Source organism: Amblyomma americanum, chromosome 4, assembly GCF_052857255.1.
Source record: "Amblyomma americanum isolate KBUSLIRL-KWMA chromosome 4, ASM5285725v1, whole genome shotgun sequence".
Classification (NCBI taxonomy): Eukaryota; Metazoa; Arthropoda; class Arachnida; order Ixodida; family Ixodidae; genus Amblyomma; species Amblyomma americanum.
Genome location: NC_135500.1, coordinates 22,835,661 through 22,979,839, shown reverse-complemented (window position 1 = coordinate 22,979,839; position 144,179 = coordinate 22,835,661). Strand labels below are relative to the sequence as shown.

The 144,179-nt window shown below is 47.2% G+C and overlaps 1 protein-coding gene across 8 annotated transcripts; it reads right to left on the bottom strand.

The window, feature by feature from the left end:
* Nucleotides 1-25,683: 25,683 nt before the first annotated feature.
* On the bottom strand, nt 25,684-137,131 carry PRAS40 (Proline-rich Akt substrate 40 kDa). Of its 8 annotated transcripts, none has more exons than XM_077660796.1 (11): nt 136,975-137,131; nt 131,548-131,712; nt 116,682-116,810; nt 109,900-110,011; nt 98,283-98,385; nt 91,840-91,964; nt 75,059-75,139; nt 56,443-56,535; nt 49,694-49,815; nt 45,748-45,813; nt 25,684-25,919 (listed from the first exon to the last, which is right to left on the bottom strand). In XM_077660796.1, exons 2-11 carry the CDS (start codon nt 131,704-131,706, stop codon nt 25,791-25,793), a joined length of 1,119 nt encoding a protein of 372 aa, XP_077516922.1. In that variant the 5' UTR covers nt 131,707-131,712; nt 136,975-137,131; the 3' UTR covers nt 25,684-25,790. The 8 variants fall into 8 exon arrangements, with proteins under 8 accessions (XP_077516922.1, XP_077516924.1, XP_077516923.1 ...); XM_077660798.1 differs by having other exon boundaries at nt 56,443-56,514; XM_077660797.1 differs by having other exon boundaries at nt 131,548-131,708; nt 136,975-137,129.
* Between the last annotated feature and the right edge of the window lie 7,048 nt (nt 137,132-144,179).

Sequence of the window (144,179 nt, the reverse complement as noted above, 5' to 3'; positions counted from 1 at the left end):
ATGCGGAAACTACACTGCGGCCAGATGCAGCCTGGCGCAAGTTGAACTCTTTGGTGCGTCCCGGTACTCCTACGCTTACACTTGGCACCTTTAGCCATGGGGAAAAAAAGCTCTCCGGTGTTCCATTGGCAGATGCTTTCAATCACTTTTTTATTCAGCAAACGAAAGATAATGAACTCGATGGGAGTACCATTAGAAACTACGCTCAGTACGTGCGAGGAAACGATAGGATAAGTTCGCTGTTCTTGGCCCCGACTGAAACAGCTGAGGTTTTCTCTTCCATCAATAACTTGAAGAATAGTAAAACGCTGGACGTCAATGGCTTCCAGATATTGCCCGTAAAATATGTACTTGACATACTGTGCCCGATTATTACCTATATTTATAATTTGATTCTCTCTACTGGGGTTTTCCCTACAGGAATGCAAATTGCTCGAGTGATACCCATTTTTAAAAAAGGTGATAAGAACCTATTCACAAACTACCGACCGATTTCTATACTGCCTGTGTTTTACAAAGGCATCGAGAAAATAATACATCACAGAGTAACTTCTTATTTTGACGAAAATCACTTATTTCTAGATTTTCAACATGGATTCAGGAAGAAAAGATCTACACAGACAGCACTTCTAACTCAAAAAGAAATTATAATTAAGGCATTCAGAGAAAACAAGCTCACCATGGGTATTTACATCGATTTTACTAAGGCCTTTGACCTCATAAATTATGATATTCTTCTTTTTAAATTGAAAAGGTATGGTGTGCGGGGCCTAGCGCTAACCCTATTACAATCTTACTTATCTCACAGAACCCAATATGTAGATATAAACACAGCATCCTCTCCTACCCTCCATATAACATGCGGAGTGCCCCAAGGAAGCAATCTTGGGCCTTTGCTATTTTTAGTTTATATAAATGACATCGTCTACAGCGCTAGTAATGTTCAGGTTGTGTCATTTTCAGATGACACAACTTTTTTTGTCACGGGTATTTCCGAGGCCGAGGTTGAAAGCAAAACAAGCGAAGCCCTTAATAAACTGCACTCATGGGCAGATGCAAACTCCTTGCGCATAAATCCGTCAAAAACACAAATTCTGTTATACCTCCCTAAGGGAAAGAAAATATCTAGGCCTCTCAAAATAGCTTTAAACAGCCAACCAATAGAGCTTGTGACTTCTGTAAAAACACTGGGCGTTATCTTTTCTCACAACCTAACTTGGAATGCGCACATAGAACACATTTGTTCGAAAGTTTCCTCAGCTCTAGGTATACTTGGTCGCTTTAGACATATTTTTCCAGTAAGGGTAAAGATGTTGCTCTACAACGCGTTAGTACTAAGTCATATCCAATACTGCAGCTTGGTTTGGGGAACAACAGGGGTAACAAATCTTCATAGATTGCATTTGCTGCAAAAAAAGCCGTCCGGTCCATAGCAAATGTGCCATTCCTTTTCCCCACAAGAAATATCTTTATAAAGTATCATATCCTTCCAATCTTCGCGTTATACTTTTACAGGCTTCTATTATGTTATAAATACTCTTCACAACAACGTGACAATCCCTTTATTGTACTTGGACAACTGAGAGAAAATAACAGCTGCCGTAACACTAGATACAAAGAAACTTGGATCACTCCAAAACCAAGAACTTACTCTATGAACCAGTCCTTAAGTTACAACCTTCCCCTCTTGCTAAACAAACTAATCCATGACAATTTTGATATTACCAGAAATTCAAAACACAATATCCGTGACTACTGCCGAGGCAATTTCAATCTGTGAAAGAAGCAGACATGATTTTTTCTTTTTTATATATTTTAGTGATGTAAAACATTTGCTTTGAGTACATGTGTGTATTGCGACTTTCGTTTTGCATGTATGTTCGCGCTTCGCGTAAATGTGGATTTGCATCGGATACCCATGACATTACTAATTGATGTAAATGATGTGACCCTCGCCTTCCTTCTGTACTGCCACTGTCTCAAGGAGTCGGGACCTCTAGTCAAGCTGTTACCACAGCTTTTAGTCCCGGCTCCTCCTTTGTAAGAAAGGAAAATAAACTTGAACTTGTATCACTTGAACAAGAACACACCCTCCTCAAGATAGCGGCCATGGAATTCACCGCCTGGAAGATCTTCATTACAACCGGCAAGAATACTGGTTTGATTGCGCATATTATCCATCGACGGGGACATCACATGACATTCTTCAAGACGTTCAGCATAAAAGGCCCCATCTCTACCGTCTTTACTTCAGTGCGAAAGGCAGCGGCAACAGCACGAACATGCTTCTAACCAGGCAATTTTTCACTGTGCAGTTGCTGCTCTCCGCCATTCGTGACAACATCAACGGCACGTTTCAGGTGACAAGGACACACCCTCCTCAAGATAGCGGCCATGGAATTCACCGCCTGGCAGATCTTCATTACAACCGGCAACAATACTGGTTTGATTGCGCATATAATCCATCGACGGGGACATCACATGACATTCTTCAAGACGTTCAGCATAAAAGGCCCCATCCGTACCGTCTTTACTTCAGTGGGAAACGCAGCGGCAACGGCACGAACATGCTTCTAACCAGGCAATTTTTCACTCTGCAGTTGCTGCTCTCCGCCGTTGGTGACAACAACAACGGCACGTTTCCGGTGATAAGGACACACCCTCCTCAAGATAGCGGCCATGGAATTCACCGCCTGGCAGATCTTCATTACAACCGGCAAGAATACTGGTTTGATTGCGCATATTATCCATCGACGGGGACATCACATGACATTCTTCAAGACGTTCAGCATAAAAGGCCCCATCCGTACCGTTTTTACTTCGGTGGGAAAGGCAGCGGCAACGGCACGAACATGCTTCTAACCAGGCAATTTTTGACTCTGCAGGTAAGACTTGCGTTCCCTTGCTATAGAAGTGATGACCGTTTTTTGCTGCTGCTGCCTTTCCCACAAAGGATGTGCGATGCAGTTATGTCAGTGAAGGCGTTCTTCGCCAAACTGTTGTTGCTGTCGGGCGGCATTGAACAAAACCCCAGTCCTGAAATGGCTATTATCCTTCAAAGTTTGGAAGAGGGTCAGACAACAATTTTTAATAGGCTTGGTGACATAATGGCAAGACAAAGCAATCTTGAAAGCATAATGGGTGATTTCAGGGCAAGGTTAGATTCACTAGAATCAGGGATAGCCTTCCTCGAAAGCAAGGAACGCGAGACTGTTAGTAGAAAATAGGGGTACGCAAATATGTGCTCAAAAAGTTGATATGAAAGCCAAAAAAATAGATCACTTAGAAAATAGCAGCAGAAGGACGAACCTAATTTTCTATGGCTTCGAAGGCAAGGAACCACGCGAAAGCTTGCAAACTTCTGAAGACTTTGTTAGGAATCTTTGCCAGGACATGTTAAAAGTAAACATAGGGGAGATTCAGCGGGCCCATAGGATAGGCAAACACACTCTTGAGCGTAAACGACCAATAATAGCAAACTGCATCATACAAGGACATCGAACTGATCTTAAGCAACGGCCATAAATTAAAAGGCTCTGATTATGTTATCTCACGGGACTACTCTTGACGTGTCAGAGAAATTCGTCAGAAGCTCTGGGCTGTTGGTAAGCCAAGAAAACTTAGCGGAAAGGACAAGGTGTTCCTAGTATATGAAAAACTAATTATAAATGGAGTGGCTTTTGGGTGGGATGAGGATATATCCAGTCTGTAAATAAACTAAATAAGGAATGACCAGTTTTATGTAATAGGAAGTCCCAAAATTCTCTTAATAAACTGCCAAAGCATTAAAAACAAAATCGAGTTTTATGGTTTGGTACAGATGCTCAACCCCGACATAGTTTTTGCTACGGAATCATGGCCAGACAACTCAGTAAGAGACAGTGAAGTGTTTCCTTCGGGTTATCAGATCTTTAGAAAAGTCAGGAACTCTAGAGGCGGCGGAGTATTTATCTTAGTTAAGGAAATCTTGCAGTGTACTGCAATTGATGTTGAAAACAGCGATCACGAATCAGTTTGGTGCAGTCTTCCCACTCCTGAAAAAGGAACGATAGCGTTGGGTTTAGTTTACTGTCCACCCAGCGCGCGACCACAAGTTATCTCATCACTAGATGACACACTGGCTTCACTTCCTGATAATCGCATTGTGTTAGCAGGTGACTAACTTTCCAAACTTAAACTGGGCTGAGAGCATGCGCTCAGACCGATCCTGTTCAGCATTTTTTGACATGGTTTGCAAATATGGGTTTGCTGAATACGTTGTGAAAGGCACACGCGGAAATAACATACTCGACCTGTTATTTTTCAATGACCCGAGTGTTGTTCATGATGTTTGTGTGTCACCTGGTATTAGTGATCATAAGATTGTAACTGCAATGCTTACTCTGCCACAAATAATTCCTGGTAGCCATGAAACTCGCAAAATGGTTCACTACCCCAGAGCAAATTTTAACGAAATCACCTTAGGCATGGAAGCGAAGTTCCAGGCTTTTTTGCAACATTCGTCTGAGAGTGCAGACTTTCTATGGAATTTCTTTAAAAACGAGTTGTCAACACTGATTGAAAAACATGTACCTTTCAAATACATCTCAGATAAAGCAAAGTAGACAAACCCTGGATGACTTATGAGGTTAAAAGGAAGATAAAACAAAGGATTCGTGCTTACCAAAAATATAAAAAGGATCCTTCAAACATGAGCGCCGTCTTCAAGAGCTACATACAGAATATATCGAAGCTATCAGTACAGCAAAAGATATGTACTTTTCCGGACTAGCTGAATCTATTAAGACATACAAAAGCATTTTGGAGCTATCTAAGAAAGACGCGCAAGGACAGAACGGGTATTCCGAGTATTCTTCACAATGGAATCCAGATATCCGAAAGCAGCGCCAAAGCGGACTGTTTTAATAATTACTTCCAATCAGTATTTCTAAAAAAGAAAAAAAGGAATACTTTTCCAAGTACTACTTCCAGTGTGCCAAACATAATGTCTCCAATTACGATTACACTGGAAGGTACAAGGAAGTGTCTCAATTCTATGAATGAAGCCAAAGCCACTGGTCCAGACGGAATCTCTCCGAAGATACTCAGAACCTGTTCTTTCATTATATCTCAATACTTACAAATCATATTCTGCAAAACCCTCGAAAGTGGCATACTCCCTAAAGATTGGAAAAAAGCCTATGTAGTACCAGTGTTTAAAAGCGGTTCTAAATCCTCCGTAACTATAGGCCAATTTCACTTTGTTCCATATGTTGTAAAATTTTTGAGCACATTCTTTATAGCAATATAATTAGGCACTTAGAAGGAAGCAATTTTTTCTTTCCAAATCAGCATGGTTTCCGCAAAGGAGTGAGCTGCACCACTCAGTTAATTGAACTATTTCATGAGCTTGCAGATACTGCCGCAAAAAGAATGCGTACCGATGCAGTCTTTCTTGATTATCGCAAAGCATTTGATTCCGTGTCACATGATCTCTTAATACATAAAATGAGAATTCTTAACTTAGATACAAAAGTCATCAAGGTTATTGAAGACTACCTGAACGACAGAACGCAAAGCGTAGTTATTGGTGGCAAGAATTCTAGTTTTGCTCAAATCACCTCGGGAGTGTCGCAGGGCTCTGTGCTAGGACCGCTACTCTTTTTAATTTACATCAATGATATCGCTTCAAACATTTCCTCACAAATGAGACTATTTGCAGACTGCGTTGTGTACAGAGCCATTTGCAATCAACCTGATATAAATGCACTCCAGCATGACCTAAACAGTATAGCCTCCTGGTGCCAAAACTGGGAACTTAGCCTGAATACAGACAAATGTTACCAGGTAACATTTACTAAATCTAAAATCACTAGTGAACCCACCTACAAACTGGGTGATGCGATGCTAAGAAATGTGAATGAAGTTAAGTATTTAGGTGGTCTTTTGACGGCAGATCCGTCGTTTTCTAATCATATTACCACGACTGTTCAAAAATCCGGGAAAATGCTTAGCCTACTTACACAAACCCTTAGGACTGCCCCTCAGATTCTAAAAATTACAGCATATAAGTCGCTGGTAAGGCCGCAATTAGAATATGCGTCCGCATTATGGGATCCCCACCAGCGGTACCTGATTGATAAAATAGAAGCCATACAAAACCGCGCTGCCAGATTCATATCAAGACAGTACTCTGGACACTTAAGCGTTACAGAAATAAAGAAACAAGTCGGACTAGAACCGCTACACATAAGACGCCAAAAGCACCGCCTGAAACTACTACATGCAATATACACCGACTCGACAGGCATTGAAAGCTTACATACCTCAAACCCCCCCCCCCCCCCCCATTATGTTTCAAACAGAAGAGACCACAGTTTCAAAATACGCGAAATTACCTGCAAAACAAACTACATGAAGTATTCCTTTTTTCCCTGTAGTATTTCTGAATGGAATAATTTGCCGGTTGACGTCGTGGGTGCTCCCCGAGATGTATTTTTAAATCTAATCAGTGATTTGTAATTGCACTGTTCTTTTAAGCCATTGACTGAACGCTTTGTCCTTAAGGGCATGCATGCATGTTTTTTGTCTTTTTTTCTGTTCTACTGATCTTGATGCATTGCTCCTTGTCATCCCTCCCTTTTGGGATTATTATATTCACGTACTCGTCACTTTATGCTGTACCCACTCCCCTGCTAAAATGCTTCGGCGCTGCAGGGTGTACTCTAAATAATAAATATAAATAAATAAAAAATGCAGATGAAAAGAAGTACTAAAATAAATGCTTTCTTTTATGGCATCTCTTCAATGTTCACTAGCTTCAGAAATTACATCAATATGGCTTCATATCAAAGGCAGAGGAGAGCCTGTAGCCACTTTGCTGTCGTGTACTTAGTGCTCGGAGCCTAGTCGAAAAAGAACCACCAGCCAATGTACGGACAGATGTCCCCAATGGCGGGCACCTCAGCTGTTTATGCATATGTACAGAAATGTGGAAATGTAAAACTTATGCATTGTACGCAAAGTGTTCAAGGTAAGGTATGCAAGGAATAACACAAGCAGATAGGTAGAATATTGGCTTGCCTTGTGTTTTTCTCAATGAAAACCTCAAGCCAAAGCAAAGCATCAAAGCCTGCTGCACAGCTTCGCTACAAGCACCACAACATAAACGGAGTCAGGCACAAAGACAAAACAGAAAGCAGACCGCTGCCAAAAGCAGAACTAACTCTTCACATAGGCAGACCTCCTGTTGAACTGAAAAATGAGAAAGTTCATCAGCTGTTATTTGGATACTCTGCTAGTCATGTGGTTAATAACATATGATATAACCTTTGTCTTCAAAACCTCTTGCACGCACATTGTATACAGCACAGCATGTAATAAATGATTTTAATGCAGGAGATCTCAGTGACAAATAGTAAATTATAATAAATAGCCCGGTAGAGCGTAAAATAATCATGCTTCGTCTTTTCCAGCACACAGAGAAGCTTGATCAGAGTTGTTTTCAGCATTTTATACAAGTTTCTTTGAGCAAGTCTTGTGCAATGTTGAACGAAAGGCATTCCCACCCAGTTTTAGTTTTGGCGTGAACACAGCGGCATGGTATGTTAACTGACTTTGGTAAACCGTCCCCAAGACACTAGCGATACCAAAAAATCTGGAATGTCTGTGAACGCAATGTGTTCCTTGGCCTTCTAAAACTAGCAATTTTATACCATGTTTATTACTCTTTATGCTTACGGATAATTGGCACAATGATCACCAGACCGGCCTCTGCCGTCCTTGAAGCATTCTGCAGTTCTCGAAATCACCAACGTCATTCTCAATTAAGGCAACCATTCAGTGCAATATTCCTATATGAAAGCATGCAATGCATCAAACGTAGGCTAGACACGCAGACATTTATCTACTTCGCATGCATGTTCACCACCTAGAGAGTTTTCAAAATATGTTTTGCTGCGCAGCGACAGTTCAGTATTATAACATTTGTCTCAGATGTCAATTCTCCTACATGCTGTACAATGAAAGGTGATAAACAGCTAGAATATATGTTGGCTGCTATATATTTTTTAAAGTTCGGTTATCCTGAAGTGAAGCTTCTCATAACTTACTGCCTTCGAGTATGAAAAGAATGGTGGCGAATAATTCTTATTACTTTGTAATGCGATCACCTTGTCTGTCACCCTCCCTCTCCGTACACAGGAACGAACATAACTGCAACATGAGGGACTACGCATACGGGGAACTTTAATGTAACAGCTCGCTTATAATTTTTCCATACCTGCTGCGTGCACATGTCGACTAGTCTGCTGGTGAAAAAATGTGTTTAACTTTGGGCATGAAGTTAGCAAATATATTCTCAGATAATAATTTATAAACACTAAAAGTGCTCGTAAACTTATACTTCGACCAGCAAATGTCAGGTAACGGGACCCCGCCGTGGCCGGTGTCGCCGTTTCGGCAGCTGACGGTTGTGATCGCATAGGCCTGAAGTGTTAGCTCTGACTTCCGGAAACTCGCATGCAGCACAAATTTCTGAGGAATAAATCGTTCTGTCCTTTGACATCTTGTCGAGTTGTAGAGATGGAGGCCGAATAGCACATATCTGCACACCTACGACCGCACGGTTCTGCCACCGTCATGAGAGAACGGCTCTGGCCGAAGTAAAGAACGGCTCTGGCCGAGAATCTGGTGCTCCTCAAGGAGACAAAACAGCCTACTTAACCAAATTCCCAAGCTTCCACAACACCCTGAAACGTTTACCACCAACAAAATGCTCGAAGCAAAGCCAAGAGTTGTCCGTGGAGCTCGCAGCAGGCAGTCTGCCAGCGGATCGCAACGGAGTACTGTTTTCGCCGTTCACTACCTGATGGCACTCGGAACATGTTGCATTCCGTTGTAGTGAAGTTGCTGCAGTTTGAGGCAGCGCACAATACCCTTTTTTAAGCTATGTGAGCGTTGGTAATAAGAAAAGAAAGGTCAAAGCCGTACGTCTGCAAGCAGTGCCTATTCAAATGAAACCGCAGGAACGACCCGGAAGTCCAAATTCATGTGACGGAGCTTCGCCGTGACGCAATGTCCGCCGTAGTTTAGGCACCACCTATACGGTGCACACAGTGCTACAGATTGTTGTTGTTGTTGTTGACCTCACACAATGGGTGGAGGCTCGAGATGGAGAGTTGTCGAATTGACTTCTTTCTTGTTGTTTATATTGTAATGATGTTCCTCAATTAACAAATTTTTTCACCTAAATCTCTTCCGAGTTTTTCTTCTAACACTTGTGGGATGCCTTTACTGAAAGAGTATATAAGCATGAGCTCATAGTAAGTTTAAATTAACGTTAGTGTATGTAAGTTTTTCATATAACCCAACAAACACAAAACCTCCTCAGAATCTCCCAGAAATATCCCATCAGGACATTTGGAATCTCCCCAGGTGGTCCTCATTTTTCCCGAAGAAATCCAAAAAACGTCCCCACAACTAGCCACGTCCAAAAAGTTGTGCGTCCCAGGGGCAGCCCCAAAAGGTTAATGCTAGATTTCTCGGATCTGGCTCAGTAAAATTATTTCTTTTTTATGGAGACTTCAGGCATCTAAGCGCACATATGTGCCAAATTTCAGGCACATGCTCAGGTTAAAGATGGTGTAATACATCTGTCCATTCGCATGAATGCTTGATGGGTAGGACATTCAGACTTACCTGTTTACATGTGCTTTAACGAGGTGAGAATTTGGGCTGGTTGGTGCATGATCTTGTGACGGGAGCAGCGCAGCACGAGACAAAGAGAGGCGGGACACGACGCTGAATAACAACCACATTTTTAATGCACGTTCGTCGAATACATACATCTCGCTCGTATAAAAAGGAAGAGAAAGAAGCATGTAAAACGCACACGTGGTGAAATATTAAAGGGGCTGCGAAACACCGCTTGAGCGGATGCTGGTTACGCTTTATATGGATTCTTTGTCACACAGATGCTGACTCAAAACGAATTATGGGAATCGATGCATAGGAACTGGAGTTTTCAATGAAGAAATTTCAAAATACAAGCAAACAAAATGCTGCCCTCTACTCGATTTTCGCGCAGCTTCCCATTTCACTCTCCCAATGACGGCACCGAGAGCGACCAATCAAAACAGCCTATTTAGCACGTGGCAGAAGTTTGCACTTCATGGTTGCCTGTTCTCTGTAACTCGTTCATGCCAAGGCTGGCAGCCCCGTTTTGCATGGTAACAACAACTATGTGAACGCCCAGCTGACCCAGCGATGCTTCATCGTCACCACGACGGCGCAGAAGGAAACCCTACTAAATGTGAAACGAACGCATCCTTCCATGGGACCGAAACGAACGCTTATACAGTGCAATGGCTCGATCGGATCGATTCCGCAAAGCCGCTCTCAGATACATAGAGAGTAGCCATAAGTGTTTAGTGCTAGGTCGTAGGATGTTTACAGAGCGGCGCAAAGTCCTTCGATGCAAAAAGTAGCCAGTGTTTCTGGTGGCGTGTTTTTGTTTTACTTTATTTACAGTGCTTTTATCTAGGGCAAACAAGCTGGTTTTGTTAATGTAGTATAAAACACAAAAACTTGACAAAACGTATCTCTAGTTATTAACCCAATTCGCAGTATATTTACTCTTTGTCCAATCATCAAGCTAGCGCACGGTGATGTCATATCCGCTGCTAAAAACCGCCACTGTATGGTGACACCGTCAGCGCCACAAATTTGTTTTTGCGAGCTAATTAAAATATTAAAAACCACAGTGTACGCGGTACGACCGACGCTAATAGCACCACTATAACTCATTCTATGCAACCAACATTTAAAATAATGCACTGAAAATGTGTTCAGGGCCCCTTTAAGACATCGCACGCAGATAATCAATTTCACTGTCACGAAGCGCTATCGAAGGTGTGCAGACGCATACGTCGCTCTTTGGTGGGATGTTGAAGGCTTCTTCAATCTCCCTGGTCCGTTGATCGAAATATGACGGGATGACCATTGTGTTGATATGCTGCAGAGCGCATTCATGCTCTCTGCAATGTTTTGCCAATTCACTGCTGATGGCGCCCTTTAGGGATCTTTTGTGCTCTGGCAGCCGTTTATTCAAAAAGCGCCGTTTGACCAATGTAGGTGCGTCCGCATGACAGAGGTATTTCTTGAACCCTGCTTTTCACGCATTTCACATGTTTTTTTTTTCATTGATTTTTTTTATTTGCTCGCTGTTGACTTTGGCGCACAGGCTTCATTTGTTTGGTGCTGACATGAGCACTTTTACACCAGCTCTTACTCCTACCTTTCTGAGGCCGTGGGAAATGCCAATAATGTAAGGAATGACCGCGTACGGCTTCCTTTATTTTGATGTGCATCGCTGTGACATATTTTCTGCCTCTAAGTGCTTGCAGAATCCCTTCTGCGACACTGGATAACAGTCTCGTCGGGCAACCTGCTGCTTTCAGCCGAAGATTCTGGGTGTCAAAACTGCATTGAACTTCATGATGACAGGATCTCGTCAATGCGGCTCTCATTGCTGTTTTTTTCTACCCCCCCCCCTCTCCCTGAAGATCTTGGAGTGCGCAGATGTGTAGGGGAGCAGTCCCTTCCAGCTTCGTGGTCCGTACCGCCAGAATATGTGAGCGCCTAGAAAGGCTAGCGTCAAGTCAGGAAATCGCATAACGTTGTTTTCTGGGAGTTCACTTGTTATTTCTAGTCCTAGTTCTTCTAGTCCTTAGCAAAGTGGCAATGAGAGCCGCATTGACGAGATCCTGTCGTCATGAAGTTCAAGGCAGTTTTGACGACCAGAACAGTCCGCTGAAAGCAGCAGGCTACCCGACCAGACTGCTATCCAGTGTCGCAGAAGGGATTCTGCAAGCACTTAGAGGCAGAAAATATGTTAAAACCACATCAGAAGAAAGGAAGCCGTACGCGCTTATTCCTTAGATTAATGACATTTCCCTCAGTCTCAAAGAGGTAGGCACAAGAGCTGGTGTAAAAGTGCTCATGTCAGCACCCAACAAATTAAGAAGCCTGTGCGCCGAAGTCAACTGCGAGCAAAGAATAATCAAAACAAGAAAAAGCACCGGAAAAAAAACATGTGAAATGTGTGAAAAGGGGGTTTATAAAATACCTCTGTCATGCGGGCGCACCTACATTGGTCAAACAGGGCGCTGTTTGAATGAACGGCTTCGAGAGCACAACAGATCCCTAAAGGGCGCCATCAGCAGTGAATTTGCAAAACATTGCAGAGAGCATGAATGTGACCTGCAGCTTAGAAACACAAGGTCATCACGTCATATTTTCATCAACGGACCAGGGAGATTGAAGAGGCCTTCAACATCCGACAAAAGAGCGACGTATGCGTTAGCATATTTTCGATAGCGTTTCGTGACCGCGAAATTGATTATCTGTGTGCGTTTCCCTAATATTTTACCACGAGTACATCTGATGCGTTTGTCATGCTTATCCTTTCCTTATTTCACGAGCGAGATATATTCGACGAACGTGCATTAAAAATCTGGTTGTTAGTCAGCGTCGATTCCCGCCTCACTCTCCTTCGTTTCGTACTGCGCTGCTCCCGCCACAAGAACATGAATTGTGCTAGAATTTTACACACAAAAGAAATATTCAAAAAGTCACCCGATCCCGCCCATATAAAATGAAATAGCAACGCAATACAGATGTAATTTCAGTTTCTTAGATGTGCTCTTTGCATTTAAATGAATACAAACAGAAGACGCATATGTATGCACCATTTAACACGCAATGCATGGAGCACTACGGCACCAGCATATAATATTGGCCAAATTTTTCTCTAGCTGTGAGAAATCTGGAAGAATGAAGCAATAAAAACATAATGCAGGCTGAAAGTTGATGCACCTTAAGCAAATATTAATTCTAAAGGGTACAAAAGCATATATGCACACGCAAAAGCAAACGCATGTAAAGAGCAACCTGGTGCCAAAAGAAAAGACGATATGGGCATACGATACAGAGACGCGGTTTCAGGTCACGGATATTCTGCAGGGTGAAACTTCCCTCTCGCTTTGCCTCTCGCACGAGCCTCGGAGTAAGCTTGAGCGTGTAATCAAAACAGGGAAAAAAATTAATTCTATGAAGCGACAATAAAAAAACGAGCATAAACCAACATACCTTTACGACGTTGCCAACGGAAACCCGGGGATGAAATAAAATGCTGCAACCATATATATAAATTCACCGCAGCCTTATGTCCTGCGCCTTCTCACGGCACAGCGAACGCTCAAACATACGCCTTACATCCTCGTTACACTCCCGTTTTATTTTCTTGTGACTAAGTGTGGAGATAAGACTGCTTGGAGCCGGATGGAAAGGGAGAGATCTTGAGGTAGGAGCCCTGGCGCGCCGCACCCAAGGCACAGCAGACCGCCCGTCAAGATTATCAGGGTTATCAAGGCGAGGTCAAGGCTATCGAGGCACAAGTAATCCGGTGGGGGTGGGTTTGGAGTCAGCGACGCGAACACAACACAAACTATACCGCTGCGACAGGACGGCAATGTAGGTCATCATCATCATCAGCCCTACTACACCCACTGCAGGGCAAAGGCCTCTCCCATGTCTCTCCAATTAACCCTATCCTTTGCCAGCTGCATCCACCCTTTGCCTGCAAACTTCTTTATCTCATCCGCCCATCTAACCTTCTGCCGCCCCCTGCTACGCTTACTTTCTCTTGGGACCCACTCCGTTACCCTTAAAGACCAGCGGTTATCTTGCCTTCGCATTACATGCCCTGCCCAAGCCCATTTCTTTCTCTTGATTTCGACTAGGATGTCATAAACCCGTGTTTGTTCCCTCACCCACTCTGCCCGCTTCCGATCTCTTAACGTTACACCTATCATTTTTCTTTCCATGGCTCGCTGCGTTGTCCTTAACTTAAGCTGAACTCTTTTCGTTAGCCTCCACGTTTCTGCCCCGTAGGTGAGTACCGGTAAGATTATGCTGTTGTACACTTTCCTCTTGAGGGAAATTGGTAAACTGCCACTCATGATCTGCGAGAATTTGCCATATGCGCTCCACCCCATTCTTATCCTTCTAGTTATCTCCCTCTCATGATCCGGATCAGCTGCCACTACCTGCCCTAAGTAGACGTATTCCGGCACCATTTCTAGGCTCTCGCTGCCAATTGTGAACTGTTGTTCCCTTGCTAGGCTGTTGAACATTACTTTGGTTTTCTGCATGTTAATTTTTAGACCCATCGATCTGCTCTGCCTGTCTAACTCGTTGATCATGATTTGCAGTTCACCTCCTGAGTGACTCAGCAAGGCAATGTCATCAGCAAATCTCAGATTATTTAGGTATTCTCCATTTATTCTTATTCCCAACTCTTCCCAATTCAGGCCTCGAAATACCTCCTGCAAACATGCGGTGAACAGCATTGGCGAGATCGTGTCTCCTTGCCTGACGCCCTTCCTTATTGGAATTTTATTGCTGACTTTATGGAGGACTATAGTAGCTGTGCAGTTGCTATATATATATCTTCCAGTATTTTGACATAAGGCTCTTCTACCCCCTGATTACGCAATGCCTGTATGACTGCTGAGGTTTCCACTGAGTCGAATGCTTTCTCGTAATCAATGAAAGCTATATATAGAGGTTGGTTATATTCTGCGCATTTCTCTATCACCTGATTGATAATGTGAATATGATCTATTGTAGAATATCCTTTACGAAAGCCTGCTTGATCATTTGGTTGATTAAAGTCTAACGTTGCCCTGACTCTATTAGCGATCACCTTAGTAAATACTTTGTAGGCAACGGATAGTAAGCTGATCGGCCTGTAATTTTTCAAGCCCTTGGCGTCTCCCTTCTTATGAATTAAGATAATGTTTGCATTCTTCCAAGCTTCTGGTACAGTCGAGGTCATAAGGCATTGCGTATACAGGGTGGCTAGTTTCTCTAGCACGATGTCCCCTCCATCCTTCAACAGATCTGCTGTTACCTGATCCTCCCCAGCTGCTTTTCCCCTTTTCATTGCTTCTAAGGCTTTCTTTACTTCATCTTTCGTAACTGGCGGGATGACGTATTGCTGTGCACTGCTGTCTTTCTCATTAGCGCTCTGATTACATTGGCTACTGTACAGGTCTGTGTAGAACTCTTCGGCTACGTTAACTATCTTATCCATATTGCTGATGACATTGCCCTGCTTGTCTCTTAATGCATACATCTGGTTTTTACCTATGCCTAGTTTCCTCTTCACTGTTTTTAGGCTACCTCCGTTCTTTATAGCATGCTCGATTCTCTTCATATTAAACTTCCTTATGTCGGCTACCTTGAGCTTATTTATTAACTTTGATAGCTCCGTTAGTTCTATTCTATCGGTAGTGTTAGATGCCTTCATATTTTGGCGCTTCTTAATCAGATCTTTCGTCACCTGAGATAGCTTCCCGGTATCTTTTCGAACTGTCCTACCGCCTACTTCTACTGCGCACTCCGTAATTATTGATGTCAGGTTATCGTGCATCGAATGAACATCAAGATCATCTTCCTCAGTTAAAGCCGAGTATCTGTTTTGCAGCGCTATCCTAAACTCCTGTGCTTTCCCTCTTACGGCTAACTCGTTAATGGTCTTCTTCTTCGCTAGCTTCTTCCGTTCCCTCTTCAAGACTAAGCTAATTCTAGACCTTACCATTCTATGGTCGCTGCAACGCACCCTTCCGAGGACGGCCACACCCTTAATGATGCCAGGTTTAGTGCATAGTATGAAGTCGATTTCATTTTTAATCTCACCATTGGGGCTCTTCCAGGTCCACTTCCTGTTTTCTCGTTTGCGGAAGAAGGTATTCATGATCCGTAAATTATTTCTATCCGCGAATTCGACTAATAACTCTCCCCTGCTATTTCTAGAGCCTATCCCATAGTCACCTACCGCGTGGTCGTCAGCCTGCTTCTTGCCCACCTTCGCGTTGAAGTCACCCATCAGTACAGTGTACTGCGATTTTACTTTATTCATTGCTGATTCTACGTCCTCATAGAAGCTTTCAACGGCCTGGTCATCATGGCTGGATGTGGGTGCGTAGGCCTGCACCACTTTCAGCTTGTACCTCCTATTCAGCCTAATTACTATAGCTGCTACCCTCTCGTTAATACTGTAGAACTCCTCTACGTTGCCAGCTATATCCTTATTAATGAGGAAACCCACACCTAGTTCTCGTCTATCCTCTAACCCGCGATAGCACAGTATGTGTCCGTCCTTTAGTACTGTATACGCCTCACCTGTCCTCCTAACTTCGCTAAGCCCTATCACATCCCATTTAATTCCCGCTAGTTCCTCGAACAGCACTGCTAGGCTAGCCTCACTAGCTAAAGTTCTAGCGTTAAACGTTGCCAGGTTCAGATTCCAATGGCGGCCTGTCCGGAGCCAGAGATTCTTAGCACCCTCCGCTGCGTCACAGGTCTGACCGCCGCCGTGGTCAGTTGCTCTGCAGCCGCTGGGGACTGAGGGCCGAGGGTTAATTGGTTTGATCATAGAAGGTTGTGGCCAAGTACTACACCAGGGTGGCCAAATCCTGTTCTGGTGAGAGAGTGCGTTGTCGGTTCTGGTCACCGAGATAAGGCAATGTAGGTAGAGCAGGTTAATCCATGGGCACTCGAAGCAAGAGTCTGATGGGCCTCCGAAGATCTCTCCCGCCTATGACCGCAGTGGACGGCCAGGCTGCCACCAACAACACGCCACAGTCGTCGGAGGCGCTGAGAGATGCCGAGTGCGCGCTAGGTGTCGCCCATTGCCTTGAAATCCGCTGCCGCAAACGACGCCTGTAAGAGCGTCATTATGGTGTAGGGGCGTGAAGCTGCGCAAAAGGCTTGCGATGCGCCGCGCGCCGCTGCACCAGTTCCAAAAGTAATTATGTGGGCACGCCGAGGTGCGCGGGAAAGCTGCCATGAATCCGTAGCTACGAAGTTCACGACAGCCCAGTGATGACAGCAAGAGCTGCCGCGCGCTGGGGCTTGCGCGCGAGCGGCTAGGGGCTGCGCGAATACGTGTGCGCAAGATGGCTTCCGTCCAGCGAGGAAGCCGGGCAAGCGACGGGAGTAAATTACTGCGCCTCGGCTAGACAGCGGCGCAACGAGGACTGCTGGTAGTTGGAAATGCCTGCAGGGACCGCCGCACCGTGCTGAAGTTGGAAACACTATAGAAGACGGGCACGTTGGTGACCGCCGCTCCCGGCGGTGCGATGAAAAGGCAGACCGCCGTCGCCTGCCTGCCGCATGGAGCCGACGGCCTACGAGAGAGATGCGGGGTGAACTGCGTTTTCTTCGGCTGTTCGAACAAAACTGCTTGATCTCTCAAAACGGCCAGTGCAAGAGCAAAACCTTCTCTCCCCGTAGATTTTGGCACGAGGAAGAGAGAAAAGGGAGCGAAGAGTCAATTTGTATTTTTTTGTTGAAAAGCATTGGTCCCAAAAACGTTCTCCCAGTTACCTTTCTGGGACCAAAATGCTATGATTTGTTTCAGCTTAACACGCTCGAAAAAACGTTTCTAGGACATTAGTTGGAGCACTGCCCTTTTGCTTGTACGTGTTTCTGTGTCCTGCCTCTACGGCCTGGAAATGTTCGATAAATGTACTGGGACTGGGGCATTTCATCCTTTGGTGCACCTGGGGAGGTACGTTGTTTGCTGGGAAGTAGTGTATTGCAGTGCTTTGTTGTTGCAGTGCTTTGTTGTTGCAGTGCTTTGTTGTTGGTCTTGTTGGCACTTGCTACGATTAAAGCTGTGTTTTCTCAATATATGTGTTTAATCCTGCAGGGCGGCACATTTTAGTGCGGGAATTGCTTGTTTTTCTGAAGCAACTATTTAAAACACTTTGTAACTTGCAGAAAGGTTAGAAATCTAAGTACATACTACACAGATGGTTGATCCAAATAAATGGTCTTGCTATCAGCAGCTACTGCAGTTCCAGCGGCTACTGGTCCCGGCAGCTACAGGGAATGGGCCAATAAACCATTGAACTGGGCACATAAATACTCCCATTTGGATATTTTCACCTGGGGCGCGTCTCGGGTCGGTGGGATCGGAAGGTCTGTCAATGCGTCTGCATGCAGTTCGTGTCAGGTGGTCGGGGAATCAACGGCGAGGTCGGCTCGGGTCTGCCAGGCTGGGGCGCACGTACCCAAGACCACACGGCCGACGACCACGTCTGACATAGGATGCCGAAGCTCCAGGATGGCGATGATACCCCGTACGTACCTCACACCAAATGTTACATGGCGGCCAGCCAAAGAAGGAGCAGTGATGACCAATGGCAAAGAGATGATTTAATTTGGCTGCTGGCCTAGCGCGAGCGCTGTCCCACGTCACTGCCAGATTTGTCTTCTTTGTGACAATATTACATCACGTAACCCAGTTTTCTTCATTAAAATTTGTTTAAACCGAACTGTTGTCGTCGAGGAAGACAACCGACTCACAGTTTACGCTGCATACCTGCTTTGACAAAAGCGTAATACTCCTAAATGCTTGTCGACCGTAGTGTCCATTTATTCAGACTGAGCGACTGTGCAGCAGTCTACTCAGTTTTCTTCCGAACGTGGGTCCACTCCATTTTCAAATTTTGGGGGTGGGCCAGACCCATTCTCGGGAGTCCCATATGTTGTCCGAACGTGGGTAAGCTCAATTTTCAAATTTTCAGTAGTGGGCCAACCAAATTTGTGGGTGTCCCAGGTGGGTCCCAAACAAGGGTCAACTCAATTTTCAAATTTTTGGGGGTGGGTTAAGCCCATTTTGTGGTTGTCCCAGGCCAGTTCCTAACACGTACGGCTCAACTCAATTTTCAAATTGTCGGGGGTGGGCCAAACCAATTCTGGGGGCGTTCGAAGTCGGATCCAGTGAAATAAATTTTCCAAGTTTTCGCGGGTGGACCACCCAAATTTTGGGGGTGGGCCAAGCCGCTTTTGGGGTCTCAGGTCGGTTCCGAACGTGGGTCAACTCAATCATCAAATTTTCGGGGTAAGGCCATGTACATTTGGGGGCTTTATGTTGATCCTGAACATGGGTCGATAAACTCAATTTTCAGTTGTGGGCCAACCTCACGCTTGGAGATAATAATAATAATAATTGGTTTTTGGGGGAAATGAAATGGCGCAGTATCTGTCTCATATATCGTTGGACACCTGAACCGCGCCGTAAGGGAAGGGATAAAGGAGGGAGTGAAAGAAGAAAGGAAGAATAGTTGCCGTAGTGGAGGGCTCCGGAATAATTTCGACCACCTGGGGATCTTTACCGTGCACTGACATCGCACAGCACACGGGCGCCTTAGCGTTTTTCCTCCATAAAAACGCAGCCGCCGCGGTCGGGTTCGAACCCGGGAACTCCGGATCAGTAGTCGAGCGCCCTAACCACTGAGCCACCGCGGCGGGGCTTGGAGATGGGCCTATTTCATTTTTAGACTAGGTCAAGCCTTTCTTTCACCCGAGCATGCCAAGTTCGCCGGCAATCATTCGGCCAAGGTCATCATCTCGAACTTCAATGGTCAAAGGTCTAGGCTTCGGAGACCCATCGGCTTTTTCAGGGTTGCTAGTGAAGTAGTGATTTCGCACTAAAAGCGAGCAGCAGGTATCATATCAGGAGCCACAGGACGCTGAGCAGTCCCCAGCACGGCTGCGCGGGTGTAGCGAAGTGAAGATATCTGCAGGTATTGTGATAGGGAATCGGCCCACTGAGGCCGACTGTCGCGTACGGGCCACCGACAGACGTCCGCCGAGCAACGGCGTGGTGTGGCAAAGCTAAATGCAACGCAGCGCATTGCGTGGTATGCCGAGATTGGCTAAAGTGCGAGCCGCCTGTTTTCAGAACTCGATGTCGTCCCTCACTCGCTTGGCTTTTTTCAATACATCGCAGTGCCGACCAAATTTGCCGGCATTTCGAAAGGCGCTGGTATGCACAGCATGTGTAAGAGAGTAGACGACGCAGTAGCCGTGCCTCACATGGAAGGAAACCGTTCTTTCCTTTCTCTATGGTGTGTTACGTTTGGTGCCCACATGACCAGGGTTGCTGCTCTTCCGGGTTATGACATAATAGCAAACCCCTGGCGCTCAGAAACCGAAATCACTTAGTATGAATAATGCAATAATAAAGTATTTACCGTGCATATATGGATCGCGGAGCGTGTATCACGCGTCCTGAGGCAATATGCAGTTTGAAACAGAGAACACGCCAAACAATAATTTGGTGTCACCACCCCTTTGAAGACTTGCATTATTCCACCCCTCATGACAAACTGTTAAAGTGCATTTGTGAAGTGATTGATGCTTATGGAGCAGTAACTTCTCAGAATGCATTTTAAATTTCTGTAGGAAACTTTTTAAGAATGATACAAACTAATCTTGAGTCTACTTACACAGAATGAGATGGTAGTTTTTTTATTGAAAAAAAAATGTGCATAGGAGCCTGTATTGCTCAGCAATTTCTTTTTAGCAATCCATGACAGGCCACTTGAAGATAGCCTCCGAGGATCAAATGTTGGAAAACTGTTCTGGTTCATAAACTACTATCTTGTTTTACTCGAATCTGACTTGGTAAGTTTTGCCGCAGAACCATTTGAACTTTGTTCTGTTTTCTCCGAAGTTCTTGCACCGCTAGAATTAACACAGGAAGTGCCTCTCAACTCTTAATGACTGCATTAGGTTTCTTGACATGACCTTGTACTTCACTGGTGTACATGTGTGTCGGTCCTGTGCCTATAGCTTCTGTACAGCTATTTCCACTCTAAAACCTGCAAAAACGGCACACAGTTGAGTCCCGTTTCAACAATGCCATGAAGAATCATGTACCCGTAGGACTGTCTATAGTTCTGCATGTCGGTTAGAGAGGCCTGCTACTGCAGGATAGCCTCTCAACATTCTAGCATCAGTAGCGAATGAAATGTTTGAAAAGTTGAAAGTTGGCACAACAGTCAACCGAAGTGAACAAGAAAAGAATGTGTCTGTAATACCTAACATCCATGCTCCATCCCATAGTTTGAAAATAGGAAAAAGAGCTGGAGTAGATGTTTTTTCAATTCCTGCGAGATTGAGGAATATATGTGCATGTGCAAATGCTCCTGAAAAAAAAAATTGGCAGTGGCTTAGCTACACTATGCCAGGATAAACGTAGCGGGAGGTACGTTTCACTGGCTGAGCTTGTTGTTGGCACTGTATGTCCGCTTGAAATGTCCGGGTTGCAGATGAACTTTCGGGAACTCGAATGGTGTGGTATCAGTCACACGACGGGCTTTCACATCCTCTTCGGATGGTTGCTGCTAACCGACGCCTTCCATAGGCTCCATCTCGGCGGCTATGCGGCGTCTATTGCGCTCGGCACTCTGCCGTCTCTGTTTGGCAAGACGTTCCTCTCTCTGTTCGGGCGCCTCCGCTGCTCTCTTCGCCTTCTGACGCTCATTCTCTCTTTGTTGAGTAGCCAACTGCCAGGTGACGACCTCAGGATCAGAAGAGTTAATGTTCTCTTGTCTATACCGCCGTTTAGCAGCGGCTGGACTCTCCTTCTGTGTGTAACGACCAAGTCACGCAAGAACAGAATGAACCTTTATTGATAGCAGCTGCTCGGTTTTATAGGGCAGGTCGATGTAGGCACGTGTTCGCGTCAACGGCCGCGGTCAGTTCAGGATGGGCTGGCACGCACAGCGAATGCGTATCATGTACGATACATCTTCCTTTGTTTATTGAATCTTGGGAATGCGTCACGAATTCACTTGGTTAAAGTTGCGATCGTAGTAAAGCCTGTTTGGCGGCCTCCTGTTTCTGGTGGACCGCCTCACCGCTGGTGTAGTGTGTTCGTCCGTAGATGGCGCAGCAGCTACTCTTCTTGGACTGGGCCCCTGCTCGTCGACGAGCTCGCACTCACTCTCGGACTCGTCACTTCCGAGTGCGTTGCTCTCGAAGGGTTCCAACGTCGCACTTAGATGCTTGCGGTTGCGGCGAAGCAGCTTGTTATCTTCGGTAAGCACCTGGTATGACCGCGGCGCTACCGGCCCCAGTACTTGCGCTTTGCGAGTCCACTGTTTGTGACGGATCCTAACCACTTCTCCTTTCCGGAGGGCCGGTAGGGATTTTGCGCCGGTGTCGAGCGGCTGGCGTTTGAAGACTGTTGTTTTTGGCTGTTGGCTGAAGTCGGGAAGTCGCGTACGCAGTCTTCTGCCTTGCAGGAGCTCACCCGGCGAACGACCATCCTCCAACGGAGTCGAATGGTAGGAAAGCAGTCAAGCCAGAAGTCTTCCCATGTCTCTTGCGTTTTTTTCAGGATTTTCTTTACGATTTGAACACCCTTCTCGGCAAGTCCATTAGACTGTGGAAATGCAGGGCTCGACGTAATGTGCTTGAACTCGTACCTGGATGCAAAAACAGCAAATTCGTGAGAGGAAAACTGGGGACCGTTGTCGCTGCAAACTTCCACAGGGATCCCGTAACGGGCGAAGATCCCACTCAATTTGTCAATGGCAGTGCGGGCTGTTGTGTCGCTGAGTCGTTCAACCTCTGGGAAGTTCGATAGGGCATCATACACGCACAAGTAGGAACTACCACCGTGCTGGAAGATGTCGACGCCGACTCTGTACCACGCGTAATGTGGTGTTGGGCGCATCAGAAATGGCTCGCGTTGAAGTTGGTACGCATATTTCCGGCAGACTGTGCAACCTTTTAACATCGTTTCGATATCGGAGTTGAGTCCGGGCCAGAACACTAGCTGTCGAGCTCTTGCTTTACACTTATTCAGGCCCAAATGTCCCTCATGTATTCGTTGAAGCATTTCCGCCCTCATACACTTTGGGACGACTACTTTAGTGCCTTTAAACACAATGCCTTCAATCAGGGACAATTCCGCCGCAAATGATTTCATGCTGCCAACCAGGTTACCGCCGGCTGTTATGTACCGTATAACCGACTGTAGATCCGGATCGTTTGCCGTGGCCTCCACAAGTCGATTAAGTGTTTTTCTGCTCACCATGTCCGTGACCACTCCAACCGCATGAACTTCTACTTCGTCTTCGGAGGCTGTGATGTCCAGTGGTTTCTTGGGTGACGCCCTTGACAGCATATCGGCCAGCAGCAGCTCTTTCCCTGGTACGAATTGAAGGGAATAATCGTACTTGCACAAGCGCAAAAAAAAACGCTGAAGCCGTGGTGGCATATCGCCGATTCCTTTCGACGCAATTGCTAGGAGGGGGCGGTGGTCCGTCTCGATAACAATTCTTCGGCCGTAAACGAAATAGTGAAATTTTTCACACCCAAAAGTTATTCCTTTAAAGCTTGGGAAAGGAGCCCGCGCCTTGAAATCCAAACACTGTGTGAGGCCGAGTTCAAGGCCCTCCTGCGTAAAAAAACATTGTCGTTCTCCGGTCGCCGTAGCTCAGTTGGTAAGAGCACCGGACGCGATATTCGGAGGTCGTGGGTTCGGATCCCACTTCTGACACCATGTAACGACCAAGTCACGCAAGAACAGAATGAACCTTTATTGATGGCAGCTGCTCGGTTTTATAGGGCAGGTCGATGTAGGCACGTGTTCGCGTCAACGGCAGCGGTCGGTTCGGGATGGGCTGGTACGCACAGCGCATGCGTATCATGTACGATACACTGTGCATCCATATCAAGCGTTGCGATACAGCCGCCGATTACATCTCTGCTTTTTATACGCAATGCTGCGCATGCGACAACGCACGGTTCGGGTGATGAACGCGGTGTGATGTCATACCAAACGGCGGTGAGCCACACGGTGTGACGTCATGCCGGATGGCACCGCGAGCATGCAAAGCACAGTAACCGTCTCACATATCTCGGTGGAGACCCGAACCGCGCCGTAAAGGAAAGGATAACGGACGGAGGGAAACGACAAAGCGCGCGGTGCACCCACTCCTCCCCGGTTGCCATGGTAACGGCGCATGCGCACAACTTGCCTCCCGCATACACCATCATCATCAGCCTTACTATACCCCCTGCAGGGCAAAGGCCTCTCCCATGTCTTTCCAATTAACCCTGTCCTTTGCCAGCTGCATCCACCCTTTGCCTGCAAACTTGCTAATCTCATCCGCCCACCTAACCATCTGCCGCCCCCTGCTATGCTTCCTTTCCCTTGGAGTCCACTCCGTTACCCTTAAGGACCAGCGGTTATCTTGCCTTCGCACTACATATGCCCTGCCCAAGCCCATTTCTTCCTCTTGATTTTGACTAGGATGTCATTAACCCGCGTCTGTTCCCTCACCCACTCTGCCCGCTTCCGCTCTCTTAACGTTACACCTATCATTTTTCTTTCCATGGCTCGCTGCGTTGTCCTTACGTGGCACACCCACTCCTCGTCCCCGGTTGCCATGGTAACGGCGCATGCGCACAGCTGGCGTCTCGCCTGTACCGCGAAATGCTCGACTGGTAGCCTGGTGTAGCTCCTGCTACAAAAGAACGTTCGAGCTCTACATGTCTGCAAGCATGAGAAAAAGTATGTGAATTGCAAAGATAACGTTGTATATTCGATCCCTTTGTTTTGCGACAGCTCTCATGTCGGCCAACCTGGTCGTTGTCCTAATGACAGGCTGAGGGAGCAAAGCAACAATGTCAAGAATGCCGGCAAAAGCATCGGTATTCACTGCTGTGGCTGTAATTGTCAATGAGTGTATGAAAAAAGCCAAGTTGTGGCCAAAAACAAAGATCAGCTTACCTGAGAAATCATCAACGCGTCCGAGATTAGGAGGCTTGGTGCGACATTTGTAAGCACCCCATCTGTTGCTATTTCGAGTAAACAGCAAGAGTTCTTGCTTGCTTTCTTAGATCCGCTAGAATGTACAAATCCTGCTTGCTTAGAGCAATAAACCTTGCTGTACCAAGTTTTTTTTGTTGTTGTTGAGGGCGTCTATAAAAGCAATGACATCCTGAACAAACTATCTGCTATTAGTTCAGCGCTCTGTCTCATCCCGTCCTCTCCTTTTTGGCCTCGTGCCGTTGTGCTGGCTCACTAAGAAATATAAAAGACTTTGCTAGTGCCAAAGATCTGAGCCTGAAAAACTGCCTTAACGTGAGCCACCATAGTTTGCTTTGCAACACCTGCTGGTCATTTTTCTTTAGGGGAATCCCTCAGGGTTGAGGAGATCTGTAACGAGAGAGTATTTTTTATTTAACTATTAAGTTTCTTTGGAAGCTCTATATAGCTTTCCTTTGTTATGGCTGCCCTCCCTTGTATGGCTGCACTTGGGTAGATGCCAATGAGTAATACTCCCTTATCATAAATCTACTCCTCCTTGAAGGAACCCTCCAAAACATTTGACCAACACTGCTCCCACTTTGAGTTATTGATCAATTTGCTCCTGCCCTACCATATACCATTGTCCCGGTGAGCTCAGTTGGTAGAGCGACTGCTCCAATGAGGTGGTGTTCCCGGTTTTGAAAACTGGACCAGGACGAATTTTTCGTCAACTGTGAAGCTTCTGTGGAAGCTGTACAGCCTTCTTCTGTAGCCATATGGCTGTTCCTGGGTGCCAATGAGTAATTACTCTTATACTGCAATGCCCATTTCATGTTATGAGATTTTCTAGGCTATAAATTAAAGCTCTGTTTCCAGTGAAAGTGCCCCCTGACCTTCAAGCATGGTGATCCATCAATACAGGCTGAGTTTAGTTTGTCCTCAGTGTATCTTTCGGCTATTGTTGTGGTTCTTCACGTAATGGGGCTCGCATCTTCTGAGACAAAAAAGAAAATGGATGAGAAAGTGGAGATAGTTTCTTATTTGCGCACAATAACACTTAATAAGGCTGCACCCGGAGCAACAGCAATTCTCGCTCGGGAGGGTAGCATGGCACTCTTCTAAGTCAGAACAGGGGCCTCTGCATCGAGTTCAGCCGGGGCCGAGGCAGGTCTCCAAACATCTCGGTGCCGTCGCACACACTGCGTGCAAGGGCTTCAATGTCAGCACCGATTCGGTCGTGATCCACAGCAAACTGCAGAAAAAAATGGGGGGAGCAGCGCACGTAAGGCTTTAACATCAGTGTGGACATTTCCGGGCAAGAAAGATAAAAATATCACCATGACTACCAGTGTAACTACCTTTTCTTACACGATTGTAAGTCGACCTATTTTTTTAAATTTGAAAATCTGAAGTGGGGGGACAACTTACAATCGAAACCTAAGTGTGGCACCATAATAAAAAAAAAGCAAGACAAAAGAGATATCAGGCATGCTACAGTGTGGCTGCATTTTTGCTACACAGCCCTGTCGCATCCCTCTTGGTGCAGGCCTTGAGCTGCTGCTATATCAATGCACAGAACCAGGAAATCCCCCTCACGCTCTGCAGCTGGTGGCAGCTGTTGATAAGCAGCACACCGCACCCCCTCCCCTCCTCACACATGGCTACAGATTGCAGCTGCAGATAAGCAGCGGCGGCCCGATAATACAATCGCATTCTCGCGAAGGAAGGAAGATCGGCTCAAGTGCGAGCCACTTGTTTTCAGAACTTGGTGTCGTCCCTTGCTCGCTTGGCTTTTTTCAGCACAACGTAGTGCCGACCAAATTTGCCTGCATTTCGACAGGCACTGGTATGCACATACAGCATGTGTACGAGAGCAGACAACGCAGTAGTCGTGCGTCACATGGAAGGCAACCATTCTTTCCTTTCTCTATGGTGTGTCACAACTTTTCGGGCCCACATGACCAGGGTTGCTGCTCCTCCTTGACGTCCTTGACCTGGCGCTAAGAAACCGAAATCACCCAGTATGAATACTGCAATAACAAGGTATTTACCGTGCATATATGGATCGCGGAGGAAGGGCCATGGCCCTTCCTTCAACTATCGAAATGCGAAGTGCGGGATTTCGCTGCGACGAAGACGTTAGAATGACATGCTGTGAGACCGCAGCAGCGGTCACGATGGCAGCACTAGTCAGGATGATGGCACAAGTGCAGACAAGTAGGCCGGTGGCTAATACATTTTCGCTTTATAATGTGCCCTCGGGCACGCCCGCGCAGCAGCCAATAGTGACTGCTGACAGATAATGCTATCGCGATGCATTATTAAAGGCCACTCTTAAGCGACCTCCAAGTTTTTTCCTGAAATGTGTTGGGCGGGTCAACTTACATTCGAGTGCTGTGTTTTGTTTAATGGCGCATAAGCACCTAATACCCCTGCCATTTAATGTCATTCTCATCGAATGACATTAGCACCTAATGCCATTAATAGGCTGCTACACGGGAAAATTTAACATCATTAGGTTGGGATGACATTCGCCATCGAATGACTTTGGGGAACTCATTCGCACTCGATCTCAAACAGAATGTGTACTCTGGACACCAGACAAGCAGCAGAAACAAGCGACACGAAAAAATAGCATGCGCACTGCCAAAGTTAGAAATTGTATTTATTTAGTTCTGCTAAAAATGTTAACTTTGGTGCAAATCTCTTGACACTAGAAGCTGTCGTGGATAGCTGTTACTCTCAGTCCCAGTAGTAGCCAATGGCAGCGGCCGCCCGCGGAGCAGGGCCTTTCCTGCGACCGTCGAACATTTTGGGTTGCGTGTTTCTTGCTAGTTGGCGTTCCATGTTCGTTCAGCTCGCAAGTACTTAAATATGTAACTGAGCACTTCACCTCTTGGAAGTCATTCCCACGCTGCGCCACCGTGTCAGCCATTTTGTTTGTTTACGTTTATTAGATACAATTGTGGTTGACTTCTTACTTCGCTTGGCTTTTTATGGCTAAAGTGCTGGAGAATTGCCGGAAAAAATATTTTAAGCTTATAATACTGCACAGAAATGTTTTCAACCGCTTTTGAAACATTACATAACCATTTCGAACATCTTTTACATGCGCTGATGTCTTTCAATCATACTATTTTTTTTTTTTCACTGATCGTCACTGCCATCATTTTCGAATTACATTATTTTTTACCGTGTAGCACCGAAAGAGACCGAATGACATTCGATGCATCGAATCACATTCGGTTGGAAAGACATTAAATTTTCAGTGTGGCAGGGGTGTAAGGCTATCATGTGCCAAGCTCAAGGTGTAGGACAATTGTTTTCTGCTGAATTTTACAAACGTGAAAACCTATCAGTGGTGTAGAGGGCCTAAAAATTTAGTTTGTGCTTGTTAGTAATGCGAAAGAAAATAAATTTTAAAAATGGCTATTAGTGAAAGCTTTCAAGAGAGTTGGGTAATGTCAGCAACCATGCTTGCAAGGATCCCAAGGCTCCCAACCCATCAACATAAAAAAACCTTAGCCCTCTTCCCAGGAATGAGAAAGTGGTTGGGTGTACCACCGTATGTAGGAAGGCGCAGGGTTGGAACTTAGAGCTTTTCAAGGAGACTTGCCTTCCTTAGAAAGCTAAAAACATTTCAGATATCAATAAATGCATCTTGACCTAAAATCAATGCTGGGTAAGAGGAATGTGTTCTTTGTAGAATAGAGTAAAATGTTTTTTACTCGGTGGCTCAAGTTCTGTGCATGAGAATAAGATCTGGTGTACTGTAATTTCCTCTCCGCATTTTTCAAAAATACGTTCTTCTTTTGTAAGAACTTGTGGGTAAGGTGTGTATGTCCAATACGGAGACGGCATAAAATTACTTCCACGAAACTTTCCTGCTGACTACAGGTTTTCCATTCGCCCAATACGGGCTTTACCAAATGCAGTTTGTTATTTACTTCTCTGTCCCAGGTTTCTTGCCATTTAGCCTTGAGATTACTGTGTATTAATACCACGCAGTCTCTACGGGGCACGCCGACTTTCTCGATTGCACGACTGCGAGCCTGTGTAGCGTATTTGTCGGCTCTTTCATTGCCATTTATTCCAACATGGCTCGGTATTTGTCGGCTCTTTCATTACCATTTATTCCAACATGGCTTGGTACCCAGCAGACATTTATTATATGTCCCTGTATTCTGACTTTTTCTATGTTGAGTAATATGTTTCCTATAGATGGTTCGACTGCATTTATGCAGTGTAATGCAGTGAGCACGTTAAGTGAATCTGTGTAGATTATGCTGTTTTGAATGTTATTCTTTATTATTCTGCCTACAGCTACAGAGACTGCATAACATTCCGCTGTAAAAATGGGTGCACAGTTTGGCAGCCAAACTGTTTTTTGACAGTTTCCTTGTACGACTAAGCTTCTAACATATTCTGCTGTTTTTGAGCCATCTGTGTAAAAATCCGTGTAGTTCGTGTATTTTTCTTGCAGTGCCCGGTATTCTTGCAATATGTGCTCGTGTGGTGTTTTTTTTTTTTGGAGGTGTGTTAACGTGAAGTCACATACAGCGGGAAGGCAGTACCATGGGGGCAGTGAGTCGTGCCTTGAGACGACATCAGGAAGGGCATCTAGTATTTCCAAGTTTTGGCAAAGGTCTGACTGGGGTTTGTTATTGAACAGTGTCTTGGAGGGGCACTTAGAAACTATGGGATAACAGAGATGTTTTGAGAGTGAATGGATTTTTATGACATATGTGCATGCGAGCATAGTTCTTCTGTCAGCAAGGGAGGGTTCACTGATTTCGACATAGAGACTATTTATGGGGGATGTTCTGTATGCGCCAGTTGCAAGACATAAACCAAGGTTATGCACTGGGTCAAGTCACTTCAGATATGATGGCCTCGCGGACCCATATACAATGCATCCATAGTCTAGGGTAGAATGTACTACATACCTATAGATTTGTAGAAGACATGTTATATCAGATCCCCACCATTTTCTTGACAGTACTTTTAATATATTCAGGGATTGGGAGGCTTTCTTTTTGGTGATGTTTATGTGTGGCACAAATGTGAGTTTCTTGTCAAATGTTATGCCCAAAAATTTATGTTCTTGTTTTACTGGAAGTATAATTTCTTTAAGTGCAGGGTGGGATCGATCTGTCAACCTCTTTTAAGCAAGAACAGAAGAGCAACTGTTTTTTGTGGGGAGAACTTAAAGGTGCACTAAAGAGGAATCTGAACTCGTCTTTTTACCATGGCAACTCGATCTACCCGTTCCGGGCATTCTTATAAACTTCGAATTATTGTCCTGTGCGGCCGATTACCTCAATTAAATCGGATTAAACGCCCCGGCTCCCGCCCCTTTTTTGAACTCAACGCAGTAGGTAGGAGGAGTCAACCAACGCGTCAGCCGGACCCGTGGCGGCTTGCTGCTCTGCCGTCGACGGAGTGATACATAATTCAGAGTACACGTGTATTTTTATTTCCATGGGCTTAATTTGCGGCTGTATTGTCTATGACTGAAATCGTTTATTCACAGAAACCTAAAAAACAAAATAAAAGCGAAAGCAAAGCAGCCACTGGACTGGCTGAAAGGCACTCCACGCGTTGGTTGACTCCGCCTACCTACCGTATTGAGTCCAAAAAAGGCAGGAGCCGGTACGTTTAATCCGATTTAAATTAGTGCAATCAGCTGCACAGGACAATAATTCGAAGTTTCTAGGAATTCCCGGAATGTGTAGATAGAGTTCCCCCGACGAGTAAAAAGGCGAGTTCAGACTCCTTTTTAGTGCACCTTTAAATCCATTTCTGTCTGCCCAAACCGCAAGTCTGTTTAATGTTAGTTGTCTCTGTCGCTCACAGGTTGATAGGCTGGAGGATGTGCATGGTATTTGAAGCTCATCAACATATAGAGAATACATAATGGACTTTGGAATTATCTTACCTATGGAATTCATTTTCACGGCAAACAGGGTAGTATTTAAAATGCACCGCTGCGGTACCCCATTCTCCTGAAGGAATTTTTTGGAAAGGGTGGAACATAGGTGTACGTGGAATGAGCGCTCAGACAGAAAATATTTTACACAGTTCAGCATCCTTCCACGGATCCCTATGTCTGCAAGGTCGCAAAGAATCCCAAACCTCCTGGCGGTATCATAAGCCTTCTCCATATCAAATAATACTGCTAGACAGTGTTGTTTATGTATGAATGCTTCTCAAATTGTATTTGTGAGGCGAACGAGATGGTCAGTTGTCGAACAAGATTTTTTAAACACACAGTGGTGGATGTCGAGAAGTTCAAGAGATTGAAGAACAAATATCAGCCTGATGTTCACAACACTTTCAAACGATATAGCGAGACAGCTAGTAAGGGCTATTGGTCTATAACTACTGGGGGACGTTGGTGGCTTTCCAGGTTTCAGGCATGGTACTATAATGGCTTTTTTCCACTCCTCGGGTATTTTTCCTTGTAAGAATATTATGTTGAGAAAATTCAAAAGCGCCTCTACAGCAGACTTGGAAAGATGGGCAAGCGTTTCATAGTGTATTTGGTCGGGTCCTGGAGCAGTTTTCTTGCAAGCAGACAGTACAGTATTGATTTCTTGGAGTGTAATAAGGCTACTGTATTTTTCATTTCCATTTCCACATGTAGGGAGTCTGTTTTTCCGCTATGTATTTGTATTTTAAAAATGACTGGCTGTAGTGCAAGGAACTTGAAACCACAGCAAAGTGGTCCTCCAATATGTCTGCCTGTTTCCCAATACTTGTTTGTATACCAGGTGTTGTTAAAAGAGGAATTGTGAAAGGTGAGTAGGTGCCATTTAATTTTCGAACTTGTTCCCACATTTTTTTGGATGTTGTTGAGCTGTTTATAGGAGACACGTAAGCTTTCCAGGATAATTTTTCAGCATTCGGCCGAATATATCTGGCTTGCGCCCTCGCCTTTTTGAAAAGGATAAGGTTCTCGTGTCTTGGGTATCTGCGAAAGACTCCCCAGGCTTTATTTTGTCATTTTTTGCCTCCTTGCATTCACGTGTGTATAACACTTTGTGGTTCTGGCGGGCCACTCCTTAGGATTTTGGAATTGATAGAGGTGAGGCAGTAAGAATGCATGTTGTAAACGTTTCATTTATTTCGTTTATGCTGAGATTTTCTAACACAATGTTCTCTAAGCCGGCTTTTCCTCTAAATAATTCTCAGTCAGCTAAATGTAGCTTCCATCGCCGTGGTTTCGTAGGGATCACTGTTGGCGAGGATGACGTAGCTATTATAACAGGGAGATGATTGCTTCCATATGGGGCGTCTAAAATGTCCCATTTAAAATCGCTAAAAAAAGATGAACTAAAAGACAAATCTAAACAGCTCATTCTTCCTGAGGTAGGGGAGCAGTATGTGGGTTTACCAGGGTTCAGCAAACAAACATTACTACAAAAAATGAAATCATCTCTTATCTGACCACTGGTATCTGTTTTCTCACTTCCCCAAAAACAGGAATGTGCTTTGAAGTCTCCAACTACCAAATAAGGCTCTGGCAGTTGCTCAACAAGGTTCTCTAGATCAATCTGAGTTAGTTTTATGTGTGCTCAAGATATATGGAGCAGACTGTTATGGTTTTATATGTAAGTAGCGTGGCTGCTACGGCCTCTAATCTAGTTTTAAGTTGTACTTCACAAGCTGCTACTCTACTTTGTACTATGATGGCGACTCCGCCCGAAAGCCTGCTGGCCTGCTCTCGGTAGTGGTGGAAAACAGTGTATTTCTTTAGCACACTAGTGTGCTGGGGCCTAGATTGGTTTCTTGCGTGCAAATGGTGACAGGAGACAGTGAAGCAATGATTTATTTTATGTCGCTTAACTTGCCCAAAAGTCCCCTGCAGTTCCAATGTACTATGAAAGCTATTTTACCTTTTACCTTATGTGTGTAAAGTGGAAGAACTAGACTATATTTTTGTTGGCCCCGTGACCTGTCTTATTTTGACCGATCCAAGGAGCCCTGCCGTCCATCCAATGTGGACGGCACAGGGCTGCCTTGGCTCGTGTCCATCGCCTCCGCAGAGGCGCTGGAGCTGGACGACCGTGCATCAGGCACGTGGACTTTCGAGTAAGACCTCGACCTGTGGGAAGAGGTCTTTAGGCCCACCGACCCGGGGGTCTGTGGAACCTGCTTTGGAGTTGGCGGAATAGTGTTAGCTACTCCACCTGGGGGCACGGATGGCCCTGCCACAGGCTCACTGTCTGTGGCCTGGGCAGGTGCCAGAAGACGATGTGGTGTGCCACGCCCACGCACACCACATCAGCCAAGTTGGTTTTCCCAGTAAAAGAAAATGTTCCAATTGTGTGTGACAGTTGCACAGGCACTTCTTTGTACGACATGTTTTCTTTTATTTTGATAGTGATGATTTCGTTTTCAGTCTTCCATTTTGGGCAAGACCTGGAGTAGGCAGGGTGGTCCCCTTCACAGTTCGCGCAGCATAGTGCTGCTGTTTCAGTTTTCTGAAACTTGCTCATGCGAGGCGCATTTCGCACAGGTTTGTCGACCACGGCAACTCTGAGACCCATGGCCACATCGCTGACAGTTAAAAATATCTTCTGGGGTTTGGGACGTAGTGTCGGACCTTGATTTTCAAGTACTAAGAGAATTCTGGTGTGGGCTAGTTGGTTCATACTTTCTACGACACAGACTGACACAGCGCCCTTTCTGTGTTTCGTGTTTCTTCTTCTCGTCCTTGATCCACTGCGCTATGTCAATCTGTATCGTAGATTTTCAAGTAACCTACTTCGATGCATTCGGGGAGTGTGCTGGCATTGAAGGTGAGGACGAGGTGCTTGGTTTGTATTTCTTTGTTCTCTTTTCTAATTTTAATGCGCAGGATATCTGTGACATTTTGATCTTTAAGACCCTCCAGCATTTCTGCTTCAGTGAGCTCGAGAAAGTCGGACTCGGATATCACTCCTCGGATGGTATTTCGAGCTCTGTGTGCAGTTACTGAGACTGGAATATCTCCTATTGATACTATGTCGGACAGTTTAGAGTGCTGGACGGTGTGTTTGATTTCTAGTAGGAGACCACCACTGGGCATTTTTGTCAACTTGTAGATTGTGCCTAACGCATCAGTCAGACATTTGGGAATTAAGAATGGGGACATTTTTCTGGCAGATTTTTCAGTCTTTTCACTGTGGATGACGTGAAACCTTGGAAGAGTTTTTTTTTTGTTTTTTTGGAAGCATTGGGCTGTTATTTCTTCAGTCCGCACCCTTTTCAGAGCACGATCATTATTTGAGGCAACAGAGACCATAAGAAATGTGTGTTTCGGCCACGGTGCCAGCCACCCACCCACCATGGAGCCCAACAAGGGGACAGGACACGAACTTGAAAAAAAGCCCTGCCCACGATAGCTGTACACCTCAACTATAACCAATTATGACGAAACCCAGGGTAGTTCACCACACAAGGTTAACCCTAGCCACCAGGAAAAAAGGAAAAACCAAGAAGGAAGGAGGAGACAGGAGAGTTGTAAGAAAGAGATAGGAAAGTAAAAGATGAAGTGTAGGATAGGAAAAGGCAACTGCCAATCTTCCCCGGTCGGGTCAGGCAGGAGGTGCAGTCTATAGGAATCTGGGGCCAAAGTGGTGTGTTGCCTTCGCCAAGCGGCGTTAAAGGTCCCCAGATCCCTAGCTGGGGAATACAGTTCGAAGAATGATGTCCAATCACACGATGGCACTGATGGTACCACCCACGGCAGTCCTGATGTTCTCTCGCAGCTCGGTCGAGGGAAAGGGAGCAGGACCCGGTCACGTTGTCGTCCACGCGGCCTCCAGGTGGGCACGCACGTGTGTCCGGATCGCGCCCATGTGGACCCGGAGGGCGCCTGCGTGACACAGGACTGCAGGCTGCCTCCCAGCAGGGGTTGAAAGATCTTGTACTGATGACCGGAACGCGGAACCTCTGTTGAAGGCGCGGCACTCGGGCAATTGTTAAACCCCAGCGTGACTGAAGAGGGCAACACTGATCTTGTACTTTGTCATCTGAGGACCGTAACGAATACGTGGGGACACTATGGTCCTCGCTGCTTCCGGCATTCCTGTTCGAACACGTGGGGACGCTATTATCGTCGCTGCTTCCGGCATTCCTGCAGCCACGTCTCCCCCAAAGGGCTCACCCACCCTCGCGGTGTTCCTCAGGGAATCCTCCCCATGTCCAAATTCACCGAACTCAACAGCAGGAAGGAAGCGCGAGCACAACAGCACCCCCGCCACCAGATATTCCACCCGGAAGATGAACTGCTCGCATGTAGCTCAGTTGACTGGGCATGCCAGGAACCAGATGCTCTCTGGGAGTCTTCGGATGACCTTCAGTGCCGAGGCTCGCCATCGCTTCCCCTCGTCAGATGGCCGTTTTGGGAAATTCTCTGCAATGCTAGCCAAAAGGGATCACAGACGCCAAACCACACCTGACAAAAGCAAGTGCCCTCAGAGCCCACTCATCCCGCCAGACCAAAACCCAGGGCCAAAACTGCACTTAGCAAAAAAACTTCAACTAAAACTTGAAGAGATCAAATGTTTTGCCTGAATGAACACATGGTGTCTCCCGACGAGGAGTTTAGACATGGCATCTGTCCAAGGCGTGCGCTCCCGCTCGAGGTGTACTTGGAAGGGAAAAAAATTCGCTAAATAAAATCAGGTTGGTGCTTAGACGGCACGCGGTACGGGAATAGGTGATTGGTTTTGGCTGACGTGGTGTTCAATTTTGCCCTCCCCAATACCTCAGAGTCAAGGCATGTTACGCAACTCGCTCTTACTTATCCTTGGCCAAAATAAGGAAAACGTACTCCTAGGTATGTTACCTGATTATGAACAACATTACGGCAAAGAAAGTGGGAGATATACGCTCTGCATTAGGAAGAGAATATGAAATAAATCTCCAAAACTAAAATTTTCGGGGACAGCCCCTTTTGGTGAAATCTTTAACAGCTAAAAGGCTCGACTTAGCCCGTCGGCATTTGTGTGGAGCTTGCCTTTCTTGTAGCGAACCTCGAAGCTGTGGTGCTGGAGTGTCAGGCTCCACCTCAGTAGACGACCACTTTTGGGCGACATATTGTGAAGCCAAGTCAAAGGGCAATGGTCTGTTTCTACTGTGAAACGGGACCCAGAGACTTAGCATGCCAGTTTGTCAATAGCCCGAACGAGGCATGCGCATTCTTTTTCAGACGTGCTATACACCTCTTCCCACGTGCGGCTCAAGTAAAGGACAGGCCGTGTGTTCCTGCCATCGCTTTCCTGGCAAAGAATAGCGCCTAACCCGTGGTTGCTGGCATCACATTGTATGATAAAGGGTTTCAAGAAATCTGGCGCTCGCTTAGGGCCTTTTGCAGACTCTGAAATGCCTTCTCTTTCTTTTGGTCCCAAGAAAGATGGGTAGGCTCACTTTTTCTCAGTGCGTCGGTCAGGGGGCTGGCTAAATCAGAGTAGTCCTTTACATAATGTTGATAATAGCCTGCTAGGCCAAGGAAAGCCCTGAGTTCCGATTTTGTGGTTGGGCGACGGTACTCCACCACGGTACTCCACCACGGCAGGTCTGCGTTGGCCTCGTCCAATCACGTGCCCAAGATAGTTCACTTCGGCGCACCCCAGGTGGCATTTTCCTGCCCTTACCGTTAAACCAGCCTCAAGCAGTCGGCTCAACACAATACGCAGGCATTCAATGTGCTCCTCCCAGTTTTGTGAGAAAACGGCCACGTCGTCAAGGTAGGGAAGAGCGAAATCTGCCAGTCCCTGCAGCACTTGGTCCATTAACTTTGAAAAACAGTACGGGGCATTTTTCAAGCCAAAGCTCAACATTACAGGGCGAAATGTGCCCGCGGGGGACACGAATGCAGCGTACCTGCTGGCGCGCTCAGCGAGTGGCACCTGCCAGTAACCACGAACCAAATCCAGTGTGGATATATATTCTGATTTAGCGACTGTTTCAACCCTTTTCTTGATGTTCGGAATGGGGTAGGTCTGGTCCACTGTGATTGAATTCAGTCTCCGGTAGTCCACGCAAGGTCTCAGATCCTTGCCTGGAACCTCTAGAATTATGTTGGTGACGTATAGTCACCTTCGCAGGGCACTATGATGCCAAGTTCGCACATACGGCGGATTTCTGTCTCAATGATTTCCTTTTGTCTTGGAGAGACACGGTACGGTTTGCTCCTCATCGGCTGCTCGCTGGACAGCTGAATGTCGTGTTCGATGAGGGTTGTTTTTCCTGGCTTGTTTGAAAACACCGCCTCAAAGTCGCGGACAACGTTTTTCATGTCTCCTCGTTGACTTTCCGTCAAACGTGCCTCTCTGTCGATTGAATTTAGCAGCTCACTCACTGCTTGCTCGTCCTCATGTGGGACATAAGGTATGTCTGAGATCTCTTCCTCTGGCATGTTCAGCGCCATGGCCTGACGCTGTACATAAGGCTTCATCAAATCACTGTGGATTATCCGATTGTGTTTGTTCTTAAATTTTACCTCATAGTTGGTGTCCGAAAGCTTGGACACTACCTTAGCTGGCCCTTCCCATTGCACCTCAACCTCGTTCCTTTTAGACGGACGCAGCAACATCACCTGGTCACCAGATTGAAAGGTGCGCTTGCGTGCAGATTTGTCGTAGTACACTTTAGACAGTGACTGCGCTGCTCTGGCATTATTGCTTAGAGCTCTTAACGATGGGTCGCTTTCCTGCTCTGCAATGAGTGCTTTCCTATCAACCTTAGTTAACTCCTCCCAACAAGTCAAAGCAGGTGTTAATATCGAACACTTCGCATTGGTTCCTGTTGCCCCATTCTCTACGGAATCGGCAATTCCTTGGATTTCATGAGCTACCGCTGGTTCGGGAAGACCTTCATGGTCATGCTCATGCGGTTTAGACGGATCAGTTTTCCTGCAAGAATCCCCTGGCTGGTCGGGAGAATGGTTCGGTGCCTGCTCATTTATCGGAGCGCAGTCGGGTTTCTTTGTGAGCTCTCGCACTCAAGAATGTGTTAGCGCCATGCAAGCCAAGCCCAAGGTGAAAGAGAGACCTCTTTCAGCAGCTGCTCGGATCTCTTCGAAAACAGGTAGGGCAAGTGCGTCGGCAAGTTTGCGCTAACTGCCACTTCTGTGTCTAGCCTGCCAAAAGTCCCCTCTAGAGTCACCTTCGCTATAGGCAAGCATGCACTCTGTTCTTCGGCGACCTGCTTAATCCAGGCACATTCGCCGGTGTAGTCCGTGGAGGAAACACAGGACGGGTGAGCAACATCCATGGTAGCCGCTGAATCCCGCAGTGCTCTTAATTTCTTGCCATTTATCACCACGTCCCGCATGTATGGCTCCAGCAATTTAAGGTTTTCCTCCGACTCTCGCATGCACGCGAATGCCATCTTTTGCTGTTTGCAGTTCCATGAGATGTGACCCTTCTTGTTGCAATTATAGCACACAATGGGCTTTCGTGCTTCAAATGCGCGAGCTCCAGGTGCCTGCTGTTTCGGCGAATCTGCAGATTTGGGCGACTCAGTATTGCTTTCGCTACTTCCTCCTTTTGATCCCGCTTCCTCTGTTCGGTAATCCTGGCGTGCTGGTGGCACCCTTCGGTTGGGGATTCTCTTTAAATAGGTTTTTCCCTTTCCTAACCTGTTATCGTACCCTGCCTTGCTTTTGAGATTTTAACGAACGTAATACTCGTGTGCGAGCTGTGCCGCTTTGTCTAGGTCTATATCTGTTAGCCTATCTTGCATATCCTCAGATCTTCTGGAATCGCGCTATAGTACTGCTCTAGTGCGATGCACTCCAGTACCTTGTCATGACTTCCGTGCACCTCAGCAGTCTTAAGCCACTCGTTTAAGTTGATTTTAAGATGGTACGCGAAGTCAGTATGCGACTCTCCGCCTTTCTTTGCCTGCCTGAATCGCTGCCTAAAGGCTTCAGCAGAAAGCCAGTACTTTCTAAGCAGTGCGCCCTTTACCTTCTCGTAGTGGTCCCACTCTTCCTGTGAGAGACGAGCCACCACTTCGGCCGCCTCGCACGGAAGGAGAGGAAGTAACTTCTCCGACCAAGCGCTCTTGTCGATGTGCACCTTCCCGCATGCATGCTCGAAATTTACCAAAAAGAGTGCAATATCGCCTCTCACGTGGTATGGTGAGACAAGATACTGCAATCTCTGCCTCCCTTGCTCCTCTACCGAAGCTACAGGGCTAAGACGCGCCATATTCCCTCCGTTCAACGCGATTTCGAGCTCCTTCATTTTTGGAGCATGTTCTCTCGCTTTTTCCTCTGCCTCACGGACCTCCCGTCTCTCTTGAGCCAACCGAAGCTCTTCTTTTTCTTTCTGCTCGAACGACACCCGTCTTTCTTGAGCCAACCGAAGCTCTTCTTTTTCTTTCCGCTCGCACAACTGCAGTCTTTCTTGAGCCAACCGAAGCTCTTCCTTTTCTTTCTTGCGTCCAACAATGGTTTCCAAAGCCTCGTCCACCTCCTCAGTAGTCACATCTTCCTGCCGCATAACCTCGAGAATTTTTTTTTTATTTTCGCAGAACGTAGCGAAATCCCCAGCTCCTGCCAAATTTCAAGCAGCTCCTGCACTTTTAACTTCTCCATCGTGAGTTCCACCATGCGTTAGCAAGCCCGCTAAACAAAAGCCCTAGCTTGAAGTGGACAAAGCAGTTTCCCTAAATCAATTTCCCAGAAAACAGGAATCCGCACCTAGCATCTGCCTGTGCTAGTACGGTCTGGCGAAATGAACAGAAAACATTGGGCACTCACCCTGCCAAGGTATAGCTGACGCCCGTCCATCCCGTAGCTCCCGAGGTCCGTTGGAGCCGGTAACTTCACGTGCACGCCCAACAGCTGCCATCCAGTTGTTGGGATTCAGGTAGCAGCATCCCACCGCTGCCACCAGTTGTTAGGATTCAGGTAGCGTGACTGGGCCGGAGAAGAGACGAGGACGATCGGAGGAAGAAAACTTGGAAAGCATTATACAAAGACTATTTACATAATGTACAAGTAGGGCAATTGAGAGTGCTTATCAGTAAAGAGAGCTTCTTAGCAGTCGGGAGTCTCTGGTATCTCTCAAGAGGGGGGCTCTCTTCTGGTACCTAACCAGCAGCTCCTTAAATACTCTTCGTATTCCCCAGATCCCTAGCTGGGGAATACAGTTCGAAGAATGATGTCCAATCACACGATGGCAGGGCGGTCCTGATGTTCTCTCGCAGCTCGGTCGAGGGAAAGGGAACAGGACCCGGTCACGTTGTCGTCCACGCGGCCTCCAGGTGGGCACTCACGTGTGTCCGGACCGCGCCCATGTGGACCCGGAAGGCACCTGCGTGACACAGGAATGCAGGCTGTCTCCCATCAGGGGTTGAAAGATCTTGTACCGATGACCGGAACGCGGAACCTCTGTTGAAGGCGCGGCACTCGGGCAATTGTTAAACCCCAGCGTGACTGAAGAGGGCAACACTTATCTTGTACTTTGTCGTCTGAGGACCGGAACGAATACGTGGGGACGCTATGGTCGTCGCTGCTTCCGGCATTCCTGTTCGAACACGTGGGGACGCTATTATCTTCGCTGCTTCCGGCATTCCTGCAGCCACGTCTCCCCCAGAGGGCTTACCCACCCTCGTGGTTGTCCTCAGGGAATCCTCCCCATGTCCAAATTCGCTGAACTCAACAGCAGGAAGGAAGCGCGAGCACAACAACACATGGCTGCAGGCTGCAGCTGCTGATATGTGGCGGTGGCCCGATAACGTTATTCCGTTCTACTCTTAAAGGGGAAGCTCCAGTGTCCTCCAAGCCACTCGGAACGTCGTCAGTGCCGGGAGCGTTGGTAGCTGAAGAGCCAACGCCGCTTACGCACACTGTAGTTTCTCTTTGGCTCCAAGTCTTTAAGGCAGTGCTTCATCAATCGTCATTTGTGCTCCAGGTCCGGTAAACATCTGGCGCTCGTTCATGGCTACATTCAAGATGGCTCTCATTCTGTACGCCGAAGAAACAAACAACTGTGCGCCGGGCAGTAATTTCGAAGCTTGCAATGAGGGTGATACAGGTGTGGCATCTGCAGAGAGGGAAAGTTTTCAGCTGTTCCATGCGATGTCGTGGTGCAGCTGTTTGCGAAGTGCGGGATTTCACTGCACGACGACGTTAGCAATAGAACGACGCGCTGTGGGACCGCAGCAGCAATCACGACGGCAGCGCTAGTGAGGACGATGGCGCAAGTGTGGAAGAGTAGTACAGTGATTAATGCATTTCCGTTTTGGAACATGCCCACAGGCACGCCTGTGTGAGCCAGTATGTGCCCGCTTGTGCGCACGGCTGATGATACGCGACGGTGGCTGGCTAATGCTATCGCGTTTTACTGTTGAAGGCCAAGCTTAAGCAACCTCCAAGTTTTTCTTTTGTCTGACAAGCTATATGGGGGGTAGACTTACAATCGTGTAACTTGCGCTTCCAAAATTTTGTATGCTATACCAACTACAGTTAAAACTCGATTTAACGAAGTTGAGGGGAGCCGTGAATTATTTCGTTAAATCGAGAACTTCGTTAAATTGAATGAGGCATTTCTTGGGCACATAATTCAGTACATTCGATTACAGTAAAACCTCGATAAAACGTACCCGCTTTGTGGGGACCTGCCCTGCAGCCCCCTGAGTTTGCTTTCCCGCGAGGCACCGTGCAGCAGCAGTCGTACCCCGAGGATGAGCGCGTTCCCTTGCCAGTTACATTAACTGGCAAGAGAGGGCACCAGCGTCGCTGCGGGGGAGACTGCTGAAGCCTGCCCGCGGGAGATGGGCTCTCTTGGGCTGGGATAATCGCCGCGATCGGACGCGTCGCTCGGGGCTCCGCTCTTCGCCGACGGGGCGAAGAAGCGACGGGGAGACAGGCTCCCGTACTCGTCCCGTCCGGCCTGCGGAGTTTATATCCCTTGCCCTAGCGCGGGCGAACATTCGCTCGGAACCTTGCTGGTGAGTCGGACGACCTTGATTCATTAGCGTACCTTGTTGCTAGCTGGCATTATTGTTTCTGTAGCAATAAATGCCTGTTTGTGTCAGCCAATGTGTCGTTCCTTTGTTCCCCCAGAGCAAGGCCCGCCGTGGTCGGCGAGCGCTCGGTAGCGTACGCGATCACGGGGTGGGGTCCGGGCGGCTTTGAACCGTGTCAGCCGCGATTGAGTGGGGAGAAAGTACTTATCTCCCCAATCCAACCCCACAGCTTAAACAGTACTTTCGTTTTAAAAGTAGTAAAGTCAAGTCCCCGACTGAGCACCCATTGAACATAATGCATTTTGCATCCGCATAAACCGTACCAGCTTATCGCGGTCGTATCGGTTAGCACCTACCATTTTCACTTTTCGTCGCACTCGCGCGTGACGAATTCACGCCGGTAGCACCGACCCAAAGGACGGTTCGTCTAGCGGCGCAACAATCTTCCCTAAATACCGCCGACGGGACGGCAAGCCACACAGCTAATGACAAATTGGCGCCAAAGTTGGTAATCATACAACTAGCGCAATCTTTGGGGGTCCGTATGGTCATCGTCATGACCCCCCGCGCTACTTTCGAGTGGGTAGCGCCAACACCACGACCGGCGCCGCTAGCGCGTATGAAAAGAAACAACAAAAATTCTTACTCGACAAGAAAGGCCCGAGGGGACTACAAATTCATTTTCCGCCAAAGAAGTCGGTGATCTTTGCCTGCGTGCGCTTTGTGAGCAACGGCCGCACCGATTTCTCGTAGGTCTGAAGTGCGTCCAGCACGTCTTCCGTCCCCTCGTGTGCGCCGGCAAAATGTCGCAGCAGATCGAGAGCATCCATCACCTGACCTGGTGTCGGCACGGGAGCTTCGGCACCTGCAGGGTCGTCGGCAGCGTCTTCAGCCGTCACTCCCTCCACGCTTCCTACAAGCCGCAACATATCGGCATCAGTCAAAACTTCCGTTGTGACTGCGTTTGCGTCAGCGTTCACGTAGTCTGAGAAACTTATGCCTGTGGGCACTTCATCCACTGAGCGAAGGTGTTCCCAGGCATCTTCATCCTCGTGCACGGCGCTCACGCAGTCCGGACCAGCTTCGGCAGTTTCAGGGCCTAGTGTACCGAAACCGGCAGTCCTGAAGCAGTTGACAATTTCGTTTCTTGCAGGGCTCCATCTGCTAGTCAGGAGGGTTAGCGGCGCGCTTGCTCGCACACACCACGTCCGCGTTCACGATAGCAAGGCTAGACTGATGGAGGCCTAACAAGCTGAGCTTGACAAAGACGTGCGTTCAAAGGCACGGGGAAATCCGCACAAGAGCGAACACAGAGCACAACACACAAACACACACAAAAAAAACACGCGAACTGCAACAGCGCCATCTATGAAATGTGGCACGAAACTTTTTTACTGCTGGCGCCATCTCGTGAGCTCGACTCAAAATTAAAACTCGTTTTGCGCCGCGCAGTTTGAAAAAAGCGACGGGATGAAGATGCTCCGCGCTGTTACCGCTGACTCGCAATCAATAAATTTTGGGGTGCTGTCTACAAAATAGACTAAAAATTAACACTTTTTCACCTTTATTTCTCGAAAAAAGGTTCGTTAAATCGGGACAGATCACGGAATCGGTTTCGTTATTTCGGGTTAATCAAAGCATTGAACCCTATGGGCGTCTGAGGGGGAATTAGGATACCTTCGTTAAATCGAGATTTTCGTTAAATCGGGTTTCGTTAAATCGAGTTTTGACTGTAGACCAACAGATAACTTTGTTAGGCAGAAGGGGTCTGTTGTAAAGCAGCCATGGACTATGCCATGCGCTGCAAGGAAACTTCACCTGTGCTGCTAATGTGTCGATAGTGGCAACACATACCAGAGATGGATACGTCTCAAGAACGAAGCTGCTTTTCCCTAAAAAACAACCACCTTCCAGCCAATGGCATCGGCCGATTCTATTGAACCTGCTAGCGTAACAATGCAGGGAGCAGTATGACAATGCAGGAAGGGGACTACTCCAGACCATGGAGGGAGGAGACTATCTGCCACTCCCTGCATTGTCACTCTAGCAGGCTCATGAGAATCGGCTGACGCTATAGGCTGGGAGAGGGTCCTTTGACGGGGCAAAGCTGCTTCGTTCTTGAGTTGTATCCGACTATAATACGACACAGGGCGTGATGAGAATGCTTGCAAGTGCTGACATGTCCAGAGAGGAAGCACCCTTGTGACCTTGCAGAACACAATCTTCTCCCCTGGCACCACAGGTTGCAGCATACCCCTGCCACTTACCCACTACCCATGCTGCCCTGCTACCACTCCGTTTGCAGGCAGCAGAGTGTAAGTGCTCCAGCCGAGCCACCACCATAGCTATTGCTTATTGTTGTCATGTGACTCGGCTTCTACGCAGTCCAAGCGCTTTAGGCTAGGAGCACCAAAGTTTCGTATTCCATGTGCTGCAGCCATTATTGCCGCGTTGATAGCTGACTGGCGCCACTGCGTCGCTGCAGTACGGCCCCGTCTCATTGTGTTTTCGCATTTATTGGTGTTGTCATGGATCGCATGCTTCCCAAGTGGCACAACTCCCCAATCCCCAAAACACGTTGCGTCAGGGTGAAGCTCAGAGTGTTGACCATCTAGGAGAAGTTCGACATTAAACAAAAAAACTTGGGGGTCTTCTTAAGCATATTCTTATAAATGAAAACGCGGTAGCATAATGGTTGCCTGCTAAACTGTCTACAATGAGCGTCTAATGTTCCTGCAATTTTCCAGCCAGAACTCCAGTTGGAGCCGGTTTCATTGCCCTTATATGGTATGCATGAATTATTACCTTCTAGAATGTTCCAAGTACCTTCCATTTAATTATCAAATGGGATTATACTAATCTGGCCCGCCAATCACCGCAGAATCTCCACTAATTGACTGTAAGCTACCCACTAATCCCAACTAATCCATCTGGAGCCCTACAAGACACTGCTGCGTTTTTCAAGGGCATAAGGTTTGTCCCAGGTTACTTCCTCTCGTGTTCTTTTTCTCCATCACCATTCTGCCCTGTCATCCCTTCCACCAATGCAGGGCAGCAAACTGATTTCCTGCCCCAGTTAACCTCCACCTTATCCTTTTCCAACTCTCTTGAGGGTGCGGCGAAGGAATCTGTGGCGGCACATGAGAAGGACCTTCCGCTAGCAACAAACAACAGCCTGCCTGCCCAAAAACTCAATGCAACATATATCTCTTGCCTCCTGTTGCAAATTTTCTCCACTGTCCAGAACATTTTCACAACCCCGTTTTGAATAATGAAATTCTTATACCCTTGTTGTATCTCTCTCCTTGCATTGATCAAGCACGAAAAGTCAGTGTCACTTTTTATCAGAAAAAGAACTACCTTCCCTTCAGTCATTCGTTCTGCCTACTTCACAGGACTGGAACCGCCTTCCCAGATCGCTCATGTCCACCGTTGATCATTTGCGTTTTTGCACTGGCTTAGCTAACGATGTATAACTAGGAATATAACAAAGCTTAAGTAAAATGAGCTTTCGGGCAAGCTGGTTGCTTTCTTGGGGCATAACTACAGAGCGAAGACCACAAACATATACGGGAGAAACACCCATGGACAAAGTCTGCCAGTGTTCCTTCCTTATATTTTGCCACGTACGTATTTTGGAGCAATGTAACCAAAATTTGTTGGCCACAGTGCCGAGGGTAACTGCGTTTTCGAAATTCTAAAACCTGATATGTACGGTGGCCTACAACACCTCTCAATATCAGAGGCTAAAAGTAATAGTTACAACGTTAACTACTGAATATTAGTTAAACAGCCTACTAGTTACCATGCTTTAGCTGTATTCTGATGTGCTAAACTGCTGGCAATGCTATGCCAAAAAAAAAATGCTCTCCTAATTCAAAAAATTGCTGGTGGTTCTGCTCTGGTTAACCCTGCTTGAAAGCGAAAAGCTGCATCTCCCTGGCTACATTTGTGGTCGAGCGACTGGCGGTTTCCATAGCTAGCCATACTGACACACACATAGTAGCAGGCATTTTTAATTTGCTAAACTTCTTTCTTTCTTCAAAAGGATATAAATGTGCTCACACAAGACAGCATATACTTAATATAGCTTCGGTGATACTTACAACTGTATTATACCTTGTTGTATGCGGAGATGTGGAACGAAATCCCATTCCAAACGACCACAAACCCTGCAGATAATTTCAGAAAGCCAAATTGAAAAAGAAATTGGTTTAGGGGAGAAAGGAAATGGCCCAATGTGAGACAGGCCTCATTTCCTTTCCTTAAAACCAACTTTACTTCATTTTCCTTCCCTTAGGGGCGGGGGTTGAGGTGTCCAATGAGATAAATGGGACAGGCGTCATTTCCTTGTTTGACCTCTAGCTACGTTAAAGGTCAACCTTGAGGCCCCGCTGATGGCTCGAAAAGGTGGCGCAGTGAACCTTTTCGCTTCAAAAGCTTAATCTCCCTGGCTACGTTTGTGGCCGAGCAACTGGCGGTTTCCAAGCCATACTGACACACAGTAGTAGGCATTTTTTTTATTTGTTAGACATCTTGCTTTCTTCGAAATGACAAACTTCGCGACCATAACAGCTACCGTAAGGGTAGAAGCAGTAACTGCAACTAGACCTGCAATGGTCTTGGGCACGACCTTTAGAGCAAACGTTCCAAGTGCTTTGGGGACAGTGCTTAACGTGCTGTTAACCCCCTGTGAGACTGCACTCACAACCCCGCTGCTAGATGCAGCGGCTGCACCGGCCATGTTAGCGTTGCTTAGCGCGGTACTCGTCACGTTGGTAGCCACGTGCTCTCCACGGCAGGCATCGCATCGATCCCACCTAGTGTTCCGCTGAACGCGTCAAAGGGCATTGGCGTTTTATGGAGAACCCACTTTCATGACCTGCGCATGCGATGCTGACAGACGCTTTCCCACTTGACCGAAGGTCAATGTCAAAGGTCAACACTCAAGGTCAAAGTCGAGATAGTTTGTTTAACAGCTGTTAATGTCGCTGCTGTAGCTGATGTCATGTGTTGAACCTGAATATCACCAGTTATGCTCATGGTTTTACCTCTACCTACAATCAAGGTGAAACTTGCGGCCACAGTGACCTCTAGCTACATTCAAGGTCAAACTTACGGCCCTGCTGACGGCTCGAAAACTGGCGTAGTGGAGCTTTTCGCTTCAAAACTGTAGAATATCTTAGGTGAAACACCTGGCATTTTCAATGCATTTAAAAGCTGCTTAATTCATGCTGCAATTGGCATTCCAAGCGAATGAAGGCGCCCCATCGGCGCATAATTTCGTTTTCTGAGCTTTGCTACTAGCCCGTGATGACAGCGGCTATTGGCCATGCATCAGCGAGCCAAACTCAGCTGTGCTCCATTTCAGCCCCTGATCGGTGCACTGCTATCCATCGTTCTTTTTAGAAGGCACCTTGCCGTGTAGGCACCCGCAGAAATGTGCACTCATCACGAGCTGCTCATTTATTGTGTAGTGAAGCCGCCTTGCATGGACGCCACGGCTCGTGTAGGCTCCACCGACACCGTGTTGCACCTGTGAAGGAGGGCACGAAAAGCCTTAATATTTTGGAGCAGTTTTGCTTTGATATTCCCCAGAATTGGACTTGCAGTACAGTGTGACGGAATTACGAAAAGTCACCAGTGTCGCACAGTTTTCCCTGAAAAGCAGACGACCACTGAGGGAAGGTGGAACGTGATAAGTATTACCTACCGCTTTCCACTTTCCTGCGGGAAGTGTTCTCTCAGGCAGTCAGGCCACTGCCTTAACGACCAACTTCACAACCACTGAGTAGCGCTGATTCGATTGCAAGGAGGGAGGGGGGCGTGGCTTTCTAACATTGCAACTGTTGCGGGTACATGCCATCATCTGATGATATATGTGTGCCAGGCACGGGAGGCACGCAGTTGCCCAAAATTTGTCAGCACTCCTTCTATTGTTTTGGCACAAAAGGAACTAAAATTTCTTAGGTGCAAACTACCATGTGTGGAAAAGCAAGTTCTTGTTTTCTTTAATTCTTACTTTTTTCTTCCATTTAATACAGTGTCACATGCATGTGTTCCCCTGGACTGTATATACAGTAAAACCTCATTAATTCGAACTTCAAAGGGCCGAAAAAATGTTCGAATTATTTGAAAGTTTGAATAATCAAATGACCCTGGAAAGTGTCAAGAACTGCTTGCATCATGGTAAATTTATGTGGTGAAGGACTGGGCCATGGGTGCCTGCTTTTGAGATGAGTATGAAAGTGGGCAGAGCGGGTGAGGGAACAAACGCAGGTTAATGACATCCTTGTCGAAACCAAGAGGAAGAAATGGGCTTGGGCAGGGCATGCAATGCGAAGGTAAAATAACCGCTGGTCCTTAAGGGCAACAGAGTAGATCCCAGGAGAAGGCAAGCGTAGCAGGGAGTGGCAGAAGGTTAGGTGGGCGGACGTGATTAGGAAGTTTGCAGGCATAGAGTGGGTGCAGCTGGCAAAGGACAGGGTTAATTGGAGGGAAATGGGAGAGGCCTTTGCCCTGCAGTGGGCGTAGTCAGGCTGTTGTTGTTGTTGATGATGATGATGATGGTGCGGCAATGACTATTTTTCATGTTTCTACCAGTGCTTTATTGTGTGCATATTATCGGCAGTGCCGAAGCAGAACTTCCGAAATTGTAAGGGCCTCCCCGGCATCGTTTACGATGTGACATGGTGCCGGTTCACCGTTACCGCGTCACATTCTGCACAAGCAGCTCTGTCGCATGTTTGCTGCATGCATTACGAATGAGCACACAGTTTCAGCGCACAGGAAGAAAAAACGAACCACGCAGACGGAAGCAAAGGAAAGGGAAAAAAAAAGAGAAGGAAGGTACAGGGCGAACACCAGCGACCTGTCAGCAAGCATCCAAAAATTCAGCTGGCTGTCTGATGCGTGCCTGTCGAGCCACTGTTGCTATGGGCTGGCACGAAGCTCAAGAAACCGAAACTAAGTGGTTGGACTTCCGTTTGTCGTCACGTCTGTTGTTGCAGGCCATTGTCAGAGGTGCGTGGGCCACGAACGGCTCTACAGCCTGGAATTCAGGTTTTGAGTACGGTTATTTGGTGATCTCTTGCGGCACTGGTCATACCTGAATGTGACCTCCCTTCAGGAGACCATTTAAGTAAGCTGATGCGAGACCCGTAGCATCCGAAATCATGAGCATACAACGCCACAGACCTACAAGGCCGTTGGCCGGGACCAAGCTGGCAGTTCGAAGTTCTGAATTAATGGGGGTCAAATTAACATGCTTTTATTGCATATCCTTTTCACTTTCACTGAAGTAAAAAATATACAGTTTACTTCTTACTCACAGCCTGAAGCGCTAACCTTTTAAACTGCAATGAACAACTGCTTTTTTCTATGAAGCACGGCCTGCTCTGGGCACAAGTGCACGGTCTATGGTGACGAAGTTCGCGCAGCGCCGGCACACCTCTGATACATGACACGCTCTGCAGGCCACGTTGATTGCACAATAGCAGTTTAAATGTCTGCGAATTTTCCAAGATATTACCTTTAACGGCTAATGATAACCATAAAGCAGATGACCAGCATCAGGCAAAAGTGTTAAGGGGAAATTCTTTGAGTAAGATCTGAAATAAGGAAGTTCCTTACTAATCAGTATCCACGTGGACATAGCCATAAGGCTACAGAGCTGTACAGTTCTCCTCTGCAGCTGTGCGGCTGTGTTCAGGTGGCTGCCGAAGAGTACCTGCTCCCTTATTTCACGTTACAAGTGTGTGAGGACGACTCAGTCCTCAAGGCCCTGACATGCTGTGTGTGTGTGTGTGTGTGTGTATGTGTGTGTGTGTGTGTGTGTGTGTGTGTGTGTGTGTGTGTGTGTGTGTGCGCGCGCGCGTGCGTGCGTGCGTGCGTGCGCGCGCGCGCGCGCGCGCGCACGCTACGGGGGCGGCCCGGCCTCGTCAGGCTCGCGAGGGAAGGAAGGACGGCTGGAAAACGTACGGCGCCGCAGTGAGAGCTCTGCAAGATGTGGTACCATGCAAGCGAGCAAGACTGGCGTTATGGGGGGCTTGCCTCGTGGTCGTCGTCACGGGGCCGCCACCCAGGCATGTCCACTGGCAACGAGTAGGCACAGTGCCGCACAGCAGGCTCATCCAGGGCACTACTGCTACTGCTGCCACCTCCACCGACACCATCTGCATGCACACACACACACTGCTCTAACAGTTCTATCTATCCGTTTGATACTTGCACTTTTTATCCCTTTAATGCCCAGGCATTGAAAACCTCAGATAAAAGTTACAAATTTTTGGGATTTCATCACTATAAGGTCATATAAGTTCATCACTATAAGGTGAAAAAACGGGAGAATTGCCAAGGGAAGGGTGAATACAGCAAAATTATTTCTATATATTTTTCACAATTTCTGAATGCCGAAGGTGATCAAACTGCACGCAAATACCCAGGTGCATACAGTAAATCAGGAGAAAAATTCAAAACTTCTCTATTCCCTGCCAAAGAAGCATTACAACCACAAATTTTGGGCTGTTCTGCCATTAGGGTTAGCTTTTGCACGAATTTTTCTTTCAGCAAACCTCCTGTGTCTCTGATAGCTTACAAATTGCCCTTGCATGAATAAATATGTCGGAGAAGACCGTCACTTCAAATACGCTAGCAATTCATGTGCTGATGTGGGCACAAATGAATTCACATTTCCAAGCACTTTATCACCTATCATACATTGGGCCTTATGGGGTTAACACGGTCCTTTCTTTCCTGGGAGAGCTTGCAGCTGAGTCCAGCCACACTTTTGCACACTTCGCGACTGTGCTGGTAGAGCCATTCACTGCCCCAATGCTTTGGTAGTATTCCTGGCTAAAGCAGAACATGTGTTCTGGACTCACATCCCAGGCTGTGCATTTCTCCTCGCTGCTAATGCATTTAGTACTTTCTTCTTTCCGGCTTCTATTCTGGATTCTTTTTTACATCTGTACCGGCATATTTGCGTTAAATGAAAGAATGAGTGTATCACCTACAAGCCTGTGAAGGCCCGAGTTGCATTACCCAGCAGCTGGTAACTCATCCAGCACATTCCATCATGAAAACGAAAGCTATAAAACATTACAACATTGCAAGAATGTGAGAAAAAAGAATACAAAACTATGTGATACGCTCTTCGAGGCCCATAGGAAAACAATTGGTGGTGGCCAAGGTAGTGAACGGCAAAGGCGCTCACCATATCTAGTGCATACTCTAGGCAATATAAAGCAGTCACGAGAGCGAAGGTCTCAAACACGAGTGCATGGCATGCAAAAATCGTTTGTCCAGTCAGTAATGTAGCTGTGTGGGTGACGTGACTTGAAAAATGTTGCTCAGGAAGACATGGCTAAAAGTTAGAACCTGTCTGCCTTTCTCTGCAGCCCTTGTCTTGTGCTGCACTGTGTTTTTGAAGTCCACAAAGTTACACTTAAAGTGCAACCTTATCAGTAAACAAATCGATAAAATCATCGTCATCAGCCCGACTATATATGGCCGCTGGGGCCACTGTATCCTCACGAATTTCTTAATCTCACCTGCCCACCTAACTTTCTGCAGCCACTGCTGTGTTTGCCTTCTCTTGGAATCCAGTCTGTTAGCCTTAACGATCGCTTATCTTGACTTCGCAGTGCATGCACTGCCCAAGCCCATTTCTTCTTCTTGATTTCTACTAGGATGTGATTAATCTGCATTTCTGCTAAGCATAATGTTGCACTGCATCATCCAGATTTTCAGTACAATCTATGATGGGTTCGCCCGCAGTAACTTGATCAATGGGAAATGTCAATCATTGCACAAACAGGGGACACAACATCGGTGTTCCATTGTAGTTGAAGGACAAGAATGGATGGACAAATCCGGCTTCAGAGTGATGAATGCCTCACTTCATCAAATTAGAAAACAAAAAATTAAAAATGCAGCCCTTACACAAGCGTCTATGTAATGAGCACAAATTCAAGCTTTTGAGCATTTTTCTTTGGAAAAAAAAGAAAAAGAGCCATCATTATATGCGTGAACGTGGCAATTCCAGACCTCAGCTCCAGCAAGGCTACGGGTGTATTCCAAATCTTAAGTCTCCACAGGTGGGTTCTTTCATGTTCACATTTGAAATGTCGCCTTAACTACAATCCAACGCCTTGACGGTGAACACCAGATGACCTAAATAACAAAGGATGCCAAAGACATGGCCATATTTCTTTCCCATGCATTCTGAACGTAGCACAGTGAAAGCAGTCTTAACCACAAAGCGTAAAATGTGAATTTTCATATGCAGAACCACCACATTTAAACTGCACTCTTGGTTTGGTCTGGTTAATGGGGTTTAACATCCCAAAGAGACTCAGGCTATCAGGGACGCCATAGTGAAGGTCTCCGGAAATTTTGACCATATGGGGTTCTTTTCACGTGCACTGACATCGCACAGTACGGGCCTCTAGAACTTCGCCTCCACTGAAACTTGACCGTCGCACCCGGTATCGAACCCGCATGTTTCGGGTCAGTAGCCATAGCCACTGAGGCACCGCGGCAGCTGTAGTTACTGCATTCTAAGGTGCACCCTATTTTCAAGGTCAAAAAATAAAGTGCAATGCGTTTGATTGTAATGTGCACCAGATTTTCATGCTTTGATAAAGAAATGAATCTTCTCACTTGGAACATAGAATCTTAATTGCAATCGCTCTAACGTCACGACGAAGTAAACAGTGGCACCACCTCACTCGTCTTTCCTCGTATAGACGGCAAAACCGTCATCACTCGTTGTTGCTGATGGAAGCCTCCTTGTCGCTCTAAACGGCCCAAAGCATTTCACCCTCAATGCTAGCCATGGCATTTGAAATTATCCACTTCTTGAAGGCTTTGTCGGCCACAGCAGGCAGGATCATGCAGCACGCATCCTTCACCCATCCCACAAAGTCCTGCAGCGAGGCACACTTCGCCATGTTGCATGGCATTTCTGGAAACCAGCCCTTCTTCATCTCGCTGAAACCCTTCTGTGTAGACTCACAGGCAAATATTCTGTGTGTCCCTTTGCTTCCACCTCACAACATCACCATCCACCAAACACATATGAGGCGGCCCGATTGCCACTTGCCCCCACACACAAGATCATCTTTTTTTCGAGCTGGCGGCCTAGTGAGCTCCGCGCATCTTCGCAACTGACGCTTCCATGGTGGCTAAAGCCCAGATAGGAGCCTTTCAAAACAGACTCTTAGGATGTTTGCGATGCCTATCGATATATATGGCTATGGTAGGCGATATGGTGATATCGATGCACAGCAATTACCAAGCCGCCATTTTGTGATGCCGATTACAATAGGGTGCTGCCGACATAGTTTCATTTTCGAACTCTATTCTAACGTGCGTGTCATTTTTAGATAATTGTGTTTTTCTGGGAAGAATGTGCGTATTAGAAGTAACTACAGGACATGAATTGCTATCGTACCATATTTACCAGAGGAGTAAAGTGAAAGCATCAGCTGCCAGAGATTCCTGCTGAAAGGTGCAAAAGCATGCAAAAGTTCATCCTAACTACAAATCATCGCATTACTTCTGTGGTTGTAAAATCACACGGGCAGGTGATGGAGCAGTTTCAAGACCTGTTTTTGATGCATGACTGTATTTGCACCCACTGTGATCTCCTGTATGTAGCATAGACCGATTATAACACATACTGCAGGAGCCGGAAAAATCCGCATTATAAGCGGTACTGCACTGTAACCAAAACGCAGCTTTTTAATGGATTCGCATATTCAGTATGGCCGCCTACCTTTCAAAATGCACCTCAAAGTGCATCAGACACACGACATTGCAACAAAGAAGTTTATTTGACTTTTTTTGTTGAAGCATCATAGTGAATGAAAGATCGACGTTACTTCCTTCTGGCGCTGCGATTTAACGGTGCTGCTAATGACTTCATCTTCAACATGAGTAAGGCACTTGAGCGCTTGTTCGCTGAGGTTTCTCTGAGCGCAGTAGAGGCGCAGTTTTTTGCAACAATAGAGTGCGTCTTTGCATGAAACTTCTGCTGCACTTTGACTCACTTCATTGGTCTCATCCTCGGATAGTGGCTTATCGCGACCGCGCACCACTTCCACGATGTCTTCATCTGTGGCAGCTTTTCACACACAGCGCCGTTGTCATCTTCCTCGGCGATGAAGTCTGCGAATCTGTTGTTCTCATCCACACAAATATTTTTGATCAGAACAGACCACACGTTGTCCGCGTTGAGTTCTTTGCCGACATCATCACTGGCGGCGGCAGTGTCTGAGGCTCCGGAATCCCTCATGGAACCAGCTTTCTCGAAACACTTTTGGACCATCGTCGCCTTTATCTGTCACCACGATGCCGTGATCATATCGATGGCAGCCCTTAAATCCACCATCAATGGTTCCTTTCACTGCATGTTCAGCACTAAATATTCGCAAATGCGTTATTTTGTAGTGCGTTTTTTGTGGCGATCATGCCCTGGTCTAGTGGCTGGCTCTTGGCAGTCATGTTTGCCGGCAAGAATTTCAAGCCCAATGCAGTCAGCTTTCGCGTCAAGTTATGAGCGGAGCAGTTGTCTAAAATTAAAACAACTTGCCATTTTTCTGCAACCATGTCCTTGTCAAATTTCTGCAGCCAACTAGCAAAGAGCTCCTAGGTCATCCAAGCCTTTTTGTTGGCTGCATATAAAACAGGTAGACAATCCCTCTTCTTGAATCACAATGGTCGTGCCGATCTTCCAACGTGAACAGGTGCCGCTTGTCTCTGCCATCCATGCTGGCGCAAAATAAGACTGTCCCTTGCTCCTTCGACACCTTTCGACCAGAGCAGCGCTCATCCCACAAAGCGAGAGTGTGATTCGGAAGCAGGTTATAGGAAACACCAGACTCGTCAACATCGTAGATAGCGCGGTCAGCATACTTCGAAACCATGCTCTCAACATTAATGTTGAGCCAGGCCTCAATGGCAGAGCCGTCGACTTCTGTGCTTTTGCCGGAGAGAGCTTGACAGCTTATTCCGTGCTGGTCCTTGAAACGCTGAATCCAACCGTTCAATGGGTTGAAACCATCATGCCCCAAAAGGTTTGCAAAGCTCCTGACCTTGGCTTGTAATGTCGGGCCACCCAAAGGAACGCTCTGGGCTTGGACTTCGCGGATCCGTTTAAACAAAGTGGCCTCAGCATCTTCCTCATCATCGCCCTGTCCTGTCCACTTCTGTTCGTCCTTGTTTTTTTTTTTCGCGCTGCATTCTTTTACCATATTCAGTGACCAACCAGCCCAAACAGCCGCTTTAGTTCAGCATCTTCGTACTCTGACGCATGAATCCACTTCCTCATAAGCGAAGTGAAGTCTTCTTGTAGCTGTTGTCGAAACTTGTCTATTCTTCCAAATGGTGGACACAGTAGTGTCGGCGACACCATACTTTTTTGCCTCCGTGGCCTTTTTCAAACTGCTCTCGACGTCCCTCACAATGCCCTGCTTGGTTTCCAGTGACAAAGCTTGCTGTTTCCTGGGTTTCAGAGGAGAAGCCGCCACCGGTATTGATGACAGCTGAGGCTGACAGACTTGCTCACATTGTCAATTTGTCAACAAGATACTGCTGCATGTGTGCGCAGAGGCTGTGCTTGCAGGGACATATGCGTGCCCCGTCACCGCTCGAGCATGCTTGTCTGGCTGTGCCATCACTTTCAAGTTTTGTTCAATCAGAGTACCCAACGGAGGTACATCGAAGAGCGAGAGGAAAAACACCTGCTTTGCAACTTCTATTCTTTTTCTTCCCTCCAGCCTTGCCTTGTACCATGCTGACAACGCTCCCCCGCCCCGCCCGTTGCCCCCTTCTTGCGCAATCTCAGAAGCACACTCGTTGCACCTGCCGGTATGTGGGGCGCCAGGCTTTCCAGAAACCGCACTATATGCGGTCTCCAGTTACGCACAGCTGCATACTAAGCGGTACACCAATACATTGAACTCTACGAGAAGCAAGGCGACCGTCTCAAAAAGCCGCATACAGTGTGGTCCCACATTACAAGCGGTTACGTTATAAATGGTCTGAGCTGTATATTCGTTGATAATAAAATTTAGCTAAATTTATTTGTGCCGTAATCATCTTTGCCTTCATAAATCTCCCTATACTCCTTTTTATTATTGTGCAACAGAGAGGCTATTAGTGATGGTCCTGGAAAATGATAACCTTTATGTGACGCTTTCAATATCTGGGCATCACAGAGTTAAGCATAATAATAATTGGTTTTGGGGGAAAGGAAATGGCGCAGTATCTGTCTCATATAACATTGGACACCTGAACCGCATCGTAAGGGAAGGGATAAAGGAGGGAGTGAAAGAAGTAAGGAAGAAGAGGTGCCGTAGTGGAGGGCTCCGGAATAATTTCGACTACCTGGGGATCTTTAACTTGCACAGCACACGGGCGCCTTAGCGTTTTTCCTCCATAAAAACGCAGCCGCCGCGGTCGGGTTCGAACATGGGAACTCCGGATCAGTAGTCGAGCGCCCTAACCACTGAGCCACCGCGGCGGGGAGAGTTAAGCAAATTTTGCATTCTAGGTCACCAACTCATTGGTTTCCAAGGCACTGCAGTCCAAGTGGAAGGAAGCTAGCCCTGTCTTCCTTTTTCTGGGCTCTGAAGCTGATGCAGCAGTGACTGCTGCAGATTGCACTTTGGTTGGCTGACCAGTGCGGCTACTTCAGTGCGTCTGGAAACAGCACAGCACACAAGAACGTCCCCTTTCCTTTTAGTTTCTGGACTGTGCTCAACCAAATGGCCAAACTGGCTACTGCTGTTTCTCACCGTCTGAGTCCTCCTCTTCCGAAGATGGGAAAGCTGCCTCGTCCTCGTCAAACCCGTCCAACCGGAACACCTCTGCACACAGAAGGGAGACACCTGTGGCACGCCAACAGAGGAACCGAGAGGACAGCACTCCTCACAAAGAGGCAGAGAGAAGAAAAATGCATTCTCGTCGCAAGGAACTGGGCACGACTATAGGCAGGTGCTAGTTTTCGAGAACTTTTACAAGGGAGAAACAAAAAGCAGTGAGATGGCATAGAAGCCAAGTTCTTGACTCTTGTGCATGCATCTTTGCATCAGGCATGGCACACAGTCAGCACCTGTCCCTAATAAGGGAGCGATTAATCAATGTCATGTAGCAGGATATGCTTAATAACTGCTCACTCCCCTTTCTACAACCTACGGGTTTCCCTTGAGTATAATATAATCTTACTTAGGGTTCATGCTGGTTCCAAGCTCCAAAACTCGAGGGTTTTAAAGGACTCAAAGGCTCACCAATACTTTTTTCAAGGATGAACAAACATGTCACCGTACAAAACAATATTTTTTACATATCGCGAAACTAAATTTTATTGCACAAGGCACTTTTACCAATGAAACCGCACAAGCTAAGTTGCTCTTCAGTCGAAGCTTTCATGACAGCTCAGCTCCCTCTTTTTTTTTTTTTTTTTGCTGAACTTTCACACTGAGAAGGCCTTATGCCTTCTTAGCAGAAACTGCCTATGCCTTCTCTTCAGCAGTGTTCACCAAACCGTTGCTCTTTATCACCCCCATTAGGTCATTAGTAGCTTCTGTTTTGTTACAGGAACTGTTAAGCCAACCAACTCAGAAAAGCTGCTTACAACATTATTTTTCTGGGGTTATCAAATCAACTTCTTCACCTAGATAATGCTTCTTATACAGCTGCTTCTTTGCACTTGCAGCCTCCTGCTTCTTTTAAGCTTCAATAACAGCACAGTAATGACTCCTTGCAGAAGCCACAGACGGCCACGATGTGATCTACAGAAAGAATGCCATCTGCTCTGTCCACAGCATCACAGAGAATCCACTGTGGTATGTAAGAAATTCCTCTCAAATTTAGATATGGTTTGGTTAATGAGGTTTAACATCCCAAAGCACCTCAGGCTATGAGGGACACCATGGTGGAGGCCTCCGGATAATAATGACCGCATAGGGTTATCTTTAACATGCACTGACATTGCACAGTACATGGACCTCTACCATTTTGCTTCTACCTAAATGCGACTGCTGCGGCCGGGAGTCTTTTGGGTCAGCAGCCGAGCACCCTTACCACTGAGTCACCATGGCGGCTTCTCAAAGTTTCTACGGAAAATTGCTTATTCATGCTGAATCCCTTCAACACGCTCCCATGCTATTGGTTCAGAATGAACAACAGTTTAACTCTCCACAAGTCATAGTACGAAGAACTTATCTCAGCAGTTCAGAATCAATTGTTGAGGAGAAGAAGATTTTGCAAGAAACCCCCAAGGATACGATGCCACCACTTCCAGACTGGCCACGCCAAACTGCTGCTTTTACCACAGTTTGAAAAATCGCTCAACAATGCTGGGGGCTTGTTTGCATTACTGCTTATAGGGTGTTGCCAGATTGAGTATCTGCACTCACTCTGATTAATTTGGATAGTGGCTGAAATAGCTCAGAAGGCTGCAGTAGCAACAATGACGAAACTGAAGTACCTTAGGAGAAGTTTACTGAAGGAATGTTTCGGGAATCGTATCATAAATGGCCGAAAATCGCTAGCTACAACGACGATGGAGCACATAAATATTCGTGCGAAAGGGTATAAATACATAAGTGCATGTGCACTTATTGCCAGAGTTGAGCCACTCAATGGTGGGTTCAGTCACTACGGAACAGATTTGACTTTGCTTAGATCCAGCAGTACAATTATCCACAACACATGTATTTTTAAACAAAACAATAAAAAGAAGGCGGAAATGTTCCTTTGTGGCTGCTTTTTTTCATCATCACTAATCTGTAACAATCCTTGCGGCCTTTTGGATGACTACCACAATAAAAGCTATGCCAAATGCACGACAAAGGCCTATGCGGTGTTTGCAGTGTTCTCGGTGAACGTTGGCCACCTCGGTCCACGCCAAAGGGCTAAAAGCCCCCTTTATTCCAACTTGACAAGTATATATAGAGGCACTGAGTACATAACGCATGTGCCGAGAATCACAAAAGAGTACACGTGCACTTGCTAAGATGGACACTATTGCACGAGGATCGATAATGCCACAGCCTATTCCATATCCCTAACGTTACACCTATTATTAAGAAAAAAAATGATACTCTCGGCGCAGATGATTACGTGCTTACGTTTTGCACAGCTGCACCAAGTAGGCACCGTTGTCAAATTTACTACGAGATGAAAGTTACTGCAATACCCAAGCTCTATGCATAGTTTCACTGCAAACAATCCAGTGGCTGAGGTGGCAAAAATTTTATGCCTTCATGATAAAGATCTGCAATACTGTACGAGTGGCCTGGTTCTGGGGAACAGAGCTTGAAAGGAAACAACACTGTGACAGCCAGCCGCCATGGTGGCTTCCCCACAGTGCACTGTTGCAACAAGGCGAACCATCCGAAAACAAAGCGGAAAGATCCTGGCTACTTTTGTCATTGCTATCAATGGACTGGATGCATTGCAAAGTTTCTTCCCCGCTGAAGAGAATGAAATGTGGAATGTATTCTGTGGCCATAAGAAAAATAGATGTTCAGACCTTGCGCCGAGAAATGCTGACATTTTTTATGAAATCATCAATAAACGCCTTTGTACCTCATGCAAATGTTGCATTTTTCAAAAATAGGTGGTTCTCATTCTGCGAGTTCCAGGACATGTTTTTCACAAAATTAAAAAAGAAATGTGCCAACAAGGTTTTACTGTGCCCTGCCCTGTCATCTGCTATCTGTCCTGGTCAGTTTACTGCCCCAGACAGGCAGTGGTCCCAAGTTCGATCTGCAGACGACTTTCACTCCAGCTGCAAAAGCATGAATGCAGCCACATACAAATGGATAATAATGAGTAACTACTACTCCAGAACTTCGAACCCATTCCATTTTTGGAGGTTCCCTAAAAACATTAGACTGGCATTACCTTTTGTGCCCCATTCTGCGTACTTTCAGGTCACAAGCTTTAATGATCACTATAGCCAGCCTGACCCAGCGGCATGGTGTAAGAATATATTTAGGTGCTGAAACCGACCATTCACCACGTCGGAGAACATGCACACATAATGTTTGTGCTCCAGTACATGCACTGACTGCAGTGTGGTGCAAGGGTGCTGCTGGGTGTGGGCTAACCGGCTGCGAAACGGCGGACGCAGCTAAGCGGCGTGCCTGGCCTTCCGTGATGTTTAAAGCTGTGTTTGTTTATGTTTTGTGCTGCTAGAGTGCACCTCAATGCATTTATGTTATGCATTCAAGATTCTCTGCTTCTACATTGCTGCGGGTACCACACACAAACAACTTCTGCTAAAACTAAGCTTTTGTGTTAAAGTTATGCACCTGTTGCGGGGATCGTTACGCAAGCTCCTGTGATGGCGTGTTCCGAGCTCGTGGACAGTCGTCGCGGCCTATGCGCCTGGTGACTAAGCTGTGTTGGTTGTTGTTGCAGCACACGTGTGAACTGCAGCCGGGCCCTGAAGCCAACTCACCATGATTACAGGTACTTTGCATCCAACTGCAGCTTGGGATAGCAGACTTGCGTGGATCTAATGCCGCTTTTTAAAACTCCTTTGCTGCATGCTCGCCAGAAACTGTTGCAGAAAGTAATACCCAGAGCAGATCGAGTATCGCAACCGAGTGACCATGACTGCAATGTCGTTATCAGTTCGACATTGAGTGGATGTTTCTGAAAAGTCTACACATTCATCGTCCAAAGAGACAGATGCAGCGAATGTCAGAGCTGCTGCCACGGTCTGGCCTCCTGGCGACTCGAAAACTGCCCATCAAACAGACCAAATGCATTTTGTGCCTTCTGAATACATGAAATCACATCTCTCAGCAAGGCTGCTGTACTAAATTTGTTCGTTACACAGAATGGCTATTCATGCAGCAGTTGATTAATAAATGTGAATTACGCAGTTTAACATACCGAAGCAGCACATAGGGTATATGAGGGAAGTCACGATGGATGGCTCCGGACTAATTCAGACCACCTGGAATTTTTTAATCAGCGCTGACATTGCACAGCACAGGGCTGCCTCTTGAGTTCAGACTCCATCGAAACAAGGTTGCCGAAGCTAGGATTGAACTCGTGTCCTCTGGCGCAGCAGATGAGCGCTCTAACCACTGAGGTATGCCGCATTCAAAACCATGGAGGTCACAACATTAGAAAACAATACCAGTGGCACTACTAATGGCAGTCTAGGCCCTCTTTAGTCTGTGTGTCCCTCTTCACTTTCCAAAGAACCTCCCAAGTAGGCACAATACAGCGTGTTGTGCAATTAAACACGCACCATAGAATGCACCTCACAGCTAAACCGGTGAATTTTTCGACCTCAAGTTTCGCACAGAAATGGCATTTTGCTACTACTTCCGTGAAGTTCCGCGGCAGTGCTGCCAGCATGCAGCGTCAGTTCAGACAGTTCCATTGCAGCCTGGCAGTGGCTGCCTCCAGAACGAATAGTCGAGTGCAGGCCTGGTCGTCTGCTAGCCTTGGCGTTGCTACTAAATTACAGCCAACTGTGTGCCGCCGACATCAGCGGGCACCAAAATCCCGAACCACATAAAGAATTTTCAAGCAGCAAATCGCAATTAAATGTTGCCATAAATTAGCTCCAGGAAATCATTGTTTCACAGAAAAAGAAAAAAATGTCGCTGCATGTTCACAGACACACGATTTACAAATATGCGCTGAAATGCTGTCCATGGGGCTCGACTTGACCGCTTTGGTTTATAATTATGACGCCATGAAGAGTTCCTCACCTCCACCTGTCGAAAGAGAACTCATCGTTTCATTAAGAGGCTACTGTCGTACCGTCTCTGCTTTTCGACCTACACATGGGCGCCGCCATATCGCTGTATTACAGCTGCCATTCCACTCCGGAGAGTGCAAGCCAGAAAAGAACTCGTACTGCACTTGGTTGGAATTTTTGCAAAACGAAGATTGCAGCGGGTGCGTGTTGCACTGGCAAAACAAATGCGAAAGTGCTGCACTCCTTGAACTGGTGCAGAAAGTGCAACCAAATCGAAGAGACCTATATGCTTGCACTGTGCCCCGTGGCCACTTCAGCCCCTGTCAGCCAATGCTGCTCGAAGGCCTGCCTCCACTCTCTCACTTGTCTGCCCAGTGGTTCAGTTACCGGCCCAGTAGCAACCTATTTCGGTCATCACTTGCCAGGTAGCCTGGAGCTGATCCCAGACTTCCTTCGCTCTCGCCATTTCATCTTATTTTCAGTTCCTCGCATCTTATGTGCATGTTTTCTTTGCTTGCAGCTTCTGTGCAAACCATCAGAAGCCATGGTTTACCGAGACTCTTGTAATATTAAAAAAATAACAAGAAAACCCGTTCTGTAGTGCTAAACTGGGCGGGAATGACTGCTCGTGGTGAAAATATTTGCTAAAAAGGCTTACCTGGCAGCACTAAAAGATGCTAAACATTCATTTTATCAAACCGACTTGTCGGACGCACTTACAGATTACGTGACTAAATTCTGGCACATTTTCAACCCACAATCTATGTGCACTGCTGCCCTCACTGGCAATTTCTGGGTGTGCTATTTGGGTCCTTGAGTATGCCTTCATATCTGCATTCACTAAAGAACACACACCACTCCTGCTCATAATAGCAAATGACACATCTATAATGCCAGCTGTTGCTTTCTCAGAAACCGGCATCTCATGCCTCATGAACTAAAGCTGTCATCTACCAGCATTGATCAAATCAATACATAGGTTCTCAAAACACTCATGTTTCTGACAAATTTTTAAGGGAAGATGCGGGTCTTGAAATGATAAAAAATGCGAAAATTTCGATTTTCCAAAAATGACATATTCAAGAACTACCCTATATAATCGCCTAATGTAACGAACCCGCCCCACTTTTGTCGGTCAAAATTTACTTTGTTTTTTTCAGCCTTTATAGCTTTTTGGAGCTGGTTCCTCAGTTTTTGCGCCGTCAGCAGCACAGACCTTGGCAGCGAGCCAAGATGCTGCCACCGCTGATAACATCACTTGTTTGTTTATATTGCCACACTTGGCGAACTTGGCAGAGCGGCAAGACGTTGTGTGCTGTAAGCTAAAACTTAACCATTGGCATTACACACTGGTCACTGTCCTGTGTGTTTTTTAATCTTGCGTAAAAAATGCGTGCCTTGACCTTCAGGGCCGGTATTCAGCATGTTCTCGTTATCTCGCAGCAATTGGCAATTGGCCGGCTGGCCCCTGCTACCATAAAATTGCCGGATCAGGTCGAAGTGAACAATGCTAAACACCAGCCGCACGAACGCAAATGATCCTGCAGGTTTGGTGATGATGGAAGGACCGACGGAGATACGAGTATGATATGAAATCTCGACTCTTCCAAAAAATCTATTGAAACTTTTTTTTTTCCACATAATGAACCCTGCCCCCAAACTGATGTCAACTTTTCTGGAAAAAAAAAGTGGGTTCATTATGCAAGCAATTACGGCATACACTCTAAAGTACCTACCTAAAAAGTTTCAAGGCCTCCAATTACTAAAAAATCATATATTTCACGCCTACAAGAAGCGGAAATGGCGATTTCGGAGCGAAATGTGGCAGAACTTCGTGCCCGTCGCCTCCCACAACCACGTCCCCAATGGCCGTCATCTTGGTTTTGTTTGAAAACTGGGCCCCTTCCCCCACATCCTGGTATTACTGACTGCTGTGAAATATTTTTGCAACATCTGCATTCTGCTGTTTTTTCAGGCTTCTACAACAAATGGCTGGCACGCGCACTTTAATTAAATGAGATTTTTTCAGCTCCCTGCCTTTTGACAACGCGACTTGCCTTACGGAAGTTTTTATTATGTTTTATGGTGCAATTTGACATAATCATATACCGTTGAATTCAGAAAGAAATAAACTGTAGAGCCACGCTACTTATTTTTTGGCTGAGCTAAGCATTACAAATTTTGTGAATTGCAATGTCACCTAACTATATTTCATAATATTGGTGCTTGGACATAACTGAACATTTTTATATGATGATGCACCTCAAAAACAGTATAATTAGCATAGCTCCAGATAGCAGGTCTTAAGTCTACGGCTCTATTTCAATCGAAACCAAAAATGTTGAAATTGTCTCAATGACCCGTAAGTATTTAGCTAATTAGACTTGTTATTTTTGTATATTATGGGAACTAATTGATATAGTAAAAAATAATTATATTTTTGAAAACAGGAAGAAGGACATATGCACACCAAATTTCATTACGATATCTTCAATAATGAAAATTTCAATTTCAAGACCCGCATCTCCCCTTAAGCTTGTTGTTCTTGCAATCTCCTTCTAGAGGCATGCCACCCTATGACCAGAAAATGGTGCAGGTTGTTCTGGTCCATAAGTCGGTTAGCAAAGATTCCCCACCTAGTTACCACCCCATACCTAGTAAACCCATGGATCACGTCTACTCCTATCTAAAAATACTGTTTCTGGACTAAAATACAATTTGTTTCATTTATCGCAACTTGGATTTCGTAAGGGGTGCCTGGCAGATTTCAACTAGCCATTTTCGCTGATGACCTTCATGCCAGCCTTGATGCTAACCTTCAAACTGACTCAATTTTCGTCAACTCTGTGACAAGGTACTAGCATGTACCCACTTGCTTCTAAAACTTTCCTGCTTAAACTTGCATCCTGAAATACTATAGCATGGATAAAATGATTCCTGACTCACCACTCCCAATCAGTCATCATTAATAAACAAATGTTTAAATTCTTACTAGTTTCCTTAGGTGTGCCTCAAGATCCATCCTTGGGCCACTTTTGTTTTTAATTAAGAGTAACTCATATATTCCTAGCATCCTACAACTAGGACACTGCTTTTGTGTGCAGCAATTCTAAAAATTTATTGTGCAAAAGACTGCGCCCCCTAGCGCAGGTTCAAGAGGGCCTAAAGTATTCCTGTGCAAGGGTTGCGTTGTGTGCGCTCAGAAAGATCCACCAGTCTTTACTGGACACCATTTTTGAAATTTGACCCCATCCACTACATTGTAATTATGCAAGAAAAACTAATAATTTTTGCGCACTGTCACAAGGAATCCACCTTGCGTGATGAGAAATGTGATTTTGAAGTCGATATCAAATGTTTGAAGCTTTACTACACGTAACAGGTAGCAAATTTTCTTAGTATCCTACAATGCAGGATGGCTCAAAATTCAGTTTGAGAAAAATTTTTCCACAAAAAAAAAAGGATGATTTTGAATTATAAAATAAAATAAACATTTTATATAAAAAATATTTAAACTTTTTCAAATTTCTGAAGTTTCAGCATACCACATTTACTCGCGTAACGAACGCACTCTTTTTCCCGAAAAACCGAAGCAGAGTTGGGGGGCTCCGTTTATTACGCGGGATAAATTTTCCAAAGAAATTTTTCGGGATGAGAAGAAAATGTGCTAATGCAAGAAAAAGCGTTAGGTTACCTCTTGCAGTAAATACACGTGCACACTATTGGCAAACAGCTTTTTTATTGCACTTCACTCTTTGTCCGAATTCCTAGACCCATCGTCCAGGTCGCTGACCACTTCCACATCAAATTCCCACAACTGGTCGTCCCTCGCTGCTGTCCAGCGCATGTGTGATTCCGGTCTTCTTGAAACTCTTTGCAATCAAGTCAGCTGGCAGCGAGCGCCATGCGTCCAAGATCCAGGAGCATACCAGCTTGACGGAAGGCCCCTTAATCTTGCTGGCCGGCGTCAGGGTGTGCCCTCCCTGAGCCATCCAGTCTGTGTACAAGCGCCGCACGCTGTCCTTGAAAGGCTTGTTCACACACACATCAAAGGGTTGCAGCATCGAAGTGAGTCCAATTGGAGTAATAGCGATCTCGGTGTGCAGCTCCTTTAGTTCTCGGCGTATGTTCTCCCCCAGGTGGCCACGAAAACTGTCTAGCATGAGGGGAGATGGAGAAGCAGGGCATCAGGTCGCCATCCCCAAACAGTCCGGACCCAACCAGCCATTAGGTCGGCCGACATCCATCCTTTCTCCAGGGCTCGTACGTGTATGCCCTCTGGGAATGGAAGTGCATCCTGATCATTTCATGCAAAATGACACAGCCTTCCTTCCGCAGATCCTGGACATATTCAAGAACCTCTTCTTCCACACCAGGAAACTTTCCAGTCTTTGGTCCCCTAAAAGCATGACGCCGCTCCCGATTTGTAGCGCGCAGCTTGTCGTGCTGCTTCCGCTACTAACGCACGCAGACTTCCGTCTATTCCGAAATGGCTACCGGCAGCACGATTCCAGTGCTCAATTGCATACGCCCACAGCCTGCAACTTGAAACCAGCTGTGTAAATGACATTTCGGCCCATCACCATGGCAAAACACAATACAACTGACAACGCTGTCACAGTGTGGGAATGGCTGTCAGAAAAAAAAAGGGTAGGTCTAGAAACTACGCCACGGCGCCACTGGCTAGCGTCGTTTTGATTGGATGTCTCTGCGCGCTCCCGCCGACGTGCTGGTGCCACTGGTTCCTTAAAAGCTTTGTAGTTGCGGGAAGCAACCATTGGCTGGCGTGGACAGTTTCCCCATCTTTGCTCGCTGTGTGCTTGTGCGCAATGATGTCTCTACACACGTACCGCTCGCGAATCATGCTATGGCGCACGAATATTTCAAAAACAAGTACTGGAAGATTTTTCGGAGTCACAAAAGCAAAAGACAGCAGGAGAGCGTGCAGTTTGTGCGGCAAGGGGGGGAGGCACTGTGTGCGGCAGCTGCACCTGTTGCCGTGACATCAGATGGATCGAGTGAAGTGGAAAAGATATAGCACGGCCATTTGCGGGACTGCAGAGGATCAAAGCTGGGGGTGCACTTCTTACGCGGAAGAAAAAAAAAATCCAAGCTGTTACGACTAAATCTGGAGGTGTGTTCATTATGCGAGTAAATAGGATATATGGGGGGTTAATGGCATACCTCAGCAATTCTATTACCATATTCGGATGTTTGCAGCCAAACGTGTCATTTACAAAGCAGTTGCTAACACCTTTAAACAAAAACTCCTTTAAAACTGGTGCAACGACTGGCTAATGACACTTAATGTAAACAAATGAAAATGTCTTTTCACCATTGCCGTGATCCTCTCATGTTCCACTATACCACTCTAACATTCCTGCTGACCTGGGCTAAACATGTCAATATCTTGGTGCTCATTTTTGTAATGATCTTATGTAGAATATGCATATTTCGAACCCAATATCATTCGCCAATAAAACAAAATGCCGGCCTTTTATAGCGTCAACACTCGGCTCCTCAGCATGTGAAGCTATTCGCATACAAATCACTTAGTTAGGTCAAAATTAGGATACGCATCTCTCATTCCTTGTACTTTTTTGAAAGAAACAAAATTTCGAAGACATTAAGCTCCGCCTTTCAGGACATGATGCAATAGCGTTAACAGGTCCCGTCAGCGGCTCTTCTTGCACATGCAGACATGGACACTGTTTCCATATTATGCAAAAGACCACATGACACACATACAAACCCGCGCTTTAACCAAGCTGTAAAATGTGCCAGCAGAGGTCACATATCTGACTTTCAGCTCAAAGGTCAGGGGTTTAACGAAAAAGCAGCTTGGCAAAACTGGCTTTCTTCCCCTCGTCGCGACTGCCATGCGTGGCTTACTCCCGTACTTTTTTGTCTCCCGCCACTTTAAAGCGCTTTAACTGTTTTATAAATTGTACTTATGAACAAATCAATCCTTATTATAACTACCGTATTCACATGATTGTAAGTCTACTCGAATGTAAGTCGACCCCCCCAAATCGCATGTCCGAAAAAAAAAAAGTTGACGTGAATGTAAATCAGCCCCTTCAATCGCATGTCCAAAAAAAAAACACCGGTGGAGCGCTTCAAAAACGAAAATTTATTGCATAGATGAACTATTCATCCTCACTTGAGTCATCTTCAGTGGTACTGCTGTCGTCGTCGGCGCCGCTGCGATCCCACAGCACATCGTCCTCCATGGAAAGCCCACACTTCCTAAATGACCGCTCCACGACATCGCGTGGAACGGCCGCCCAAGCGGAAATCACCCACCCGCACACAGCCGCCAGGGAGGCTCTCTTCACGTGCCCCGTTGGCGCAAGTTCCCGCCCTTCTGCCGCCAGCCACTCGTACTGACGCCGGAGCAAGTCCTTGAATGGCTTGTTAACGCCAACGTCTAGTGGCTGCAGCTGCCCCGTCAGACCGCCGGGAATCACCAGCATATCTGTATCTTCTTTTCGGAGCTCTGCCTACACTTTCGCGGTAAGGTGACCGCGAAATGAGTCCAGCACGAGGAGGTTCGGATTGCGATTTTTGAGGGATGCCCCTGGCCTCAAAAGCCACACCCGACGGTACCAATCAATAACTAAGTCGTCCGTCATAAAGCCTTTTTCGTTCACTCGCACAATCACACCTTTTGGGAGCATTTCCTTTGGCATAGTTTTTCTTTTGAAGACGATGTACGGTCGAAGCTTTGTGCCATCTGCCAAGCATGATAGCATAACAGTGAACCGAAGTTTCTTGTTTCCTGTCGTGAGAAGTTTAACCTCGCGAGCTCCCCTCACGTTCACTGTTGTGTTGCTCGTCATGTCGAAGTAGACGGGAGTCTGGTCCGCATTGCCGATTTGGCCGAGCAGGTATCGCCGCGAGTCGCGGAGCTTGAGGTAGTGCCTATGGAAGGCGAGAACTTTATCCTCGTAAGCAGCAGGCAGCTTCTGGCATACACTAGTACGCCGATGAAGAGAGAAGCCAGCCCTCTTTATAAATTTCGAAGACCAAGCCCTGCTGGCTTTGAAGTCTGTTCGGAGTATTCCAGCTTCCGCAGCAAAGACCCGGGCTTGTTGCGTGATCATTTCACATGTCACTGGAAGGAACCGATCACGTATTTCGGTGACATACACTGCAAGCTTGACCTCCAGCTCCAGAAAGCGTCCAGACTTCGGCCCGCGGAAACCTCTTCGCTTGGAGTCGCAATCGAAAATTTTGTCTCGCTGCTTCCGCCACTCCCGCACCAACCATTCAGAAACGTCGAACTTGCGGCCCGCTGCGCAGTTGTTGGTTTCTTCGGCGTAAATGATGGCCTCCCTCTTGAACGCTGCAGTGAATGAGCGCCGAATGCTTTTCGAACCTGGAGAGCTCATGGCGAAGCACGCGGCCGACAGTCGAGTCAAAAGCACGAACTCCAAGCACCACCAAACAGAGTGATCGGTGTCGGGGCGTCGGCTCTTCCAGCAAACATAGGCATTCCCCAGAAGCGCCGCTGTTATGTATTGCGCAACCAACTGAAATAGCGGCTCTTCCATCAGCTAGTGACACTCCCGGGCGCTGGCGCAGACTCCGCGATTGGAACAGCAAGGAAATGAAATTGGTTTTGGGGGAAAGGAAGTGGCGCAGTATTTGTCTCAAATATTGGCAGAAACCCAGTTGTAAGGGAAGAGATAAAGGAGGGAGTGAAAGAAGAAAGGAAGAACGAGGTGCCCTAGTGAAGGGCTCCCGAATAATTTTGACCACCTGGGGATCTTTAACCTGCTGTACTGACATCGCACAGCACACGGGCGCCTTTGCGTTTCGATGGCGTTTCGATGGAAGCGAAATGCTGCCACCGCGGTCGGGTTCTAACCCGGGTACCTGTTCAGTAGCACTGAACCATCGCAGTGGGTAACAGTGTGCGCAGTAAAAATAAAAAATGAAAAATCCTGGCCAAAAAGCTCGCGGAATACCTGAATGCTACGCTTGGAGCCGTACAGCAAACAAAAACTTCTAACATCGCAGTAGCGAACCTGATAGATTGTTTTTCTAGCCTTTATTGGCAGTTCAAGGTTTCGTTTCGATTGTAAATCGACCCCCCCTTTTCGGAATTTTAAATTTCAAAAAAAAAGGGTCGACTTACAATCGTGTAAATATGGTATATAATCCCTTTACTAGACAATACACATCAGGAATATGCAGAAAATACACGAAGCATTAAATTCCGACCCCAGAAAGCTTCAGCACTGCAGCCGTAATTTTCTCTTCCAAAACAAGCAAATTCACCACAGTGAAGGAATTTTTTTCTGCACAGGGAACGCAGGCAAAACTTAATAGCACAGCTTGAGCACGCTTTCATTTTGAGCCCCGAAGAACTGGAAACCATGAGAATAATGGTGGGACTTGAGAACTGAGCCAAATTTGCCTCTGAGCCTGAGATAAAATGGTTTTCTCATTTTTCCATGAGATGCGAGCATTTTCTCTTGAAAACATTGAATAAACTCACACAAATCACACAAATTCTTGCAGCGGAGAGAAAGCTACCCAAATGTGACGCAACATGCGAGGTATAAACACGAATCAGCTACACACCCCTCAAAGCCGAGGGCTTGTGCCAGCTTGCAGAAATTTTGGTGCACAGCAAGAACTTGTGAGCTGGATTATACCTGTATTTTATTTCCATCGGTCTTTGATGGTACACAGCTGCGAAAACATACAGCAGTGTACCGTCATGTACATTGTAATCATTTTTTGACCAAGGGAACGGAGCAGTGCAAAAACAAGCAATCACACAAGAAGGACAAGACACGACACGAGCGCTGACTGACAACTGAATTTTATTGAGCGGAGGCTTGCCTTAAATAAGGCGAGCTAGAGAGGTGAAAAAGGAGGAGAGCGGACAATCAATAAGGATACCAGCAAGCACTCAAACGTTAGCTGCTTCCAAAAAGTCTATTTCAGCTACAAAAAGCGATAACGAGGGAGTGCTGATGCAAGTGTCTGCATATTTCTTGATATAGTAGGCTTCCAGGCTAACACGCGCAGTCTTGTCGGCACTCTTGCCTAGAATGCCAGTCTCAGCCAAACGAGCCACGCATCCTCTGCACTTAATTACGTGCGCAACCAAATGTGCGTACTTATCTTTTAATTGACTTAAATTTCGGGCATGTTCCCCCAATCGTTCATTCAAGCAACGGCCAGTTTCGCCTACATGGATCTTTCCACACGTCATGGGAATGGCATAGATCCCGCCTGTTGAGCACTTGACAAACGGTGTGTCATGTCGTATCTGGCATCCTCTTTTCTTGGAACCACAAATGCGTGGGCACAACTTTCCCAGCTTGTTGGGTGCCAAAAATACAACGGACACCCCATGCCCGTTGGCAACTTTCTTGATAATGTGCGAAGTCTTGTGCAGGTATGGCAAAGCCACAGGCTTATCAAAGCCTTCCGACGGTCATCATTCAGTCTTCTTGTACCAGTCTTCAATTTCTGAAGCAGGGTTTCAGCAACAGCAATCAAGACCAAAGGGGGGAAACCCGCCACCAAATGTCAGCTAATCTGATTATGAAAACTTGATTGTATCTGATGCGGGCACGATTTTTTGATACGGGATTCCAAACAGTGCGAAGCAATGGCTCTTTTAACAGTCTTCGAGTGTCCGAATCATAAGGCAGCAAATCCTTTTTTGCACGAGGGTAATAGGCCCAGCCGACGTGTCTTTCAGAGAACGTTAGTTTCAGATCTAAAAACTGCAAAACAGCTGCGTAAGGTAGTTCATGGGTGAATTTTAGCCCGAGTCCATGTTTGTTAAAAGCGTCTAGTATAACTTCGCCAACTGTAGAGGGGTAGGCGAAGGTCGTCTGCCTTTTTAAAAGCACTAAAAAATCGTCTACAAATCTAAAAACCTTTAAAACCACCCCCCTCCCATTAAGATACCTATCTAACTGCTGATCTACTTTTTCTAAAAATATATCGCACAAAATTGGAGCCACGCATGACCCAATACAAATTCCATTGCGCTGCAAAAAAGGCAGGTTGTCAAAGACGATAAAAGTAGATCTCAAGTAAAACTGCAATAAAAAGACGAAATTCTCTACAGACACGCCTGATGAGTTCTGAAAAGACACGTCGCCGTTTTCTTCAATGCATTCTTTCACAGCCAACACAAGCTGATCTTGAGGGACCGATCTTGAGGGACCGAGTTGTATTTTCGGCACCCAACAAGCTGGGAAAGTTGTGCCCACGCATTTGTAGTTCCAAGAAAAGAGGATGCCAGATACGACATGACACACCGTTTGTCAAGTGCTCAACAGGCGTGATCTATGCCATTCCCATGACGTGTGGAAAGATTTATGTAGGCGAAACTGGCCGTTGCATCAATGAACGATTGGGGGAACATGCCCGAAATTTAAGTCAATTAAAAGATAAGTACGCACATTTGGTTGCGCACGTAATTAAGTGTAGCGGATGCGTGGCTCGATCGTTTGGCTGAGACTAGGATTCTAGGCAAGAGTGCCGACAAGACTGCGCGTGTTAGCCTGGAAGCCTACTATATCAAGAAATATGCAGACACTTGCATCAGCACTCCCTCGTTATCGCTTTTTGTAGCTGAAATAGACTTTTTGGAAGCAGCTAACGTTTGAGTGCTTGCTGATATCCTTATTGATTGTCCACTCTCCTCCTTTTTCACCTCTCTAGCTCGCCTTATTTAAGGCATGCCTCCGCTCAATAAAATTAAGTTGTCAGTCAGCGCTCGTGTCGTGTCTTGTCCTTCTTGTGTGATTGCTTGTTTTTGCGCTGCTCCGTTCCCTTGGTTAAAAAATGCACCAACTAGCCCAAATAGAAGTTTTACTATTGAAATCATATCATGTCAGAGTATTCATGTCACATCATGTCAGAGTATTCGCATGATACTAGTGTCACTGCACTAAAACGAGCCCTTTCCCCAAGTCTTTAATCAGGGCGCATCGTATCACGCCTATGCCTCCTTATTCCTTCTTCTACCATCCTATTAACAGACACCCTCTGCTACAGCCGCCATCAAGAATATCCTCTCGCCTATTCCACAGTAGTACAATAGCTCTCAGCCACCATCAAGAATATCCTCTCGCCTATTCCACAGTAGTACAATAGCTCTCATGAAAGGCAGCACGTCAGCGATGAATGATTCATTCTTTCCAGATGCAACAGCCCCGATGTAACACTGTTCTTGCCCCCACGAGAACTTAAGGCTTCAATAAATGAAAGGAAAAATGAAATGAAATACACCAGTCGGACACAACAGCCCAACTGCCTGATATCCACATTCGCGCCACTGTCCTCACTAGTGCTCCCGTTGTGATCACTGCTGTGGTCCCAAACAGCAAGTCATTATAATGTCGCCGTCGCAGCGAAATCTCGTACTCTGAAAACGGCCACATCACTACATCACACGGAACAGCTGAAAATTTTGCTTTACTGCAGCCGCCACACCTGTATCATCCGTTCCGAGACGTCAAACTTAACGGCCCGGCACGCAGCAGTTTGTTTCTTCGGCGTAAAGAATAACACACATCTTCAATGTAGCCGAGAACGAGCTTGAGACCCAGAGAAGAAATGACGACCGATGAAACACTACATTAAAAACTGGTGAAACATGGCTGGCAGTCGTAAAATGCGTCAAATAGAGCCAAAGAGAAACCACGCATGAGTGGCGTCAGCTCTTCCATCAGCTACTGACACTCCCCGGAAGCACTACCATTCTGAGTGGTAGTGCCGTCGCGATTAGAACAACAGCCCTTCCGTCAACTATCGACACTCCTTTGACCTTTGGGCATCAAGTGCAAGGTTGAAAGAAACAAAAAAGAAAAATCCTTCCCAACAAGCGCGCAGAATAGCCAAATACTACTGGGTAGAGCTGTAGAGCAAACATAAAATCGCAACCAAGCTGTAGCATCCCTGATATCTCATTTGTCTCACCTTTATTTATGGTGCCATGCTTTGGTTTTGACTAAGTCGACACCCCCACTTCAGGCTTTCAAATGACAAAAAAATAGGCCGACCTACAATTGTATAAATATGGTACTTACATGTCTTAATGACATTTCAGTCATGTTGCAACCTCCTAATCACCAGTTTTCTAATGTTTCAATCACTTTTCATTACCCAGCTTTATGTGTGACGTCACGCCCCTCTCGATCAATCTGGCTTTTCCACACACACCAGCAACGACAACTCTGCCGAGTTCACCGTTGAACGGGACCGTTAGCACTATTGCGTTAATATATGATCGTTAAGATCCCAGTCCACCCTACCAATCCTTGCACATAGCCCCTGCGCTGCTAGTTTGTTAGTTTCACAAGCACTCAGCCAAAACAGGAACCCTGCTTGCGCACTCCCACTGTGCATCTCTCTCTGCACTTGCCATTTGCAGCAGGTATCACGACCATGCACCTGCACAGCTAATGACTGCAGCAGCGTCCTCCGAGGATTGCTGTCATCACCTGCGCATCAGTGCTTCTCCACATCACATGTGGGCTTTCATAATGCAAATATTTCAAAAGGACTCTATACTTATTTTGCTTTTCGTTTATATATGCCTCAACCTGATGAATGCCCCCTGACGAGGGTCTTCAAGATACGGAAGTGAAGTGAAGCCTGTGGATGCTGTTCCAGGCTGCCATGTGAGTGTTTCTTTTCACTGTTCATTCTTGTTCGGAGTTCCTGGTACTTTTAAATATACTCTATTTGCACATACTACATAACGCCCCACAGAGAACACATGTACACAGTCTCATACATGTGTGTTCCTCCCTCTCTGGCGTCCATTTGCTGGCTGCAGTTCTCTTGTAAGTAGCGTGACCATGGTCATAACACGAGTGGGTAGGGAGTTTGAGAGTGCACGAAAAATAAAAACATTACGATTGTAACACGACCTTAACATGTTTAAGCCAACTACAGCCAAGGGCCTGGAAAAAACGTGGGGCCGTCTTGACCATGTCCTTAAAAAAGAAAATGCGATAGCATTTAGACTGCCTGCTATGCTGTCTAAAGTGAGTGTCTAACGTTAACTCTTGCGATTTTCCTACCAACACTCCGATTAGAACTGGTTCCACTGCCCTTGTATGGAATGCATGAGTCATCATCTAATAGAATGTTGCTTCCATTGGATTACCATAAGGGGGTTATGCTAATTCATCGCACTAATCCACCTTAGTCCACCCTCTAAACTATTTTGTGGGTGGGCCTACTTCCAAAGTTTTGGGGGCAGGCCACCATCCAAATCTTTAGGGTGCTCAGATGTTTTCAAATTTGGCAATGTCCCATGATTGGTCCCCTGGTGGTCAAGTGGTGTTGATGATGCCACAACCCTTTTGACCAATCAGAGAGTTTCGTGACAGAGAAGCCGGATATTTTTTGAGGGACGACGGACTAAATGCCTTCGCATTAATAAAATGGAGGAATCAATTTAACGAGATCCCACTGTAATGCAATGAAATGCCTCTGCCACAGGAAAGAACAAAGCCAGCCTTACCATGGTGTAGCTTGGCTTCGGAATCATCCAGACAAAAACAGCCCCACCAAAGCCCTGCATCTCCCCTTTCTGCGGAAGGCGCACACCACTGTGCACATAATGCTTTCCTGCAGACCACACCCACATGGCCTACAACGCGCAGGATTAAATTTCAGAGACTCACCTCCGTCATGCTGCGGCCTGGAAGCTGGCTTGCGCTTGGGGTTGCCCGTGTGTGCCACCGGCCGCGCCTTCACACCGGCCACTGCAAACAGCACCATTCACTTCATGGGATGAGCTTTGCCTTAAAACACTGCGCCATTTGCTAGATATCTCGATCAGCTAGGCTGGGAGAGCAACTGCCCCGGACAGCCAGCAGTCGTGGGCTCAATCCCTGCATTAGGGCACAATTTAATTCAACTGCGAAGCTTCTGAGGGAGCTGTGTATCCACTATTATTATTGCCATTAGCAATATTGACATTAGTTTCTGGGCTACTACATTGCTTCTAGCTGCCCCTACCAATTTTCTTGACATTTGTTGGTGAAATGTACAGCTGAACCCCAATTATGTGTCCCCCGTTCATAAGAACACCCATATTTTACAAAGAAATGGCATGGGCTTGGTGAATCTCCTATAGGAATAATGTATTAAAAGCCTCTATTATACTATGAAAAAATATGCATGACCCGCTTCGTACGACAACCGATGGGAACCATCCGGAATGAGAGATGCTGGCGGAGCACTTTATTGGCAGACATGATGTCAACTAAGTTGGTTCCAGATTGGATTCAAGACGGAGATGTGCGTGCAACAATGCGACTGAGCGCATGATAGCTGACTGTGCATGTGACCACCAGCCGTCGGTGGAGGGCGTGTTTATCCACACGCTTCGCTGGCAAAGGCATTAAGGAAATAACTGTCCGTTCATACCAGTATGAAGTTTTTGGAGAGGCGGTAACAAGGTTAGATGATTATCAGTGACTAGTTCGAAAGTGCTTTCCGATGCGGCTTCAATGCAAGAAGCGAGTGCCATTCTGATGTCATATATGAGATACCGCTCAAGTGCGGGCATGTCTAAATCGGCCAGTCTGGCCATTGTTTCAATAAGAGAGTGAGCAAACACCAACGGTCGATAGAAACAACGCAAGGGGCAACCTTTCAGATCACTGCAATGATTGTGAAGGCCGCGAACCAGTGCTAAAAGGGGCAAAGTTTATCAGCAAAAGAAAGGAGACAGTTGAAAGGGAAATAACAGAGGCTTACCATGTGCAGAAAGCTGAGCCCACATGCATTAGCACGTCATTGGTCAGACTCAGCAAACAGGAACTGGGTTTTCTAAATGGACATGTGCAGCCCTGATAATTGGTCATTTTATCGTGATTCTCTATTTTTCTTGTTACCTTGTTCTCACTGTGATAATGTCATCATCATCATCATAATCAACAGCCTGACTATGCCCACTGCATGGCAAAGGCCTCTCCCATGTCAGTCCAATTAACCCTGTCCTTTGCCAGTTGCACCAACCCTATGCCTACAGACATCCTAATCTCATTCGCCCACCTAACTTTCTGCCACCCCCTGCTACGCTTGCTTTCTCTTGGAATCCACTCCGTTACCCTTTAGGGCCAGTGGATGTCTTGCCTTCGCATTACGTGCCCTGCCCAAGCCCATTTCTTCCTCTTGATTTTGACCAGGATATCATTAACATGCATTTGTTCCCTCACCCACTCTGCCCGCTTCCGGTCTCTTAACGTTACACCTATCATTTTTCTATCCATGTGATAATGTACCACCGTATAAAAAAGATGGCATTTTCTGCAGTAAACTCACTTAGTAGTAGCTGCTCTTTATGTCTTTTGTATTTTCTGTGATCATGTCCTTCACGCCGTTCAAATTTATAGCGTGAACCAACTAGCCCGACAAAAAGTAGTTCTACTTCAGTGCAAAGCACGTTAGGCCTAGCGACACCGAGCGGGCCAGGTGTGAGCAGCCAGCTATCACTCAGCGGGCCGCACATTGCTGCAGAAAGCGTGCTGCCGGCACATTTTCTTTTTCCTTTATGATGCCAATTCCTAGTACAGACACTGCTGCCCCCTGCCGCAAAGTGACAGCGGTGCTAGAGGAAGTAGGAACAGAAAGATCTATCGCTGGCATGGTTGTACTGCACACCACAAAACGTTTGCGAAGAGTCGTAGCAGGCATATTTCTAGCTCATCCATATTGTTTTCGAGGCGCTTGTGAAATCTACTTAACGCACAGGGACGAGAGCACACCCACCTCATCTAACGCCGCCTCTTCGACGTTGAAAAGCCTGGCTGCGCGCAGTCTCAGGACTAACCATTGCAGAATGAAAACGAGTGCTTTTACAACACGCTGTCACATATAATAAGGAGTCCAAAATAAAATTATGAAGGAAAGAGGTGTGAAGAAGACGACGTGGATTAACCAAAGAATAAAGAAGAGGAAGAAGAAGCATTCGGTGAGGTGAAGAGAGATGATTGGTGGAGAAGCATTCGGTAAGGTGGAGAGAGATGATTGGTGGAGAAGAGAAGAAGACGACGACAAGGTGGACTAACACCGAGGCTATAAAAGGGCGAGGGAGAACGAGGCACGGGAGGAACAGCAGAGAAGCGAAGGCTTCGGCTGGAAGAGAGCGACGCCGGCTACTGCTCCGGTGAGCTCGCGTTCTACGGCTTCGCATCGGGGACTTCCTGCCGTGCCTGAGCCCGTTCCGGGAAGTCAACGGAGGATGCTACCACCTGCTACGGCCAGGGGTGTCTCCAGCGCTGCTGCCACCCATCCGGGTGATGCCCCTAACGCCAACAACACCGGCATCACCTCCAAGGGCGCTTGGACCGGGAGCTTGTACTACGACGCAGCCATCGACGCCAGCCCATGAACGTCGAACGCTGCCTCGACGCCGGCTACTGGATCCATACAACGCCGCAGCCGCACCGAAGCAACCGTGAGCACGAACGCCGACCACTAACAGTAGAACGCTAGTAGTAGACGCTGGCAGCAGTGTTACCGGGTCGTGTGTATTTATAGTCTTTGTGTGTTGTGTTAGTTTTGTGTGCTAGTGTGTGTCACGTAGGGTGTATTAAATGTGCATCTGTGTGGGTACACCTGTCGCCTAGTCCATTCTTTCGCCCCGACTGTTCTCCGGGGAGATCCGTGACAAAGATAAGTGGCGAGCCGGTGCCAGAATTCATTTCCTGGTTTCTTTTTTGCTTTGTCTCGGATCTTTCTGATCTCTCGACAGCAGAAAGTATGGATTTGGCAAGAACGTTAGACCTGGCGCTCAAGCTAGGGTTAAGCAAGGAGGAGGCAATGCGTCTCTATGAGGAGGAGGGAAAGAGGCAGGAAGAGGAGGCAGATAGGCAGAGAGAGGAAAGGGCGCAAGCACGCGCAGACGCTCGCGAAGCAGAAGAGCGGGAGGAGCGAAGAGCTCGCGAGGCAGAAGACCGAGAGGTAAAAAGAGCTCGCGAGGCAGAAGAACAGGAGAAAAGAAGGATAGAAAGGCAGAAGGAGTTTCTTTTGTGGAAACAGGCGCATGTCGCAGGAGGATATGAGGAGATCACGGACAATGATCAGCATTCCTTAGCGGGTACAGAATTTCCTAGACCGGCCAGAGTTTGTCCAAGAAAGCTGATGGCTCCTTTTGATGACAAGAGAAATTATTTGGACGCATAACTGCAACGATTCGCGCGGATAGCTTTGGGGCAAGGCTGGGAGCGCAGTGAATGGGCCACGGCATTGAGCATGTGTTTAGTCGGAGAGGCACCGAATGTGTTTGGAAGGATGCCTGCTGCTGGTTCCATGGACTACGAGCGAGAAAGTCAAAAAGGCGCTCCTCCAGAGATTCAGTCTTACGGCAGAGGATTTTCGTGAGAGATTTTGCACCACGAAACGTGAGGATTCTGAAACCGCTAAGCAGTTTTCCTGCAGGCTGTCCAAATATTTTGATAGGTGGCTTGATATGACAAAGACAGAAAAGAGTTTTGAAGGGGTGCGTGACAAGCTGGTCACAGAGCAATTTTTAGCATGTTGCAGCTCAAAGCTAGCGCTATTCCTGAAAGAAAGAAAGTTGTGTTCATTGGAAGAGTTCGCCGACACTGCAGACCAATTCCTCGAGGCTCAAGGGCTAAGAAATTTGAGTAAGGCAAAGGAGGAAACCCAAAAGATCCTAGAGACAGATGCGGCAAAACCAAGAGCATATGGCGGTGCATCTAAGGCGCCAGTAAGGTGTTTTCTCTGCGGCAAGGTGGGACACCGTGCAGCTGACTTTCGGACAAGTAGCGTTACCCAAAAGACACAGGTTGTGTGTCAAGGTTGTAAGAGGAGGGGTCATACTCTGGATGAGTGCCGATACAGAACGCCGGACCGAGCTGCATGTGTTGTCGATTCGAGGGCAGAACTTGCCACGCCACCCGAAGTTCCACAGCTGAAAGGAGAGCAAACGCCGCTGGAAAATGAGGCAGTGAGTGGAACACCCAAGTCGAAAGCAGCAATGCCCGTGGTGGTTGGGCAAATAGGGGACCATCCTATATTGGTGCTTAGAGACAGCGGAGCCAACACAGTTTTGGTTCAGAGAAGCCTAGTGAAGGATGAGGATCTTACAGGACAAGTGTCGGCCATCACTCTTGTAGATAGCACAGTAAGGTACCTTCCTGAAGCCAGGATTCTAGTGTCCACGTCATATTATACTGGGCAGGTAGTGGCAAAATGCGTAGGCTAACTCATCTACGATCTCACCTTAGGAAACATTACAGGGGCAAAAAGTGTCAAAGACCGCGATCTCGAGTGGAGGATGCTCGACGTTGAAGAACATCCGAAGGAGGAAAGGCCCGCGACAGCTCAGGCGGGTGCAGTCAGTTTCTAGTCGGCCGCGGAGACAAGAGCTCAAGCGACAGCCCGAGCAATGCAGCGTCCGCTCTCTACTCCCGTTACGATGTGCCTCAGCGTAACACCGGGCGAAATTGCAATTAGGCAAAAATAAGACCCGAGCTTGAAGGCCTGCTTCGAAAGAGTCGGGGAAAAAGTGAAAAGAAAGAAGAGTCGTACGTCATTCGAATATCAATTGGTAAATGGTCTTCTGCACAGGGAATGCATATTTATTTCAGGAAGGCGGGTCCAACAGCTCGTGTTACCGAGAGATATGCGAGAGACCGTGCTACGCTTAGGACATGACGCCATTATGGCCGGACACCAGGGTGTTCAAAAAACAGTGTCTAGGATCACCGAGGAGTTCTTTTGGCTGGGTGTTCAGAGTGACGCTAAGCGCTTTGTTCACTCATGTGATGTGTGCCAGCGCGCAGTTCCAAAGGGAAGAGTTGGTCCCGTACCTCTGGGAAAGATGCCAACCATCGACCTACCGTTTCAGCGAGTGGCTATTGACATTGTGGGGCCAATCTCTCAAGTATCCGCCAAAGGCAATAGATATGTGCTTACTCTGGTTGACGTGGCCATTCGTTATCCTGACGCTATTCCACTGAGAACTATTGACAGTATCCAAGTGGCGGAGGGTATTGTGGAGATGTTCTCGCATTATGGGTTCCCGAGGGAGGTTTGGGTGACCGGGGCTCGAACTTCACATCGGAACTAATGAAGGAGGTTAACCGCCTTTTGTCAGTAAGGCAGTTACTAACAACGCCTTACCATCCCATGTGTAATGGGCTTGTAGAGCGGTTCAACGGCACCCTGAAAAATATCATCAAGAAAATGTGCCAGGAGAGACCTACTGACTGGGATAGATATCTCCCAGCTCTTTTGTTCGCTTGCCGCGAAGTACCACAAACGAGTCTTGGTTTGTGGCCCTTCGAGATGTTGTATGAGAGAACCGTTAGAGGTCCACTTACAATACTGAAGGAGCTGTGGGCTAATAAGGAGATTGCATCAGATCTCAAGACAACATACACATACGTTCTTGAGTTACGGGACAAGTTGGAAGAAACATGCAGGCTTGCACATCAAGGCTTGGAAATGGCGTGCAAACGCTATAAGGGCTACTATGACAAGAAAGCCACTCACAGGAATCTGAATCCGGGCGACAAGGTTCTCATCTTGCTACCCACGGATCATAATAAGTTACTAATTCAGTGGAAGGGTCCTTACCTTGTGACGCAGAAGAAAAATGACATGGATTACGAGTTATTAATAAATAACACCAAGAAGGTTTTACATGCAAACATGTTGAAAAAGTTTGAAGAAAGAGTTCCCGTACAGTGCACCCCCAAGGCAGCATGCTCGGTAGTAGCTGAGAAGACATATGATGTTGTCGAGGTGCCCACGTGCAGTGGGAAAAAATCTGTAGGATGGGATAAGGTGCTAATAAACCCCAATATGAATGAAGACCGAAGATCACAGATAAAGGCCCTACTCCAAAGCAAAGGGGATGTTTTTGGATGTGCCGGGAAAACGGATGTCATAGGTTGCAGACTAGATCTCTACAGATAGACCAATCTGCGTGAAGCAATACCCACTACCTTTAGCAGTTCAAGAATCAATTGAAAATGAGGTGCGGGATATGTTGGAGCTTGATGTGATTGAGAGGTCGTGGTCAGCATACAATGCACCTCTCGTGGTTGTCAAAAACCCCGATGGTAATAACCGACTGTGTGTAGATATTCGTCGGCTAAATGACATCGTAGTACCTGATGCTAAACCCAAACCAAGAGCGGACGTGCTGTTCGCTAAGGTGGCTCACAAAAGGTTTTTTTTCTAAATTTAACTTAGCTAAAGGGTATTGGCAAATACCAATGGAAGATTTGTCTAAAGAGAAGACTGCCTTTTCGTGCTCGGCGGGTTTATTCCAGTTTAAATTCATGCCTTTTGGTCTGAATACAGCATCTGCAATATTCACGAAGCTGGCGAGGAAGGTTTTGGATGGGCTCCAAAATGTAGAACACGATATTGATGACATCCTCTTGGCAACAGATACGTGGGAAGAGCATGTAATTAAGCTGGAAAAACTATTTGATAGAATCCAGCAAGCCAGGTTGACCATAAAACCGGCAAAATGTGAGGTGGGCTTTGAAGCCATTTCTTTTCTCGGACACAAGCTGGGGATGGGCCGCATCGCGATGAAAGACGACATCTTGGACAAAATAGAGCGGGCCCAGACACCGACGACCAAGAAAGAGGTACAGTCGTTCCTGGGTTTAACAGGATACTACAGGGACTTTATTCCCGATTACTCCCACAAAGCCGACCCGCTTGTCAAACTCACTAAGAAGGGGGCAAGCAATAAGCTGAATTGGACTGCTGAACATGAAAATGCATTCCTGATGTTAAAAGGGCATATGGCAAAACCGCCCGTTCTGCTTGCTCCGAATCTGGATAAAGAGTTGGTGCTTCGCAATGATGCATCAGACGGAGCTTTAGGAGCCGTACTCTTGCAAGAAGAGAATCACGTGCTATATCTGGTATTTTTTGCAAGCAAGAGATTATTGGCTAGTGAATGCAACTACTCCACTGTTGAAAAGGAATGTTTGGCGGTGGTGTGGGCGGTAAAGAAATTCCATATTTATCTTTATGGGAGACATTTCAGGATTCAAACAGATCATCAGCCGCTTGAATACTTAACCAAGGCCAAAATGAACAATAGTAAAGTCATGAGATGGAGTTTGGCCTTGCAAGAATACTCATTTCAGGTGGAATATATTAAAGGCAGAGATAACGTTGGAGCGGACTTCATGAGCAGAGCCAACTGAACAGCTCTAGGTATCTCTGGGATGTATCGTGTTGTTGATGTGTTAATGCATCTCTGGGATTTATCTTGTTGTTGTTGCTGCTGTTGTTGGTGTTATGTGATCACACAAGGGAGTGTGTTGTGGACACGAACATGTCTATTAAGGACTCTGTACGGACAAAATGGCAGAGGTGTGTTAGTGTTCTGAAAAATGCAGTTTGGTGTGCTGTGGTAGTGGTGTGCGTTTGGTGTGTGCTGGACATCTTCGGTGTGGTGTGTGCTGAGTCCAGAATCGCCACAAAAGATAGTCAGCTGGCTGGATGGCTTGAAGATAAGGATGACATGAGCAGTTTTTCATGGAAAAACTCTTGCGAGAGGGGGCCCTTGTCACATATAATAAGGAGTCCAAAATAAAAATATGAAGGAAAGAGGTGTGAAGAAGACGACGTGGATTAACCGAAGAATAAAGAAGATAAGGAAGAAGCATTCGGTGAGGTGGAGAGAGATGATTGGTGGAGAAGAGAAGAAGACGACAACCAGGCTTACGTGGACTAACGCCGAGGCTATAAAAGGGCGAGGGAGAGCGAGGCACGGTGGGGAACAGCAGAGAAGCAGAGACTCCGGCGGGTCGGGGACACATCGGCTGGAAGAGAGCGACGCCGGCTACTGCTCCGGTGAGCTCGCGTTCTATGGCTTCGCATTGTGGACTTCCTGTTGTGCCTGAGCCCGTTCTGGGGAGTCAACGGAGGACGCTACCACCTGCTACGGCCAGGGGTGTCTCCAGCGCTGTTGCCATCCATCCGGGTGGTGCCTCCAACGCTAACAACACCGGCATCACCTCCACGGGCCCTTTGTCTGGGAGCTTGTACGACGCATCCAGCGATGCAGCCGCACCGAAGCAACCGTGAGCATGAACGCCGACCACTAATAGTAGAACGCTAGTAGTAGACGGTGGTAGCAGTGTGCCCGGGTCGTGTGTACTTATAGTGTTTGTGTTGTGTGCTAGTTTTGTGTTCTAGTGTGTGTGTCACATAGGGGCACAAATGTGCGTCTGTGTGTGTGTACACCTGTCGCCTAGTCCATTCTTTCGGTCCGAGTGTTCTCCGGGGAGATCCGTGACACATGCAAGGAAAAGAAGTTTAATTTTCGAAAGCCAGAGCAGCGGACACATTTATTACCTGAACGCGGTCATTTGCGCAAGATTTTCGATTATACGATGGTTTCATGCGGTCCCCTGAAAGCTGTATAATCAAATTCTACTGTACTGCGATCACTAATTTTATAGGGCGATGAGGATAATGCGGTGTGGTCCGTCACAAATTTCAGTGCTCTGTTGCTAGAATGTGCTGAGTGGTGACACGGACGAAATGAGACGATGACTGGACGTGCTGCAACTATTAACTGAAATTTCCCTTAATATGCCCATTGATTTGCAAATCACATTTCTCTTGATAGTTACATCATGTCCAGTCATTGTCTTGTTTCGTCCTTGTCCCCACTCAGCGCATTCAAGCAACAGAGCAATGCAATACCAACAAGCCTCTTTTGTTGCCTTACTACATTTTGGTGCTGGTGATGCGAAGCGTAGTGCGGACAAGTCAAGTGAGGACAAGACGAAAGGATTGCAGCAACTCACAAGCTAAGATTACCGCATGCAAATGTATCCTGAAAAATGCCGCAATTTTTCAAGCTGCTTTTCATCACCAAAGTGATTTTTCCAAGCTCACAAACTTTTTCAGACTGTTTTGATTATTCCAAATTGTGTTTTTTGTGTCCCGTTACATCCCAATAACAGGTTGGCAAGTGTACATGTTTCCAGTTCGTTGCTGTCGCCACAGCAAGGCACAAGGACTAGACTAGGCGAGAGACTATTGCATGAGACATCATTAAGTCATCAGTCATCTCTTGATAATCTTTCTGAAAACTATGACTCGCTTCTGGCTCGTTCTCTGGTTCGAGATGAGACCATTGATGCGCTGACCACTCAGGTGCAGTGCCTAGAAACGTGTCACTTCCCAGGCTTCAACTATCCTGAAACTACAATCCAATTTAAATGAATCTGAACAACACAGCAGGTTGTCCAACCTAGAGATATGTCGCCTTCCCACAAACCCGGGTGAGAACCTGATGGAAGTCCTGAAGGTGTTGAGCTTGCAATGGATTCCTTCTCACAGGATCAGGTGGTGGCTGTGCAGAGGCTTATCGGTGTTGACTTAGGCTATCTTAGTCGCCTCGTTTCTTCTCATGTCTGCTGGTTTGCTTTCATTTCGTGATTTTTTTGCTCTTCGTGACGCATTCCTTACTACTACTGAAGGTTGTTTTACTGTTCTTCATGTGAACATTCGAAGCCTTCGGAAGCACTGGGACGAATTTTGCTTTGTAGTTGGTGTATTCAATGATTCCGTTGATGCTTTCGTTTTGACTGAGATTAACATTTCACATAACCATACGCAGCAATTTTTGATCTTAGGATACTCTAGCTTTTTCTTCACTCGAGACTCTGGGCTAGGGGTGGTATAGCGGTTTTTGTCAAGGACAGTTGGGTTTCGGCGACTACTTCTGTCTCTTTCACTACTGCGGAATCATTAGCTGTCTGCATTCACAAAGGACATTTTGGCATAACTGTGGTTGCTATTTATCGTCCACCGAAGCAAAATATTGCCTATTTCATCGAAGAGCTGAGCAAGACTAACTTTCCCCAGGGTCGTATTTGAATGATTAGTGACATCAATATTGACCATCTAAAATCTAAAAAAATTGGTTGTCGATTACTTAAACACTCTTGCCGATGCCGGCATTGATGCCACAATCAACCTTCCCACATGTGTTAAAATGTTTGGTAGTAAATTAGTATGCCGTGACCACGTGAATGTTCGCCTTGACGACAATGAATCCAGTTCATTTATCGTAGAACAAAAAATGTCGGACGACTTCTTCGTTGGCTGTCGTGTTTTTCCACAAGCTGGGATAAGGGCTATGAAGCAAGATAAATTGAACACAATCAAAGTTGTTGACAGACTTCGACTTGACTCTGCAATGGAAAAATACGGCTGGGATCTGTTCCTAACTCGCACTTCTGAAAGCTCTCTTTACGATTAATTTGTTGAAAGCTTCACACTGTTGTTGGAGTCCTGCAAAGAAACTATAATCATAAAGCAAAGAAAGACTGGTTTTCCGTGAATTAACAACGACGTTTTATCGGCTATTGCAGAAAGGGAAATGGCTTGGGCCTGTTGTAGGCGTTCGCCTACGAACACTCAATTGAGGGCACTGTACAGGTCTGCCCGCAACAGGGCCAGTGCATTAGTCTGAGCAAAAAGACGTCAGTATTTCCAAGCAAGGTTTGTGGCGTCGAAAGGGAAGCCAGCTAAGTCCCGGGATGTTGTTAATCGCTTACGTGGCTGTGCACCTAGGAATGTAGCTGACTCCATTTCCCGCAACTTTAGGGCGCTATCTCTGACACTTGCTGATGAGTTCAATGCTTTTTTTTTTTCGGATGCAGGTCTGGCTGCACATTCAAAAGTTCCCAGTCTACCATCTCGCAGCATGCAATTTGTGCTTGAATCAGCATTTCTGCCACCCTGCACTGAAGACGATCTACGTTGCATTCTTTCTGGCTTTAGCAGGCGAAAGTCTCCAGGGTGGTACGGTATCTCAGTCGATGCACTTTTCCGAAATTCTGAACGAATAAAGCACGTTCTGCTCGTGATTATCAATGGTACAATTTCCACCCAAATAGTACCTGAGGGCTTGAAGAAGGCGATGGTTATCCCTATCTATAAGAATGGAGTAAAAAATAAAGTGGAAAATTATCGTGGTATTTCGATCCTACCATGCATTGCGCTTGTTTTAGAAAAAGACATTTCGACGGTGATGGTCAGTTTTCTTGAAGCTCATTATGTGTTCTCTGGTAATTAGTTCCAGTTTATTAAGGGTCGTGGTACGCTGAACGTGCTTGATGAACTATGTGATCTTCTAAACAGCTGCATTGACAAAAATGAATTTGCTTGTGCTTTATTTTTGGATGTGTCCAAAGCCTTTGACTCAGTTAACCATGTTGTATTGACAGATAAACTCCACAATTATGGGTTTAGGGCTCCTTTTCTGTCTCTTCTTGTTAACTATCCATCCAATCGTTCACAGCTCGTTGTATTAGGTAAATTTAGAAGTGGCTTGCTGCAGATTAAATCCGGTGTTCCTCAAGGATCTATACTTGCACCTATTTTGTTTAATTTATATGTCAATGACTTGAGCTCTGTCTGCAAACTGTGCCGTGTTTTTCAGTACGCTGGTGATACGCTCTTAGTTACTACACATAATGACTATAAGACAGCATTATTTCTTATCCAACACGACAGCGAGTTGGTTATGAAATGGTTCAACAATAACTTAATGCTAAGAATAAAAAAACTCAATTAGTATTTTTTCACAATTATTTAAAGAGAATTCCTAATGATGTGTCTATTCATTTGCACAGACCAAATTGTGCTCCTTGCAAATGCCCTTCAATCATACCTGTGTCAACGGTCAAATACTTAGGTGTATTCTTCAATGCCGACATGTCTTGGAATATGCATGTTCTCAGCTTCGGAAAGTCGCATGTTTGCTGCACTCTATTAAGACCCTACGCAAGCAAATAGTATACGCCTTAGCCTACAGTGTGTTAAACTATGGAATTTGCTGCTTTTATTTCTGCTCTGCCTTTTGGCGAAAGAAGGTCAACAGCATACTGAAATCTACCCTTAAATCAGTATTGTATGGTAGGGCACGAAATGAAGATAGTAGCATTTTTGAACTGTTACACATGCCTGACTTTTCTCACCTTTTTTCTGAAACAGTTGTTTTTAAGCACACCTGGACAAGCGATTTTTGTACACCATATGTTCCTGTTAAAGATCTGCGAACTCGTGCTCGTTTTCTCGTGCCTAGAGTGCGAACCCATTACGGCAAGCGTCTTCGAAAACATTACGTTCCTTCTGTTCTTAACCGGTTACCCAAAGAGATATTTTCTACTAATTCCAGAAAGATAGTGAAAGCTTGCCTTGTGAAATTATGTTCTTAGTTCCAGTACTCTGTTTTGATGCTATGATTTTACATGTTCTTTGTTTTCTCTCCGTTTGTGTATATTTTGCATGCGCTCTTTTCGAATCCATTTTACTTCTCTCATCCTTTTTTTTTCTTTGTTTGGCAACTTGTCTGCTCGGCGCATGAATTCTATGCTGTCTGCTGCCGGGCACTGCCACTCAAGCCTTCCAAGACTTTGGCAGGCCCACATTTGTATTGGAATGAGGAAATAAAAATTTAATTAATTAATTAATTAAAGGAAGGAGGCTCAAAAGTTGATGCAATACATTTTCCACATATCTGCAGAACAAAAACAGCACGTTATTTTCCATCGCCACAGTGTGTTTGCATTTGTGTGTCCAGTGCCAGCATACATATACCGGGCCTTTCAGTGAGCATATCAAAGAATTCCTAAAATTAGGATAGTTGAAATATCCCCTTCAGGCGCCAATTACATCTGCTGAAAGGAAAAATCATCTTTTGCATAAATGACAATGAGTAGGCAAAGCAGAAGTGATGTGCAAAAATTACACAAAATATTCATATTTAAGCGTATTTTATCAGCGTGCACATTTGTGGACAAAGCGCCTTAAACCTGATACATGAACGTAAACACTTGTGCAGCTTGCCTTTTCTAATTAATTGTTAGACATGAATAAATGTTTAGCTGTCAGAATATACGCTTCGGGGAATTATTCTGTAGTTCATGACTTATAAAACAGATAAAAGCAGTCATTCTGTGAAGACAAGCAGAGGAAAATTCGGTATTTCGAGCACCGAACGTGGCTTTTAGATGTGCAGCCTTCACGTCGGCACCGTTGTGTATTTAACGCATTCTGAAGTAGGGGCTAATGGTAGCTTTCATCAAGAGTATTGCTTCAAGTCTGGCTGCATCGAAGGGGTCTCGAGTGATCTGAGCACAGGTGCAAAGGGAGAGACAGCATCTTGTGGCCTCTTTTAAACATGGTATTTACAAAGATGAGAAGTGGTTTTTAAAGGTCGTTGTTTGCTCAATTTATGTCAGAGACCTGAAACGAACTGTCCCGTTACTCTACCAATGTGCTGATTGTTGTTTTGTAGCCTTGGAGCTGAGCGGCCAGCTCTGAACTGACCATGGTGTGAGGGCACGGGTACCCCCTTTTCACCCCCCCCCCCCCCCCCTTCCCTGTAGTGCTGCCAATTTGTATTTTTCCCCGTCTCGGGTTTCATACAAAATGTAATGATTCTTGCTAAAAACTGCAGTGCAATTTTCAAAACAATAAAGAAAAATGTTCTGACTGCTGCTGAAAATGGTTGCTTTCTTCGGATTCATGCGTTCTGCAATCTAGCACAAGTGGTCTCTGATCCCTTTGTGAATATTGGTGAGGGGCCTAAGACCCACCTAGACCTCCCTGACTTTAAGCACTGGTCATAGCACGCTGTGTTTGTCAGCAGCGGCTCAGCTAAGTGGCGGTTATTTGCGACCATCTGCGGGTCTTCACTGCTCGGTCAGCCGCACTTCTTTGGAGGTGCTTCACCATCGGCTATTTTCATGAAAAATGCTTCAGCGCTGAAATCATCCAACGCTCTCTTTGTACAAGCATAGTATTCAACGCCCGTAAGCAGTAGGCCACTTTCCTACCGTACGTGCACAAAAAAACGGCACGTTGTGGCGAGAAAACGCCACTTCGATATTTTCAGCATTAAGGCGCGAAGTCCAAATTATTGGACACGCCACTCTGAACATCCACCGCAGCACTTTTTCTTCGTCTGTGACGATAAAAATTGGTGTGCCGCTTCTACATTAACCTATCGACATATTGCAAGCCCTAAATTGCATCATTCACGATCATTTGTAAAGATAGAATGCAAAAAAGAAAGCTATTTACTCGCCCCGCCAACAATGACGTGATGCACATACTTATTTTCTTTTTTTTTTTTTACAAATGCATTTCACTGTAGTTGCAAGAGATGGCGCCACAAGCTTGACAGGGAAGGTCAAAATGGTAAGAGTGTGGTATTAAAAGGTGGAAATTCGCCTTGCGTACGAAAACATGAGGTGGCTTAAGTCGCGTCCACATACCTATGTGGATCCAGCCCCTCCAGGGGATATAAAGAAAATATTTTCAGGAGAAAAACCGCCAGCTGTTGCAGATGTCCGTTATTAAAAAGTAATGCAGACTAAATACTAGCTAACTAGGTAATTACCTCAAATTTATTAACTGAATGCTTAATGAATACAGTCTGATAGTTAGTGGGAATGGCAAGTTTGTAGCTACAGACAAGATGATGACATATCAGTTTCTGAAACAATGAGAAAGTTATTCTTTTATGATATGCAGCATGAGGAAATTCACCGCCTTTTTTCCCCACAAAACCAAAACTAAGCACATGAGTAACTTGAAAAAAACCAGTCACAAAAGACAATGGACAAGAGAAGGAGTGTACACGCCACAACGACTCGACTGTCAACTGAGATTTATTAGACAAAAACATAGTCCCAGCAAGGCCAAGAGCATGCACAACAGCCGTATCACAACTCACAGCGCATAGGGCACACAAGATACACCTCTACCGTGACCGACCTAAAAAAGGAAATTCCTTTTCGAGCAAGCGCACCGAAGTTGTGCTAATGCAATCTTGGCCTGACAAACTGATATGGTAAGCCTCCAAGATTTCTCGCTCTTGCTTACCCCTGCCTCTAAATCAGTTTGTCAGGCCAAGATTGCATTAGCACAACTTCGGTGCGCTTACTCGAAAAGGAATTTGCTTTTTTAGGCCGGTCACGGTAGAGGTGTATCTTGTGTGCCCTATGCGCTGTGAGTTGTGATACGGCTGTTGCGCATGCTCTGCTGGCCTTGCTGGGACTATGTTTTTGTCTAATAAATCTCAGTTGACAGTCCAGTCGTTGTGGCGTGTACACTCCTTCTCTTGTCCATTGTCTTTTGTGACTGGTATTTTTCAAGTTACTATGAACCAACTGGCCCGCATTTCAACCCTTCTGAGCACATGAGGCATGCAACGTCTGCTGGTGACATGATGCAATGCCTATGGCGGCTATTTAAACTGCCTGTGCTATTTTTCCCATGTTGCTGTTGAAAATGACTGCAACATTTTGGTAATGACTATCGTTATCTTTGCACCAAGCAACACAATAAAAGAATCCACACATCATGATGCAATAGCCCGACAGTTTGAATTGTGTGCCGTACATCCGTACATGTAAACAGTGGATGCTGCGTTTGCAATGAACTTCCATGTACCTCATGCGCAGAGTTAGACTTTTGTGCAGAAAAAGGCACCAGATTTCCTTACACTACCCAGCTTCAAAGAACAACTTATTCTTGAAACTGATACGGAATTGTCTTATCTGTGGCTATGAAGTCTTATCTGTGGCTATGAACTTGCCATTGGTACTAACCACCAACTTGTGCTAATTAAACTTTTAATTACTTAGTAATTTTAGTTATCTATGTAATTAACTAGCACAAATATTTCTACACCTGGCGTCTATAGATTGCCCAACAGTTTCCAGCTGCACACTGTGCTATTCTTTCTTGACTGTCCGTTCTAGTGTATCCCATCAAACACTGTACCCTGTAGAATCCATTCCAAAGACCACCGTGGACTGTGACCAGTTTCACGTGCACAGATTCCGAGCAATGAAGAAACTCCAGCAAGTTCTAGTCCAAAGCTTGCAAGCACCTGTGTGCAGTCTGCATCACTTCATCTATACAGCGTGTTTCATATTTATCAGTACGGGTTGCAAAAAATTCTCCTGCTCGAACTACTGGCCCATTCCAGCTTAAACACCAACGACAAGGTAGATGGAAGGGTCTACATTTTTTATCAATAATTTAACAACGGAACTGCCCTGATTGTGCAGAATCGACGAAAAACTGCAGTCAGCTGGGACAGAATTTCCTTTGAGGCAAGAGGAGCAGCTTATTTGGGAGGCTGCGCCATCTGGAGAACATTGGTGGGTCTCAAAGTTCACTAGATGGTGCAGCCTCTGAAATCAGCTGCTCCTTTCGCCTCATTTTGCCGAATGCGGACAATCCAGGGAAGTTCCGATAACAATTATCAAATAAGGCAGATGCTCATAAGCTACCTACCATGTGGTCGGTGTCTGAACCTGAATAGGCCAGTAGTTTGAGCAGGAGAATTTTTTACAACCAGGACGGAAAAATATGGAAAGTGCCGCATTTTTTCAGACCCTTGGTGACTAACCTGGTCGAGACGGGGGAGCCGAGTGATGCTGACTGCTCAGCAGAATCTGGCAGAGAGCGTCCCGATCACGCGCTGTGCGCAATCGCAGCCGCTCAAGGGCCTGCGCCTGCTGCTCCTGGTACATCCTGTGTGGAAAATAGGAGACGGCCCCGAAGGGACGGAACGGGAAGACGCTCAACGTGGGGCAACGCGACCCCCGCCCTCGCGCCGGGTCTGACCAAGGTCACAAGTGGCTCTCTCTATCTCTCTTTCTCCCGACTGCCCGAGGCCAACCGCTCGGGATGCCTTCTTTTCTCCCCTTCCCACTGTTCCCTTTTGTATCCATGTGTTTTGTGTCAAACTTCGACCCGTGTAAATAAAGTCAGTGTGAAAGTGAAAGCCACCGAGAGAGCGTCGTTTCTGTGAGGCTCCAGCGCGCGCGGCCCCGCCGCCCGAACGAGTCTTACGCGCAGTTTGGCTTTAATTAGTGCGGTTCAGTCGTTACTTGCCGGGGTGTCAGCGGTCACAGTTTCTAACGCTCAGAAGAAATAACATTTTTGGTGCCGAAACCCGGGAAACTTAGTTAACAGTGATCGAGAACGCCATGGAACGACTCCAGAAGAAGCAAGCCGCACTACGACAAGCGATCGACAGGATCATCACAGCAGCCACCACACTCCTACAAGAGCCTGCAGTCCAGGGCGGTGAGCTGGAAGAACAATTTGACCTCCTTGTCGAGCAATCAGAAGAACTTAAAGCAGTTAATGAGAGCATCGAGAAGAGGGTAGACCTGCAGGAACTCAACGCCGAATTGGCAGCCATATCTGTCTTCAGTAAGAAAATCAGCGTCACGAAAACACGCATCAAAAGAGCCCTACGTAACCAAACCTCGAGCGAAGATAGATCGACAACTCCGTCAGTAACGGGGGCTCTTCCTGAGCCTAATTCGCAGTCTTCAGTGAACACCGGCATCACCACGAGCCAGCTACCGTCAGCAACTACTAAACTTCCGAAGCTGGAAATCGCTAAGTTCAGCGGAGACTTGCGATCATGGCAGAGATTTTGGAATCAGTTCGAATCAACAATTCACAAGAATGAAGTTCTTTCAGCAATCGCTAAATTCCAGTACTTGACGAGTTACCTCACAGGAAAGGCGGCCGCGGCTATCGAAGGGCTATCCCTAAGCCATGAAAACTACGCAGTAGCGATCAAGACCCTGACGGAAAGATTCGGGAAAGAAGACGTCATAATCGAAGAACACATGTCACGGTTGCTCGGTGTTCGCCCGGTACACAACCTCCACGACACGGAAAGGCTTAGGACCCTTTATGATGAAATCCAGTCGGGAGTCCGAAGCCTCGAGGCACTGGGAGTGACATCGAGTACGTACGGCGTGCTGTTGCTAACTGTCTTAAGGAAAAGCATTCCTGATCAGCTGTGCCTTGAATACTGCCGGAAGAAAGCTACCGCTAAAGCCAGTCCCCAAGACGAACTCCAAGATTTCCTAGATTTCTTAAGAATGGAAGTGGAGAGCAGAGAACGAGCACAGTACAGCAGCCGCCAGTCGCAGAGCACTGTTCTCAAACCGAGGGATTCAAGTCTAAAGGGAAAGACACCTTCCGCAGCAGTCTTCGCTGTAAAAGGCAGAGAGTTGCAGTGCTCATTTTGCGGTGCAGAAGATCACCTTCCGCAGGACTGTGTGGTCAGCGTTCCGCTAGAAATGAAGAAGGAAATCATGGCCAAAGAGAGAAGGTGCTTCAAATGCGCGAAAAGGAACCATCGGGCAACCGAATGCCGATCAGCCAAGTGGCTTAAGTGCGCGAAATGCTCCGCCCGGCACGCTACAGGCGTCTGCGAGTTAAACAGGCCGACACCATCTCATGCAAGAAACGTCCCTGCACCTCTTGAGACTACCGTGCAATCATCGTTACAGATGGCACAGACTAACTCCACTCCGAGCGTGCTCCTGCAGACAGCACAAGCCTGGGCAGAAGCGAAACAGAGTCGCGCCTTGGTTAGAATACTGCTCGACGGTGGCAGCCAACGAACTTTCGTAAAAGAAGAAGTTTCCCGGCGTCTTAAGCTTCGAGTGGTGGGCGAAGAACGTCTCGCCATTCACACCTTTGGGACCACGAAGCCAAGCATCAAAACGTGCAATAGAGTCGAGTTATGGCTACGAAGCCGGCATAACGACAACATAATTCGAGTCGAGGCCCTCGAGGTTCCTGAGATTTCCGGGGACTTTCTACAACCACCGGACGCCTCCGCTATCAGCCTGGCTGCAGACCAAGGGCTCCAGCTCGCTGATCTGGCTCCTGGCGACCATCGACAGAACACCGGCGTCTGTATCTTGATTGGCGCTGACCTATACTGGGACATCACCACCGGAAAAGTCAAGCGTGTCAGCGACAAGCTCGTTGCCGTGGAGACCATCTTTGGGTGGACATTACAAGGTATAGTTTCTAAAACAACGGTGACGACGTGTTTGACGACAACCACCGGAGTCATGCGCATCTTGGTGGCCACCCAACAGGACAACGACGTCCTATCCAGATAGCTGAAATCATTTTGGGAGCTGGAACACCTTGGGATAGTCGACAGAGAAGCCACAAACAAGGAAGACGAAGTTCTTAAAGACTTTCAAGAAACCGTCACTTACAGAGATGGTCGTTATCAGGTGGCCCTGCCCTGGAAACACAATGCTTCAGATTTAGCTGACAATAAAGGGGTAGCTGCGCAGAGGCTTCGGTCATTAACGACCAAGCTGCTGAGAAGTGACGACATCATGCAAGCTTACGACCAAGCGCTGCGAGAATACCTGGTTTCTGGACACACCGAGGAGGTCAACGAAAATGGTGAGTCCCCAAAGGGACCTATTTATTACCTCCCGCATCGAGGCGTTGTCAGACCGACAAGTGAGACAACCAGGCTGAGAGTTGTTTTCGACGCGTCCTCGAGCGCACAAGGTCAGCTCTCGCTCAATGATGTTCTGTTTGCGGGACCAAATTTGAATCCAAATCTCTCAGACATCCTAATCAGGTTCCGAACCCACAGCATCGCTATCATGGCAGACATAGAAAAGGCATTCCTCCAGGTGCAGCTCGCCGAAAGTGACCGCGACGCCCTGCGTTTTCTGTGGTATGAACGAGCGCCCAAGCAGTCGGAACCTCTGCCCCCTGTCAAAGAGTATCGTATGACGAGAGTGCCGTTCGGAGCAACATCGAGTCCCTTGTTGCTTGCGGCAACTCTCAAACACCATATAGGGTCCATGCAGGACATTTATCCGAGCACAGCGAATGTACTCAAAAATGACCTGTATGTGGACGATCTAGTGACGGGCGCTGACACCATAGAGGAGGCGGAGCGGATCTGTGAAGAATCGCAGTGCATTATCAACAAGGCCGGCATGCATCTGCGCAAGTGGAGATCGAATGCGGCAGAGCTTGCAACGATGATATTCGAAAGTGATAACGCACGAGGCAGCTTGCCGGAGCTCACGACGACAAAGGTCCTCGGTGTCGAATGGAGGCCTCACGCTGACGACTTCGTGTTTGAGATGAACACCCTAATAGATTTCTTGAGAACGCGGCAGGATACGAAGAGGTCTTTGCTACAAGCGTCAGCGCGTATTTTCGACCCTTTCGGTTTCCTCTCCCCGATCTCCACTACAGCGAAGATTTTGTTTCAAACCCTTTGGGAGCGTGGTACAGACTGGGATGAGAAGCTGCCAACAGACGTATTAGAGAAATGGAACAGTTGGTGCCAGCAGCTTACTGAGCTTCGCTGCATTTCAGTACCTCGCAAAATCGCCTTGAAGGGAGAACATGCCGAGCCGGAGCTACATGTTTTCTGTGATGCCAGCCCCAAAGCTTACGGTGCCGTAGCTTACGTGAAGACAAAAAATGAAGACGGGAGCTTCACTGTATCCCTTTTGATGGCGAAGTCAAGGGTGGCTCCGTTAAAGCGCTTGTCATTGCCGCGGTTGGAGCTAATGGGGGCTCTAATTGGAGCTCGGTTGGCCAAAACGCTTATTCAGCAGATGAATGTGACAGCTCTTTCAGTCCATTGCTGGAGTGACTCGACTGTTGCTCTGAACTGGATAAAGAGCTCTGCTCTGAAGTGGAAACCTTTCATTGCCAACCGAGTGCAAGAGATTCAATCTCTGACGGATCCTTTAGTCTGGAGGCATTGCCCTGGAAAGGAAAACCCCGCGGACTTGTTGACAAGGGGCAAAATGCCATCCAGCTTGATTGACAGTAAAACCTGGTGGACCGAACCTGATTGGCTGAAGACTTCAACAGTGTACCCCACTGTTCTGCCACAGATCGATAACAAGATTTGCGCAGAGGAGGAAAGAGTCGTGCAAGTGCTCAATACAGTGAGCTGCAGTGCATCGGAGCCTTTGCTAGATATTGAAAACAGCAGCTCCTTGACCAGAGTCCTTCGCTTAACAGCCTGGATTCAGCGCTTTCTGCATAACTCTCGGAACCCCTCACTGAAACGAGAAGGAGAGTTAACAGCACCAGAACTGCCGGAGGCCGAGAACTACTGGCTTCGACTGTCACAAATGACAAGCTTCTCGAAGGAAATAGGCGCACTTCAGTCGTCAACTCCACTCGACGAGAGATCGCCCATCCTAGCTCTCAACCCCTACCTCGATGCTTGATGGTTTACTCAGGGTAGGCGGTAGACTCCAATATAGCGCCGAAGAGGAAGAAACAAAACATCCAGTAGTAATCTCTTGCGCACACCGGTTCGCATTATTGCTCATCGCGCGCGAGCACATGCGCTTGCTGCATGCTGGAGTGCGAGACACCCTATGCCACCTCCGTGAGCGCTACTGGGTGCTGAGAGGAAGACAAGCAATAAAGTCGGTGATTAGGCGCTGCGTTCCGTGCCAGAGACAAAGTTGCCGTCCCGCAGGTGAACCCGTAGCCCCTCTTCCACCTGAACGCGTCACCAAGGCTGACCCCTTCCAGATCACAGGTGTCGACTTTGCGGGGCCACTATTCTGCAGTGAAAATGGAGTGACTCGCAAGGCGTACATCGCTCTCTTTACATGCGCGACAACCAGAGCAGTCCATCTCGAGCTCGTGAGAGACCTCACATCCAACTCTTTCCTGAAGGCTCTCAGAAGGTTTGTTTCCAGACGCGGGATGTGCAAAATAATCTATTCCGATAACGCTCTGACCTTTAAAAGAGCGTCAAAAGACATTGCAGCGATGTTTCAGGCATCGAGGGGAACAGAGGTCCAGGCATATCTCAGCGAACACCGAATGTCCTGGAGATTCATTGTGGAAAGAACGGCCTGGTGGGGCGGCTTCTGGGAAAGAATGGTTCGGACCGTGAAAACGTGCCTTCGCAAAACACTCGGCAGAAGCAGCCTGGATTTCGACAGCCTCCACACAGTTCTCACAGAGGTCGAGGCGGTCGTAAATTCCCGTCCCCTCACATATGTCCACTCGGATGCGGGGGAGCCAGCTCCTCTAACACCCGCTCATTTCCTTGTTGGACGACGGCTAACAGCTTTGCCGTCCACGACTGCGGCCACTTCTGCGAAGTCGACGCGTGGAACGCTGCAAAGAAAATGGAAGTACCGCGTCGCACTTGTGGATTTGTTTTGGAAACGGTGGAGGCGGGAGTATCTCTTAGAACTGAGGTCCGCTCATTTCACCCGGCCTACACAGCAGCGAAGCATACAGGAAGGCGCTATTGTGCTGCTCGGCGACGAACGGACGCCCCGCCAGATGTGGCCGATGGCGAGAGTCAAGGAGACCTTCCCAGGAAGGGATGGTAATGTGCGCGCTTGCAAGATTGTGCTCCCAAACAGAGGGGAGATGCGTCGGCCAGTGCAAGCCCTTTTCCCTCTCGAACTTCAAGGTTGGGACGTGTCACGCAGTGCACAATGAGCCGAAATAGCTCATTGCGAGGGAGGATGTGGAAAATAGGAGACGGCCCCGAAGGGACGGAACGGGAAGACGCTCAACGTGGGGCAACGCGACCCCCGCCCTCGCGCCGGGTCTGACCAAGGTCACAAGTGGCTCTCTCTATCTCTCTTTCTCCCAACTGCCCGAGGCCAACCGCTCGGGATGCCTTCTTTTCTCCCCTTCCCACTGTTCCCTTTTGTATCCATGTGTTTTGTGTCAAACTTCGACCCGTGTAAATAAAGTCAGTGTGAAAGTGAAAGCCACCGAGAGAGCGTCGTTTCTGTGAGGCTCCAGCGCGCGCGGCCCCGCCGCCCGAACGAGTCTTACGCGCAGTTTGGCTTTAATTAGTGCGGTTCAGTCGTTACTTGCCGGGGTGTCAGCGGTCACAGTTTCTAACGCTCAGAAGAAATAACAGCCTGCATAGCACCGTCAGCAGCCTAAGCCCAACTAGACTTTTCTGATTATGCCAGCTGCACATCAAAAGGCTGAAGCAGGTGCTGCCTACCAGTGTGGATGAAAAAGCGAGGAAGCCCCCACCTGAACCTTGCCTCCATTGCCTCCAGCTCCTGCTGCAGGAACTGTGCAGCCAGCTGCTGCACACGCAGGCGGACCAACACCCCTTCCTCGACCTCCTCCGCACCTGCACACATACGGCCAAGAAACTGCAGGCCCTCTGAGCGGCACTTTCAGGTTGCTGAAGAAGCGCAGAAAAGACACAGAACAACACACAGTACTGAATTTCAAACCAAAAAGGCAATGGTAAGTGGAGATAACAAGGACGTCGCAGAGGAGGGCTATGGATTAATTTTGACCATCTGGTGTTCTTTAATGTGCACCGACATTGCATGGCAGTGTGTGGGAAACTTGGCCGATCGCCTCCCATCAAAATGCAACAACAGTGAGCAGAATCCGATCCCGTGACCTTAGTCTCGGCAGCCAAACGACATAGCCACCTCTCGACCCAAAATGCAAACTTGGACGTATCCACCTGATCAATGAGGGAGCCCCAATGAGGAAGTTAGGCCTGAAAGGAAGAACCTTTGCAGGCATCAGTCATGCAACCAGAGTACTAGCACGCCACCAAAGAAGAACAAGGCAGGCAGCATCGCAAGGAACACATGATGTTTGCTGGCAGTCTCAGCCGTGCAGGTACTAGACTGATTCCAGTGAGACCCATTTGCGCCAACATCACCAACACAAGGAAGGTGAAGCAGTGCCGTTCACATGAGCCAGGTTGTCCTTGAGCAAGCTTTTCTTTCCCCACTGGAATCAACGCTCTGTCAAACACTGCTCAAGAGTGCTGCCACATATGGCCTAGCTATGCATGTCACAGGACTCCATTTTACTCGTACTTAGGCAATAACAATAGCATCCACGGCAAATAAACCTTATGCCTCAGTGAACACACCACCTTTCCAGGACTCCCTTTCTTCCCCAAGGTCTCTGCCAAGCTGAACAATGCATCACGTCAGAATGAAAAGCTTATACCTGTTTTGGCTAATGATGAAAGCAACTTAGCGTGCAACCGATGGCACGTGGGTGCTTTTTCTTCTGCTTTCTAATAATTATATTTAAATTATCCTCTTAGGCTCCTACTGACGACCACCATAAATTATAAAAAAATATATACATCCCCTATGCTTCTTGGTTTCAGTGACTGTTGGCTTCCTTCAACCTTAAAGATGTTATTAAGAAGCCGACAGAGAAATTTCTGTCTCGCGCACTTTGCCCTAGTTGATAGTGTTTTGAGCCCAGGCATTACAGTTAGTTCTGTGGGGGGAGTCTGTTTGTATTTGTTGTGAATAAACCTCAGTGCATCACTTTGTATTCTTTCAAGTCGTGAAATATTGCAGTCCAAATTCTGCTACAATAAACGCCGCGACAGCAAAATTTGCGCTACAACGAAATATTTCTGATTCCCCGTCAGCATACCATACAAGGCAATACAGTTATTTTTTCCAACAACGAACAATTTTAGGAGCGAGGTTCAACGAAAGTTTTCCAAGTAAGCGGCCAATTTTTTTTTTTTTTTTTTGCATCCACATGTGCCGTATCTCACTAGGTTTCACCAAAAACAGGTGCCGAAAACACTTTTCACTTTCAATAGCACAGCCTGACATTCCCTGGAGAATCGGAATTAATGTGCAGTCATGTATGCATAATGCAACGCGGCACACTACTGCCTGCGGTGGTTCTGCTGACGGCCCGGACTCCGCACTTGCGAACCGCAGTCATTAGTGCAAGGTGGTTTTTGGCTTTACCGCTCGCTTCGTTGACGCAGGCATAATAATGAAATGAGTTCTACAGCGTTCATTTCAATGTGAAGCAAACGTGGCAATGGAAATTGGTGAAAATGTTAAACGTTAAAGGATATCTGGTGGCTAGTTCCAGAGCGCTTTTTCCAAGGCTTCTTTGCGGAGCATGTTAGCCGTTAAGCTATAGCGACATCGAGCAAGCGGCGTGCAACGATTCGCTGTCACCCAGTGCGCCAGTGGGCGGCAAGTCGCTGCAAGAAGCCTGACGCCGGCAACAATGCATTCTAGTCTCGCTTTTTCGTGCACACCGCATACGAGCATCATGGTATAGTTTTTTTTTTTCTTTCCTGCATGGCGCACTCCGGCACTGAACCGAATACAGCCACTGCGAGTGTCGGTGGTTCTTGGCGGATGACTCAACTCAACAAGACTCCACCGGTACGTTCGTACCGCGCGCCTTAAAACGTCTTCGAAGAATCGGAGCAACTGCATTCCTGGTAGGTCATTTAAAGGATCAATTTTGATGTGCAGTGACGCGGGCGTACGCACACGTAGTTCACGCCGAAATGCGTCCAGGCAGCGTGGTCTAAGTACAGGTTCTTGCATGACAAAAGCAAGGGCGCTTTTAAAACGCGTGTGGAAAAAATACAGCAAAAGCTCGTTAATTCAAACTCGGTTAATTCGAACCGACGCTTGGGTCCCGGCACAGCCCTGTGTATTTCAAAGGGGGAAAACTCCCGATAATTCGAGCAAGTCGGCATCCGCTACGGTTAATTCAAACTAGGAGCCACTGGCTTACACCGCTCCTCATATATAGAAGTTGACCTATAGCGAGTCTACAACGCGCTGAAAATTTACTAGAGGTGTAAAACAATGGAAAAGAAAGAAAAAAGCCACGACGAGTCTGGCGGAGCCTGCGCTGCGGCGCATGTCAAAGCAGGTTTTTGCCGCCGGAGCCCTTGCCCGCGCCACCGATACTTCGGCGCAAGCCTTCCAGGTTTTCATTGTGCAGCAGTCGCAGGGTCGCGATCACGTAGTGTACCCAACTTCAGTACAGCGGCAACGGTGGTTCGTGCGCTGCAGTCATGCTTTTCGTTGTTGCTGCGAGCTACGTGGACAGCAGTGTGGAGACATTGGAGTCCTTGAGTGACGCCGATATAATTGAGGCTGCATGCTGTCAGCAGACACCACAGGGCTCACGGGCGGTGAGCACAGCCGACAGTGATGAGTACCACTGTGGCAACGAGCCTATGCCACCGCCAAGTGCATGTGAAGTAGCGTCGGCACTTGATGTTGCAGCACGCTACTTCTCTGCCACTGAGAATACGGGCAATGCGCTGGAGCTCTTGGGCAAGCTGCAGATGATGCTGATGGAGTCTCGAGCTGAAGGAATGCAAGAAAATGATAATCACTGATAACTTTTAATTTTGACAACCTTTCACCGTAGATAACTAGATAACCTTGTTTTGGAGCATAAATAGCATCCTATATTCAGGCACTAAAGCACGCTGCTTACGCGAGTGCATTCCAGTACTTGTTTCTGCCACATAACTGACCGATTAATTTATTTCATTTGCCATTAGGACCGCATGAATTTAATTCTCAGAATCGCCCGCCACAAATGTGCAGTAGCGCCTAGCTCGCGATATTGAGTCTAGATGTGACTGCTTCGGATTCTGCCTGCACAGCGGGGTGCAATGACCGCTCATTCTGGCGACCATTCGATAATTCGAACTTTGCTTAATTCGAACAATTTTCTGGTCCCCTTCGAGTTTGAATTAGCGAGCTTTTACTGTATTAGTATAATTTCTTTATTTATTGATTTATTCACGTTATCCCTAAAGGCCCTCCAGAGGAGGGTATTACATGGGGGGGGGGGAATTCATAATAATATATGCGATACATTTTAGCAAGAAGTGTAACAAAAAACGCTAATTAAAACATAAGGCATAACACAAAAGAAAAAAATAAACACAAACAAAAACAGCAAATTTTTACACATTTCCGTCCCAGCAAAGAAGCTCTTGGAATTTTTTAAATGTCAGTTTCTATGGCGATGACTGATTGCAAACTATTCCATTCAATGATGGTACGGGGAATGAATGAATTGGAGTAAGACGATAAATGAAACCAAATGATAGCAAATCTAGCGGGTGCATTTATTACGCAGTTCCGATATTTTTGAAAAGGCAAGAAAATCGCCACGACACTGATTTCGAAACGGCGAAGACCAAAACTGACAAATTTTTGTAAAAAAAAAAGCATTCATGAACTATCTGGTCTAATGAGTCAATGATCTGGCCTGATTTCACGCCAATGCCGCTTCCGCTTGATGAAATTTTTTGCGGGTCCCGTGTGTTTCGTTAAAGTGGGACTTGACTGTAGTTACAGACTAAAAAAACCAAACTGTAGAAGCACATTCTAGTACACGTTTAATAAACGTTATATAAGCTAAAAATTTAGTTTCTGCTGGGACCAGGCGAAAACACTTGTTAAGAAGGGGTGTGCGAAACTGAAATTTTCAAATATGACGAGAAAAATCACTTTGAATATCAAATCGAACATCTCTTCAGTATGAAACTAAAAATTTCAGAAAATATAAACGGAAAATGTTATTACCCCCCCCCCCCCTTTTTTTCTTCAAAATAGTGTATGGTCTTTGCAACTGAAATAAACAAAACTAGACTGACTCAGCACAGTATAAAAAGAAAAACATGATGTGCACATAAATGTATGTTTGATTAGTCAGCATTACAGCATGCAATCTGTAATGCAGTTGTTCAAAAGGAGCAACAATAAAATCTCTGACTGGCACCAAAAAATAAAACGATGACTAGTAAAACCTCATTAATTTGGATTTCAAGACACCCAAATATCCGAAGGATGATTTATAATATGCCCCACGCTCCTCAAAAAACAAAAATGCCGAAAATGCCGAAATAAATATGGTAGGATTTTAATGCAGTTAAACTGAGTAGGACTTGCGAAAGCACTTGAGGCAACATCAGCTCAAAGGCAATGCATGCAAGATGTTATCGTCAGCCACTATCAGTAGCTGCGCAGGGAGGAGCGGGAAGGGGGGGGGGAGCAGAGCGGTGAAGCTCAGAAACCGAAACTATGTGACCAGGCCATTTTCTGGCCTCGCGACAGGCGCCCTGCGATCGTAGTCACACCTCCCATTATGCGCACATAGGCAAGGTGCATAGGCTACAACGCACCATGAAATAGGCAGGATTTTTACATGCCAGCTTTCACTGATGTGGCACCGCTCAGCGTGCATCTTGGAATCTTGTGCGCTGCATTCAACTTGCTTGATAATTTCCAGTTTCATGGAAAACAGGAGGTTCTGCCAAATTGTGGCCGCCATTGTGCGCACACAGATATAACGAAAACCATGCCAAATTGCCGATGGCAGCACGACGCACCGTATGTGCGAACTGCATGACAATGCGGGCACAGCTGGCACGTGATCAAATTACATACTGTTGGCTGTACCCGTGACGTAGGAAAATCCGTGTCATCATTGGTTTGCGCGTGCTACACAGCCCCATAGCACCAATAGGACCCGCTAGTCCATCCAGGAAAGCTAAACACTGGAGATGTTTTGAGGGAAAGCCAGCTTTTTGAGCCACTCAATGTTGCCCAAAGTTTGAGTTTGATCAACCGGATGTGACATTAATTTTTGTACGGTACATTTCCCAACACATCCATGCTGTAGATTTACGATTCTCAGAAATTAATTGAAATAATGAATAACTAGATCAAACCTAGTTGTGATAATTTGGTTCGAATGTACATTGGCTGTTTTCCAGTCAACTGGTAGTCTGGAAATGCTAAGGGATTTGCAACAGATTATACCGAGGTACTTGCTGCAGGGTTTGGCATATCATTTTAAAAATGCATTTGGAATTTCATAGGGACAACCTGCTTTTTCACTGTCCAAAGGGAGGTGACGATTAAAAACACCAGCGTCGGTAATGATACGGGGATCAAGTTTCAAAACATTGCATAATTTTATTCGTGTATAACACAGTTACCTACAGTGGAAACCAAACAAAAGAAACCATTATGCATGTTTGCTCTTCTAACCTTTTTCTCTAATTTGAAAATGAGAGGTATCAGTTTTGCTTGAGCTAAAATGTTTTCAAAACCACTCCGGATTATTCATGAGGAAATTAGGAAGTGTCATCTGAAAATAGTGTTGCATGACCTTTCTTGCTTTTTGCTCAAAGTCTGAAGTAACGCATGCTAGCCTTCATGTTTTAAGTGCGGTTACTCCTTTGGACTTGATGTTCTGCCTACGCCATTTACCTCGATGTTTTGCATGAATGATGACATGTGTAATCCAAGGATTTTTGGTGGAGGGTATTTTGATAACAGGGGTGCAAAATGAGATACACAGCGACATACAATGTTCTTAAACAAAAGCCAGTCAGCATTAATACCTGTATCTGTGCTCCACGATAGAGTGGAAAAAAGAGTGAAATTCATGTTCAAGATAAGTACGCTTGCACCATCAGCTATGTCAAACTTACGCACGGTTGTTAATACGGCTCCAGGCATGATAATAATTCTTAGGAATAAAATGCAAATGGGAACGTCGTGGTCAGACATCTCTTTGATGAGATCTGTCTGGTCCAGTAGAAAATTATCACCGAGAAATAAAAGATCAAGTATTTTTTCTATGTATCTTGTGTGCACATAGAACATGATACTGTTTGACGAAGGCTAAAGTTAAAAATTAAATCAACGACTGCATAAGTCACAGGGCATGAAAGGTCCAATCCATTTCAGGTAGGTTAAGATCAACTATGAGTATCACTTCAGAATTGAAGCTGCAAATGTGGTGTTGCATGAACTCTTGAATATCAGTTATACACTTGTGCCCTAAAGAAGGGCTTCAGCAAAAACAACCTACGACAATACGACCACCATTGGTTTGCAGCTTACAAAACATGGCCTCAGCCCCTTCTACGTGTGGCAGGATGACGAAAGAGAAGTGCTGTTTCTGGGGTTAGTTACGAACCCACGGCGAAGTGTTAACTGAGTGGCACTTCGCGGGTTCGGGCTAGAGCAAGCTGAGGGCATAGCCAGCGTTCGCCGCACGCCTGCGCTCTTGCTCCGAAGGAAGGTAGGCGCAGTTATTTAAGAGCACAAGTGTTTGTTACCCAGGAAGCTGCATTACGTAACACTGCCCTGGTCCCCAGACCTCAGTACAACCCATAGCCCAACCGCAGCACCCGAAAGCAGGCCCTCGGAGCCGCGCGCGCAAAGCAAAGACTACATACGCACGTGACGGCACAGCCAAGGGCAATAGCATGCCGCACGGCCAACCAAAGGGTTTAATCGCACGCGACACAACACGAGGGAGGATGGGGAATGCGCGGACCACATCGTGACGACGCAGGTCGCACATCGATGGCTCATCGCGCGTCATCACTGGCAATGGCCGGCGATGACTGAGAACCAGCCAAATCAGGCCCTCCAAAATCCGGAGCGTGTGAGTGCCGCACAGGCGGGTGACAGGACTCCGGAGGCTTGGGCCTGGACTTAAGCGTACATACTAGGTGCGCAAGGTTACACCATCCGCGCTCTTGGTACCCCGACAAAGGCCGGGGCACCCGAGAGGCGAAATCTACGCACCGTTCTGCTGCCCGAGTCCGTGCCAATCTCCCTGTTCATTTCCCGCTCGAGCCTTTCACCGAAACAACGCACACCAACTGTCACTCGGAGTGACCCAATGGGGACGCGAAGCCGAAGCGGGAAGAACGGAAGGGAGGGTGATTTACAGCGGTTCTTCAAAAAAACTTCCCTTGGAAAGGAGGACAAGCATCGTGGCTGGCTGCATTCCGCTCGCGGACACCCCACGGGGGGTCCTTAACGAGCAAACGGCGGCAGCGGGCGCGCACTCCGATCACTCAAAAAGCCCAATCCCCACATCCCCCTCTTCTTAAATGCCCCCATCGCACTGAAAGCAGAGCTACGATCACTACACAAAGCACAAAACTGCCTGCGCTAGCATCAACGAGCTACCAGCCTTTCGCCATGCCTCCAGCCCTTAAACACACTTACACAACATTACCACAGACGCTACAACTATAAAACACTAAGCATGCGGCACTGCACAAGAAGTTCACAAAAGCATTTGCGACATAGCAAGCACTAAATATTAACACTCGAAGCTATACACTGTACAAATATACAACAATGCACTCTTACATCTGCTCAAAAACTAAGTTCCTGCTTCCGCACTGCCACAACGGCACGGAACACGCACGATGAAGCACCGGCAAAAGTTCGGCACAACTAACCGCCGGAGCCGCGATATCTCCGAAGGAATCGGGTGTCGATCCCAATGAGCAGCAACCATCAATCACCGGAACCAGCTCACTCGTCGTCATCGAGCTGTGGCCGCAAAGCTCACCACGTACTCGAGGCTGTGCAGATGGTGTCATAGCAAGGCGGCACTATGGGCAGCTCAGTGCTGTTCATCGATGACTGCAGCCAAGGCCCCATTGTCTCATGGCACGCACCGGCTACCACGGAGCTCTCGCACACTGAGAAACACTCAAAGCACCATGGTTCAGCAACAGGTGTGATGAAGAAAAAAAACATTCCAAGGCCCCGGTTCTTGTCCACTGCAAGGTCCCTGAAGGCACTACATACCAAGCCTCTGAACAAGAAAAGCATTTACAAACAAACGCACTTCTCTCCACCCAAGCAGGCGCGCACCCTTGGGCGCTACAATGGCCAAGGGTGAGGAGGATCTCGAGCAACGTGGACACTGACTTCCCGCGTATTCCTGCGAGCACACATACATTCAGAAACATGGCTAACAGGCATGCCCTTCAGCTACTGCTCTGCATGCTCTTATTTACTTTCTCTTCCCACATGGCCCCCGCTCAACGGATTCGTACCCGCGCACACAGCCTCTCCGACATCTGTAGACCCACTTGGCGAACGAGAAGCGTAAACGATAGGAGCTAAGCGGCGACCGGGCACAGTGGAAAGGAGGAGGCCACTGGCTCACGCACGGAGGAAAAGAAAGCTTTTCACCCCCCACAACAACAGCCCCTCCCGGGTCTTCCGGAAAAAAAAGGAAACACTGCACACGACCCTTTGCGCCACAATGAGACAAAGAAGGTCCTCTTCTGAAGTGAACCGAAATACGTTTCATTATCTACAATACTACACTGTACATACGCGAGAAAACAAAGCACTTCCAAACTCATATTATACAGATGGGAAACATTTAACGGGAAAATACATTTTGAAACATTGCCAGCACTACACAGAAACGTAACATGCATTCTCCCACTCAAATAACGGGCTGAAGGCTCAGCAAAGTAGCTCGCTCCGGGACCGCTGCGGAACGGGCTCATCGCGGCGAAGGCTGGTAAAGCCTGAGCTCAGCTCTCAACCGAAGATGTACGATATGAAGCATGGGACAAAACACAAAGGTGAATGTCGTCTGAGGAGGCACCGAAGAGACAACCGAAAGTGGTCGTTTGCTAAGCTCAAGCCCGCTTGCCAAAACATGGAATCAGTGGACCTCAACTTCACCTATCTCGCTCACAACAGTAAGCGATCAAGTCGGATGTGTAACCCGACTTCTCCGTGCGCTACAAAGGGCACGAACAAGTTAACAGAAAAACTGCGCATAGAAAGGAAAGATCCTTTCGCGCCATCTCAACCCTGTCTCTCGGCACGGAACAAAGGTTAGTAGGTATCGCTAGGGGAGAAATCTGCGGATCAGCTCCTCGAAAGCGAGCGCAACTGCCTTCTTGCGGTCAGTCTGCCTTACTGATCGTCTTCAACAGAAGTGGGCCGTGAAGGAATTTAATTTAGAAAGAGATGCTGCGAATGCTGTTCGGTGGACTTGATATTCCAGCACGAGCCATCATGACCCACCAAGGAAAGCCTCAGGGACGCCAGTTCCATCTGGCTTCGGCCCCTCGGCGCACGCTGCAATACAGGCTAGTGTTACGGCGCCAGGTCCCTCTCTCAAGAGACAGAATTCCACGGCCTCATGCGCGCAACGCAGTACCAGCGATGTTCCGACGCATTGTCTCCCTGATGCTACCGTGAATTCTAAACGCAAAAGGAGTCGCCGCGCTGGGCCCTGAAACGCTCTTAGGGCTGAAAATAATCCTAGCTGCTCCCAAGGAGTCCGGCCAGTTTTGCCGCCCATACACAGTGTCATACCAAGCCAAGCCTCTGCCCTGCCACTCCTCGGCGCTGCGCGGGGCTGCTCCTACGCATAGTCCCCGTCGGCACCAGTGCGATAGCATCCACACAAAAGGCGGCTGGCTGCATGCACCTTGCCTCGACATCGAACAAAGGTTCCTTTGTCATGCACCCATCGACCCTAAGTTACAAATTCGCAAGCTTACTGACATATCCTAACTACCCACTACGGAGGATAGAAAGGCGTCTCAAATGCGCGTTACCAGCTGGCTTAACTGACCCTCAAGCTTGCAACTGAATGTAGTAACTGCAAAGGCAGGAACTGCCCGAGGTTGATGCGCCAATTATGTGGGGTTAGTTATGAACCCGTGCCGAAGTGTTAATTGAGTGGTACTTCGCTCACATATTGTGGGTTCGGGCTAGAGCAAGCTGGGGGTATAGCCAGCATTCGCCGCGCACCTGCACTCTCGCTCTGAAGGAAGCTAGGCACAGTTATTTGAGAGCACAAGTGTTTGTTACCCAGGAAGCTGCATTACATAACACTGCACTGGTCCCCAGACATCAGTACAACCATAGCCCAGCCGCAGCACCCAAAAGCGGGCCCGCGAAGCCGCGCGCATAAAGCATAGACTACATATGCGCGTGACGGCACAGCCAAGGGCAATAGCATGCCGCACGGCCAACCAAAGGGTTAAATCGCGTGCGACATAACACGAGGGAGGATGGGGAAGAGCGGAGCACATCCTGACGACGCAGGTCGCACGTCGATGGCTCATCGCGCGTCGTCACCGGTAATGGCCGGCGATGACTGAGAACCAGCCAAATCAGGCCCTCCAGAATCCGGAGCGTGTGAGTGCCACACAGGCGGGTGACAGGACTCCGGAGGCTCGGGCCTGGACTCAACATACATACCAGGTTTGCAAGCTTACACCACCCGCACCCTTGGTCCACCGGCAAAGGCCAGGGCACCCGGGAGGCGAAATCTACACACCTTTCTGCTGCCCGAGTCCATGCCAATCTCCCCATTCATTTCCCACACGGGCCTCCCGCCGAAAAAACGGACCGAAACTGTAACTCGGAGTGACCCAATTGGGGATGGGAGGCCGAAGCGGGAAGAACGGAAGGGAGGGTGATTTACAGCGGTTCATCAAAAGAGCTTCCCTTGGTAATGGAAAGGAGGACAACCATCACGGCTACCTGCATTCCGCTTGCGGACACCCCGCGGAGGGTCTCTCTAATGCGCAAAACAGCAGCAGCGAGCGCGCACTCCGATCGCTCTAGAAGCCCAATCCCAACATGTTTTATCAACAACGCTAGGCCACAGCGTTCTTCTGGCGGTCTTTACGTATTACTGAATAGTTGGCGGGGCGATTTCATCATTCGCCATGTCTTCTAGAATGTTCCAGTACCTTCAATTGGATTATCCACCTTAATCCATCCACTAATCCCCACTAGTCCACCTTAACCCATATTCTTGGGTAGGGCAAATTCCAAATTTAGAAGTCCCGAGATTTTCAAATTTGGTGGTGCCCTAAGATTGGTCCATTTGTAGTCACATGGTGTTGATGACGTCATGACCTTCTCAACTGATTAGGGAATTTCGTGATGTAGAAGGCAAAAATATTTTATGAGACGACAACTTAAATACCCTTGCATTAAAAATGCAGCACTTTGTGCAGCTCAGCTGGTACAAAGCAGGCAGCAAGGCCTACCTTGTGAGCCGGCACCTCCTTCCTGGCTGCCAGCCAATGGGGGTAACAAAATGTGGAAGCAGGGGGAGTAGTCAGCAGACGCTCGCAGTGCCTCGATCCGGTCGGCATCCCCCTGCACAACAGAGCATAGCTCCCCAATGAGTGTGGCATACCACAGCAGGGCTCACAGCTGCTAGGAGAGAGTCGGCATTCCGTCAAAAGCCGCAACAGCGTGGTAAAGCAACAGAACACGTACTCGTGCCAGACACTCAAACTCATGGATGCGCAGGGTTTTAATGCGTTGGGATCAGAAGCCCCACCATGAAGAAAATGTGCCCAGCAACGTAGTTTGTGTGCACCTGCCACGGCTGGCAGGTGGAAGAGTGGGGAGAGGGAAATCCCCCACTCGAACTGTAAGGGGGAGCAGGGACAGGCTGGACAGGCAGGGGCAGGGTGGCTGCCATGAAAAGACCCCCCCCTCCCCTCCCCCAACCCCCCTCCCCAAAATAATGACACTGTAATAGAATAGATAGTTGGGCGAGCTGGTAAGTATTCACTTTGGGTAGAAACAGTGCGGACGGAACCGAGAACGAGGAAACACACAGACTCGTTCTCATGGTCTCGTTCTAATGGCTGCAATAAAACAAAATTTTCAGCTGTTCCACGTGATGTAATGATGTGGCTGTTTGCGAAGTGCGAGATTTTGCTGCACGACGATGTTAGAACGACGAGCTGTGGGACCACAGCAGCGGCCACGACGGCAGCGCTGGTAAGGACGATGGCGCAAGTTTGAACAAGTAGTCCAGTGACTAATACATTTTCGTTCTGGAATGTGCCCACGGGCGCTCCCACGCATGGCAGCTGATAGCGGCTGGCGATAAGCGGAGGCTGCAGGATAGTGCTATCGCGTTCTATTATTAAAGGCCAAGTGTAAGCGACCTCCAAGTTGCTTTTTTTTTTTTTTCACAAATGTGAGGTGAGGTGTACCATATTTACACAATCGTGTAAATATGGTACATCAAACACTGGTTCTGGAGGACAGTAGACAGTGCGTCACTGTAAAGCTGCAATTGTCAGAGAGTGAATTGCCAGGTTTTAAATGTGATCCACAACTGTGCGCTTTAAAATACACAAAACATGAGCCACACTGCCACTTTAACAAAACCAGTTTTATTAAAACTAGATGTAGGACCAACTATAAAAAACAACTATCCAGTTGGCTAATTCCTAACCTGTTGAAGCTTTATCCTGACCTGTTCAGTATCATGAAACACTGTTCCTTTTCGTGTGCTTTCCCAAAAAAGGAAAATATTTACATCTTGAACCATGTGTAAGACAGCTTATGTTTGTAGGCACTGCAGTGTCAGTATATTTACTGTCGCAGTTTAGAATGTTCACTTTGTTTAGGATATCTTTCAGTTGCTTTGCCAAGTGAACATTAATTTTTATTTTAAATTTATATGTATAACTTTACTGCTGTACAAGAAATCTTGCAGTCTTCCTATAATATTGTTACAAGTGGACGAATCATGAACGAAGAAGTGGCGGTGCGCTGAACGACGACGACGTTGACAGTTGGTAGCTGGGCGCTCGGTTCTGAGCTGACTGCTGGCCATCTCAGAGCAGCCGCCAATATAGACTTACCGCCGTAACATCCCCGTAACATCTTTTGGTGGAGGTCGCGGGTTCGAGCCGACATGCCGACGACCCGACGAGCCGACGAGACAACGGGCCGAACCGGCGAGATGACTACCGACCCGGCCCCTCCGTCTGCGCCTGCCACGCCAACTGTCGTCGTAGCCCACCCTCGCGACCCGGGCACATTCTGCGGTACAGATGGCGTGGACGTCGAGGGCTGGCTCTCGCTTTACGAGCGTGTTAGCCAGCACAACAGGTGGGACGCCACGCTGATGCTGGCCAATGTAATATTTTATCTCGCCGGCACCGCACGCGTCTGGTTCGAAACCCACGAAGAAGAGATTGCCACGTGGGATGCCTGCAAGCAAAAGCTCCGCGGCCTGTTTGGGAAACCAGTTGGCCGTCAGCTTGCTGCCAAAAAAGAACTTGCAGCTCGCGCGCAAACGGCCACTGAATCATATATTACATACATTCAAGACGTCTTGGCACTGTGCCGAAAGGTCGATCCCAACATGACCGAAGACGATAAGGTAGGCCACATTCTTAAAGGCATTGCCGACGATGCCTTCCACCTTCTTCTATGCCGGGACTGCTCTACGGTTGACTCCGTGCTGCAGGTGTGTCGACGCTTCGAGCAGGCCAAGCACCAGCGCATTGCACACCGCTTCGACCGCCTGCCTAACACAGCTGCCAGTTCCACGTGCGAGGATCTGCCGACACTAAGGCAGCCTTCCAACCCCGACAACGTGACTCGCATCGTGCGCCGTGAACTGGAGGCGCTGGCTCCTGTTACGCCCAACGCGCCCTTGTCGGACAACACCCTGGCCACAATATCCCTTATTCAAGCTGTCGTCCGCCAGGAGGTCGCCAACTTGGGCATGCCCTCCAGCCATCGTCCCGTCGAACCTCGGAGTGCGAGCCCCATCTCTCCCGTGGTCGCTACTGCTACGGCCCGCAACACCTTCGTCCAAAGTTACACAAGGTATCGCAATCCGGATGAGTGGCGTACCCCTGACGACCGGCCGATCTGCTTTACGTGCTCGCGCGTAGGCCACATCTCCCGCCACTGCCGCAGCCGTTGGTCCGCACCTCCCCGACCTTTGCCCTACGTCGACCGCCGTTATGACTATGGACCCCATCGCTTCACGCCTCGGAATGACCCACCCAGCGCCGAGTCCACACCGCCTCCTCGTAGAACCAGCCGCTCTCCCTCCCCGACAGCCCACCGTTCCCGCTCACCTCTTCCGCACCGCAGTTACTCACCGTCCTCTGCAGGCCGCTTCGCGGGAAACTAGCCAGTGCAGCTCCCGGAGGTGATGCTGCATTGGTGCCCCGACCTGAAAATCCTCTACTGACCCAGCCTTCGCCCTGTAATCTGCTCGACGTTTTTTTGGACGGTGTTCCTGTTTCTGCCCTCATTGACACTGGTGCCCAAGTCTCGGTTCTTAGCTCATCCTTTTGCCGTCGCCTCAAAAAAGTTCAGACCCCTGCCGCTTCGCCCACCGTTCGCGTTGCCGATGGCAGCACTGCTGCCGTCACTGGCCTGTGCACTGCCCGCGTCACTCTTGCCGATCGTCACATCCCAGTTTTGTTCACCGTCCTCGAACACTGCCCTCACAATGTGATCCTTGGTCTAGACTTTCTAACCGCTCACTCTGCCCTTGTCGACTGCTCCAGCGGCCTTCTACGATTGGACCTGCCTCTCAGCTCAGCCGACACACCCTCAAGCTCCACGCCCCGCCTTCGCTCCACCGAGTACGCTCGCCTGCCCCCCCCGACTCTGCCGTTTATCTGCCTATGTCCCCATTTCCTGCGGTTCCTGATGGGGATTATCTTGCCTGTCCACTCGCCGATGTCGTTCTCTCCCGCAATGTTGTTCTTCCGCACCTCATTGTGACCGTCACCAAGAATAGCACCTCCCTTCCTGTCCTCAACTTCAGCTTGTCACCACAAGTTCTTCCTGCAGGCATATCGCTTGCTACTTTGTCTTCTCTCACCGACTGTACCGTCACTGCTCTCTCACCTGGACCGCCTTCTACTGTCTCTCAAGCAGCCGACATCCCGGCCAACGTTCCGCAATCCATTTCTGCGATGATTGCTTCTGACCTGAGCCCCGAGCATGCACAGGATCTTCACAACCTTTTGGTGTCCTACTCCGACATTTTTGACTTCGCTTCTGCTCCTCTGGGTCAAACATCGGTAGTGACTCACCGCACTGACACCGGAGATGCCAGACCTATACACCGGAGGCCTTATCGTGTGTCGCTACCAGAGCGCCAGATCATCCAGCGGGAGGTGGACAAGATGTTGGCCAACGATATCATCGAGCCTTCAAACAGCCCTTGGGCATCTCCTGTCGTGCTCGTGAAAAAGAAAGACCAAACTTGGCGGTTTTGCGTCGACTATCGTCATCTCAACAAGGTCACGAAGAAAGACGTCTATCCCCTTCCGCGCATAGATGATGCCCTGGACTGTTTACATGGCGCCCGCTACTTTTCTTCCATCGACCTTCGTAGCGGGTATTGGCAAATCTCTGTTGACGCAAGAGATCGCGAGAAAACAGCTTTCGTCACCCCTGATGGCCTTTACCATTTTAAGGTCATGCCCTTCGGCCTTTGTAACGCCCCTGCCACATTTGAACGGATGATGGACTCGTTACTCCGGGGCTTCAAGTGGACGACCTGCCTTTGTTACTTAGATGATGTAATTGTTTTCTCGCCCTCTTTTGAAACCCACCTGCTTCGCCTTTCGTCCATCTTGGCACTTTTCCGCTGCGCAGGTCTTCAACTCAACTAAAAAAAATGTACTTTCGGCCGCCGCGAACTCAAAGTCCTCGGCCATTTGGTGAATGCGAGTGGCATACAACCTGACCATGATAAAGTTCGTGCCGTCAGTGCTTTTCCCTGTCCCCGCTCGCCCAGTGATGTCCGCAGCTTCATCGGTCTCTGTTCCTACTTTCGCCGGTTAGTCCCGAACTTCGCAGCCGTCGCTCGCCCTCTCACCAATCTGTTGCAGAAAGGCGTTCCTTTTTCCTGGGGCCCAGAGCAGGCTACTGCATTCTCCAGCCTTATCGCCGTCCTCACCAACCCTCCTGTATTGGGCCATTTCAACCCGTCTGCCCCGACTGAACTTCGCACCGATGCCAGTGGTCACGGAATTGGCGCCATCCTTGCTCAGCGACAACGCGGCCAGCACTGCGTGACTGCGTACGCCAGCCGTCTTCTTTCTTCCGCCGAGAAGAATTACTCCATCACAGAACGCGAGTGCCTGGCTCTTGTTTGGGCCATTGGAAAATTCCGCACACACTTGTTCGGCCGCCCATTCACTGTTATAACCGACCACCACGCCCTGTGTTGGCTCTCATCTCTCAAGGACCCTACTGGCCGTCTTGGCCGGTGGGCATTGCGATTGCAAGAATACACCTTTTCCGTGGTTCACAAGTCCGGTCGCCTCCATCAAGATGCAGACTGCCTGTCCCGCTATCCCGTCGATCCTCCTTCTACAGACTGTGAGTCGGATGCCTGTGTCCTCTCCATCTCCGACCTCTCCCACATTGCCGACGAACAGCGCTTGGATCCCACCATCACCTCTCTCATCGACCGCCTCAGCACCGACCGCCGCGACACTTCTCTGGCCCGGTTTTTGCTGGACGGGAACATGCTGTACCGCCGCAACATGCGACCTGATGGCGCTGAGCACTTGCTCGTTGTTCCCCGCCACCTACGGTCCGCTATCCTCGAACAACTGCATGACGCACCTACGGCTGGTCATCTTGGTGTCTCCCGTACGTACGACCGCGTGCGCTGGCGTTTCTTCTGGCCTGGTCTGTACCGCTCCGTCCAACGCTACGTCGCCGCTTGCGACGTCTGTCAGCGCCGAAAGAAGCCCGCTGTCCTGTCGTCTGGACACCTGCAGCCGATCCCCATCCCGACCGACCTGTTTTCTCGTGTTGGGCTAGATTTACTTGGGCCCTTCCCGGAGTCCTCCACGGGGAACAAGTGGATTGCCGTCGCCACCGATTATGCCACGCGGTACGTGATCACTCGCGCCATTCCAACCAGCTGCGCCACTGACGTCGCTGACTTCCTTCTGCACGACGTCATATTACACCACGGCGCTCCCCGTCAACTCCTTACCGACCGTGGCCGCTGCTTCCTTTCCCGAGTTGTTGACGAAATCCTTCGTTCGTGCTCCGTTCGTCACAAGTTCACCACTGCTTATCATCCTCAGACGAACGGCCTTACGGAGCGTCTCAACCGCACGCTGACAGACATGCTCGCCATGTACGTATCCGACGACCACCGGGACTGGGACATAAGCTTGCCTTTTGTCACCTTCGCCTACAACTCTTCGCGCCATGATACCGCTGGTTACTCGCCCTTCTATCTTCTCTTTGGACGAGACCCCTTACTGCCCTTCGACACTCTGCTGCCCACAGCTGGCCCTGTCACTACATATGCGCGTGACGCTATCGCCCGAGCAGACGACGCCCGCCAGGTTGCTCGACACAAGCTCTCCGCCTCCCAAGAGGCTCAAAAACACCGCTACGATGGCCTGCACCGTGATTTGCGATACCCTGCCGGATCTCTCGTCTTGCTGTGGCTCCCATCCCGTCGTGTGGGGTTATGTGAAAAACTTCTGCCGCGCTACACAGGTCCTTATCGTGTATTACGGGCAGTGACCGACGTAACGTATGAAATCACGCCGCTGCACCCAAAGTCGACGTCCGCTCCACTGAAGTCCGAAGTCGTTCATGTAGCTCGCCTCAAGCCCTATCACCCACCATCGATATCGCACGCCTAACACGCACCGGGACGTTGCCTTCAGCCGAGGGGGATAGTGTTACAAGTGGACGAATCATGAACGAAGAAGTGGCGGTGCGCTGAACGACGACGACGTTGACAGTTGGTAGCTGGGCGCTCGGTTCTGAGCTGAGTGCTGGCTATCTCAGAGCAGCCGCCAATATAGACTTACCGCCGTAACATCCCCGTAACAATATTGTTTTATTTTATTTTATTGTGTCTTTCATATTGTTTTTGCTGCATGAGTATGTCTAAACTGTGGCTGCACCAATCAGGTGATGTCGTGTGTCGCCTTTCGCTCTATGCACGCAGGCAACTGCATCTGTCCTAATCCGCAGCAGGGAGCAGCCAGACATGCATTACCTCCAGGTGGGCGCTGAGCAGCAGGCTGCCGTCAGAGGAGCCCTGCGCGTAAACGTCCCGCTGGCAGCCGAGGCAGCTGTGCACCTCCCACTCGCCCACTGTGCGTACGCTCTCCAGGAAAGCATGCCTCTGAAACAAACAGGTCCTTCAGGGGTCACGCTAACTCAACAAAAGGCCCCCCCGTCCTCCTCCAAGAATCCAACAAAAACTTGCATGCCTTCTTAATCACATTCTTAAAGAAAAAAATGCAAGTTGGCCCAAACCCCAAAATTCCAAAAGACTACCAAAATTCTATTCCCCAGAAAATGGATTAAGATGGGTAAGTAATGATTAGTGGGTGCAATACGGTGGATTAATTGGAAAATTAGTGAGTATTAGTGGCTGTATTAAGGTGGTTTACCTGGTTGGATAAAAGTTAGATCGGTGGATGACATGAAGTATTCGGGGGAATAGGGTGGCTGCAGCTGGCACAGGACAACGTTAATTGGAGAGATATGGCAGACGCCTTTGTCCTGCAGTGGGTGTAGTCAGGCTGATGATAATGATGTTGAGTTGGTTGGATCAGTATAATCTCATATGATAATCCAATGGAAAGTACCAGAACATTCTAGTCCTCCGGTTTTCAAATTTGGCTCAACTGATATCATGACCCTCTCTATCAATCGAAATTTTGTCACACAGAAACCGGAAATTTCTTGTGAGGCAACCTAAATACTATTGTAATAAAAGGGACGAATGCCAACTTATCTGTTCCACACCTGTGGTGCACCAGACCAAAGGTGACCAGCGCCAGGGAAAGAAAATATCCGAGCACACGCTGCACTCAACTCAAAACTGCAGTTTAACGAAAGGCAACAAGTGGCACGGGTGCAGAGCTGCAGCGCATGCACGGCTAGAGCGCCAAATGCGTTTCACCATCACGAATGTAAGGATGGTCATACCTGCCCCAGATATCCCAACCACATTTCACACACTGGCAGCCTGCCTATCCAAAGCATTCTAAATGATGACAAATTAAAGCAGGGTTCAAGCGTGCAACACAAAAAATTACGGTGCACAGAAATAACCTTCTCTAATGCACACGCATTACATGCCATTCATTAACTGCAGGTAATGTGGCCTACCTGCCAGCAGAGCAGCAAATCGCTTGGCCTTACTTCCCCTCCAAAGCTAAAATGCAAAGGGGCAAAACTTCCCCTGCTCCATTAGTCTCTACCACCACAAAATTTGAAGGACACTTTGGCTCTGCCTTTGAGGGTATGACACGATAGCATTAAGGCGGCAGTCCCACTCTGATGGTGAACGGAAAACATTTTTGGTGATATGTGTATGTCGACTGTACCTCGCTCGTTAGCTTCATAAATATGGTTCAGATATTTCCAAAAAGCAAATTTTCTCTGCTTTCAAAAGATGCATGTGGTTTAATGATAGCTGCAAATTTGCTTCAACTGTAAAAGAAAACGCAAAGATGAAAAATGGCAGTTGAGCTCAACTTGTCTCAAGAAATGCAAAGTTGTGAAAAACCTATTGCACCTAGAGAAAAATCGTTCAGGGTACTTTGAGATCTGATGCTAATGAGCATGTTTAAGCATTTAGAAATATGTGTATAAGTTAGTTTATTAGCTACGCATGTTTGAAAAACATAGAAAACAGAACAATGCAATCTGCAATAACTTTTGGGATATGCATTGTCCTGCGGCGACTGTTTGCACAGTTTGAGATCGTGTAATCGTCCTTGCTTTCTGAAAATATCATTCATCTGCCCTATTTAGTTTAAAAGTTATTCCTGATCAAAGTTAGAGTTTTTTCAAAATAGTTGAAAACAAAATGCTATACTGTTCAGGTAACGAGCGCTCGGCAATTCTGAGATTTTGCGTGAAGAAACTTAATAATTCATTATACATGGCTAAGCATCGCCTTTACTCTACGGCTTTTGGGGAATGTGCACTGTCTAGTTGACTTGAGCTACCTTTTTCGTTGTGCTTATGAAGGGCACAAGCTCTTGAAACGCTCCACGGCTTCTTTTTTTCTGGTAAACACAGTCTTAAAATATCGGGCTCTCATTTTTTAATCAATTTGTAAGTTACCAACTACAAAGTTTACAAAATACAAACAATAATAGCAATAATGCAGCGACATGCAATAAATGTAAGTAAGTAGCGCCATCTACATTAGTACACTTGTACTAAATGGTCACAGTTCTGAAAAATGACGAGTGTGGCGCTGCCAAGCAGCTAAAATTAGCTAAATTCGGGAGGTGCTCACGAGCATAACGGGGACATACTACCGGAGAAGAATACAGGTTTACTGGACCCTTCTTGCGCATGCGCAGTGGCATTGTTGGGTTGAGGTGGAGCCACTGCGCGTGCGCAGCCGGCGTCCGGTAAACCGGTATACGTCTCCGGTAGTATGTCTCCGGTATGCTAAAAAAGTCTGATGTCTATACGATGTTTGCACGTTGCCCTCCATTTTGCCTTCTGTACTTTGTGTTGAACTTCCAAGCATATTTCAGCCATACTGCTTTGCTGGATTGCTTTTTCACCTGACACTACAAAACGCATTCTGGGCATCGTCTTATTTGTCGAGGGCAGCTTTGGCATTGCTAAAGAGAGAGGAAAGGGAAGGAGACAGGCTTCTGCTTCGTGTTGTCGGTTGTTCATTGTTCCGGCTAGCGGTGTGGACAGGAAGTTGTAGGGCGCTCGATTCGCCTGCACTCAAAAGTTCTGCGGCGGTGCCGCGATTGTGTAGCGCTAGTTCCGGCAGTTGGAGCGCAGTTTGGCACTGTCTGCTTCCAAAACGAGTGCAGGCCTGGTTGTCTGCTAGCCTTGACGAAGCCAATGAATTGCTGCCAGCTGTTCACAGCCCACATCAGCGGCTGCCAACATCTCGTACCTCGTGAAGAAATGTTCAAACAGCACATCACAATAAAATGTTGCCATGAACCAGCCTCGATGCGTGCATGTGCACCTCGTGACATCTTTGCATTTTACAGTGGTGTCAATTACGCCTAGCCGTTTCTTTGGAGAACTTGAGCAGTGTTCTAGCTTGTCGACGAGTGGAATCACTTAAGTCTCCGCCGTTTATCACAACGCACAAACCGTCATCTGCCTCCATGGCGGCTGCAGCTGCAGTATTTCGGCGCTAACCACCTAGAAGGTGCACAGTTTTTCTGAACTAGACTCACACTTCTTTCCATGTGAGGTGCAGTGCCGCAAGAACCAGATCATGTGGTGCAGGTGAATCGAGCGGACCTATAAGTCGGGTGCAATTCAAGAACGATGTAGCACATGCCCATCAAAGGAGGCCGCCCAGCCAAGCGCGTCGACCGAACAGTTTTCTGTTCGCTCTCCACCGGTGCTGTCGCAACGCACCGGTGGAGACTGAAGCTGCCACGACCGACTGATGCCAAAAACGACACTACCGAGAACATTCAGCACTTTTGCGCAAAAGACGCTCTCGTGCAGACATGTGCGAAAGTTGAGCCCCCCCCTCCTGCAGTGGCTAGTGCAGCTCAGACAATAGACGGGGGCGCCACATCTACTACTACCCTGTCCTTTCTGTCTTTTTCACAATTTTATTTCCCTCCTACCTGTCAGCTCGCTATCCCTTTCCTTTCTGCTCCTCAGCTTAGGTGCTCCTAGAGACGATGGCAGATGCCGGGGCAGCAAAATTCTTTTTCTTTCTCTTTGTGTTATTCTTTTAATAAACTACTACTGGCTATTCAGCCAAGGCTTCGCGCAGGCTTATCCCGGACAAAGAACATTCCACTCTCGACGACACGGGACAAAGCACCGTCCCCTTCCCTCTCTTTCGCAGACTTGGCTGCATGCATATCCACAGATTAAGTAGTGGAAATCGCCTCAATAAAAACCAGCCGTAAGTTCAGCGTCGTGTCTGTGCACTTGTCTCGTCCTTTGTCCCCTGCGCTGCTGAAAAACAATGTCCCACCAACTTGCCCAAGCTTCTACAGTATCACAGAAATCAACGTGGTTGGTTGGAGGGCTCCCTCTGAGTTGCATGTGCCGCTTCGTTCTTTAGTTGTAACCACGTGGTTGTAACCGACTATAGTGCTGAGAAGTCGCCTCCACCGGAACTGGCTCAAAGGACCGTCTCCTTCCCTTTCCAGCTTAGCCAAGAGCTGTGCGCCTCTCCTGCAGGTGGGGTAGACTGGTAGCACCAGGTACAAAAGGCACAGATTGAAAACGTCTTGCTTCTTAACGCCTATTTCATCTCTATCGTGTAGCGACCGAAGAGGTCATCAGGCGGTGCGTTTCAAGAATAAATCGGGCCCGTATCTCAACCAAGAACGGTTTCATGCTATCTGGGTGCCAGACCCATCCGTCGAGTCAGCGCCCATTTTGTTCCACTTTAATTTGAAGCTTGCTCTAGCGTTTCGCCTTGCCGTGTTCTGAAAGGTGTCGTCTAACTATGCTAGCAAGGCTTGACATGCAAGAGCTTAGGCGGATGTTTGTTTGTCTGTTTGTCCGCATATGGCATGCATAGCTGCTGTACTGCATTTGTGTGAACAAATTCACTGAAAAATTGGCACACTCCCGATCCAACAGAATGCGATCTGGTCAATGCATCTAATCATTTAGTATTTACAGAAAAAAACTGCTTCGCAAGCAACAGACGGTGTTGTATAAAATAAAAACCAGAAGCCAATTATTTTGCTGCGAATGTGTGAATGCATGGCAACTGCCCCATTTCAAAATGATTTGCTACCAACCCATGAAACAAAAGGGCGGGCTCGACACGAAAATACACACGTTTCTTGCGTGTCCCCTGAGCAATAAATACGACAATACACTCTGCTTACAATCAAATAATGAACAGTAGTCCGCTCAATATATCGGTTCAAAAACTAACAAGGTATGCACTCTGCTTTTAGCGCGTGCATTATCACGGGAAGCTGAAGCAAGACAGGGGAGCAGCTGCCAACGTTCTTTGATAGCGTGCCACTGTTGACATCGCGTTTCAGTGTCGAATAAAATACCGCGGGGAAAACAAAAATCTCGGAGAGTGATTACAAGCATATTACAGTTGCCTGACAACAGACGGTGTAAAAATAACAGCCGTTCCTTCAATTTCCAGATATGCACGCACAACACACACACACACAAACACACACATACACACGTGCACGCGCTTTTTCCATCTTTGATCCAACCCAAATCGGGGCAAATTGACACGAGGTGAGTAAGATATACATTTCAGCACGGGATGGAAAATTCTAGAGGCAATAAGCAACCTAATGACGTGAACTGGATGCAAGAAAGACATACGTCTAACATTAATAAGAGCATGCAGTTGAGGGTCCAAGCGGAAGAAGGGAGGACGACGCCCTAAGTGCCTACAGAACTGCCCCTTTGTAGCCCACCCCATTTTTGGCAACGTTCCTGCATACTGCCCCCCCCCCCCTTTTGTACAATGTTTAGTCTGAGTCGGCTTCGTGAATGATATGCATCTATACTGCATTTTTGTGAACCTTGGCAAAATTCTGTCTAGGTTGATCGGGCATGTACGACGAATATTTTTTTTCTGACGTGAACACATTTCGACACCCCGCGGTGCTAACCCTCTCAGCAGCAATTTCGTGTATCTTGCGCAATGTCGATTCATTTCAAGGGTAAATTGACAATTGCCCACTTCTCTATACCTTGTTCTTTACCAACCCTAATTTCTAAGGTTGGACAGGCATCCGTCGAGCATTGACAGAAGTTGTCAAGTGGTCTTTGTTATAGTTGTATTATCATAGATGTAATATCATTTGATAAAAAAAATAATTTTTTTTAGCACTAGAGTTGGCAGGTTACACTCTAGACCAGGAGTGTTTCGACTACTACTAATATGACTATGCATCAACAGTGACGAAGTGATTGCAGGCGCAAAAGACGAGGGCAGAAGGAACGACACAAGAAAGGCCCAGACTTCAACTATAAGGTTCACTGAAAAAAAAAAAAAACGCCAGAAATGTATACATGGGACATAAACAGAACATAAATAATTTGCATGATATCACACCTCTCCTATTTTTCTTGGAGTCCGCTTTCCTTTTCGCTTGCTTAGTAATTTGTGCTGCGCAATTATGTCGACAATGTATCACTAACTCTCCCAAGTTTCCACTGTATTGACGTTGTGCCTAAGGCGGTGCGGGCTGGGCAGCATTATTTTTCTTTTTTTTTTCTTTGCCCCCACTAATATATGTACAACTCAAGAACGAAGCAGCACATATCCTCAAAGGAGGCCCTCCAGATAGTAACGTCGATCGCACAGCTTTCTGTGGCTATGCAGCCAAGGCTAAACAAGAGAGGGTAGGAAACGGTCCTTTGTTCCCGTGCCGCGCATCCTTATCCCAAACAAAGATCACCCCACCTCTGATGCCATTTGGACCCTCTTTGTCCCGGCTCTCTAACTTTTTCCCTTCCACCTTCCACAACCATAGCCCGAGTAAAGGAAGCTCCACTCGCGGCGACAAGGACAAATGGGCCTTCTTCCCCCATAGATTATCCTTGGCTGCATAGCCACAGAAAGCTGTTCGGTTGACGTGCTTGGCTGGAGGGCTGCGTTTGAGGGGAATATGCTGATTCGTTCTTGAGCTGTACCCAACTATAGGTGGTGATCCACGTCCTTTATTTGTGTCACGCACATTAGGCAAGCTAGCAAGCCGCAGTTCAGCTACCATGTGTGGTTGTGGAAAACCGAGCAAGGGGCAGGCAGAGAGAGAAACATGCCGAACCACCCCAGCCAACACCTCCCCCCAAGCACGACAGGGACAAGCAGCCGGGTTTGCCATGGTTTGTTTGTAACCCTCTGAAGGCAGGCGCAGCAACAAAAGAAAAGCCTTCACGCAGCGTGGATCAAGAAAGGACCGGACACATATCTCAACATCTCAACCAAAACCTGTCTTGGGTCACACGGGGGCAAGACGGGAAGACAGTCATGGATCAGAGTCATAGCCTGGTGGCAGAATCTGAACTACTCGCAAGATGGCGGCAGTGGAACCGCCACCTTAATGGGTCCCATCAACGACTGCACTTGATCTCATTGGCATATTACCTGATCATGTGCTATATTAATGTTACCGGACCACAAGCCACACTAATGTCACATGACACAAGCATACAGTCATTCGTGCGCACTCACCCCTCACCAGCATACACTTTGCTACTCGTTTAATCACTCATCATCATCAGTCTGACTACGTGCACTGCAGGACAAAGACCTCTGCCATTAACCCTGTGCCAGCAGCGGCCACCTTATCCCTGCAAACTTTATCTCATCCGCCCACCAAACTTTCTGCCACCCCCTGCTATACCTGCCATCTCTTGGTATCCAGCCATTACCGTCTGTTATCCCGCCTTCACATTACAAGCCCTCCTAAAGCCCATTTCTTGATTTTGACTAGGGTGTCATTAATCCATGTTAGTCCTCTCACCCACTCTGCCCTCTTCCTGTCCCTTGACATTACACCTATCGATTTCGTTTCCACAGTGCCTCTATAATCACACACATACTCATTAGTATACAGCCATGGGCTGCCATTCATACGAAAGACCTCGCTTTAACCAAGCTTTATGAACGTGCCTGCGTGGACTAGAGAGAGCGTGCCCGACTCGCAATCCAAGGGTCAGGGTTTGAATTCCTTACTAACTACCCGAATTTTCTTTGCAGTGCAAGTCATTTGCTTTACGTACTTACATGTCACAATGACATTTCAGTCATGTTGCAACCTAGTAATCACAATTTATGTAATATTTTAATCACTTTTCGATTCCGCCGCTCCACGTGCGATGTCAAACCTTTTTGACGAATCCGGAGTTTTGAAACACAATGCCGGATGCCGCCAAGTTGTCCGCTGGACGGAAGGCTTAAAGCGGTCGCTTCAATATGCTCCCCCCATACCTATTTTTTTATTTTCCCCGTTCAAGTCATACTGTGTAGTGCTTGATAGTTGTGGCTATACAGATCCCGGATATATCGAACCCGGATATATCGAACAGTCGTAAAATCCACCTGGGAATCCCATGCAGAAGTATTGCAAATTTGTTTGCGTTTATCGAACTTTCGTGCACCCCATATTCGATATATCCAACTCCGTGCCATGCCACGCCCCTGCAAGTGCGCTTCTCCCAATACGCCCCACCCTGGAAGTGGGCTTCTCCCATCGATTCGCACCCTGCAAATGGGCTTCTCCTAATGGAGTCACGATCTTCCCGAAATCGCATCTCGAGAGCGGCGCTGGCCTTGGACACGTTTGTGCGGAGCTGCACAACTAAGAGTTACGTGATGAGAACTTCGTGGGGAGTGAATGGAAATGGGAATGAATGGACATAGGGGCATGCAAGGGGCCGGGAAGAGGGAAACCGTGCTGGCCGCAGGAGCCCGATTTCTGCATGCTGGTTGGCTGACTCCACTGGCGCAGCCAAAAACAAGCGACGTCAGCTAGCTGTCGCTAAGGTTTTGGCCATTTTGGCTGTCACTGCTGTCGTTGCTGCTTGGGCATGTGACCGGTGTGGTACAGTGCAATGGTCGTTCTTTTAGCTTCGTTCGTGAGGCCAACATGAGTTCGCTTGTGACTTGTGCGGTGCCGTGCGTTTTCTTTTCACTTTATCGGCGTGTTCGAGAGCCATGAACGCGAAAAAATGGAAGAATTTGGACTTGGCGACAAAGGCAGACATCATTCGACAGGTGTAGGCCGGCGAGAAAAAGTCGTTGGTCGCCAATGCGTTCGGAATTCCTCGCAACACACTGAGCACAATCCTGAAGAACAAAGCCAGTGTGAAGCTGAAGGCAGCGCAATCCAGTCGTCCTGGAGCGTGCTGTATACATGCTCCGACCTACGACAAGGTCGAGAAAGCTTTGTACACCTGGTTTGTAGAAACACGTGCCAGAAACAGCCCTGTTGACGGCCCGATGCTCATGGAGAAAGCGAAATGGTTTGCTGTAGCCTTCGGAGAAGAGAGCTTCACTGGTGGCACTGGCTGGCAGTAGTGTTTTAAGAGTCGCTACACCAATGTCGGAAAGACCCTCTCGGGTGAAAGCGAGGCGACCAGCAGCATTGACACGGAGAAGTGGCTGTCCGAAGACTGGCCAGAGGTTTGCGATAGCTTTTTTTTTTCTTTTTTCTTGCGAAATAAAGTGCGGTGGTCGTGGAGCTGTGCTTTCGTTTTTTGTGGACTTTGGAGGAGCAAACCGGTAAGTTCCCATTTGTCAGGATCCCGGGGAAATTGTCCGAGATGTGCGCAATTTTGAAAGATGCGGTCTCTGCACACGACGTCGTGACCTTGAACCGGAAAAGGTATGTGCATGACGTGACCTTAGCGCTCTCAGCGGCGGCGGCGCTCGACGAAGATGGTTCGGGTTTGGCTGCCAGCTGTCGAGCCCGTGCCCCCAGCTCCAAAGTCTCCCTCTAAACATGGCTCACAGACGAACGCGGAGACTGCTTTCTCGTCGTAGTCAGGTTACTCAAATCGGCAGCCGGACGGTGCGGCGTTGTGTGCCGCTGCTCAGGCTGGCGATACATCTGATCGACTGCGGGTGCGGTCAGCGCCATGGTTGTCTTATGCTCACCCGCTTCTGTGTGCTACGTTACCTTGTCCACACCCAATTTTCCTTTGCAAGCATATCCGGCCGAGCAAGCATATCCGGCCGCAGTAGCAGCGGACTTACAAAAGCCGGATACATGCAAATTGAGTATGGGCCTACCGGACACGGGAGTTTTGGTTACGACTTATTATGCCACACACTGCACTTTTACTTAATGGAAAGAAATAATTATTATTGTTCCTTCTGATAAATTGCCGGAAAATTGTAGTTCTACTTTGCCACTGTTTCCTCGCATGCCTGGCTATGCTTTTTCATTGTGTACTACTAAAACTTAATGTGACACTCTTTAAACCTTAAAAGTTGCACTTCACACGGCTCCACGATTCCAGGCAGGCAGCCACTTCGCTGAACAGAGAATGTAGCATTGCTAGAAAAACAGTTATAAGCTGCTCAGTGGTACCTCTGAAAGTTGTAATGAAATAATTAAGCATTTTATTAGAACACTATTTAAACTAGTTCTGTTACTCCTTCACAAGAGTTAAAAATTTATCATTCCTCCACCAGGGCAAAACTATAACAAGAAAAAAAAGTGCGTGTCACTGATACTTATGGAGTTCTCATTGGTTGAATGTGTTTTGTTTAATACCAGAGGTGCTTTTAATTGCATATAGACAGAAGCGCTCCCAGCGCCTACAGAAAAATGCTGCGCCAGCTTCGACCTGGCGTATGTCACTGCTGTCATAAAGTTTATGACTGCTGTTATATGTGATCAGGAACACCAACCGAAAATCAAGTCCCGTGCGCGAGTCAGCCCGATGACGATTAGGGTCAGGGTATTACTGTTGTAACGGATGTCAGTTCTGATTCGGAGCGATATGGCACGAGCACGGAGTTGTGCTTTCCAGCGCGGCATTGTGCTTTTGAGTGCAACTGCCATGAATCTCGCTGTCAGCAATTCGGGTACCCCCGTAAAAGGACTTAAAATAAAGCGGAAGAGAATTGCCACCGCACATCGCTTTATTTACAGACTGCAACGCCAGCAGCAGCATACGACGCCGCACCAAGCAGTACGTCCGGCCGCCAATTTGAGCAATCGTGGCGGCCGAGCCGAACAGTCTTCATTGAGCGTGCGCCGCCGCTGAGGGCGCTAAGGTCGCGTCATGCGCATACCTCTTCCGCTTCAAAATCACGACGTCGTGCGCAGAGACCGCGTCATGTTGAAATAAGCATCTAATAGGCGTATTTTATATTTTAAATTATCGATATATCGAACTTTTTCGCAATCCCTTTAGACTTCGATATATCTGGGATCCACTGTACATGCGTGATGTCAAATTTCACACCAGGACGTTTCTGCAACTGCAGATTAGTCAGACACAAATCAATATTCATAAATCAGTAAAAAAAATTAAATATAAAAACAAACTACTGTGCTTCAAGAATCCTCATAAGGTTATTTAACTGATTAGGCCCATATACGCACTAACATCCAGTTGTAACACATGCCCCTGCCAATCATTACTGCTTGAAACAGCAATGAAGTATTTGGGAATTTCGTCTGACCAGGGCCTTACCTGGGATAATCATGCCACGCATGTTTGCAGAAAGCGAAGGGCAAAAGTAGGCCACGACAGCAACCGAAGTTCTTGCTACTCTGGTAAACTGCGATAGTCCTAGTCGTTTAACACTGCATATGCCTCGTCTACCCTGCCATTTTTGATGCAGCCTAGCTCCTCCAACACTCCTAAGTTAACCTCACTTGATAAGGTCCTTGTATTAAGGGGAAAGCTGGTCTTAGAAAAAGAAATTTCTATTAATGAAGTCACAATTCTGAAATCTTCAGGAAACATTATTTTGTGTGCCGATTCTAAACATGTCATTTAATTTCATGTAAACAAGCCGTTGCGCATTTATGTAAGATGTTATGTAACCTATTTCCAAGAGCTTTCAAGAAATCTTGCTGCAGGAAACTTGCTGCATTGCATGCCACTGGTTTGTCTTGACATTAAGCTATGCACTAAGGGTAAAATAATCATCCTGCCCAGCATAGAACTGAGTTATTGCATATTGAAGCTGCCACTTAAAAAACGGGAAGAAAAGTTAGTATTTCTGTTTCTGAACTAGCAACTTCAAGAATCCTATGAATCAAGTTCTATGATAGGTAGCACGATAGTTCTACCCCTATTGCATAGCTTGATGTCAAGACAAACCAATGGCATGTAATTCAGCAAGTTTCCTGCAGCAAAATTTCTAGTAAGCTATCGGCCAAAAATTGCATAACATCTTATATAGGTGCACAAGCACTAGTTTCACATGAAATTAAATGGCATACTTGGAATCAGCACTAAAAAACATATATTCCCTGATAATTTCAAAGTTGTCACTATGACATTGAAAAAATTTTTTAAGGTGTAGTTTTCAAAGGCAGCTTGATCTGTATACGTGGCCTATTCTGCTGCATTGTAGGTTTGATGCAGCTACTGGAGACTTATGTCCAGGGGTTAACTAATGTCTTTATTTGTATGGAAGGTGGTGGCCAAGTACACCATGGTGGAAAAATTGTAAATTGAAAATTGGCTTTTGAGGAAAGGAAATGGCGCATTAAATGTCTCACTATCTCGGTGGACACCCCAACCAACTGTGCCATAAGGGAAGGGATAAAGGAGAAAGTGAAAGAATAAGGAACAGGTGCTCCGAAATAATTTTGACCACCTGGGGATCTTCAACGTGCACTGACATCCCACAGCACACAGGCGCCTTATGCGTTTTGCCTGCATTGCCTCCAACGAAGTGCGGCCGCCGCAGTCGGTTTTCAACCTGCGTACTCCAAATCCTGTTCTCATGAAAATCCCTGACTGGACAAGGAGGTCACGTGACCTTGTAATATCACCACAACCCCTATGGCAGGTGGCAACTGGCCCACTGGATTGTGCACAACCAGGCAGAAAATCTGAGGACCCCCAAAAAATTTGGAAGTTAGCTCACCCCCTAAATTCAACCCCCAAAATTTTGGTAGGCCCTCCCCAGAAAATGGATTAAACTGGATAAGAGGTGATTTGTTGGTGGATTAATGTGGGCTAGTGGGTCGGATTAGTTTAATACCATATGACAATCAAATTCAAGGTACTAGAACATTCTAGAAGGCGATGACACTATAAGGGCAGTGGAACTGGTTCCAACTGGAGTTTTGGCGGGAAAATTGCAAGAACAACATGAACAACAAAACAAGAACAACAAGCAACCTAAGGGCTATCGTATTTTGTTCTTTAAGAATGTGATTAAGGAAGCCATCAAGTTTTTGTTCCCTCAGTGAGCCTCTCTAGAGTGGCTGAACACTGACTAACGCAACCTCACTGGTCCTCGGCTCTGTACGCCAAGACTGCGTAGCACTATAGGCCTGCTTGTTCAATTCTACCACAACTTTACTTTTTTTCTCTTCCTTTAGTTGATGATGATGAATTTTCATGGCACAAGGGCAGCTTTGGCCAAAGAACGCCATGACACAAGGTAGTGTTCATCGCACAAGGTGGGGTCAAGGACCCATTTCCCCAGCATTTCACCCCAAAGAAGCCGAGCACCAGGCAGGGGAAAGCTTGTACCCATTGTATCACCAGTGGGTACCTGGCGGCACTGGGGATCGAACCCCGCAACTCCCGTATGCAAGGCAGATGCTCAAACCACTGGGCCACCGCTGCGATCTTTTCCTTTAACCGTTTCCCAGCAAAGCATGCAAAGCAGATGCTTTACTTCCAGTTCACCGCTTCACTAACCAGTGCACCATAATGTCCTCCTTAGGTGGGCACTGCTTGCCACTATGGCTGTTTATAGGGGAGTCAGAGAATAGTAAACTAGCACAGTTCCTGGCCAAGACCCGCAATGGTGCAAGGTCAAATACTGACACAGGCAAAAGCATTTGTTGGCTCGTTTTTATTGGAAATCAAAATATTGCAATATACTGGGCCACGTAACAATATTTCACCGAAAGTGCTACATGCAACATACTAGGCCTCTGTACTGTGAGACCACAGTGTTTCTTTTTGAGGTTGACAATTTTTCACAACAGTTTTTCTGTAAGAATTATCTGCGAGTAGAGGGCTCAACAGAAGTTGTGCCACCCCACATGGTGGCACGGATCCGAGTGGCTGCAGAGACCAGCAGACTACTAGCCGTTGGAGCCGCCGAGCCCTCTCGGCAGCGAAACGCGAGTCAGAAGCGAAATGGCTGTGGTTCATGCTGTGGCCACTGTTGAGGCTCCGAGCACATTGATTGATTTCATGCGATACAGCAAGATACAGCAACTCCTCAGGGTCATGGCATGGCTTCCCGATTCCTCAATCGCTGCTGCCATAGGAATACCACATAGCCGAAAAGCTCTTGTATGCAGAGCGACACTAGGTCGGATAGGTTCATAAGAAAGCCTTCCATGCGGAGATCAGTTGCTAAACCAAGGGCACTTCAAGCAACTTGAAGTCCTGTATAAGCGATCTCACCCCGTTCTTTGAAGGGAAGGCACCCATCAAATCGGTGGACGTTTGTGCTGTCTATTCTCAGCAGAAGATCGCAAGCACCCTATCTCCTTTCAACACCTCATCACTTTTCGGAGCTGCTGACGACTGGAGTGCACTGCGAGGTGCTACATGGTGGTATCCGCGATACCTTGACATAGCTACGAATGCTACTGGATTTGCTTAGCACAAACGTTAGCGTCTCTAAACACCTAAAGGTCCCTGGTTCGGTCCAGGTTTCACCACCAAATGCTTAAGACTGGCCACAAGTAGGCACCCAAAGACTAAGGTCTAGGACGGTTTTATAGAAAAGGGGTCTTTACTGCGTGCACCCTAGGCAAAGGTGACATCCAGTATATCCAAGCGTACGTCCGCATACTTTTCTGCCAGCAGTCTTCCTCTTTGCTGGCATGGTAGTAGAGACGGCGTGAAATATTTAATGGATGTTCCACTGGCTTTCCTGATTTTGTGCAAAGTTTCATGTAACTTCTGCCCACTACAACAGTTCATGGAAGGAATCCAGCTTGTCAAACATAGGTGAAATAATAAATGTCAAATACATGCAATTGTATTTCTCTATTTTTGTTTGTTTTCACTGTGTACTGTGTAAACTGCTTATCATTTCTTAGAAGTACTATCTGTTAATAACAAGTTCTTCCACTTTTGTGCTTTCCACACTCAGTGGAAAAACTTTCTGCAAATCAGCTACTTGGTCATAGCCAAGCTGTGCTTTTTGCACAGGTAACTATTTCATAACTGTGTACATACCTGCAGAAATTCACTGAATAGAATAAATAATGGATGACAAAAACCTTGGTGATGCCCAGTGGTGACAGCTTGGCACAGGTGACCCCTGCCATGAAGAAACGGTCGCGCGTCTCGGCCGGTGCCAGGTGGCGCAGGTCACACGCCTGCACCTCCTGGCAGTGGACGCTCCAGTTGAGGCAGCCGCACACCCGCACCCCCGCCATACCTGCCTGCGCATAAACGGTGTCAGGCATAGAGCCTCCTCAGCACCACACAGCACTCTAAGGGACACTGACAAAGCTGACCTGTATGAGCAGATCTCCCCATTCCAGTGCACCGTTTCCATTTAAAAAGAAGCTTTTCAAAAGAACTTGCACTGATAAATGTTTTCACACACAAACTACTGTGTGTAAATCCCTGAGTGCAGTCTACTCTGCCATTCACTTCCAAAGAGCAACCCCAGAGTCTTCTTGATCCTAACGTGTGACATGTTAAGATCGATTGGTGGGAAAATGAATATTTAATTTTTAAATCAAATTTCAAACATCAGTGTAACCAGAAAAATATTTATAAAAACAGAACTTATTGAGTTGTTCTCAGGCTCTCTTAAAAGAGGGCATATTTTTTTAATATCTGGCAGCAGACTTATTGAGTTGTTCTCAGGCTCCCTTAACTTATTGAGTTGTTCTCAGGCTCCCTTAAAAGAGGGCATATTTTTTTAATATCTGGTGCAGCAGACGTTTGTGAACCTGACTACGGAACAACCTCCGTAACTGCTTCCACACCCGCAGAGATTACCCAGCATGTGCGACTTGTAGCCACCTGTCAATGTCACTGAACCAACTATGGTTTCTATTCCAGGTGCAAGTTCATCCAGCAACAGTCAGTAGGTTCCACTACCACTTCAGTATCACTGCCTGGAAGCAACTAGCCCGCCACACCAGCTCTTGTGTGGCAGATCGAATCGGCAAACACAAGGGCCAAGCTTGAAAAGCACACTGTGTAATGTAGACACTCAAGCTAGGAAAATGAACTTTGCTGTGATGTGGCTGAAAAACACACAACACTGCATTAATGGCTGCAACCTGAGGATGGCATCGAGTTACACATACTGCAGCGGATTTTAACTGGCATTGCCGCTGTTCTAGAGATTGATGCTGCTGATGATGGCATTTCACAGAATGTTGACTACATATCTCATCTTGTGTCAAGTCTGTCTTCTATTAAACTACGCTCTCTTGATGGCATTACAAGCATGACAATGCAAAATCTAGAAGCCCTGAGTTAACGCTGCGGGTTTCAGAAGATGCTTTGGGCACTATGATGCACCTATGACGCGACGCCACCAGTGCATTTTGCCCCATAACCTTACAGTTCCTGCCTGCATAATAACTAACCCAATGTGCAGTAACCTAACACTAAAAAGAGCACAGAAAAACTTTGAAGCCCTCTTAACCATGCATGTTCTTAAAGAAGAAAATGCAACAGCATTTGGAAGTTGCCCCCCTTCCAAATATTCCAAAAGACTTCTCAAATTTTGGAAGAAAGTCCACCGACGAAAATGGATTAAGGTGGATTAGTAAGCAGATTTATTTATTTATTCATTTACTCTCAGGGCCGATGCATTACAGAGAGGAGTGGGTAAAAGAACAGAATTAGTACAGTATCACCACGTTATTTAATCGCTAACGGCATTCTTAAACACATAGGCGTCTATAATAGAGGCGATGGAAGTGGAAAGGTGGTGCCATTCCTTAGATGTCTTGGGGATGAATAATGTGAAATTCAGGTTGGTGCGACTGCTGGGCATGTCAACCTTGAACTGGTGGTCACTGCATGACGAGATGTATGGTGGCGGCACAACCAGCGAATCTCCGAGATGAGGGTTAGAACGAAAGATTTTGTGAAAAAGACATATACGCACAATCGTACGACAAATTGAAAGATCAGGCAAATTTAGATCTGACTTCATTTGAGTTAGTACACTTGCAGTTCGATGATAGTTAGAAAACAAACAAACGACCCAATTTTGGATGGATTCGATCCTTCCAATTAATAATTTAAGGTGACGGTTCCATATTGATGATGTGTATTCGAGTTCTGGCCTGACTAGGGTTTTGTAGAGTAGAAGCTTCACGTTAGTGGGCGCCATAGAAAAATTGCATCGTAAGTAACCGAGTGTGCAATTAGCGTTGCTTGTTATTAGTAAATTAGTATAACTCCATTTGATAACCCAACAGAATGTACTTGAAGATTTCCAAATTAGGCAGTGCTAATGACATCATTATCCTCTCGATTAATCAGGGAATTTCGTGACAGAGAAGCTGAAAATTTTTTGCGCGATGAGACCCTAAATGCTATCACATTTGAAAGCACTGGGCAGCAAAATCAAGCGCTGACCTGCGCACTTGGCTTTACAACATTTTACAGGGACGCTTTCATCTTGCATATGTAGCTCTATCTGTAATTCGGGCAATATCATCGCCATGTTGGAATGTAGAATCACGCAGTTGTGCATTTGCACGTGGGTCAACGGCATCTGTTTTCTTTCTAGTGTGCTTTAATTTCAGTGCTGTAATGAACACAATGTGAAAAATTATTACTTGAGGTTGAGTGAAGCTCACTGAGACAACAGGTCCGGAGTTTCGGGCAGCAACGAAGCTGCAAAGGATCGTTTAACCGGAACAGTGCGCTGGCTGTGCCTATGATTAGCATTGGAGGTTAGTAACCACTCGTTATGAAGACATTTGCCTTGAATGGCTTCCTAGATCATTACAGTCTGATTGCACACAGCGCGATGAAAAAGTATGACAGGCTTATGGCACCTTTAGAGATGGACATTCGGGTCTTCCCTTTCTGATCGAATGTGTGCACGTGGAAGCTTGCGGAGACTCATCGCACTCCCATCCTCAGTCCATACATCCTGGGAATTATACTTCCTCTTCGGAATTCGCTTTTCTATTTCACACATCATAACTGCGGCTGGAGGGATCGTGGCCGATCGATTGCTGGCGACTCCATTACTTTATTGGCCGCTAGGCGAGAGAGTGATCGTAGGTCTGAATACTTTGGTTTTGGATTTTGGGGAAATGAAATGGCGCAGTATCTGTCTCACATCTCGGCAGACACCTGAACCGCAGCGCTGTAGAGGAAGGGATAAAGGAGGAACTGAGAGAAGAAAGGAAAAAAGATGTGTCATAGCGGAGGGTAATTTCGACCACCTGGGGATCTTTAACTGCACTGACATCGCACATCACACGGGCGCCTTTACATTTTGCCTCCATTTTGCCTCAAACCCGGGTGCTCCGGATCAGTAGCCGTGCACCCTAACCACTGAGCCAGAGCGGTGGGTAAATAAATACTTTCAGATAAAAAAAAAGTGTGCGAAAAGTTGCACGCAAACATGCCAGGCACATTTATTGCGGACTCTGTATGTTTTGTTGGTGAATTTAGCCTGCCAACATCCAAGTCATTAGGCTACTATGCTATCAAAGTACAACAAACCAATGTTCATTGACAGGCCTTTAGTCTTTTTGTCGCCACACAACCAGTGGATGTGTCGCCATCCAACTTTCACTCGAGTGTAGATTTCAAGGCGTAATTTTTTGTTAAAAACAGAAATAGCTCAAACATAATTGAAAGTTACTTCCCTTTTGTTTGTACCCAAGATAAAATGGCACTGTGTTTATGTCTTTCCGTTTTCCACTAACGAAGTGTTCTAAGCAGATGCGAGATGACAAAGAAGGCGGAAAGAGTTTCCTGTCAGTGTTTGCAACCCAAAGCCGTTGCTGCTCTTCGTCCACGGCAAATCGATGCTGCTAACAAGGCCTGCAACCACAGCACTGGAGCCATGAGCTTCACATGTTTCTATCCCCTTTTTTTTCACTTATGGTAGCTGTTACATCCGAAGACAAGGCAATGGTTTTCAGTGGAGCTCAAGTTTGTTCTCATAGCACTAAATCCACAAAAGAACAAAAATGCGAGAAAAATGCGTCAAGCTCAAAGCTAGCAAACTGAAAGCATGGCATGGGCACCGCCGATCACATAGGCAGAAAGGAGGAAGGCAGTCAGCGTGCTACCGACGAACTGGGAGCAAGACTAAGAACACCTCCTGAAAATAGTAGAAAACCTTTTTGGGTGCTTCATACAAGACAATTTGTGGCAGTAGGTTCCATTCTCAAAATCTACTTTTACTTTCCTTCATAAACCATGACATTGTTGGCTGACACGTAAATGACTATAGACACCTTATTTTAGTAGCTCGTTTTCTTCTTTAATACATGGTTCATCCTATGGCAGTCTCCTAACCGCTAAACAATTTATAACTGAATTTCTTATTGACGCTATATCAGTTTCCGGTTCATTAGTCGAGTGATAGCTGTGATGCATTAGAAATCTTTAGGTAATATGAGACATGAAAAAACTACAATATAATTGCTGACATGTAGTTTTAACTCACTAGAATGCTTAGGCTAGCCTGCTTCAGAAGTTTAGAGCACGATAGCGCTTCAAGCAATTTTACAATAAGCGTCCTGAAGGATATCACAAGCACGAATGAGAGAACCAAGAGTGTGTATTAAGATACGAGCTATGAAAAGTGCCCAAACATTTCGTGGCCAAATACATGTGAACTCTGCGTTACACATGGAAGAAGCGGTAACCTTCATAACATAGTTAAAAAGTGCCCCTCAGTGGATTGTGCAGCAACAAATGTCGGATTTAAGTTTATCGAATCCCTACTCACGGAAGCGGTCACTGGACAGAAACGTGTTCCTGGCGCAACCAACATTACACGAGCAACATGCTGTCAGTATGCCACCGAAAGGAAGAAAGTAAGCGTTAAATTAGTAGTTTAAAACAACGCTGCTATGTTAAGGCCTTGCGAGGCAACAATCGCACTTGGAAGATGACACCAGACGCCCTCTCCATATCAACCTGCGGCACTGATGGCCCCACTAATTCCAACCATTTATGCACGTGTACTGCGGCAAGAGGGGATTTTTACACCGTTCAAGAACGCCGCTCTGCACGTGCGTATCTCGAGTGGTGCACGCCAGCATCCGCTTATCAAATGCGCCGCTGATGTTTTTACGTTGCCAGGCGTCCGACGATTCGCATGCTCGTCACCCATCAACAAATACGCGCAGACTGTTTGCCAATAATCAGGTGCGCAAACAAAGGCTAACTGGCGCTAGCGCGTCTCGCTAGCGCGTCTAGCGGAATGCACAAAAGTCTGCTTTCGGCACCGTTGATGTGTTTTCGAGCTAAAGTTAGGTCTGTGGCTATCTGTAAGTAGTTGGAAGTCCGACAATATGACTAGTGCGCGCTGCACAGGGCATTCTGCGGGGCGCTTTGGTGGCCTGCGACCACTACAGATAGCCAGCTAGAGAAAAGGTGGAAGAGTCTGCGCTGCTGCAAGCACCGCGCGAGCTTCTTGGGGGCCGGCAACAGGCGATGCCGTCAGCGCGTGAATATGGGCGAGCTCTGCTCACCGTATCCCGGAGCTCGAGGAGCACGCAGCACGAGCACGCTCGCACGGGAAAACGCAGATCGGGTCCGCTGTTTACCGACGACGCCGACCTTGGAGGTCACGTGATGCGCTCAGCTGTGAACCTCCGAGACGACCCCGGTCGGCTGGCGGTCGACTGCGATCGGAAGGAGTCTCGAAGCCTCTATGAAGGCCAGACTACTACTAGAGCACCAGACCTTCGCCTTCGGTATTGGAAATCTCCCCATGTTTTCGCGCATGCGCTGGGAGAAAGGGACAATCGTGATTTTTTGTGTGTTTTGTTCTGAAATATCGCTCCCTTTTTCTTATTTACATTTTTTTGTGTGGCACCAACTGCCTCCCGAAACCGGTGAGTTGCTTGAGAAGGCGAACAAAATTGGTTTTCATCCTCTATTTCTCTAAATTTGCTGTTGTGTTCCGTGGCCTTAATTCGTCCCCGCGCTATGCTGGCTGTCTAATTCTCGGTGCAAATTTGCTTTGCGCTGCAAAATCAATTATTATTACTGAAGCGCCAGCCGAGCGCAGACGGACGAGGTGTTTTATTCCGATTCTGTAAATAGGCAGTGCCAACATAAAACGTAATGCATTTTAACGCAACAGCGTTAAGGGCCCGAGTCGCAGAAAAACCCGCGTCGCCGGCGTCAAGAGAAAAATTCCTCCTCCTGGATGGATGGATGGATGGATGGATACGGCTGAACCCTTTAAATCGCGCGGTGGCTCAAGCCACCTAGCCAAGTCTTGTGAAATTTTACTCCTGTCTTGCTTTTAGCCACCAATCAGATAACATTCGCTTGGTTACTTCTAACCTCTTAAAATCCACTTTCCCTTCACTATCCCTAAACCCCAATGCCTTGGGTAAGTCAGCCCCGCTGCTTTCCACTGTAAGGTGAAGCCCTTTACAGAAAAGTATCGTGTTCAGCCGTTTCCTCCTCCTCTCCGCACGCAATTCACAAAGTGTCTATCTCATGGTACCTGACTCTATCGTCTTAGTCCGCAAAACTCCAGTACTGGCCTCAAACAACAAAGAGCTTCCCCTACAATTATCATAGATATTTTCTTTGACAATTTCCTGTTTAAAGGTCCGGTATGTTCCCAGTGCCGATTTCGTCAGCATCCCTGTTTCTCACAGAGCTCTCTCGATTTATTTAACCTTTTTCTTAACCGATAATCGCTGATTTGCCCCCTTACTGCTGTCCAGATATTTGCTTGTCAATTTTCTAGTTCGCTTTCTCCATTTCGTGTCAACATTCTTTATATACAGGTATCTGAAAACTTTCCTAGCCCACTGCTTTTCCTCCATCTTTCTCAATCGTTCCTGAAATGCTATCTTACTGCTAGCCTCTCTGCTCTCGAAAGACGCCCATCCCATATCACCCTGTACCCCCTGATTTGGTGTATTGCTATGTGCTTCCAAAGCTAACCTTCCTACTCCCCGTTGTTTAATTTCTAGCCTTGCTTGAACATCTGGCCTCATACACAGGACCGCATTACCGAAGGTCAAGCTAGGGACCATCACCCCTTTCCAGATCCCTCTTACCACCTCATACCTATTGTAATTCCACAGTGCCCTATTTTTCATGACAGCTGCATTCCTACTAGCTTTATTCATTACATATTTTTCATGCTCTGTCAGATACTCAGCACTGTTATTTATCCACACCCCAAGATACTTGTACTCGCAATGTACGCCACCTGCATGTCACTTTCGAACGGCGGCGGCGTGGCGGTCTAGAGTATTGGAACGCAGCCCGAGGCTGCGTTCCAATACTCTAGACGTCTAACAAGACGTCTAGTGTGACGTCTAGGAAGCAGTCTACGGCTGCGTTCCAATACTCTAGACGTCTAACCAGACGTCTAGTGTGACGTCTAGGAAGCAGTCTACATGTCCATGTATTGGAACTTGTCTAGTGCTCACGCCGCCTCGCGGCATAATAATGTAACTAAAGCTTATGAACAGTTGTACTACTATTTTTCACAAACTGAGCAATAAAGATAATTAAAAACGTGTTTTCAACAAGTTTACACATTTCTTCTGGAATGAATTTGCGCGTAAACCGGACTGGTGGATGTGCCTATCGGTCAGTCTACTTGTAGCAGACGGGACCGCTCTCCGAAGACGACGCTAAAGAGATATGCGATTATTCTTTTATTATTGATGCTCAACTGTACATGCTCCTCGAGCGTGCTCGTCCAGACGGTCCTGTAAACATAAGAATACGAAAGACTGTAATTAATATGCGCGAAATACGATACGGCTAATAATAAAAACATAGGGTCACTGACGAAGTCAAAATTTTAAAGAAACGTATTGACGTTTCGGAAGCCCTACGGCTTCCTTGTTCACAATGGGTGAAACCAGGCAAAAGCATGCGTTTATATCTTATTCAAAAATGCGTCGTAATGATCTTGCGTAGTCAGCAGGCAGATTTCCTTGCGTCCGATTTAGTGTACCGGGAGTGGTTTGTATCATCAAGGACTCTAGATACAGGCGTCTAGAAGTGATTCGTTCTCTGGCAAGCACACGTGCCCCGTCCCAATTGATGACATGTCCAGTCTCTTGCACGTGTTCGGCCAGAGCGTTAGCAGCACTGCGTCCTTTCGCCACGTCATTTTTGTGCTGCTGGATCCGTCTGCACCAGTTTCCGGATTCCCCGATATAATTCCGGTCGCAATCTTCACACGGAATCTTGTACACGACCCCAGGATATCTGTCAGGGGGAAGCGGGTCTTTCACATTGACGAGCTCGTTTCTAAGCTTGCTTGTTGGAACGTGGGCAACTTGCACGCCGTACTTTCGGAATACCCGACCAAGTGCTTCACTGATATGTGGCATGTAGGGGATGGATGCGCGTTTTGGCTTAGAAGCATTGGCGACGTCAGAAAGTGGCGGTCGCTCCAGTAGTTTCTTTTTTGTGTTTGCCACAAAACTTCTTGGATAGCCATTTCTCGCCAAATCCCTTTCAACAGTCTTTCGCTCTTCCTTCAGGGACTGCTCGTTCGAGCACGTGTTTATTGCTCTTTCGACTAAAGAGCAGACGACAGAGCGCTTGTGTGCCATCGGGTGGACAGAATAAAAGTCAAGATAACGGCCTGTGTGCGTAGGCTTTCTGTACACGGTGAACTCCAGGCTCGTGGGTTTTCGCGTCACACGGGTGTCCAGAAAAGAGATGCAGCCATTCGCCTCCTCTTCCACAGTGAACTTGATTGAGGCTTCTATGCCGTTGAGGTGGTTTAAGAACCGTTGGACGTGTTGTTTCTTTAAGATGCAAAAACAATCATCCACGTACCTGACGAATAATTTAGGGCGTGGCTCGAATGTTTCTAGGGCTTTCGTCTCGATGGCTTCCATTGTGAGGTTAGCCGCCGTCACGGAAATTGATGCTCCCATGGCTGTGCCGAAGGTCTGTCGATAGTAATTGCCACCGTACGAGAAATATGTGTTGGCAAGGCAAAAGGAAAGAAGCTTACATAGGTCGGGTACGTCGAAAGGTGTGCGCTCTTCAAGAGACGAGTCCTCGTTCAAACGAAGCTTGCAGGTTTCCACAGCCAGGTCAACCGGAACGCACGTGAAAAGGGAACAAACATCGAAGGAAACCATCACTTCACCACTTTCAAGTGCGACGTTCTTCACTTTGTTAATGAAGTCCACTGTATTCCGTATATGCGTCTCGACAAAGGAAACGCCGACAAAGGAAACGTCAGAGTTATTCTTGACCGTGAGTCTTATAAAGCCAAAATTGAAGATTTGCTTCAGGACCCGGAAACTTACAGCCGCCTACCCAAAGACCCCACTTCTAAAGTCCAGAGGGACCTTCAAAAGCTACTGTCAACGATTTTTCAGTTCCTTCCACCGTCAAAAAGAAGCCTATATTACAAGCTACTCTGCACAAACGGATCGGCGCCAGCTATCTACGGGCTGCCGAAAGTTCATAAGGAAGGTGTTCCGTTGCGTCCTATTGTGGATTTTACAAGGTCTCCACTCCAAAGTTTGTCTCGCTACCTGCACAAGATTTTATCTCCTCTAGTTGGCAAGACCGAGACGCATATACGGAATACAGTGGACTTCATTAACAAAGTGAAGAACGTCGCACTTGAAAGTGGTGAAGTGATGGTTTCCTTCGATGTTTGTTCCCTTTTCACGTGCGTTCCGGTTGACCTGGCTGTGGAAACCTGCAAGCTTCGTTTGAACGAGGACTCGTCTCTTGAAGAGCGCACACCTTTCGACGTACCCGACCTATGTAAGCTTCTTTCCTTTTGCCTTGCCAACACATATTTCTCGTACGGTGGCAATTACTATCGACAGACCTTCGGCACAGCCATGGGAGCATCAATTTCCGTGACGGCGGCTAACCTCACAATGGAAGCCATCGAGACGAAAGCCCTAGAAACATTCGAGCCACGCCCTAAATTATTCGTCAGGTACGTGGATGATTGTTTTTGCATCTTAAAGAAACAACACGTCCAACGGTTCTTAAACCACCTCAACGGCATAGAAGCCTCAATCAAGTTCACTGTGGAAGAGGAGGCGAATGGCTGCATCTCTTTTCTGGACACCCGTGTGACGCGAAAACCCACGAGCCTGGAGTTCACCGTGTACAGAAAGCCTACGCACACAGGCCGTTATCTTGACTTTTATTCTGTCCACCCGATGGCACACAAGCGCTCTGTCGTCTGCTCTTTAGTCGAAAGAGCAATAAACACGTGCTCGAACGAGCAGTCCCTGAAGGAAGAGCTAAAGACTGTTGAAAGGGATTTGGCGAGAAATGGCTATCCAAGAAGTTTTGTGGCAAACACAAAAAAGAAACTACTGGAGCGACCGCCACCTTCTGACGTCGCCAATGCTTCTAAGCCAAAACGCGCATCCATCCCCTACATGCCACATATCAGTGAAGCACTTGGTCGGGTATTCCGAAAGTACGGCGTGCAAGTTGCCCACGTTCCAACAAGCAAGCTTAGAAACGAGCTCGTCAATGTGAAAGACCCGCTTCCCCCTGACAGATATCCTGGGGTCGTGTACAGGATTCCGTGTGAAGATTGCGACCGGAATTATATCGGGGAATCCGGAAACTGGTGCAGACGGATCCAGCAGCACAAAAATGACGTGGCGAAAGGACGCAGTGCTGCTAACGCTCTGGCCGAACACGTGCAAGAGACTGGACATGTCATCAATTGGGACGGGGCACGTGTGCTTGCCAGAGAACGAATCACTTCTAGACGCCTGTATCTAGGGTCCTTGATGATACAAACCACTCCCGGTACACTAAATCGGACGCAAGGAAATCTGCCTGCTGACTACGCAAGATCATTACGACGCATTTTTGAATAAGATATAAACGCATGCTTTTGCCTGGTTTCACCCATTGTGAACAAGGAAGCCGTAGGGCTTCCGAAACGTCAATACGTTTCTTTAAAATTTTGACTTGGTCAGTGACCCTATGTTTTTATTATGCCTCTACCTGACCAGACGACGTTTCGTCAAACTCTTGACTACACGATACGGCTAATATACACTGCAACAGGAAAACACATACGTGACATTAAACCCGCTGTCTGCCCTACGTGGCACTCGGAGACAGCGAGAGACCTAAATACAGCAGCGATCTTTAATCCTGCAACGACTAAAATCAATTCGCAACATGCCGGTGTATTTGTTCTGAGAGAGTAGAGATAAAAAAGAATGCACGCGAAAGAGTTGATGCAACTAATACAGCAACAGAAGAACACATTTGTTAACCGTCACGCCAGCCGTCTTAACGCCCGTCGAGGAAACCAACGACAGCGACGAGTATTCTCTAAAATCAAGTGCTAATTAAGATCCGGCATCGTCCGGATCACGTAAACAGACCTACAGCGTCCGCTGCTGTAGCAAAGCTCTCAACTGCACGATTTTCTCCTGCGTGATTCACTGCTAGGAATCGCACGTCCACGAAGATTAATTAGCCACTAGTTTGCGTACCAAATAACATTATGGAATGACTCACATTTTTCCTTTCCTATACTCCGTGTACAGTCCGACGCCCGCAAGAGCACGACTCGCTCATCCGCGTATATCAGCTCCGCCATCTTTAGACAGCAAGTTAGCCTGCATCGATGTGGACTTCGGCGAAGCAGTCTTATGAGACTGCTTCGCCGAGAAATGGAACGCGTCCCAAGATGGCGGCTGTCCGGCTAGACGTCTAAGTAGCCGTCTACTTGGGAGTATTGGAACGCAGCCTACATGTCCATGTATTGGAACTTGTCTACTGCTCACGCCGCCTCGCGGCATAATAATGTAACTAAAGCTTATGAACAGTTGTACTGCTATTTTTCACAAACTGAGCAATAACGATAATTACAAAACGTGTTTTCAACAAGTTTACACATTTCTTCTGCAATGACTGCGCGTAAACCGGACTGGTGGATGTACCTATCGGTCAGTCTACTTGTAGCAGACGGGGCCGCTCTCCGAAGACGACGCTAAAGAGATATGCGATTATTCTTTTATTATTGATGCTAAACTGTACATGCTCCTCGAACGTGCTCGTCCAGACGGTCCTGTAAACATAAGAAAGAATACGAAAGACTGTAATCAATATGCGCGAAATGCGAAACGGCTAATATACACTGCAACAGGAAAACACATACGTGACATTAAACCTGCTGTCTGCCGGACGTGGCACTCGGAGACAGCGAGACACCTAAATACAGCAGCGATCTTTAATCCTGCAAAGACTAAAATCAATTCGCAACATGCCGGTGTATTTGTTCTGAGAGTGTAGAGATAAAAATGAATGCACGCGAAAGAGTTGATGCAACTAATACAGCAACAGAAGAACACATTTGTTAACCGTCACGCCAGCCGTCTTAACGCCCGTCGAGGAAACCAACGACAGCGACGAGTATTCTCTAAAATCAAGGTGCTAATTAAGATCCGGCATCGGATCACGTAGACCTACAGCGTCCGCTGCTGTAGCAAAGCTCTCAACTGCACGATTTTCTCCTGCGTGATTCACTGCTAGGAATCGCACGTCCACGGAGATTAATTAGCCACTAGTTTGCGTACAAAATAACATAATGGAATGACTCACATTTTTCCTTTCCTATACTCCGTGTACAGTCCGACGCCCGCAACAGCACGACTCGCTCATCCGCGTACATCAGCTCCGCCATCTTTAGACAGCAAGTTAGCCTGCATCGATGTGGAATTCG

Excerpts from the sequence above, each read along its gene's own strand:
- PRAS40 (XM_077660796.1), bottom strand. The coding sequence starts at position 131,706 with ATGGCGGGGGTGCGGGTGTGCGGCTGCCTCAACTGGAGCGTCCACTGC. Across the intron at positions 91,965-98,282 it reads GCAATGGAGGCAAGGTTCAG|GATGTACCAGGAGCAGCAGG; the intron begins GTGGGGGCTTCC and ends TTTTCCACACAG. Across the intron at positions 25,920-45,747 it reads CAACAAGGTATAATACAGTT|TTTGCTGTGGATCACGACCG; the intron begins GTAAGTATCACC and ends TTTTTTCTGCAG.